Raw genomic sequence first — 144,179 nt, 5'->3', positions numbered from 1 at the left:
GTAAATACGTGTACTGTATTATATAATGATTTATTAAATATTAATACATTTTTTTTTTTCAGATTGTGAAAGAAAATTTTGGGAAAAAAAAAACATTTTTACAAGTAATTTCAATTAAATTTTAATTAAAAATTTAATTGTTGGGTGGGTCAGGTAAGTCAGAAATTAGATGGTCCCTTTCTTCCACTTCTCCTCAAACAGATTTTCAGTATTTAGTTATTAATCCCTCAAGGACTTTGTAATGTGGTAATTGTTTTTTAGGTTTTTTTTTGTTAAAAAAAAATAAAAAAAAAATACGCTTACCGTACGGTAAAAAAAAAAAACAATAGTTTTTAAGAAAAAATTTAAAAAAATTGAGAGGTAAGGTTGGCTCTTAAAAGAGCCGTTGTGTTCATGCAGGGACAGAGGAAAGGAAGAATGGGAACATTAGCTGGTAGGACAAATGTGCTGGTCTATTTTGTTGTTAATGAGGGGAAGACTGGTCTCCCTATGAACAATTAGACCATGGCAAAATGAACACCGCATTGTAACCCTCGCAAACCGAGGATTAGTTTCCACAGGATCAGAAAAAGGTGAATCTGCCCCCACAGATGAAGGGCTCTGCTGAGCTTCCGAAGAAGGACTCGGCTGAGCTGCTGTGGATGTGCTTGGTCGACTTACTGAAGGGTTTCCTCCAGTATGTCGAGCATGTGTCCTAGGGTGTACATCCTCAAGGTGTCGTAACATAGTGTGATTCCCGAAGGAATACTTCTTGTTAGGATTACCTCTTGAAAGTACACGCTGGCACAGCTTACAAGTCACCAAAGCAGCATTCACTTTTTTCTCACCCTCAGGAAAAGTAAAATACTCCCATATAAAAGAGCTCTTCTGTTTCCTCTTTCTCTGCCTGATGGTGGTGCTGCTAGCCTCACTCTCAGCAGAGGAGTGCTGGTCTGCCATCGTATCCCAAAGACAACTCAGCTCCTTCTCCTAAGGGATCACAAGCAGAAATGAGGGGAATGGGTGTGGTGTAGGAGAGTTCTAGAACTGAAACTACTTTGAACCAATCAAAAGTTTTGTTTCTTGATCACATGACCCACCGTGCGCGTATGTTACGCTTACGGTGCGCTTACGGAGCGCTTACGGAGCGCTTACGGTAAAAGTACGCATGCGCGTAAAAAAGACACGTGCTCGCGCGCATGCGCATAACAGGCACGCCCAAACACTTCCGCGTAACGTGCGCGTGTAGCGTACACACTTACGCGCCGCGTACGCAGTACGCACGGCTACGTAAATTGCGTAACCATACGCAAAAAGAATAGAAATATTACGAACATTACGCAAACCGTACGCTTACCGTAAGCTTACCGTACGCGTACTTAAAAAAAAAAAAAAAAAGTATGTTAATATCTTACCTGTTTGGTAAAAAAAAAAAATGAGAAAAAATAATATATTGCAGAATTTTTAAAAATTAAGCATAGTGTTTTAAGAGAATATAAAGTAAAAAAAAAAAAGTAAAAAAGCTTGCAAATAAAAAAAAAAACACGTTTAATATAAGAATTTGTATTAAAAAAAACATACAAAATCAATGAAAAAACCATGGGAATCACATATGTTGTAGGTAAGAATTAGCATTTAAAAAAACATACAAATTCACTGAAAAAACCATGGGTTTCACACACGTTATAGTTAGGAATTAGCATTTAAAAAACCTTGCAAATTCAGTGAAAAAACCATGGGTTTCACACACGTTATAGTTAGCTGGACATTTCACTCATAAAAAACCAATGAAATTCCCACGTTATAGTTAGTTAAGCTAACTATAACTCGCGCACCCGCAATCCACTGCTGATGACGTAACATATTACATCACTCATGACATGGTCAGTGACATCACTCATGACATCACTGATGACATCTCAAATGACATCACTGATGACATCATCCTTGTGACAGAGTGGCAGACCTCCTCTCACCCTAATATACCTTTGAAACACACATTCAAAAATAGAGACTAACATTTTCCAAAAAATGGACATACCAATACCAGTTACAACAACCTCTTCAGTAATTCTAAGATCCACATACACATCCACTCATTCACCAACTGTCCTATACAGTCACTCATACATGTACTCACTCATCATATGTACTCATACACCTATACATCCTGTTACACAATGCCACTCATCCATAGAGTTACTCACACACATAGTCACTCATGCAAATAAAGAATCAAACATACATTTACTTGCATATACAGTTATACACACACCACCACACTTACTTCTACGGAAACTTACACATACTTACTCTTTTAAATAATCACATATAAAAACACATACTTATTCATGCAGGAACTCTTTCAATCTCTCACTCTCACATATACTCACTTATATACACCAATAGTCACATATACTAGTTTAAAACATATGTAGTTACTCATAAAGACACTATTGAGACAGTCATTAACTCACTAACACACCCATACACACACTCATCCAATCATACAGTCATGCACACATGCTGTCTTCAACCAATACAACCAGAGAGTCAATCATTCATGCACCTATGCACTACGTAATACCCCCCACCGAACCATGCAGACACTCAGACTGATACTCAAAAAACAACCTAATATCCTATATAAACACCCATGTAGCTACTCACCAACCCATGCAGACACTTATACACAAAGTGAGAGACTGATACAGATAATTACATATTTAAACATTACTCACTAAGCCATGTATTCACTAAGATACACTTAATCAGTCAGTTACACAATCAATTTTTCAAAAACAAAACATCCTTTTAGACACTTATATACCCATTTATTCTTCCATCGACCTTTAGATATACATATATAAAAAATATTTAATTTTCAGAAAAACACACATTCACTGGATGATGTCATCAGTGATGTCATTTGAGATGTCATCAGTGATGTCATGAGTGATGTCACTGACCATGTCATGAGTGATGTAATATGTTACGTCATCAGCAGTGGATTGCGGGTGCGCAAGTTATAGTTAGCTTAACTAACTATAACGTGGGAATTTCATTGGTTTTTTATGAGTGAAATGTCCAGCTAACTATAACGTGTGTGAAACCTATGGTTTTTTCACTGAATATATATATATATATATATATATATATATATATATATATATATAACCTACTGGCGGTCGCCAGTAGGTATAGTTAGAACCTAGTTTCCATAGGAAAAGTATTTTTTGATTTGCTAATAACTTTGGCGTTGTTTGACTAATCTTTGCGAAATTCTCCCCCAAAAAAGTCTATCCAGGTCAGCTCCTATCCTGAAAGTTTGGCAGTGATTCGTCAAGCGGGGGCTGAGAAAAAAGGCGGGTCCCAAAACGCGTTTTCCCCATGTTAATTTCTGTAGGAACTTTTGAGACAAAAGGTAGTGCTTGGTTCAGAAAGCAACCTTTTTTTTTAATGGTGTAAATTTGTTCAGTAGTTGCTGAGAAATTCAAAAATAAATGTTTCCTTCCTAACCACGAGCTTTATTCTAATTGGCTATCAACACTCCAAACCAGGAAGTGATGGCAGCCATCTTGTGACTCGGTAGAACCGAGTCACAATAGAATAGTAAAACAAAGGTGAAAAAAAAAGGGGGCAGGGGAGAAACACCCTGACCCCTAGGCCTGCTCAAGGACCCCCAGGGCTGAAAAAAGCTGGGTGCACGAATCCGGACAAATTATATTTTTTTACAATGAAGCGCGGGCTCCCGCGCTTTGTATTTAAAAAGCCCCTGGGTGGGCCAGTTCCCGGGGGCATTTATAAATAATGTAGCGGGGGCCCGCAGCCCCGGGGACCACCACCTCCCTGGGTCCTATTAAATTAAATGCAGGGAGCATGCAGCCCCTGTAGCCCCAGGGGCCCCCACCTCCCCAGGGCTTCCTAAAGAAATGCGCAGGGAGTCCCAACCCCCCCACGCTGCTCCAGGGACCGCCACCTCCCCAGGGCTTCCTAAAGAAATGCGCAGGGGGTCCGAAACCCCCACGCTGCTCCAGGGACCGCCACTTTCCCGGAGCATTTATGAGAATTGGTGGGGGCACCTTGCGGCCCCCCCGAGTCCCGGGGACCACCATCTCCCCAGGGCTTAAAAAGTAATTATTATAGGGGGCTCAAGACCCCCCACACTGCCCTGGGGACCACCACCTCCCTGGAGCACTTAATATTGAGATATGGGGTCCGTCCCCGGTGCTTTGAAATGGAGGGAGGGGGGCAGCGCGGCCACCCTCCTCTAGCCCTTGATGGCCTTGGGGACAGCCACCCGCCAGGGCCGGCTCCTGCAGTGTCCCGGGCTGCCCACCCCCGGGACACTGCTGTTTGCTATGGCAGGGTGGGAGCTGCATTGCAGAGAGGTGTTCAGAGGCCACGCCCCTTTTTACACCTCTCTGCAACGCAGCTCTGTGGCACTTACTGGAGGTAGCTGATGGGCTAGTTGGCCCCCAGGGACCCTCAGGACTCAAGGGGATTTAATCCCCCAATTTACAATGCTCCAGGGGGCACGTTTGCACAGTGTTGCAAGGAGGGGGCGTGGCCTGATGTGACAAGTGTACAAACGCGCCCTGTGACGTCCAGTAAGCGCCACAGAGTTGCGTTGCAGAGAGGTGTAAAAAGGGGCGTGGCCTCGGACCACCTCTCTGCAACGCAGCTCTGTGCAACTTACTGGAGGTACCTGGTGGGCTAGTTGGCCCCCAGGGACCCTCAGGATTCAAGGGGAATTAATCCCCCAAATTAAAACCTTTTATGGGGCGTGTTTGCACAGTGGTGAAGGGAGGGGGCGAGGCCTGAAGTGACATGTGTGTACTTATGCCATCACTCTGCCAAAACCCAAGCACTTATAAATTCACCATGCACTCTCCTTGCAGCACTCTAATCATCCAGTCACTACCCATGCACTCACGCAATGACCCATGCACTAACTGATGCACTGCTACAATACCCTAGGCAGTACCCATGCAGTCCAGCCATTGCCCTGTCACTACCCATGCACTCCTCCAATCACCCAGCGAGCACCATGTACTTATCCAATCACTCCGCCAAATTCAAAGCACTTATATATTCAGCATGCACTGTCCTTGCAGTACTCTAATCATCCAATCAGTACCCATCTACTTATGCAATGACCCAGGCACTAACACATGCACTGCTACAATCCTCTGAGCACTACCCATGCAGTCCAGCCATTGCCCTGTCACTACCCATGCACTCCTCCAATCACCCAGCGAGCACCATGTACTTATCCAATCACTCTACCAAGCACTTATAAATTCACCATGCACTCTCCTTGCAGTACTCTAATCTTCCAGTCAGTACCCATGTTCTCATGGAATGACCCAGGCACTAACGCATGCACTACTACAATTCCCTTTGCACTACCCATGCAGACCTCTAACCACCTAAACAGTACTGATTCACTCCTCCAATTACCCAGGTTGTACCCATGCACTCCAGAAATCCCTCTGTCACTACCCATGCACTCCTCAAATCACCCATCCAGCATCATGTAGTTATCCAATCACTCTGTCAAACCCCAAGCAGTTATAAAATCACCATGCACTGTCCTTGCAGCACTCTAACCATTCAGTCACTACCCATGTACTCATGCAATGGCCCAGGCACAAACTCATGGTAAATACAGAGGAGGTCATGCTAATCACAGGGGTGCCCCAAAGCATAGTGTTCCCTAGTGTATGTAGGTGTTTTCACTGTATTCTAAGTGTCTTTTATCATAGCACTGGCTCCGGTCCTGGCTAGTCAGAGTCAGTTACAACCAGCACCCGTCAGTAAAAAGTTGGGGGCACAGGAGGACTTTCTGCTCCTCTATTGGTTCTTTCTGCACATCTCTTGCTTCTTCCTGCACTTTCTGGACTTCTGTTGACTCTTTCTGAATTTATCTTTATTCTTTCTGTGCTTTTCTTCCTCTTTCTTCACATGTCCTAAGGTTTCAGGCACATTATAGTTAGAAATTAGCATTTAAAAAACCATTGAAATTCATTGAAAAAACCATAGGTTTCAGGCACATTATAGTTTGAAATTAGCATTTAAAAAACCTTAGAAATTCACTGAAAAAACCATAGGTTTCAGGGATGTTATATTTAATTGGACATTTCACTCGTACAAAACCATAGAAATTCCCCCGCTATAGTTAGTTCAGCTAACTATAACTCATGCCCCAGCAATGCACTGCTGATGACGTCACATATTACATCATTCATGACCGATGACATCACTGATGACATCTCAAATGACATACCTAAAGACAACACTCCACTGAATGTGCATTAAACATTCAAATTCACACCGACGTCTATGATCATTCAAGTGTAGAAGTATGGATGAATGTGGGTCAGTGATTCCCTCTTACATGCATGTTGCTCATGTTGTGGGACTTGAGTCACAGGGTGCATTATTGATTGCGTTCCGAGTGGCGCCGACACTACAAAAGAGACTCACCAATTAGTTACTTTCTTGTCCAGCCCAGGACGGAACCACGCCCAGAGCCCAGGGGTCATTGTTCACAGCGTTACACTGGACTGGCATACGCCAGGCTATCCTACTCCAGTTGCGCTTACAGGGGGGTTGGACGACAATACTACATGTCCCAGGTCTTCTCTGTAGTGCTCTCCTGATCACAGGTCCAGTTGTCAGCATGCCACAGCCACTCCCTCAGGGCTGGTTTACACCCACACCACACCCATCCAGCACAGGTGTCACAGGACATGTGACCCTGCTAATAAAAAGGGCCGGGCGCACGTGCTCTATGCCATTTTCACTCTCTACATGGGTGTGTCCGTGTGGGTATTATTTATGCATGAGGGTCTAGTGACCTACTACATCACATTCCCCACTGCCGGAGGTGACATAATGGCATCCGCACTATGATATTCAATAATAAAGGACCCATGACTTGAGGTGCACAGAGTTGGTGGCAGCCGAGGCATTTTGGCCGACACGGTCCTCTCGCCACATGGCGATGACTTGAGGTACACAGAGTTGGTGGCAGCCGAGGCACTTTGGCCGACACGGGCCTCTGATGACATGGGGATGACAAGAGATGCACAGAGTTAGTGGCAGCCGAGTCATTTTGGCCGACACGGACCTCCTGCCACGTGGCGATGACTTGAGCTGCACAGAGTTAGTGCCAGCAGAGCTGAGCGGATGTGCAGCCTGCGATGATGCGTAGGCCTCGATACGCCATCCTGGCAATCCAGACCCGATTTGAATTATGAGCTCATCTGGACCACGTGTACACCAAAGGCAACAGGCTGTACAAAAATGACTCCTTGGCGCAGTGCAGCAGGATGTGCTGGGGGCCTATGTCGCGGAATTCAGGGACGGCTGAGGAGGTTGCTCCGGCACTTGGTGGGCCCTCTTGGAGACATGCCAGTGGTGGCAGGTGAGCATTGAGGTCTGGGTGCCCAGGGTCGGGCAGTCATCGCTTGGTGGCCGACCGGTCTGGAGACTAGGGCTGGTGTGCTTGCGGAAGATGTAGGAATCATGCACACTGCCTGGGAAGTTTGCGACGACATAGTGTACAGGCCTCGGTGGTCCAGTTTTGCCTTCACATTGTTAGAATGCGTGTGGTTTCCGTTGCGGTGATTATGTGCAGTGTCAGCAGGGGGCACAAGTAGTACATGTGTGCAATCAATTGCCCGCAACACGTTTGAGAAACCTGCTAGGGCGTGGTTACCTTACGTTGTCTCCTGCTGTTCCTGCTCAGTGTGGGTGAAGTGAAGCTGCAGATTTATCAAGCTGAAATGAACCGTGATGCTTACAGGTATGATAAATCCTGCATAATGAGACCGTAACAGAAGTTTGTGTGGTCATAACCTTCTTTTTCTCTCCTACAAAGGTTACGACCACACAAACTTCTGGTACGCTCTTTTTGTGCAGGATTGATCATACCTGTAAGCATTCCGGTTGGTCAAAGTGCAATACATTGTACCAGATTACGTTTGTGACCATACTAACGCTTGACCATTGTCACCATTTATTCAACAGGTTTCTGAATCCGGACTTTCGGCAAATTGAATTGTATTGGGATTTCCAGGAGGATCTGCAGTTATTTGGATCCACAAGTTCCCTGATGCTGTTCCCCGTTGGGAATGTCACTCGTTGTTTGAAGTTTTCGTGTTGTTAATTTATGTTTTTGTAATAAAGTACTGTTTTTCCACTGGTGCAGCACAGCCAGCAGCTTTGTCTGCGGAGGGATGTTGGTTGTCCGCTGTGTTGGTACAGTCAGCCTGTTGGCAATGTGACAGTCTGCACCAACTTGAGAATGGGGCAATAATTCTTTTGCCACTTTTGCTGCGCTAAAGTGCCGATAACTAGGCAATAACTCCCCACTGTTAGGTTATAGGGTGGCTCTAAAATGAGCCCTTGTGTTTATTAGCAATTTGTTGTAGCTACAAGCGAATCACAAGAAAAGATTTTTAAAAAAGGTGAAAAAACAAGAAAAGTGGGCAGGGTACAAACACCCTGACCCCCTAGGCCTGCTCAGGGGATCCCACAAGGACACCCAGGGCCCAAAAAATCTTTTTTTTAAAGCGGCTGGGTGCGCGAATTTGGACGACATTTTTTTTAAACTATGGGGCGTATTCTCAAGGACTTATCGCCGAGTTATCAGCACTTTGGCGCAGCAAAAGTGGTGAAAGAATTATCGTTCCATTCTCAACCTGGTGCAAACTGCCGACATCGCCAGTTTTCCAGCGATAGCTTCCGCAAAAAACATCGCCATGGATGAGAGCGACAACTAACACTAATGATATGCAAAGTAGGCGTTCCCGTGCAAAAAAACACAAAAATACCACTTCCCGATATTTTAAACGACCAGCCAAATCTGCAATGTGATCCAAAAACAGGCAATAAGAAGCGTTAGCAGTAGGAAATTAACACCTGCCTTTTACTGGTGTAAAGCAAGACGACTACCTACAGTATGAAAGGGAGCCAAGCCCAGAACCACATCTGAAGACCAACACATGTCATGGAGCTATAGGTCATGCAGCTCGGAGAACCAAGAGGGCCACAACACCCACCGCCAGCACCCCCAGGACCTCTCCGGACCACCCCCCCACCTCTCACTAACTACCACCGAGGCAGCGCAGAACAGGACAGTAAACGTTCGGAAAGCCGCATGGTACCTCGGCCACACACTAGTTGAATGTTGGGAGAGGTGAGAACCAAGTATGTGTGAGGGAAGCAAGTCACCGATGAATAAGAATGCACACAATCCCAAGTGTGGCAGTGATGTGCTGGAGAGACCTCACTATGCAGAGCACAGACCTCTCCATGTGGACATATACTGCTGGTGCTTGTAGTGTTGTGGACAGTGGATGCAACCATGTTACCTCAGGCAGTGGAGAAGATCTCCATCATGTAGCTGTGTCGTCCCCCCTGTAAGCGTAAGCAGAGTGGGCTGGTCCGACGTAGGCCACTCCAGCGTAGGAGTGTGAATAAATAGGCCGGGGCTCTGGGTGTGGTTCACTTCCGGGAAGGCCAACACGTCTGCCAGGGTGGCGGCCCTCACCCTGCCACGAGGCCACCGCCATGACCGCCGGCCTCCTCGACACAGGCCCCCTGCGAACCCAGCAGCACAGCACCGCGCAGTTATGTCTGTGCTAACTACTGCCTTCGATCTACACAGTGGACAGCAGGGCTCAAAATTCACAGTGAGACTTGATTGCAGATGACACGGTCCCACCCGGACCACATATCATCGCTGGCTGCACACATGCTGAGTGCTTCGGGTGCCACTAACTCAGTGCATCACAAGTCACCGCCACGTGACCTTATTGAGGCTGAATTCATTAGGCAAAAGAAATTGCTCCTACTGCGGCCCGCCCGGACCATTCATCATCGCTGGCTGCGCACACGCTGAGTGCTTCAGGTGCCACTAACTCAGTGCACCACAAGTCACTGCCACGTGACCTTATTGAGGCAGAATTAATTAGGCAAAAGACATTGCTCCCAGTGCGGCCCGCCTGGACCACGCATCATCACTGGCTGCGCACATGCTGAGTGCTTCAGGTGCCACTAACTCTGTGCAGCTCAAGTCAATGACACGTGGCTGTGGACCCTTACTGACCACTGCCTCCGGCCTACACTGCGGTCAGCAGGGCTCACAATTCAGATCGAGTCGCGATTACAGATGACGCAGTCCAGTAGGCAACAGACATTGCTCCCAGTGCGGCGTGCCCGGATCACGCATCGTCGCTGGCTGCGCACACGCTGACTGCTTCAGGTGGCACTAACTCTGTGCAGCTCAAGTCAACACCAGGTAGCTGTGGGCCCTTGCTGACCGCTGCCTCGAGCCTACACTGCGGACAGCAGGGCACACAATTCAACATTAGTGCCAATGCAAATTGTGTAAGAGAGTATAATCGGTTAAGAAGACTGTATGCTCCCAATCTGTGCAGCTCAAGTCAACGCCACGTGGCTGTGGGCACTTGCTGACCGCTGCCTCCGGCCAACACTGCAGACAGCAGGGCTCACAATTCAGATCGAGTAACGATTGCAGATAACACAGTCCAGTAGGCAACAGACATTGCTACCAGTGTGGCCCGCCCGGACCAGGCATCATCGCTGGCTGCACACACGCTGACTGCTTCAGGTGGCACTAACTCTGTGCAGCTCAAGTCAATGCCACATGGCTGTGGGCCCTTGCTGACCGCTGCCTCCGGCCTACACTGCGGACAGCAGGGCTCACAATTCAGATTGAGTCATGATTACAGATGACGCAGTCCAGTAGGTAACAGACATTGCTCCCAGTGCAGCCTGCCCGGACCATGCATCATCACTGGCTGCGCACACGCTGAGTGCCTCAGGTGCCACTATCTCACTGCACCACAAGTCACCGCCACGTGGCCTTATTGAGGCAGAATTCATTAGGCAAAAGACATTGCTACCAGTGCGGCCCAACTGGACCATGCATCATCCCTGGCTGCACACACACTCAGTGCTTCAGCTGCCACTAACTCAGTGCACTTCAAGTCACCGCCACGTGGCCTTATTGAGGCAGAATTCATTAGGCAAAAGACATAGCTACCAGTGCGGCCCACCCGGACCATGCATCATCGCTGGCTGCACACACGCTCAGTGCTTCAGGTGCCACTAACTCAAATCAACACCACATGGTTGTGGGCCCTTGCTGACCGCTACCTCCGGCCTACACTGCGGTCAGCAGGTCAAACACATATCCAATACAATCCTGACCTGCAAAAACACACCCTCATTGCTGGCTGCACACACGCTGAGCTCTTCAGGTGCTACTAACTCCATGCATTACAACTTATAGACCCTTTATGATTGACTTTCATGCTGTAGACACTGGACGCAACAGTGTCACCTCAGGCAGCAGGAATTTCCCGAAGGGACATTAACATTTTCTTCACATGAGCATGCTCATCTCTAGTGCCCCTACCTCAGTGCATCACAAGTCATGGACCCTTTACGATACAATCTTTTGTGTGTGATTTCAGATCTGGGGCCCCTACCTTAGTGCACGTAGCCAGTTCCACTATCTATCTAACTGTGTCCGTGTGTACATTATGTATGCATGATGGCCCCGGGCTCTACCACATTACATTTTGCTGTGGACAGCGGACGCAACCATGCTACCTCTGGCAGTGGGGAAGACCTCGGCTATGTAGCTTTGTCGTCCCCTCCCTGAAAGCGTAAGTGGATTGGGCAGAGCCGGCATACACCAGTACAGTGTAGGAGTGTGCAGAATTTGCCCAGGGCTCTGGCTGTGGTACCATTGTGGGCTCGACAAAGAAGTAACTAATGCGTGTGTCTGTGTTTTAGTGTCGGCACCATATGGCACACAATCAACAATGTTGCAATGTAGCATGCACCTGGAGTGCGGGCTCGCATGAACGGAGAAGTGAAGTAGCGCAAGACTGCTCCGGGTCTTGGCTCATACATGCCAAGTATTGTGTGTATCTGTATTGCGGCAGCATGAGTCACATGCCTAGCCCTACTCACAGCGCAACTTCACCAGGCATGAAGTCTACATCTATGTCTGCCCTATCCATACCATAGGCCTACACTCACATGGCCGCCCACCTTCAACGGCCAACATCAGTGTGACGTTGTCAGGCTTGTGGACATGCACAGAAAAGCATGACACTGATGTGCTGTAGGAGTGCAAGTGATACAACCATGCAGTGCACACAAATAAATAGGGAGGGAGGAGCAGCTGTGAGGCAACGCAACACACAGTGATGCTGCACATTTCCCACATGCAAGACATGTCAAACATGAATCCCATAGTTGCACACATCCTACCCCACCCCCAACAAGCCACATCACATTGCCTGAATGCAAGCAAATGACAAAGTAACATTAGGGTTGAAAGCTCCTTTGTCTGAAGTATCAGGTGGGAGCACATCTATTGGTTATACATAATAACCCTAAGCAACTGGCTTCTACCCCTATTCTGCTTAATGTCAGTTTCCTTAGTAACAGTTCATGGAACATTCAACTAAACTGACAGGTCACGAGTTCACCATATTTTCAGGTTCACCACACAATGTTGCAAATGCAAACAGCAGGTGTGGTTGACTTTGCAAAACACAAGTTTTTAAACAGCCAATGAATTCTCTAATTTCTTAAAAACAGCATCTTGTCCACCATTTTAGATACCTCTCATTCTACCAACTGACTACTTCAGCTACAGACATTTTTCACATTAGTCACTTAGTTACAGCCCAAAGCAATCCTGCTTAGCTTCATTGAAGCAAGAGCAGGGTTCCTTGAAGCAAAGTAGAGTTTGGTATGACAGGGCGGGAGCCATACTCCAACAATTCTAAAGCCCCAGGGAGGTGGTGAGCCGTAACGGACCCCCGATTTCAATTTTAAGTGCCCCGGGGAAGGTGGTGGTCCCTGAGGCGTGTGGCGAGGGGCTCTTCCCCCCACACACATAATTTTTATTTTAAAACAGAGCCCCAGGAAGGTGGTGGTCCCCGGGGCTGCAGGGGGGGACCGCGTGCCAAACCGCAGTATATTGTCAAATCCTTGGGGAGGTGGTGGTCCCCGAGTCAGCGTGTGGAGTTTGGGACCCCCCCACACATTTTTTTTGTTTCAGCCCAGGGAGGTGGTGGTCCCGCACGCCCCCCGCAAATTAATTGCTGAGTGCCCCTGGGACCTTGCCCACCCGGGGGCTTTAAAAAATGAAGGGTGTGAACCCGCGCTTGTTTTTCATTTTTACAGCAGGGGGCGCCACCCAGCGCCTCCTGCCAGTGTCCTTATGCAACCCCCTGAGCAGGACTAGGGGGTCACGGTGTTCCTACCCTGCCCCCTATTCTTATTTTTCATCCTTTTTTCCACAGTTATCTTCTGACTCGGTAACCGAGTCATAAAATGGCTGCCAACACTTCCTGGTTTGGAGTGTTGGTAGCCAGTCAGAGTGTAGCTCGCGCCCGGGAGGGTGCGCAAACCCTCCTCAGTGCTCAGATATCGAAACGTTCTTTTTCTAATTTCTCAGCAACTACTGAACTGATTTACACCATTTAACAAAAAGGGCTCTGAAGCAAGGGCTACCTTGTTGCCAAATTTGGTGTAATTCCGTTCAGCAGTTCGGGCTGTAGCTTTGTCTAAAGTTTCCTATGGAAATTAACATGGGAAAGACACACATTTCACTCGTAAAAAACCAATGAAATTCCACGTTATAGTTAGATCAGGTAACTATAACTTGCGCGACCGCAATCCACAATGTGTAATTTCAGATATCATCATTGATGTCATGAGTGATGTCACTGACCATGTCATGAGTGATGTAATATGTGACGTCATCAGCAGTTTATTGTGGGCGCGCAAGTTATAGTTACCTGATCTAACTATAACGTGGAATTTCATTGTTTTTTTACGAGTGAAATGTACAGCTAACTATAACATGTGTGAAACCTATGGTTTTTTAAGTGAATTTGCAAGGTTTTGTAAATGATAATTCCTAACTATAACGTGTGTGAAACATATGGTTTTTTCAGTGAATATATATATAGATATATTACCTACTGGCGGTCGCCAGTAGGTAGTTATAGTTAGGACCCCTTTTCCATAGGAAATCCGCAACATTCTATTTTGAATAACTTTGGCGCCGGTCGATAAATCCTCGCAAATTTCTCAAAATAGGTGGGGCGCTACGCTCCGCTCCTACCCTGAAAGTCTCGGGGGGATTCGTCAAGCGGGGGCTGAGATAAAAGGGGGGTCCCATAACGCGTTTTTCCCATGCATTTTTCCATAGGACCTTTAGACAGAGCTACCGCCCGAACGGCTGAACAGAATTACTAGAAATTTGGCAGAGAGGTAGTCCCTATGTCAAGGAAGTGCCTTTTGTAGGTTTGGTGTAAATCTGTTCAGTAGATTCTGAGAAAATAGCCTTTAAATCAATATATATATCTGAGCCCGCTTACGGTACGCTTACCGTACGCTTACCGTACGCGTACGGTGGCGTGCGCGAGCGCGATTCTGATTGGCTCTTAGATCTTAGTAAACATTCGAATCGGCCGAAACCAGGAAGCGGCGTCCGCCATTTTGTCTCTCGCACTGAGTGTTATTTATCAAACATGATGCCCAAAAACATGTTACGGGGCTGTTTTGACAACTCCCTCCCACATAGTCATGTTGAGGGAGTCCCCAAACATCCCCCAAGAGCAAAAACGGTTTTATTTTTTTTTCGGCAATTTTGCCGAGTACGCTTACCGTACGCTTACCGTAAGCGTACGGTAAAAAATAGAAATAAAAAAAACACTATCCACACATACCCCACCCTCTGTGCTTTTGGTGGCCGTAGGCCACCAAATGTACAGGGCTTATTACATCAGTAAAAAAACTATATTTTGGCAACATGAAATTATAAAATCGAAATAAAAAAAACACTATCCACATTGACCCCACCCCCTGTGCTTTTGGTGGCCGAAGGCCACCAAATGTACAGGGCTTATTAAAGTTGATAAAAACCGTGCACGGAACGCACTGCGTTAAGTGGGCGCGCACGCCTCGAATGGCGTAAAGTAACTTAGCATTTAAAAAACCGTACAAATTCACTGAAAAAACCATAGGTTTCACACACGTTATAGTTAGGAATTAGCATTTAAAAAACCTTGCAAATTCACTGAAAAAACCATAGGTTTCACACATGTTATAGTTAGCGGAAATTTTACTGATAAAAAACCAATGAAATTGCCCCGTTATAGTTAGTGCTGGCAACTATAACTCACGCGACCGCAATCTTCTGCTGATGACATATGTGTCTTTATAAAAAAAAATATTTGTAATATATGTATAGCTAAAAATGTATGGAAGAAGACATGGGCAAATAAGTGTCTAAATACAGTATTAGCATCAGCAGAGGATTGCGGTCGCGTGAGTTATAGTTGCCAGCACTAACTATAACGGGGCAATTTCATTGGTTTTTTATCAGTAAAATTTCCGCTAACTATAGCATGTGTGAAACCTATGGTTTTTTCAGTGAATATATATATATATATATATATATATATATATATATATATATATATATATATATATATATATATATATATCACAAAGAGATCCTTTTGCTTGAAAGAACCGGAGGGACACCATGGGGTACTTCAAACAGGGGATTTATTTCAAAGAGCATGGGCATGACGCGTTTCGGACATTGCCTTTCTCACATTTTGCCATTGGTGGCTCTCCTGATAGGTCAGTTAAAAGTCACACACAGACCTGCAATCCCAGTAGTAAACTGCAAGTCCCAGCAGGCTCTCTCACCGCATGCTAGGCAAGTGACTTCAGCCGGCAATGTCTGTAAAACAAAACCATCAGAATAACATTAAGAACGCTGTTCAGGGCTGTGGTAGTCAAAGCAGTTTAAAACAAATACTCCTCAAGAGTCCCCAAAACACCTCAAACCACACTGATCCGCTCCTTGGGTGGCCTGGAAAACGCGGATACAGTGATCCGGATTCCTTCGTCATGAACTGCAGTTAACAGCGGCACAGATACCGCGGGCGGGTGTGGTGGGTCAGATATATATATTTTATTTTTTTTGTGTCGGGAGCTCGCATCACTGCAGGGGGACTTTGAGACGGGTATGGAGCATCCAGTGATTCAAACACACAAAGAAAGAACATTTCAAAGCCCAACTAGTTGAAACGCTGGTGTCTATTGTTTATAAATTGCCAGCATTACTTTACCTGACGCCGTTCAGCATTCACCTTGTTCACAGGTGAGGAGGATCATAGTGCCAATTGTAACATGCCTTAAATCACAGAGGTCATGTGACCTGTTAAAATGCTTTCTAATACTATAACGCACTTGCAGTTTAAATGCAATATCTGGGAGAGTAATCCACATTTCATCATGCTCAATAGCGTTTTAAAATCAGTCTAATTTGTAAAATATTTCATCCAAGTGGATGTTCAAAATGCAAGGTCACATGTGTATTCCAAAATATGTTGCCAGCCTCGCTCATTTATGCTGACAAAAACAATCCATATCTTTGCTAAAAAACGTACTAAATCAGAGTCAGTAAGAGAAGGCAGTTCTCTCATATATATATATGTTTTACTGTCACAGTAATCAATGTAAAGTATTTTTAAAAAATCATGTCAAATAAATCATTTTATTAATGAAGTTACTCTATATATATATAACTGACTTGACAAGAGGATTTATTCAAATCAAAGTGATGCTTATTGCGCAAAGTCAGTACGCTCGTGAAATGCTGTGGCAGACTCGTTTCAGCAGTTATGCCTTTATCAATGCCGGTTTCACATACAGGGCGATCACATCTGAGGGTTCATTTAATGTTGAAAAGACTACTCTTATTGGAGCACCCTAGCCCCTCCTTTACCTTGATGTAGCAAAGTTCCATCTGAAAGCACTACCATGCGCTTCTCATCAAGCCGCTTCGCACCACTATGCAAAAATCTGCTCTGAACACCAATTAAGTAATAAGTATTTATGTGTTTTATCACATCTTGTGACCAACATGTTTTCTATGTCTATTATTGGGACACAGTACATATTTTAGAGAAAAATGGCGCTTACCAGATTGAGAAAGGCTGCTGTGTCAGCCGAAACGCGTCTCTTTTTTCTGCTGGGTCGGAAGATTCCCTTTATAATAAAAAAGCTCTAATCCAGCAGTCCTCATGTGCGTGCTCTCTTCCCTGTGAAGCAGGAGTTGTGTTTGGATATTTTCCAGCGTTGGCGTTTGACGCTGTTCACGCACCACCAGTCGTTTTGGGCTGTCATATTTAGCAGCAACATGGATGGATTAGCATGGCAAGTGCTTTTACTGACTGCCCCCAGAGTATTTGCCGGTACGAGTAATGGAGGATGCAGACATTGTGGGAGGCGTTGGTCTTGACACAAGGAAGTCTGCCGACTTTCAACGAGGGGTCTTTGTTTATCTGTGTTTTGACTTGCCTCACTCAGCAGGCCGACGTACCTCTGGTGACTGGGCACCGTGGAATGCGATGGCTGAAGTGGTGAGGACTGGTTTGAGTAGTATGCTATACTGTATTTCAAGCTATTGTAAGTATTATTGTAGAATGCTGTATCCATAATATTCTGTATGACATAGTGTTGTTCTGAAGACTGCTTCTTGAGAATGTTGTGATTGAAGAGAAAGCAGTTGGATTTACTACAGCTTGAATAAATATCCTTAGATTAACTCACAACTGGATTTGGTGATCTTTACAATGGTGACGAGTTAAAAGGAGCCTTGGATCACACCTCAACTCTACCATCATTTTTCATATGCTCACTATTTCTGAGGATCGCCTCCTACTTTCCAGCATATGTTGAAACCTAACTTTATCAGCTCTTCTGAACCCTCTGTTCCTGTGAGTACATTTGGTATCGTATTAATCTGCGCTTATTTGACTCTCTTTTAAATTAAAAAAAAGTGAACTCTACCTTTTTTTTAAATAAGAAGAAAGGGAAAAGCTTTTATCTGCTCAACTTTCTACAGCGCGTTTCATCAAACTTGACTTTCCTATATTTTATCACTTCAAATGTGATCAGCGAACTTTCTCTAAACACAGTACCTCTAAGTTTTACTCTTTCAAATGCGATCAGCGCTACTACTCAAATGTGACAAAAGGGAAAGAAGGGAGAATCTCTTTAAGCTCTACACGTTATCTTAATTGTGACTTTTCCATGTATCATCTCTTCAAATGAAATATTTCTGCCTGACTCGAGCTACGTTAAATAAGCGTTTGACATTTCTTATTTATTTTACCTTAAGCATTGAGTCAACTGCCCAATTAACCTTGTTTTCCTTCAACAGACCTGTCATTCTGTACGCGCTCCTCCATTCTGTGCGCGCTACCGCTATTAACACACGCGACGTATTCCTTTCCTCTGCAGTATACGTCACATGCTAAAAAAAAAGGAGAAACAAACGCTAGATCGCTAACCTCACTTCCTTTTGACATCATAGTGAAAGGAACTTAAGACAACAAACAACTAGACTATTAACTTCACTTCATTTGATGATGCTTTGGAACCTTTCTTTCAAGTTAGAAAATAATTTGTCTTTATAACAAAGCAGTGTTCTTTTGGTTCCTAGAATTGTCTCTCAGTGTTCTTTTTCTTTATCCTTTATTGTATAACAACATAACAAATAAAATTCTTTTACAACAGTGGTTTAACCTGAAACTTCACAAAAACATTCCAACAACCTGTGAAACATTCTATTTTGATGAACAATAGACATAACTCCGTGGGAAACATTTCCTTCTTATCAGTGATAGGCTCACTTTCTATGTTGCCTTCTTCACATTAATTCTAACATTATCTTGTTAAAATTCTTGTTTTTCAATTCTATTTTTAACTTTTTCTTTACAGGTGTTTTTATATACTCTGTACTTAACTTCTCTGAAATTATTAGAAGCTCACTTGTAACTTTATTTTACAGGATTATTTCTTTATCTTTATTCATATTCTCTCAAACATGCAAAATTTACCACCTCCTCCTTTTCTTGTCTTCTCCGGAGAGCCACCCATCCCATGGAAAAAATTGAAAATTACGTTTTCACATTATTCGCGTGTATGTGGTTTCTCTCACAGTGCAGAAAGAAAAATGTCTTTTCTTTTGCACTGTCTAGGTTCAGAAGGACAAGAAATATTTCAACATCTTCCTGAATTAACTTCTCAAGATGTTGACAATCTTAATGATTATGAGATCTGTCTTAAAAAATTAGATCTTCATTTCTTGCCAAAAGTTTCAACTGTTTTAGAAAGACATCATTTTGGCAGGCTAATACGAAGATCAGGTGAAAATGCAGAAGATTATATCACTGAATTTAGAAAACTGGCTTCTACTTGTAATTGTGGGATCAATTGCGAAGAGAGGTTAAGAGATCAATTTATGGTAGACTGCACCTTAGACAAAGTAAAGGAGCAATGTTGGACCAAAGATAATCCTTCTCTTACTGAGGTGATCTCTATAGCTAAATTGTGTGAACACACTAAAGCATGTGTAGAAGAATTAAAAAAGAAAGATGAAGAAATACAGAAAGAAAGTAATATTCATGTTGTAAACAAGTTTAAGAATATGCAAAGTAATGTTTTTCCTTCTCAACAGAACAAAGGAGAGAATAGTTACTGTCAACAAAACAAAGGAACTAATAAAACAATCAAATGGAGAGGACTCCAAAAACCATCTTTCTTTTAAACTGAGTCCAGCTGTGCCACTCCGTGTCCGCCTCAATAGGCAGCAGTGGCCCGCTGCAATCCTGCGGTGGTGCATTTCGCGACCGGGCCGGCCGCAGTAATGTTTCAAAAAAAGGTTGCCCCCAAGATAAATGCTCTCCCAGCTGGTTGATCCTCAAAGAAAGTAGTTTGTGGAAGTACATTCCCCTGCCAAAACATGCCTGCTGCGTGCTGCGTTTTGGGCAACGCCCTCATCAGAGGCATTCTGTGGTGCAAACGACAATTGCACAAATGAAAACTATCCCTTCTTTTATTTCCATTGTTCGGATGATCCAAACGGTAAATGACTTGATTTCTGGGTATCGTAGCGAAATAAAAATAAAACCCATATGGGCTGTCATCGCCCCATCTGCCAAAAAAACAATCAAATGGCGAGGACTCCAAAAAAACATCTTTCTTTTTAACTGAGTCCAGCTGCGCCACTCCGTATCCGCCTCAATAGGCAGCATTGGCCCGCTGCAATCCTACAGTGGTGCATTTGGTGACCAGGCCGGCCGCAATAATATTTAAAAAAAAGGTTGCCCCCAAGAAAAATGCTCTCCCAGCTGGTTGATCCTCAAAGAAAGTAGTTTGTGGAAATCCATCCCCCTGCCAAAACATGCCTATCAGCTGGGAGAGCATATATATATATATATATATATATATATATATATATATATATATATATATCATTGGCAAAGCATAATGGTATATATGCAGTGAAACAACAAGTAAAATAAAATAACAGTAAACTAAAAATAAAACTACTAGATGGTGGTCATACTCTAAATACCCTTGAAAGACCATGCAATTTACTGACCTAAACATCACTGGGAATTGGGGCTCCAATTCCCTTGCGCGCAATGAACATTGAAACTAACACAAAAAAATATTAACTAAAAATGAAACGCAGTAGGAGATAGACAAACGAACGTGACTTTGTTGAATACTTTGGGCACCTATAGCACTTAGGACATAAATTATAAGCACTCTTGCACTTTATTAACACATATTCATATACACCAAATAATATGGATTACAATATAAATTCAAAAACAGAATATACATCGGGATTTGATGTAGGAAATTTGAATAGATGCTGATTTTATAAAATTGTTATTTATTTATCCCCTTTTTTCCGCATATACAAGATATTAAATCGAAATCCTAACCCGTCATTTATGTAACAGCTCAATAAGGAACTACAATTGTATAGACCTAAAAAAAGGAAACTGCAAATGTAACTTTTCAATGTTCATGGCGTAATTTGCACAAGTGATTTTAATTATATTGTTACTGGGCACTTTAAAAAGACCGAATGTAACGTAGGGCTTTGTCAAGTGATCAAGGCCCCCGTGTGAGCTGAAACGCGTCGTGCCGATCTGCACTGAATAAAGGAGATAAGGCACTTACTTTGTGGTCCGGTTCCGACTTTGGGTTGGGAAACATACTAAACAACAAAGGTTTAGTTACGACTTACCTGAACAATGAAGTCCAAACAACGAAAAAACTTGAACAACGAAGTTCCTAACAACGAAGTCCTGAAACACAACTTTTCTTAACAACGATTCCCAGACTGCACGTGACTCTACAAATTTGGAAACGCCTCTCCTCTCCGACCCCCCGACCCCACTGCTGCTAAGGCCTGACATTAATCTCCGCTCCCCGGCCTGCTGTTAAGGAAAGTGACTCTTCTATGCCCCCTCCCCTTTACGAAACTTGGAAACGGCAGACTGAAAAGAACTGAAAAGGGCTGACACTGTTGTAGCATCTTTAGTTGAATTCAATGCCCATTCGTTCCTTGGCTTCTCCGCAGTCAGCGTTTGAACACAGGTGCGGTTTATTATTATCTTTTTTTATTGTAAGAAGTTTGTCTCGAAGCATCTGGCGTGAAGAAGGAGCAGAGATGTGATTCTGGAGCTAGCCCTAGGTGGGGGGTCCGCGTGAACTGCACCTCACGGAAAGTCCTTCTTTTCACATTTTAATTTTCTCTATCTTCCATAGTCTGTTTTGACTCTTGTCTATCTTACGAGAAACGTCGTTGTTCATTGTACACCTTTTCCAGGCAGTCCCCTTCATGGAAAGCATCTCTGGCATTCAACCACACAGCTCATTGGCAGACCCCAACAACAAGCTGCTCTTTCTCAAGGGAAGGACTCCAGATACCGCTCGAAGCACGAGGCGAAGTTTCAAGGAGATCAAAATAAAATTTAGCTTCAAGCTTAGCCCACGGTGTGTGTGGGTATTTATAGGGTGGGTGTAATTAGGTTTAAAGGGGTGGGCGGATCGGGGTATTAGATGTAAAAAAATAATTTTAAACACGCATTCCTTTACCACGAAAAAACGTGGTAAAGGAATGCGTAGGAAAAAAAGTCGTGATTTAGACGAGGTCGTGGTTGCAACCTCATTGTTAGGGAAGTCGTGGTTGTGGAACTCGTTGTTCCAACATACAACCCTTTTGGTTATCCACTGGTAAAACGGAAATGAGAGGATATATATATATATAAGGCCGCCAACAAAGGCGAGAATATTGTTATACAAGATCGAGAACAATATTTTTCAGAGGCATACAGACAATTGAGGAAACAAAAACACTTTCAAAGACTGGAGATAAATCCAATGGAACAATGGACTAAAGAATACCATGCACAATTGTTAATTTGGAAAGAAAGAGGACTAATTGACTTTGAAGAATACATGTATCTCAAGGTGGAAAATCCTGTAACAGTAACCATATATTTTCTGCCTAAGGTGTACAAGTCACTTATTAATCCTCCAGGCAGGCCCATAGTGAGTTCTATGGGCTCCTTACTCGAGAAGACCTCCCACTAAATAGATGTGTTTTTAATGGAATATGTAATATCTCTTCCTTCATATCTTAAAGATACAACGGCCTTCCTAAACAGAATACGAGACATCAATTGGAATAACCATCAGACTATGGTCACAATAGATGTGACCTCGTTATATACATCAATCCTCCACAAAGATGGTCTAACCGCAGTCAGAAGGTTCTTAAAGACAAGATCATTGATTTTCTTAGAACGCTCTGAAATGATAATTGTTAGACCTGGCACCTTGGCGTGAGTTTCCCTTCCACTTTTTGCTGATGTGCCTCATTGTGTTTTGTTGGTGTTAGCTGCTCAGGGCACTGTGCCACTGCTAATCAGTGCCACAGTGCAAGTGCTCCCTTTGAAAAGTGTATACATTGATTGGTGTCCATGATTGGTTCGTTTGGTTTACTGTCAGCCCCTAGTAAAGTGCACCAGGAGTGCCAGGGCTTGTAAATACAAATACCGCTGGTGGGCTTGCAGCACTGGTTGTGCCACCCACAGAAGCGTCCTAGTAAAATGTATCTAGGATCTGCCACTGCAGAGCCTGCGCGCAGTCTGGTACTGTCGCGCTGACTGCGCAAGTGCACCCTCTTGCCAGTCCCTAAACCTTCCCTTAACTACATATTAGTCACCCCTCTGGTAGGCCCACGGGTGGGGTGCATTGTAGGCATAAGGTAGGACATGCCCTGATGTGTGTGGCATGTCTTAATAGTGAATTACAGCCATTTTCGTTTTTCACTATTGAAGGCTACCTGCTCTCCAAAGGCCAGAATGGGCTGCTGGAATTACTACACGCTGTAATCTCAGTGGACTCATAGAGCATGGTAGAAAGTCATAATTAGTATGCCTGAACTCAAAATAATAAAATACTTCTTTTAGTTTAGTTTATTTTAATATCCTACGTTTGTAAATACTACTTTTAGAAAGTTAGTATTTACTGACCTGGCCATTTCAGTCCGCCTCTGCGCTGTGTGTGTGTGTTCTGCCTAGTAACAGGGAAGGAGCAGGGCTGGGGAATTCCAGGAGACAGGCTGGCTGCCAGGTGGTGGGTAGAGAGATTACACCAGGATGGGTGGGAGGAGTACACCTTGACTCTTGAATAGGCCTGTGCTCTGCCACCACAAAGCCGGCTCCGCCCCCTGTGGAGCGGCTGATGTCTCTGCCCTGCTGCTGAAAGGAAAGAGCAGAGTCACCACAACAAAGTGCTCCAAAACTGGACTGAGCCAGGCCCAGGCCCCCTGGCGACAAAGAACAAAAGATTTTTGCTTTAAAAGAAGGAGCCCTGCTCCCAAGAAATCAGATCCTGTTTGCGCCAAGACGAACCTCTGCCTGAAGGAGAAGGACCTTGAGAAGCTGAAGGAGGAACACTGTCTCTCTGCCTGAGAGACTGGCCTGCAGTGGGTGCCTGTCTGCTGGAAGGAGAGGAAAAGACTAAAGAAAAAGACTTTGATTCAACTTGCGCTTTCAAACAATCTCCAAGGGCTTGCTTGTGAACTTGCCCCCTGATCTGCGCCCCAGGAACAGTGGGCGCTACCTTTCCCCCAGAAGAGGAGAAGTGGCTGGACGCAATTCTGTGAAGCTGACTCCCAGAGAACCTGTGTGCCTCTCCCCCTTTCCCAGCACCGCGTCATCTGCCACCTGGGGCTACCACGAGCACCGCCAGGACCTGCCTAGCTGGTCCCAGCACCGCAAGTACCTGCCCCTCCGAGCCGTAGCTCGCACCGCAAAGAAAGGACCCTGAGCGTCTGTGCACCGAGCCTTGGCAACCCCGTGCCGCCGAGATCCCCGCAAGGACCTGCGACATCCTGGTGATCTACTGAGAAGCCGTCGGCGCTGCAACGCGCTAAGAATTGCCCCGGAGCTGCCTTCCCCTCGTCTGACTTTTATCGTGTGGCTGAGACCTTCTGCGAGTGTGCCACGAAGCACCACCGCCCTCTGACTGTGAGGGGCGACACTGCAACGTGGGACACCTCTCCGTGGAAACCCGAGGCTGCCGTGACCATCCCCCGTGAGGAATAAAGGTAGTGGTGACTTTGCGCGCTAAAGTACGGCCCGTACTTGCCTTCGTACGAGCCGTACCTGCTTTGGAAATATTGGGGACTTGTGCGCGTAAATCCGGCCCGTACTTGCCTTCGTATGGACCGTACTTGCATCTGAAGCATCTGGTGTTTTGAGCCGTACCCCCCTTTGAAATCATTAAGACTGGTGCGCTTAGTACGGCCCGTACTTGCCTTCGTACGGACCGTACTTACAACTGAAGAGTTTTGGAATACATTGTGCCGTAGTTCGACCCGTACTGCCCGTGTACGAGCCGTACCAGTACTGCCGTCCGTGTACGGCGCGTCCTTGCCATTGTACTGCCCGTACTGAGGGAAAAGCATTGCCGGCGGTCACGCGGGAAGCGTGAGACTCGGCAAGCAAAACCTGGATCGAGTTTGACGCGTACCTACGTAGGTACGGCCCGTCTGGTTCACTGCCGGCATACGCGTACTCACGGGAGAAGCGTGAGAAACGGCACAACGTATTTAAAAAGCGGTACGAAGCGTACCTGAGGCGCTACGAAGCGCACAACATCCCCAAGAAGCTTATTTTGATCAGAACTGTGCCATTTTAATAACTGTGGACTACATTTGAGCATTTAAAGAGTAACTGGATTAGTATTTACAAGAGAACTGTATTTTAGCAACCTGCCTGCAAGAAATCTTTTATATAAAGACATATATTTTTACAAGAATACAGCCTTGTGTCTTTGTGTGGTGGGGAGGTGATTATTGTGTGGGACAACTTGCAACGCTTAACCTAATGCCCTCTGGAATCTAGCCTGACTGCTCGCGCCACGTTACCTAGAGGGTGAGCAGGGGTTATTTTTAAAGAGGTGATCCTACGCCCTGACTTAGAGGAAAGGGTCCCTGCTTGTCGCAAGTGCATACCTGCGCCAACCAGAGACCCCGGATTCTAACATTGGTGGCAGCGGTGAGGATTTACGGATTTGCGTTCTTGGTGTCTGCGCAGTGATTACTAACCATTGCACAGTTGTTACAGTCTGTTGTAACAATTATGCTCAGACTCATCTGGAGGGATCATGTCGCTGAGATAAAACTGTATCCTAGCCTTAAGATTGTGAAAACTGAGAAATGATTAGTTAAACTGTCATGGATAAATGTATTTTTCTGAATGTTTCGCAAGCTCATTGCCAATGCTTGTTGATTGTACTTTAGGCAGTCTCGTGTAATCAAACTCCTTTGGTTACACATGTTTGTATTTTGGGGCATGAGGCTTTTGGTCGCGTTTTATTATTTCTGCTCGTGCTTCCTGAAATGCACGTTTCATTTTTGGCAGTTGCAAATCACGTTCCCTGCAGGAGGATTCATGTTAATACGAACACGTGCATCACTGGTTCCTCCGCGTGTCAACCCCACCCTCCAGCAACTCTATTTAAACCCCAAGCATACCAACAAACGCGCTTACGCACGTCTTCTCCCTAAACTTCCATGAAGGCAGAAATCCCTCATCCACGGTCCTGCATCGGCTCCCGAGTTCCAGTGAAGGTTCCGGTCCGGTCTTCAAAACCTTCCCTTGTTGCCACGGAAACGATTCAAGCTTCTTTCGAGAGGGATTCTTCTCAGTTGCAGCACGTTCTCCTCATCTAAGACACTAAAAACACGAAAAGAAAAAACAATTAGACATTATTTGATTCAGAATCTGTTGGGTGTCTTCGGACTGTCTGTTAGTGAGTATATACTACCAGAACTCAATCGTCATTCAACAAATCTTTAGCAAGGCAAGCAGAACCAGAAGATTAAGACTGCTGTTTGTTTATTATCATTGCAGATCCATTGCAGATCTATGTTACTCATTGAGTTCAGGTGTCGACAAAACCTGAGTAAAGCAAAGGTACTGATGTAATGTGTTGGTCTTGAGCATAATTGTCGCAAGCTTTAAATCATAAGTGCTAATACCCTTTTTGTTCTTTGTTTAACATTAGAGATGTGTTCGGAAGAAGGTAGACAGGAAAACGTAGAGGCAAGCTGAGATTGGAAGTGTCTTTTTGGTTTATTATTTTGTCCCTATTCCCCCTTCCCTTAAGAATTTAACTTGGGCAAACTGTGTTAACCATTCAGTTGTGTCCAGGGGAAGTTATTGGGGGAAGTCGAGAGGAATCTACACATCTCTCAAGTTGAACGTCCTGCCTTTCAGGTGAGTGAAGGTTAACAGAAGCGTAAGCCTTCACAACAATAAGGTTCTCCTTGAGAGATATGGATTCTGACACGGAAGGTATTGATGGTCAAGCGATGGCACATGCGCTTGCCGATGATGTTTTAAGAAATCAATCCATATCAGAGATGTTACAAAAAATGCAATTGGAAATTGATACATTAAAACACGAGAATACAGTATTAAGACAGGAAGTCCTTCGTTACAAACCGAGAGAATCCTTGTGGGGAAATCCTGTTTTGTCCCAACATTTGGATTCATCAGTGTTTGGTAGTAAGCCTAAAGCCACTAAACTAGTCATGAGTCCCGATTCTAATTCCTCACCGGTGCAAGTAATGGTGGCTGTTCCTAATGTAGTTCCTTTGGCAGCCCCGGAACGCTTTTTGGCAATTCTGGTAAGTTTACTGTATTCCTTAGTCAATGCCAATTACATTTTACATGAAAACCGCAGTTGTTTCCCACTGATGCGACTAAGGTAGCCTTTGTGCTTTCGTATTTGGGAGGCACAGCAGCAAATTGGTCCATACCTTATATTGATCGAGATGACCCCATTTTACATAATTGGCCTCTGTTTAAAAATACCATGACTAAATTGTTTGCAAAACATACATATGTACAAGCCAGTGACAATGAGTTACTAAATTTAAAACAAGGTAAACAAGATTTATTAACCTATGTAACCCTGTTTAATAGACTTTTGACAGAAACCCAGTGGCCAGAGGAAAAACACGTCTTTGTTTTACAGAGGTCTGCTTGATGAGTTAAAAGATGCCTTGGCGCATATTGTGGATCTTCCAGAAGAATATTCAGACTTTGTAGAGTTGGTGGTAAAATTAGACCATCGGTTAGGAGAAAGAAAGGGTGATAAAACCCGCTTTGAGCCAAGGTTTTCTGTGTCAAAAAGTGATAGAAAGGAAAATGATTCTAAAGTATCTGAGTCTGAACCTATGCAGGTTGGAACGATTAAAGGGCCCTTATCCATAGAAGAAAAGGATAGAAGGAGAAAATTAAACCTCTGTTTATATTGTGCAAAATCTGGACATTTTGCGAAAGAATGTCCTATAAAGCCAAAAGGGGCAAAGAAGGTTAATTCTGTAATCACAAACTCTACAGAGCAGGAAAACTAAGAAACTCGTCAAGGAGGGGGGTCTCTTGCACGAGTAAAGAATCTTTGTGGACCTCCAATATTTCCACTAACGTGGTACCAAGAATACCTCGACACTTCATAATACAGGTAGTTTTGATCATTAGTACCCATGTGCGATATTCTGTTCCAGTCTTATTAGATTGCGGAGCCACTGGAAATTTCATGGATATCAAGATGGCAGAAGAGTTACAGATACCGACTGAGTGGAAAACTCAACCTGAGTCAGTTTGTGCAGTAGATGGGTCAGCTTTATCTTCTGGAATGATTACCAAGAGAACGACTCCATTGATTATGGTATGTCAGAATGGACATACGGAAAAGATAGGCTTTGATTTAATTGATACACCCACGTTTGGGCTAATTCTAGGAGCAACATGGTTAACTCAGCATAACCCTAGAATTAATTGGGCTTTACGAACGGTAACCTTAGATTCCACTTATTGTCGAGAGTCTTGTTATCAAGAAGCACTCACTGAATCTATGACAATTTTACATTGTGCAACTACGCAAACACAGGCTGTTAGTCTACCAGTTGAATATCAAGAGTTTAAAGATGTATTCGACCCAGTAAAAGCTGGCTCCTTGCCGCCACACAGGTCGTATGATTGTCGTATTGATCTAATACCCGGAGCTACGTTGCCTAACACAAGAGTGTATGCTCTCACAGAAGAAGAAACTAAGTATTTAAGGACTTATCTTGATGAGTTATTGGCGTCAGGGTTTATAAGGCACTCTACCTCTCAAGTATCCTCGCCGTTATTTTTCATTCCTAAACCTGATGGAACTCTCCGCGCTTGTATCAACTATCGCGGATTAGACAAGGCTACAATAAAGAATAAATACTCTTTGCCTTTGATACCTGTTCTTTTAGATCAGTTACGTCATTCCACAATATACACAAAACTAGATTTGAGAGGTGCATATCACCTTGTTAGAGTAAAAGAAAATGATGAGTGGAAAACAGCTTTCAAAACTAAATTTGGCTTATTTGAATATACAGTGTTGCCTTTTGGTTTATGTAATGCACCTGCAGCATTTACATTTTTTATCAATGAGGTGTTGCATGAATTTCTTGATGTCTGCGTAATTGTGTATATTGATGATATACTTATTTATTCAAAGACAAGAGAAGAACATGTGCAGCAAGTTAGAGCAGTATTACAGAAATTGTTGACAAACCATCTTTTGCTAAGCTTGAAAAATTTATTTTCAATACAGTCACAGTGGATTTTCTTGGGTATTGTTTGTCTCCAGCAGGTATAATGATGGATGTAAAAAAAGTGAATGCCATTAGGGATTGGAAAGAGCCCACAACTGTTAAGGAAGTACAAAAGGTTTGGGGTTTTGCCAATTTTTATAGGCGTTTTATTCCTTGTTTTGCTGAAACTGTCGTGCCTCTGACCAAATTGTAACATAAAGGACAAAAGTTTGTATGGTCAGAATGCACAGCTCAGGCATTCAAAAACACACAAAGAAAAATTCACCTCTGCACCATTATTAAAACACCCAGACCCAGATCTTCCATTTTTTGTAGAAGCTGATGCTTCACAGGTGGCGGTGGGAGATGTGCTTTCTCAAAGAGACATCCAGGATGGCCAGCTACATCCTGTAGCGTATTATTCTAAAAAATTGCTGCCAGCTGAGCAAAATTATACTGTGGCTGAGCGGGAGCTTTTGGCAATCAAATTGGCATTTACTGAATGGAGACATCATTTGATAGGCACAAACTTCCCTGTCACTATATTTAGTGATCACAAAAATTTACAGTTTTTTAGTTCAGTAAGAGCATTTACACCCAGACAGATGCGTTGGTTAAATTTTTTTAGTGCCTTTGATTTTGTTATAACTTATCGACCAGGAGTACAGCAAATTCAGTCAGATGTCCTATCTAGATATGGGTACACAGCTGATTCGAAAAAAGAAGGAACTGGCCCCCCCATAATTCCTCCACAAAAAATTGTGGCTCCAATTGTGCAACAAGATTTTTTAAAGCTAGTCAGGGAGGAACATTTAAACATAACAACTCAGGAGTGGTTAAAAAATCCTCACAATACTATACAAGATGGTTTATTGTACCATAATTCTTTGTTATATGTGCCAACTAAGTGTCTACAAGAAAAGATTTTGACATGGCATCATGATTCACTTTTAGCAGGGCATCCAGGATCGCAGAAAACCTTGGAAAATTGTAAAAAACATTTTTAGTCGTATTCCATGATCGCAGACGTTAAAGAGTATGTCGATTCCTGTCCAATATGTGCAAGAAATAAATCTGTACACAAAGCACCTATGGGGTTATTGCAACCATTGCCAACTCCTCCGAGTCCTTGGCATACAATTAGTTTGGACTTCATAGTTAATTTACCTAAGGCAAACACTTATACCACTATTTTGGTGGTAGTAGATTATCTGTCAAAGATGGCACATTTTAATCCCTTGGTAAAACTCCCTACCGCTGCACAGTTGACGGATGTTTTCATTAAAGAAATAGTGGGGTTACATGGTTTGCCAACCAAGATCCTTTCGGACAGGGGGAGTCAATTTACCTCGAAATTTTGGACAAACTTAGGAAAAAGACTAAAAATGGATATAGCTCTTTCAACGGCCTTCCACCCAGAAACTGATGGCCAAACGGAAAGAGTAAATCAAACATTATTGCAAACCCTACGTTGTTTGATGGCAGAGTTTACCACTGATTGGGATAAGGTGTTACCTGTTGCGGAATTTATTTATAATAATAATGTGCATTCTTTAATAAAGTGTACTCCATTTTATTTTTTACAAGGGTACCATCCACAAGCATTACCTATTTCTGTGATCCCCACTTTAACTCCAGGGGTCACAGAGAGCCTTTCTGCACTACTAAATATATAAGAGAAAGCCATGAAACATTTAAACAAATACAAAGAGTCCATGAAGAAACAAGCGGATAAGCATAGAGTAGCTCCTCCACAATACCAGGTAGGAGATAACGTTTGGCTTTCAACAAAAAATGTAAAGTTATCAGGACCTAGAAAATTGATGCCAAGGTACATAGGACCATTTGTGATTAAAAAGATAATTAATCCAGTAGCCGTTAAATTGGACTTACCTCAAGAATATCCTGTACACCCTGCTTTTCATGTATCCCTATTGAAACCCTATAATCCACAAACCAGACCAGAACCTCCACCCCCTCCCATTCATGTTGACGGACATCTGGAATATGAAGTACAAAAGATTTTGGATGCAAAGAGAATGCAAGGTAAATTGTACTATTTAATAGCGTGGAAAGGTTTTGATGCTACTGAAAATTCATGGGAACCGGCGTCATTTGTTCATGCTCCACGACTATTGAGACAATTTCATTTACGTTTCCCCCTCAAGCCTCGTCCGGTGGGGTGGCCTTTGAGGGGAGCGACTGTTACAGTCTGTTGTAACAATTATGCTCAGACTCATCTGGAGGGATCATGTCGCTGAGATAAAACTGTATCCTAGCCTTAAGATTGTGAAAACTGAGTAATGATTAGTTAAACTGTCATGGTAAAAATTTATTTTTCTGAATGTTTCGCAAGCTCATTGCCAATGCTTGTTGATTGTACTTTAGGCAGTCTCGTGTAATCAAACTCCTTTGGTTACACATGTTTGTATTTTGGGGCATGAGGCTTTTGGTCACGTTTTATTATTTCTGCTCGTGCTTCCTGAAATGCACGTTTCATTTTTGGCAGTTGCAAATCACGTTCCCTGGGGGGGTGGGTTCACTGGGGGGGTGCAGGGGGGGGGGTAATCAAACAAAAAATTCGCAGTTGGAAAAATTGGAAGAGGGTTTTCTGCGTAGGCAGAGTATGATTTCTTTAAGAGGTAATCGGTTTAAGGTACAGGTGATCTTGGATGTACAGACGGACCCTTGGGATGGCATGTATTAAAATATGTTCAGTCAACATAGGAGGGTTGAACGATTGGAGGAAGCGCAATAAAATGGCACAATATGTGAAATATAATAATTTCGACGTCTTATGCCTTCAAGAAACCCATCTCCCCTGGGCTAGAAGGAGCCTTATGTCCCTAAATGGTTTCGAGTTGTTATCATCTACAACCCAATCATCGACTATTAGGGGGGTCGCTGTGTTAGCCAGAATTTCCATGGGTGGAGCCAGGCGAACTAAAGCTGACAGTAGTGGGAGATGGCTTCTGGTCGAGATGAGAAAGGGTTTTACTTTATGTGTGGTATATGGTTCAAATAGCGATGATCCAGAGATTTTTGATTTTCTAGAAATGGAGCTGGTAAACTGGATCACCCCTATAATATTCTGTGGGGATTTGAATATCTCCTTTGATTGGTGCAGGGAGTCAGCCTATTTGGGACGGAAACCGAGAGTTTTTAGGGCTATTAAGGCTCTTATAAACTCACATGGATTGGTAGATGTTTGGGGAGCCAAGGAACCTGCTAAATCTGGTTTTACATATTTTTCAAACCCTTTTCAAAAATATTCAAAACTTGATTATTTTCTGGTATCATCTTCCGCAATCAATAGGGTGGCAATTACGAAACTTCCAAAGCTGTTGTCAGACCATAATCCCCTAGTACTAACGTATCAAATTGCAGTGCAAGGAAAGGCCCGGTCAAGGTGGACCTTTGAAAGGAGTCTATTGTCGGATAATCGATTTATCGAACACATAAGGAAATGGGTGGTGGATTTTTTTAATGCCAATCGATATAGCACATCACGAAACGGGGTATGGGAGACTTTTAAGGCTGCTTTCAGGGGCGAATCAATAAGCTACGCAACAAAGCTGAGAAGGGAAGATAGAAGTAGGATCGAAATACTTGGTAGGAATCTGTCTGTTGCGGAGGAACAACACACTTTTGATATTGTACAAGGAGGGGATAGCAATGAGTGCTACAAGATATTGTTGGCAGCTAGGGCGGAATTACAGAAGCTGGTGATGCAGAGGTCTATGTCTGAATATCAAACAACCAGGGCTAAACGGTATGAGACGAGCGAACAGGCAGGCAGAATTCTTGCTCTACAAATTAAGCAAGGGAAATCTAAAAATATTATCTCCAAGATTGAAGAAAGTGGCGTAGAGTACTCTGATGCCAAAGATATTTTACAGGTCTTTAAGAATTTTTATCAAAAACTCTACACTGACGAGAAGCTAAATAACGCTCAAAATCCAAAAGTTAGTGACAAAGGTCCTCATATCTTGGACTCACTAAGGGAGGAGCTGGAGAGGGATATTAATCGGGATGAGATTTTGGCTGCCCTGCATGACTCAGCCTTGGGTAAGGCAGCGGGCCCCGACGGAATTCCTCTTGAGGTCTATAAATGCCTGGAAGCTGAGATCACCCCGCTTCTAATCGATCTTTTCAATGGTGTAATCTGTACAGGAAAGGTCCCGCAGTCATGGAAGGAGACCAATATAGTTGTTTTTCACAAAAAAGGGAAGCCTCCTGAGAAACCTGGGTCTTATCGTCCCATTTCATTGATCAATGCCGACACGAAGCTCTACTCTAAAATCTGGGCTAGGAGGTTGGGCAGGATCATTGGCGATCTTGTCTCCCCATGGCAGCACGGGTTTGTGCCTGGGCGAGGTACTACAGATCATATTAGGAGGGCAATAGCCTTATTCGATGCCCAGGCCGTCATGGGGGGTGAGATGGCCATGATCCTGCTCGACGCTGAAAAGGCCTTTGATCGCGTAGCTTGGGCGTACCTTTGGCAGATCTTAAGGGGAAGAGGCTTTGGTGAGAAATGTATCCAAGCGATCAGGGCAATGTATGTTGACCCAGTTGCACGGATTGTCGTTATGGGGGAGTGCTCGGAGAAAATCTTTATTAATAGAGGCACGCGTCAAGGCTGCCCCTGTTCCCCAATTCTTTTTGCCCTCTATATCGACCCACTTATTCGGCAGATATTAGAGAGCCCTTTGATAAGTCCTGTGGTCTGTAATGGTTATGAAAACAAGATTATGGCATATGCAGATGATTTGGCGGTGATAACTACTAATCCCCAACAGGCCCTGGTGGCCGTGGCCCAACTGGCAAGAATATTTGGGTGTCAATCTGGGTATTTGCTAAATGAATCTAAAACCCAAATTATATGTACAAGAAACATTGTTAAATCAGACTCCAGATTTATGGACTCTGCAAATTATTTGGGTGTTAGGATCAATGCATCAGTCGATAAAATTATAGAGGAGAATTTTATTCCATTAGGTAAATCTATTGAGGCTGATCTAAAAAGAATTGATGTCCTACACCTGTCACTGATTGGTAGAGTTAATGTTCTTAAAATGACTATGTTTCCTAAGATACTTTATTTGTTTCGTGCTATCCCCCTCTTAGTCGAGGAGAAAGTCATTAAAAACCTGGAATCAATTTTTATAAGGTTTATTTGGCAGTATGGAAAAATCAGGCGCTCTTCGAGCTTACTGTCTCTTCCGAGGGAGAGGGGGGGGCTCGCATTACCCAGGTTAGGGCTTTATCACTGGTCATGTTTGTTAACCCAAATGTCCATTCTTTTTCAGTCAAGGCCATCTCATAACTCTGTAAACATTGACATCCAGAAACCACCCTCAATTTATGAGTTGTTAGTGGGCAGGAAAGCATTAGGTCTCTTGATGTGTGAAGTCGATCGGAGATATTATAAAAGGGCCCGCTTCAAGATTCTGGAAGGAGCATGGGGGCTCTGGAGGGCTATCTCCAGGTTATGTAAAATTCCTAAGATCCATTCGTATCTCCATCTCTGTAACTCTAGCTTATTTTTGAAGCTGGGTCTAGAAAGGAACCTCCAGGCCTGGAAAGTGCAGGGAATTAAGACAGTAGGGGATATACTGGGTGTAGATGGGATTGAGGGGTTTGATGTCCTCCAACGTAGAGCCGCTATCCCTTCATGTCACTGGCTCTCTTATGTTCAACTAGTTAGCTCGTTTAAGACTTTAAGGCCCAAGATCCCATTTTTGTCAAAATTTCCTTTGATTGATTTGTTGTTGAAAGGGGGTCAGAGTATTAAAACTATTTATTTGTCTTTATTGGGTGAAATACAAGAAAACGGAAAATACTCTTGCAGCTAAATTAGGGAACCCTGATATTGATTTGGATATGGCATTATATATGAATAAAAAAATATTTCGTTCTACGAATCTGAGGGCACAGCACTACAAGACAGTATTTGATCTGTATCATACTCCCGCTAAGCTTTTCGCTTGGGGGGTCAGGGAAGATGATTCTTGCCCCAGATGTAATATGGGACCTGCTGATTTATTGCATATGTTTTATAATTGTGGTTCTTTAACTGCTGTTCAGGGAGAAATTGTCAAATTCTGGGAGGAAGTATTAGGTTTAAGAATCGATTTATCTCCCTCTCTGATGCTGTTAGGTTTAGACAATAGATTAAATCTTGGAAAGGCCGAGGAAGCTCTGGTCTTCGTTTGTGTAGCTGTTCTTCGGATTTTAATTTCCTCGGGTTGGAAGGACACAAATGCTCCCTCATTTCAATTATGGTTATCAAGATTATTGGGCATTTATAATATTGAGCTTTTATTGTATGCTCAGAAAGGGAAGAAAAGTAGGGATTTTGGGGAGTCTATCTGGTCCCCCATATCCGAATGGATTGCTGTGAGACCAGGGGAGGGAGAAGATCTGGCATTGTGAATGAATATTTACTTCTCCTTTTGTTTTATTTTATTTTCTGTTGGCCAAACTTATGTCCAGGTTAAGAATGTTTGTTGCTTTCTGTCCTTCTGTTCCTTCTGATTGTATCCAACTGCATAATAAAAAATATTTAATAAAAAAAAAGAGAATGCAAGGTAAATTGTACTATTTAATAGCATGGAAAGGTTTTGATGCTACTGAAAATTCATGGGAACCGGCGTCATTTGTTCATGCTCCACGACTATTGAGACAATTTCATTTACGTTTCCCCCTCAAGCCTCGTCCGGTGGGGTGGCCTTTGAGGGGAGCGACTGTTACAGTCTGTTGTAACAATTATGCTCAGACTCATCTGGAGGGATCATGTCGCTGAGATAAAACTGTATCCTAGCCTTAAGATTGTGAAAACTGAGTAATGATTAGTTAAACTGTCATGGTAAAAATGTATTTTTCTGAATGTTTCGCAAGCTCATTGCCAATGCTTGTTGATTGTACTTTAGGCAGTCTCGTGTAATCAAACTCCTTTGGTTACACATGTTTGTATTTTGGGGCATGAGGCTTTTGGTCACGTTTTATTATTTCTGCTCATGCTTCCTGAAATGCACGTTTCATTTTTGGCAGTTGCAAATCACGTTCCCTGCAGGAGGATTCATGTTAATACGAACACGTGCATCACTGGTTCCTCCGCGTGTCAACCCCACCCTCCAGCAACTCTATTTAAACCCCAAGCATACCAACAAACATGCTTACGCTCGTTTTCTCCCTAAACTTACCTGAAGGCAGAAATCCCTCATCCACGGTCCTGCATCGGCTCCCGAGTTCCAGCGAAGGTTCCGGTCCGGTCTTCAAAACCTTCCCTCGTTGCCACGGAAACGATTCAAGCTTCTTTTTGGAGTTTCCGGAGTTACAGGAACAGGCTTCCTATGTCGGAGAAAAAGAAAGTAAACAGAAAGAATTCAGGAAACAGTGAGTAACCGGCTGGCTACATTAAAAAACGAACTGTAAGTTTCTTGTACATTTTTCCCAGCATGTAATTATGAGTCAGCTCATTTAAAAAGTATACTTGGCCAAGTGTATAGGACTAATAGGGATTCAACAAGCAAGAACAATACAATTTTAAAAAGACTTTGCTTATCTGATTTTGAGAGGGATTCTTCTCAGTTGCAGCATGTTCTCCTCATCTAAGACACTAAAAACACGAAAAGAAAAAACAATTAGACATTATTTGATTCAGAATCTGTTGGGTGTCTTCGGACTGTCTGTTAGTGAGTATATACTACCAGAACTCAATCGTCATTCAACAAATCTTTAGCAAGGCAAGCAGAACCAGAAGATTAAGACTGCTGTTTGTTTATTATCATTGCAGATCCATTGCAGATCTATGTTACTCATTGAGTTCAGGTGTCGACAAAACCTGAGTAAAGCAAAGGTACTGATGTAATGTGTTGGTCTTGAGCCTAATTGTCGCAAGCTTTAAATCATAAGTGCTAATACCCTTTTTGTTCTTTGTTTAACATTAGAGCTATGTTCGGAAGAAGGCAGACAGGAAAACGTAGAGGCAAGCTGAGATTGGAAGTGTCTTTTTCGTTTATTATTTTGTCCCTATTCCCCCTTCCCTTAAGAATTTAACTTGGGCAAACTGTGTTCACCATTCAGTTGTGTCCAGGGGAAGTTCTTGGGGGAAGTCGAGAGCAATCTACACATCTCTCAAGTTGAACGTCCTGCCCTTCAGGTGAGTGAAGGTTAACAACAGTAGACAGTCCAGTAGCTTGAACCACAGAACTTTTTAAAACTTTAATTTCGCTTGCCAAAGTAAAGAAGATCCCTTGCGTTTGAAGCCATGCCGGGCTCAAACAGCACAGCATCTGAAGCCTCTAGAATGGGACTGGAATGGGATGCGTCCAACCTGGAAAACTACACCAAAGACCAACTCATACACTTCTGCAAGAAGTTCAAGGTTCCACGCAGAGGATGCACGAACAAAGCAGATTTCAAAATGGCACTGAGAGCCTGGATGGAATCAAGGGGTACAGCTGAGGATGTTGTACCTGAGGAGGTTGACCTAGTGGAGCCAGCGGAGAGCATCCACAGTGCTGGCCGAGATCTGTCACCAAGGGAGCTGGCAGACAGACAGGCCACCAGGGATCATGAAATGAAATTGGCAGAGCTGAAGCTAAAAGGACAATTGGAGTTAGAGAGCAAGAAAATGGATCTTGAAGAAAGAAAGATCCAAATGGAGCACGACGCCAGAATGAGGGAACTGGCGATAAAAGAGAAAAATTTGGACAACACTCCCTCTGGTGGCAGCGCAACGCCGGTGCAGGTAGAGTCAAGGGTGTACATACCAAAAGATGTAGTTAAAGAGTTCTTCAGGAATGATGACATAGGGCAATGGTTCCGGGCCTATGAGGTAGCCATGTCCTCCCACCGGGTCCCTGAGAGAGATTGGGGAGCGGGGTTGTGGGGACAGTTCCTCAGTGAGGGGCGGGACACACTTTTAGATTTGCCCTTTGACATGCAGAATTCTTAACCCCACATGAAAGAAGCTTTAATGACCAGATATGGGCTAACTCCTGAATTGTATAGACAGAGGTTCAGGGGGTGCACCAAGAATGCGGGGAGTACGTATGTGGAGTATGTCACCTTTTTGTGCAGAGCACTGGATGGCTGGGTGAAGGGTAGCAAAGTTGATGATTACCAAGGTCTCTTTGATTTAATTGCATGGGAGCACTTGTCGCTTAATTGTTTTCCTGAGCTACGCCAACACCTGATAGATTGCAAGCTGACTAACTCTAGGAAGCTTGCAGAGGAGGCGGACCGCTGGGTCAGCACCAGGGTCCACAAGGGTCACGTGGGAGACTCTGCCAAGGGTGGGCAGGGTCCCCAGCAGAAGAGTGGGGGGGACAGGGGAAAACAGAAGGGGTTTCCAAAAGGCCCCCAAAGTAATACCCAAGGGAACCAGCAGAAAGGTTCTCAGCCTCCCACACCCCTGAAGCAGACAGGGGCCCGACAGGTAAACCTGTTCCCAAGGGGCCCCCTCAGTGTTACAAATGTGGTGAGCTGGGTCACTTTGCCAGTGATCCCAAGTGTCGCCAGTATGTGAAACCTGCACCCACTGGTGCTCCACCCAGGCAAGTGGCTACAGTAGCCTTTGGGGAGGAGGTAGAAGTCCAAGGTGGGTGGGACCCCGTCCAGATGACTTTAGTCTCACTAGGAGACAGTGAGATGGTCCCCCAAACCAACTTGCCCTCTAACACTAAGAAATATGGGCAAGTGGTGACCGTCAATGGGAAGAAGGTAGAGGCTCTTAGAGACACAGGAGCCAGCGTGCCTGCAGTGCGGCAGCACCTGGTATCTCTAGCGCAGGTCGTACCCCATGCCTATTGTCGGGTTGTCAATGCTGACAACACAGAGAGTCATTGTCCAATGGCTCAAGTTCCCTTTGAGTGGGGGGGGTCTCTGGTACTCTGCAAGTCGCTGTGAAAACAGCCATGCCTGTAGACTGTCTCCTAGGGAATGACTTGGAGAGCTCTCCTTGGGAAAAGGTAGAGAAGACAGCCCATCTGCGGATGGTGGGTTTACCTGATTGGGCGTGCGTGACCACCCGGTCGATGGCAGCCAGTAGGGGTGTTGAAGGCACCCTGGAGCCTGAGGGAGAGGCCCAGGAACCGGCCTTAGAGAGAGGGCAAGGGAGGCACGGGAAACCGGCTCCTGAAGTTCCCACGGCCCAGGAGGAAGCAGACCTTGAGGGGGATGCCCTGGAGCCTACCGGGGAACAGATAGCCGAACTGGGGGACCTGCCTGAGCTGACCCATTGGCAGCAAGAAGGAGGCCCCTCCAGGGAGGAATTCTGCAGGGAGCAGGAAGAGTGCCCCTCTCTAGTGGGTATGTGGAAGCAGGCTGCAGCCCAGGCCAATGGTGATCAGTCCGGTACTCACTTGATCTACTGGGAGAACGACCTCCTGTCCTCAGAGCCTAAGGTTGCTGAAGCTGGGTCAGCCCGTGCGCTGGTGGTACCCCAGAAGTTCAGAGCCTTCCTACTGGGGCTGGCTCACGACGTTCCGTTAGCAGGGCATTTGGGGCAGGACAAGACCTTTGAAAGGCTTGTCACCCACTTTTATTGGCCTCAAATGCGCAGGAGTTCTGACACTCACTGCAGGACATGCCAGACTTGTCAGGTAAGTGGCAAGAGTGGAAGGAAGCTGAAAGCTCCACTCCAACCTTTCCCTGTGGTCAGTACCCCATTCCAGCGAGTGGGGATTGACATCATGGGGCCACTGGACCCCAAGACAGCCATGGGCAACAGGTTTATCCTGGCCTTGGTGGACCATGCCACCCGGTACCCTGAAGCCATCCCTCTGAGGACAGTGACGGCCCCCGTGGTGGGACGGGCACTGATGGGAATTTTCTCACGAGTAGGATTCCCTCTAGAGGTGGTGCCCGACAGGGGGACCAATTTCATATCGAAGTATATGAAATCCCTTTGGCAAGAGTGTGGTGTGACATACAAGTTCACCACCCCTTACCATCCCCAAGGAAATGGGTTGGTTGAGAGATTCAACCGAACCCTAAAGGGCATGATTATGGGTCTTGAGGAACCCATGAGGCGTAAGTGGGACGTCCTCTTACCATGCCTTCTCTTTGCATACCGTGAGGTGCCACAAAAGTCTCTGGGGTTCAGTCCCTTTGAGCTTTTGTATGGCCACCCAGTACGAGGACTTCTTAGTCTGGTTAGGAAAGCCGGGAGCAATCTCCCAGGAAACCTCCCCAGAATGTATTTAGTTACATGCTGGCCTTCAGGAACCAGACTAGGCGTTTCAGGCAACTTGCTGAGGCAAATCTGGAAGCCAGCCAGGAGGAAATGAAGCGGTGGTACGACCAGAACGCCACTCTGGTTGAGCTTCAACCTTGTCAAAAGGTATGGGGCCTGGCCCCTGTGGAGCCTTGTGCACTCCAGGACAAGTGGACAGGACCCCTTAAGATTGTGGAGCGCAAGAGTTCTGTCACCTACTTGGTGGACTTGCAGTCTCCTAGGAACCCCTTGAGGGTCCTCCATGTCAATCGACTGAAGCCCCACTTGGAGAGGTCCGAAGTGGGCATGCTCTTGGCCACCGATGATGGGACGGAGGAGGAGTCTGAGCCTCTTCCTGACCTCTTGGTAGCCTCAGAGCAAGACGGGTCAGTGGATGGAGTTAACCTCTCACCCACCCTGACCCCTGAGCAACAGAATGACTGCCGCCAGCTGCTGGGGCAGTTTCCTGACCTGTTCTCCCTGGTTCCTGGTATCACAGATTGGTGCGTCCATGATGTGGATACAGGAGACAGCTTACCTGTGAAGCACAAAGCTTACAGGGTAACTGACAGGGTCAGAGCCTGCATCAAAGAGGAGGTCTCAAAGATGCTTGCTCTAGGGGTGGTTGAGTCCTCCATCAGTCCTTGGGCCAGCCCAGTGCTCTTGGTCCCAAAGGCAGCAGCGCCGGGTGCCACACCCGAACTCCGGTTCTGTGTGGACTACCGAGGACTCAATTCAGTCACGAAGACTGACGCGCACCCCATCCCCAGAGCTGATGAGCTCATCGATCGGTTAGGGGCTGCACGGTACCTCAGCACATTTGATCTAACGTCTGGGTACTGGCAGATCGCCTTAACTGATGGGGCCAAAGAGAGGTCCGCATTCTCCACACCAGATGGGCATTTCCAGTTCCGGGTTATGCCATTTGGGATGAAGAATGCCCCTGCCACCTTCCAGAGGTTGGTCAACCAGGTGTTGGCTGGACTGAGCGAGTTCAGCACAGCATACCTGGATGACATCGCAGTGTTCAGTGGCACATGGAAAGAACACCTGCAACATCTCTGGGAAGTGTTGATGGCACTGCGCAAGGCAGGCCTCACGATCAAGGCAAGCAAGTGTCAGATCGGGCAGGGTTCAGTGGTGTACTTGGGACACCAAGTGGGGAGCGGCCAGGTGGCGCCCCTCCAACCCAAGATTGAAACCATCCTGGCTTGGGAGCCCCCAAAGACCCAGACAGAGGTGAGGGCCTTTTTAAGACTCACAGGGTACTACAGGAGGTTTGTCAAGGGGTATGGCAGCATTGTTGCCCCTTGACAGAGCTGAATTCGAAGAAGCAGCCCAGAAAAGTGATATGGACTGACGCCTGTCAGAAAGCCTTTGACACCCTGAAAATTGCCATGTGCACGGCGCCTGTGCTCTTGGCTCCTGACTTCTCCAAAGAATTCCTAGTGCAGACAGACGCATCAGAGCATGGTGTAGGGGCTGTTCTCTCACAGATGACTGAGGAGAGCTGGGACCAACCTGTAGCCTTTATTAGTAGAAGGTTACTTCCACGTGAACAAAGGTGGAGTGCGATAGAGCGAGAAGCATTTGCTGTGGTCTGGGCGCTGAAGAAGTTAAGACCCTACTTGTTTGGGTCTCACTTCCGGGTTCAGACCGACCACAGGCCCCTCAGATGGTTGATGCAAATGAGGGGTGAGAACCCAAAACTGTTGAGGTGGTCCATCTCCCTACAGGGTATGGACTTTATGGTGGAGCATCACCCTTGGCTCAGATCACGCCAATGCTGACGGTCTGTCCAGGTTTTTCTGCCTTAGTGAAGAGGAACTCCCTGGGGTAGGGTAGTTCCCCCCGCATTTCAGCTGGAGGGGACACGTGTTAGACCTGGCACCTTGGCGTGAGTTTCCCTTCCACTTTTTGCTGATGTGCCTCATTGTGTTTTGTTGGTGTTAGCTGCTCAGGGCACTGTGCCACTGCTAATCAGTGCCACAGTGCAAGTGCTCCCTTTGAAAAGTGTATACATTGAGTGGTGTCTATGATTGGTTCATTTGGTTTACTGTCAGCCCCTAGTAAAGTGCACCAGGAGTGCCAGGGCTTGTAAATACAAATACCGCTGGTGGGCTTGCAGCACTGCTTGTGCCACCAACAGAAGCGGCCTAGTAAAATGTATCTAGGATCTGCCACTGCAGAGCCTGCGCGCAGTCTGGTACTGTCGCGCTGACTGCGCAAGTGCACCCACTTGCCAGTCCCTAAACCTTCCCTTAACTACATATCAGTCACCCCTCTGGTAGGCCCAATGGTAGTAAGTTTAGGATTTTGTCTTAAGTTAGTTCTGTGAATCGGGCCCTTACTATTTACTGACCTGGCCATTTCAGTCCGCCTCTGCGCTGTGTGTGTGTGTTCTGCCTAGTAACAGGGAAGGAGCAGGGCTGGGGAATTCCAGGAGACAGGCTGGCTGCCAGGTGGTGGGTAGAGAGATTACACCAGGATGGGTGGGAGGAGTACACCTTGACTCTTGAATAGACCTGTGCTCTGCCACCACAAAGCCGGCTCCGCCCCCTGTGGAGCGGCTGATGTCTCTGCCCTGCTGCTGAAAGGAAAGAGCACAGTCACCACAACAAAGTGCTCCAAAACTGGACTGAGCCAGGCCAGGCCCCCTGGCGACAAAGAACAAAAGATTTGTGCTTTAAAAGAAGGTGCCCTGCTCCCAAGAAATCAGATCTAGTTTGCACCAAGACGAACCTCTGCCTGAAGGAGAAGGACCTGGAGAAGCTGAAGGAGGAATACTGTCTCTCTGCCTGAGAGACTGGCCTGCAGTGGGTGCCTGTCTGCTGGAAGGAGAGGAAAAGACTAAAGAAAAAGACTTTGATTCAACTTGCGCTTTCAAACAATCTCCAAGGGCTTGCTTGTGAACTTGCCCCCTGATCTGCGCCCCAGGAACAGTGTTCGCTACCTTTCCCCCAGAAGAGGAGAAGTGGCTGGACGCAATTCTGTGAAGCTGACTCCCAGAGAACCTGTGTGCCTCTCCCCCTTTCCCAGCACCGCGACATCTGCCACCTGGGGCTACCACGAGCACAGCCAGGACCTGCCTAGCTGGTCCCAGCACCGCAAGTACCTGCCCCTCCGAGCCGTAGCTCGCACCGCAAAGAAAGGACCCTGAGCGTCTGTGCACCGAGCCTTGGCGACCCCGCACCGCCGAGATCCCCGCAAGGACCTGCGACATCCTGGTGATCTACTGAGAAGCCGTCGGCGCTGCAACGCGCTAAGAATTGCCCCGGAGCTGCCTTCCCCTCCTCTGACTTTTATCGTGTGGCTGAGACCTTCTGCGAGTGTGCCACGAAGCACCACCGCCCTCTGACTGTGAGGGACGACACCGCGACGTGGGACACTTCTCCGTGGAAACCCGAGGCTGCAGTGACCATCCCCATGAGGAATAAAGGTATTGGTGACTTTGCGCGCTAAAGTACGGCCCGTAGTTGCCTTCGTACGAGCCGTATGGCGCGTCCTTGCCATTGTACTTCCCGTACTGAGTGAAAAGCCTTGCCGGCGCTCACGCAGGAAGCGTGAGACTCGGCAAGCGAAACCTGGATCGAGTTCGACGCGTACCTACGTAGGTACGGCCCGTCTGATTCACTGCCGGCATACGCGTACTCACGCGAGAAGCGTGAGAAACAGCACGACGTACTTAAAAAGCGGTACAAAGCGTACCTGAGGCGCTACGAAGCACACAACATCCCCAAGAAGCTTATTTTGATCAGAACTGTGCCATTTTAATAACTGTGGACTACATTTGAGCATTTAAAGAGTAACTGGATTATTACTTACGAGAGAACTGTATTTTAGCAACCTGCCTGCAAGAAATCTTTTATATAAAGACATATATTTTTACAAGAATACAGCCTTGTGTCTTTGTGTGGTGGGGAGGTGATTATTGTGTGGGACAACTTGCAACGCTTAACCTAATGCCCTCTGGAATCTAGCCTGACTGCTCGCGCCACGTTACCTAGAGGGTGAGCAGGGGTTATTTTTAAAGAGGTGATCCTACGCCCTGACGTAGAGGAAAGGGTCCCTGCTTGTCGCAAGTGCATACCTGCGCCAACCAGAGACCCCGGATTCTAACAATAATGGAAATGTTGAGTCACTGCCTAACGCACAATGTTTTTCTCTTCAATGGAGAGATATTTCTCCAAAGACAAGGCACAGCAATGGGGACATCATTCGCTCCAACCTAGGCAAATCTATTTATGGTGACATGGGAGGAAGGTATTTACAGAGCAGGTACAAGTCGAATATCAAGACCTGGATGAGATATATCGATGATTTATTTGTGATATGGGAGGGAGACTCGTCAAATCTTAAAGAGTTCATCCTCAGCTTGGACCAAAATGATTAAAATCTATCTTTTACATCCACTTGCAATAAAACACAAGTGACATATTTCAATGTAGAAGTATTTGCATAAAAACAACAGCTCTGTACAAGAATACATAGGAAACCGACCCCCACCAACAGCGGGACTCACGTCTGAGCATACCCATCCCAATCGGGGTGACAATTGCAAAAACAACAGTTGATGGACAGAATGCAGAACAATGTCATACATTCACCCCAGTACAGAAATCTGGGCCTAAACCCATCGTTTTTTTGCTCACCATGCCATTCCAGTTTGAACCCAGCCATATGCAAATCAGTCTTGACCCTGTGCCTCATGGGGACAGTTCAGCCCGAACTGCCAAGCCAGGTCCTCCATCAGTGATGTCATGAGTGATGTCACTGACCATGTCATGAATGATGTAATATGTGACGTCATCATCAGTGCATTGTATTCGCGCGACTTATAGTTAGCTGAGCTAACTATAACACCCCTGAAACCTATGTTTTTTTTCTGTGAATTTCTAAGGTTTTTTAAATGCTAATTCCTAACTATAATGTGCCTGAAACCTATGGTTTTTTCAGTGAATTTCAAAAGTTTTTTAAATGCTACTTTCTAACTTTAACGTAACTTAAACCTATGGTTTTTTCAGTCAATTTCAAAGGTTTTGTAAATGACAATTTTTAAATGTATTAATTGTTATATTTATTTTTTTATACTGCTTTACTCCATTTTTTTAAACTATTTATTTTTAGATATTTTATTTTTTAAATGACATTATAATTACATTATACATTACATTACACATTATACTTTCTCATAATGAATTACTTTAAATACTTTCAAATAGGCAATAGACTTTTTGAATGCAATAGTTACAGTTTGTTGCAATAGGCAGCACAATTTCAAACACAATGCAACATTGAGCTCAATGGGAATTTCTAGTTAAATGCAATTAGTTTTGGTTACAGAAGTGATTTTTAAGGAATATTATTGTATTTTAAAAGTTGACAGAAACTTTTTCACATAGAATCACCAATGTTATCCTATGGGAGGAAATTCACTTAGCAGGTAAGTAGTGTAAACAGTTGAAGGAATACGTTTAAGTCATACAGGCGATTTTTAAGGAATATTTGTAGTTTGTGAAAATCGACACAGAAACTTTTCTGGTGAAAACCAGACAATGAATTCCTATGGAAGGAAGTACAAGTTACGGGTATGTATGGTTAGAATTACTTTTCAGGGTCAGTGCTGGGCTAAAAGATGCAGCACTGGGTTATCTGGCTGGTTGGCTGATTTTAGAGGAATATTTGTAAGTTTCAAAAATGGACACTTAGAAACTTTTTCAGCAAAAAGCAGGCAATTATATCCTATGGAAGGAAATTCAAGTTACTGGTAAGTACGGTTAGAATTACTTTTAAGGATCAGTACTGGGCTCAAAGATGTAGCACTGAAGTCTCTCCTGATAACAGGTGAGTAAATCGGAATTCGTAGTTCGGCTGATTTTAGAGGAATATCTTAAAGTTCCAAAACTCCACACTTAGAAGAATCTCCATGTGAAACAAATCAATGTTAGCCTATAGAAGGAAATTCCAGTTACTGGTAAGTACAGTTAGAATTACTTTTCAGGATCAGTACTGGGCTCAAAGATGCAGCACTGAGGTCTCTCCTGATAACAGGTGAGTAAATTGGAATTCGTAGTTCTGCTGATTTTGCTTCGGTCCAGTATATATAGAGCCACTTTCCTACACCATCCTCTCCCTTCACCACTGTGCAAACACGCCCTGTGGCGCGTTTTAAGTTGGGGAAATTATTCCCCTTCAATCCTGAGGCTCCCTAGAGTCTAACTAGCCCTGTAGGTACATCCAATAAGCGCCACAGAGCTGCGAAGCAGAGAGATGTAAAAAGGGGCACAGCCTGCACCACCCCTCTGCAACGCAGCGCAGTAGCACTTCCTGGAAGCACCTAGTGGGCTACTTGGCCCCCATGGTCCCTCAGGATTGAAGGGGAATTTTTTCCCCAACTTAAAACACGCCACATCACCTCAGGCCCCGTCCCCTCTCTTCACCACTGTGTAAACGCACCCTGTGGCCGTTCTAAGTTGAGAGAAGTCCCCTTGAATCCTCAGGGACCCTCAGTATTGAAAGAGAATTAATTCCCCAACTTAAAACTTAAAACGCGCCACAGGGCGTGTTTGCACAGTGGTGAAGGAAGGGGGTGTGGCCTGAGGTGACATGTCTGCAAACATGCCCTGTGGCGTTTTTTAAGTTAGAGAATTAATTCCTCCTCAATCCTGTGGGTCCCTGGGGGCCAACTAGCCCACCAGGGACCTCCATTATGCTCCAGGGGGCTGCGTTGCAGAGAGGTGTTCAGAGGCCATGCCCCTTTTTACAACACTCTGCAATGCAGCTGCGTGGTGCTTACTGGAGGTACCTGGTGGGCTAGTTGGCCCCCAGGGACCCTCAGGATTGACAAGGAATTAATTCCCCAACTTAAACCGCACCACAGGATGTGTTTGCACACATGTGAACTCAGGCCCCGCCCCCTCCCTTCACCACTGTGCAAACGCGCCCCGTGGCGCATTTTGAGTTGAGGAATTAACTCCCCTTGAATACTGAGGGTCCCTGGGGTGCAACTAGTCCACCAGCTACCTCCAGTAAGTGCCGTAGAGCTGCATTGCAGAGTGGTGTAAAAAGGGGCATGTCCTCAGACCACCTCTCTGTAACCCAGCCCCGCGGCGCATACTGGAGGTTTCTGGTGGGCTAGTTGGCCCCCAGGGACCACCAGTATTCAAGGGGAATTCGTTCCCCCTCTGAAAAAGCGCCAGGGGGCGCGTTTGCAGAGTTCTACAAGAAGGAGGCGTGGCCTCCGGCATGATGCCGGTCTTTTTCTTTTTTTTTGTTTAAGAAGGGGGGCTGTGTGGCCCCCCTTTTTTCCTAATATTCCGCCAGGGCCTGCCCTCTAATTAATTTTTTTAAATTACAAAATCGGGAAAGGGGCCATGTGGCCCCCCTCCCGAGGCCATAAACGGCCCCGGGGAACCAATCCCCTGGGGCATGGCCCTTTTTTAAAAATATTTTTTTTAAATAGGAGGGGAGCTGCCTTGCCTTGACCCCATCCCCGGGGGCGGCCTTTTTTTTTTTTCATTACATTTTGGGGAGGGAGGCACGTGACCCCCCTCCCGGGCCACTCGTAGCCCCGGGGACCCCATCCCACGGGCCTGGCCCTCTCCGTTGGGGACCATGGGGGGTCCCCAATCCCCCCACGGTCCCGCCGGCTCCCCACCTCCTGCAGGTGCCAGCATTGCTGGGGAGCTGCTAAGATGCAGCTCCCCCTGTGGAAAAGCAATTTGCTATGCCATTTGGAAGAGAGAGCAGGTGGTCCCCGGGGGGTGTAGGGGGGCTTAAGCCCCCAACAGAGGGTATTTATTTATTTTAAAAAAGCCCCATGGTGGTGGTCCCTGGGGCTGCGGAGGAGCTGTGCGCCACCCCACCCGCAATGTTAATAAAGTCGAGCCCAGGGGCTGGCGGTCCCCGGGCTCGGGGGCCTTAGAGGCCCCCACATTAAACTATTAAGCCCCTGGGGGTGGCTGTCGCCGGGGCTGCGGGGGGGCCCTGTGCCCCTCACAATTATTCATACTTTCCCCAAAATCAAGGTATTGATGCATGTAGACACTTCCTTAAGGGAAGATCTTTGTCTTTTCTGTTAACACAGAAATGATATTAGAAATGATCTCAATGTGTCTTAAAAACAATTTTTTTCTGTTCAACAAACAGATATACAGACAGACCCAGGGGACGGCGATGGGAAGCTGCTTCGCCCCCAGCTTTGCAGGTTTATATCTCGGCTGGTGGGAGGAGCAGATTGTCAGAAACATCAGACAATATCATGACCACGTCGTCCTCTGGGTTAGATACATTGACGATATCTTTTGCATATGGAAGGGCACAGAAACTCAGGCACAGAATTTTGTTTCTGATTTGAACAATAACACATTGAATTTACAATTCACCAGTGAAACTAACAAAAACTTTATTGAGTTTCTGGATTTACGATTGGAAATTCATGATAAACAGATATGTAGTAAATTATTCAGAAAAACAACAGCTGGTAACAGTTTGTTACACGCCACGAGTTGCCATCCTAAGAATTTGATAAATAGCATTCCATTTGGTGAATTGTTACGCGCCAAAAGAAATTGCAGCACAGAAGAGAATTATGCACTGGAAGAAAAAGTAATGAATCAAAGATTTGTAGAACGTGGCTAGAGTAAAGCTAGCATTAATTCAGCTATTGAAAGAGTAGCTAAAATAAAAAGAGAAGACATGTTCATAAGAAAAGAGAGGGTGGAAACTAATGAACAGCTACGATTCATCACGACCTATTACAACCAAGCTTGGGATGTAAGAAAAAGTCTGAACAAATATTGGGAAATTTTAAAAACTGACATCGATCTTAAAGAAAAGATAGGTATACATCCCTCCATCACGTTTAGGAAAGCCAAATCCCTAAGAGATGTTCTGATGATCAGTACAATAAAAGAAACCAAGAAAGGAAATGTGATACAAGGTTTCTTTACTTGTAATAAGTGCAAAGCATGTAAATTCAGTCAAAGCTGTAAGACTGTGAAATTAAATACTGAAAAACCAGCGTACAAAATTTCGAAGCATTTGACATGTGATACTGAATATGCAATTTATGCACCTAAATGTCCATGTAACCAATTTTATATTGGAAGTACCATCAACAAAGTAAAGAAAAGGAATCTAGAACATTTTAGGGCTGTAAAGAATAATGACAAGCAATATCCGGTAGCCCGCCATTTCTATCAGAAACACAACCAAAATGTCAATCTTCTGAAATTCATGGTGTTAGATTGTGTTCCCCTTAGGGAAAGGGGGGGTAATCGGACATTGGAATTGAGGAAGATGGAATCGAAAATGATTATCAAATATGACACCATGTGCCCCATAGGTTTGAATCAGGATGAGGAAATGTCGATACATTTAAGATGAATTTTGTCCAAATACTGCAATTGTCGTAACATGTTTTTAAGGGTTTTTAAAGTTTTATTAATTTTGACACACAGCAGTCTTCCAAGTTAACAGTAATTTTTGGTTTGTTGCAGGATTGAAGAAGATAAAAACAAGCAGTTGTAGCACTCTGAATAGATGTAAAGAAGACACCACACTAATATGATTATCACTCACTGGAGTTATAACAATTTATGTTTATATTTTATACAAATACCCACTTGGGTTGTACTGTCAATCATATATAATTTTTCTTCATAGAAATGAAGTTAAAACATATATTTATGTTTGGTGCCAATACTGATAAGTGAATTACATTCTCTGCTTTGTTTACATACTGAATAGATAAAATTGAATTATACCTTTATTGCAACAATGTAGCAATGAAAATGTTTTCTATGTTTACTACACGTTGACATAATACGAAGGCTGCACCTTTAAATGTATCACTTGCACTTTGAATCCCCGCCCGTGATCAAGGAGTGATTGAAACTCCGAAACGCGTAGGGATATCCGTTGAATAAAGCACGTCTTGAAATTGAGGCCACGGCACCAGTGAGTTTTCTTTACAACTGTTAACTGGATTGCGTTGGAATTTGTTGGGAGTGGTATCCTGGCCGTGTTGCCCGCCGTCGAAGTGGCTTTGGTGTGCCGAACGATACGTTGGAATATATATATATATATATATATATACATTACCTACTGGCAGTCGCCAGTAGATAGTTATAGTTAGGACCTATTTTCCATAGGAAATCCGCAACATTCTATTTGGAATAACGTTGGCCTCTATTGATGAATCTTCGCGAAAGTTTCCAAACTTTTGGCCAGCTCCGGTCCGCTCCTATCCTGAAAATGTCACGGCGATTCATCAAGCGGGGCCCGAGAAAAAAGGGGGGTCCCAAAACGCGTTTTCCCATGCATTTTCCCATAGGACCTGTTGACGCAGCTGCAGCCCGAAGTGCTGAACGGAATTACACCAAATTTGGCAAAGAGGTAGTCCTCAGTTCAGACTCATGCCTTTTGCTTAATTGGTGTAAATCCGTTCAGTAGTTACAGAGAAAATCAAAAGTAAAATCACATATATATCTCGGCAGAGCCTAACCACACATCTCATCATGAGATCTGATTGGCTGTCAGCACTTCATCCAAGAAGTGTTGGCAGCCATCGTGGGACCAATATACATGATAGCACCTCATTAAAAAGCATTGCAGTTAATAGAAGGTTTTAAGACTTTAGTTACATAATAAATCATTTGTTGATGGTACCATACTCATTTTAGGAATTGTGATGTGTTCTAAAGTGATTTTACCATGTGAAAAAGCCTTCTGCTGTGATATCATGAATCATGTTTGAGAGAAAACTATTTTCTCATGCTTTTCCCACAGAGGTTTGGAAGGTGAACTGAGAGCATGTTTTCTGTAAATTCACATTATCTTTCTCAGTCATGTGAGAATGAAGTCCGACATTCTCAGTAAAACATGTACATCCAACAAGGGCAGAGACTGCCAGTTGATTCCTTTGTGTTCTACTGCAGCTTCCCAGAGTGCTCTAAAGAACAACTAGAGCGCTAACAGTCCTACTTATGACAAACGTATGGCACACCTGCAGCCATCTTGGTTGGAATAAAGTGGTAACTCTTAAAACATTTAATTTAAAAAGGAACAAAATGAGTGGGTTCATTTTGCCATAGAAAATATGATTAGTGCTGCAGAAAGAAAAATTAGGGCACATTTTGAGTGACTTCTCAAATCCTCTTCTATTTCATTAAAACATTCTGACATGCAGACTGAAACATGCACTTTCAATACCAGCAGCAGACTTCCCTGGTGAGCACTAGCTTTGCTACAGTGATCTAATAAGCAACTACAGTGCTAACATTCAGAATTTATGGCAAAAGTGTGACACATCTGAATCCCTTCTTGATGGAATCAAAGTAAAAAACTGAAAGTATTTCCTACTGAGGAGACTGTAGTAAATGAGGAAATTAGGAAACATCATAACAAATAAGTCTCCCAAAATGGCCACCAGAGACAAAAGAGCCCAAATGTAGCCCAAATATCACCCAGATGTAGCCCAAGTATAGCCCAATGACAGAATGTCCCAGAGTGTTCTAACAGTCTTACTTATGACAAAAGTATGGCAAACCTGAAGCCATCTTGATTGGAATAAAGTGGTAACACTTAAAACATTTAATTTACAAAGGAACAAAATGAGGGGGTTCATTTTGCCATAGAAATTATGATTAGTGCTGCAGAAAAAAAAATTAGGGCACATTTTGACTTCTCAAATCCTCTTCTATTTCATAAAAAAATTCTGACATGCAGACTGAAACATGCACTTTGAATACCAGCAGCAGACTTCCCTGGTGAGCAGTAGCTTTACTACAGTGATCTAATGAGCAACTAGAGTGCTAACATTTAGAATTTATGGCAAATGTGTGACACATCTGAATGCCTTCTTGATGGAGCCAAGGTAAAAAACTGAAAGTATATCCTACTGAGGAGACTGCAGTGAATGAGGAAATTAGGAAACTTCATAACAAATAAATCTCTCAAGATGGCCACCAGAGGCAAAAGAGCCCAAATGTAGCCCAAATATCACCCAGATGTAGCCCACATGTAGCCCAATGACAGAAGTGTGCAAAACACTTATTTTTTATGTATTTGCAGTTTTATATAGTGCAGACTTGTCAGGTATGGGAGTGCTTTACATGAGCATTGGTTACATCACACAAGATCAAATTCATTTTGGTTGTAGACATGGGGAGATCAAGTGATTTGACCAGAATCACAGAATGTTGAGCTGAAGCAGAAACTCCAACCTGGTTCCTCAGTTGCAAAGTCTGCAGCTCTGGAAGTAACACCACATCCTCTCCCCTAGGTGCAACATTTAATCAAGTGGTCAACTGGATAAAAAAACATAAAGATTACAAATAATTTAAAAGTTCTTTGTCGCTATTTGAAAACTCAGAAAATATGTCCTCATTTTAGTTTTTTAGAGCACTAACCATAATTTTGATGCAAATAAGACCCTCTCATATATGAAATTTCTAAAGGAAATACTCTAGGTATTACAGTTTACATCAAGATGACGTCAGGCGTTCCACACTTTTGTAATAAATATAGAATGTTATCAATCTAGTTGTTCATTGGGATACTGTTGAGAGGCAGAGGCCAGGGGCACGGACTCTGAAAATTGAAGGCAGGTAGGAGAGTGCAGAGGCAACAATTTGACAACACTGGGCAGGCAGGAAGGGCAGTGGCAGCACAACAGACTATAGAGGGCAGTGGAAAGGAGGGCACGGGCAACAAACCAACAATACAGGACTGTCAAGAGAGGCTGTGGCAATATAATAGACCATTGTGGGCAGAAGGAAGAGGCAGTGGTAGTTCAACCATACATGCCAACAGACCCGTTTCAGCCAGGAAACGTCCAATGTTTTTAAGCTCAAATGGGCTTTATTTGATCTGTCTCCTGTCTACAATCTCTTCTTTTTCAATGTAACTCAAAGGGGAAAATCAATACCCCAGATTTTTTCAAAATCTCCCTCTTACCAAGTTCAAAATGTTCGCAAGTATGGTACATTGGATCATGGTAGGCAGGAGGAATTAGGGTAGGGACATGGACTCGGATAACAGAGGACAGGAGGGACATGGAGAGGTGCACTGACCCTACAGAGCAGGCATCAGGGTTTGCAGCAGCACAATACACAACACAGTGCATGCAGGACGGCAGTGCAGCACAACTATCCATAGAAAGCAAGAGGGAGGGGACAGGCCCATGCACATAGACAACAGAGAACAGAGGGGCAAGAGGCAATGGTAGCTAGTTGACCATAATGGACAGACAGGAGAGAAAGCTGCAGCATAACAGACCATAAAGGGCAGGAGGGACGGATCAGGGGCATTACAATGGACAGACAAGCCAGGAGGGAGGGAATAGGGGTCTGCACATGGAAACAGAGGGCTGAGGGCAAGGGGGCAGGGCAGGAGCAGCAAGATGACCATGGAGGTCAGGCAGGATGGGCACTAGAAGCAAGACCAACCATGGAGTGCAACAATGAGACTATGATGGCATACACACAGACCATGGAGGGAAGGTGGGAGGGGGTCAGGGGCAGCTAGCTGACCACACAGGGAAGGTGGGAGGGGCCATGGCAGCACAGAAGACCATGCATGGCAAGCGGGAGGGTTAGTGGCAGCACAATGGCTATGATGGGCAAGAAGGAGGGTGCAGGGGCATGCACAAAGGACGATGGAGGATAGAAGGGAGGGTCAGGACCTGGGCACAGACAAGAGAGTTCAGGGGAAGGGGCCTCACAACAGACCGCACGGGGCAGGCAGGAGGAGCAGTTGCAGCACAACAGACCAGGGAGGGCAGAAGGGTGTGGCAGTAAAATGGACCATGGAGGACAGGAGGAAGGGGATAGGGGCATGGCATGTGGACAGGCAGGGTGGAGGTGGCAGGGACAGGTTACAGTCATCTGACAATGCTAGGCAGGTGGGAGGGGAGTGGCAGCTCAACAGAACACTCAGAGTAGATAGGAGTGGCAGGTCCATGGAACATGGTGGGCAAAAAGGATGGAGCAGGGGCATGCACAAAGACATCGGAGGGCAGGGGGAAGGAGAATAGGGGCAGCAAGCTAAGCACAGAGTTTAAGCAGGAGGTCAATGATGGGGCATAGAATTGGGCAATGGAGGGCAGGAGGAGTGGACTGGTACATCATACTAAATTGAGGGCAGTGGCAGCACATCAGACCATGCATGGCAGGAGGGAGGAGGCTAGTCCATGGATTCACACAACAGAGGATAGGGAGGAGGGGGATGGGGCAGCAAGCTAACTGTTCAGAGAAGGCGGGTATTAGGAACTTTATTGTTTTTAAAACGTGTGTCTGTGCGAACTACTTAAAATATGAACAAGTATGCAGCATAATCTCGCTTTTATTCAGGAAGAAGAGGACGTTTGTGACTGTGACTCCGGGCTCACTTGGCAGAAACACCCCCTGACCCTCCTCCCCCTATTGCAAAATGTAATGCCCGTGAAAAGGGTAGGTGAACACAGTGTTATATAGAACATAGTCCTGAGAGCACGATTGAAAATGAAAACTAGATATAGTGTATGGTATAAACTATGCACCAAAAAGTGTGATATAAGATGAACCGGGCGTGAAATATAATATGCAATACATTGTGCGCAATGACAGATTCATTGGAGAGCGCGAGATAGCACAGGCGCTAGCGCGTGCTATGCGATATGCGCCTTGGAGTGTAATATGCACAGGGCAGTGTTGTGTAACCTAACTGGTCTCTAAAGTTGTAATATAAAATATGTGCTGGGGAGTGTAACGTTGCATATGCACTGTGACAAAGATATGGATCCCAGATTGTAATATGTATGGCATAGCACTGTGCGTTATAACATAGGCATCGAGGAAGGCACGTTAGATGGGGCAATATAACCCGTGCGAAGACAAGTGTGGCATGACATATTCACGGGGTGGTATTACAGTGCACATGGGCTAGAGAGTGTCATAGCATATGCACTAGCTAGTGGAATACAACACAGAGGTGTGTGGCACTCAGCAGGCAATGGTGGGTGCAACACAGCATTGGGCTCTGCCAGGAGCGCGCTGTGACTCTCAAGTTATGTTCGTCCCCTTTCCAGAGAGTAAAATAAAAAGTATTACACATCCGGCTGTGGATGTGTGTTTTATTAACCGTGAGGGGGGTTTCTTGCATAGTTTTGGTCGAATTTTTGTCGAATACCCTTTAAATGGCTTGGTGTGCATGTGTATTAAATGTGCCCGTCAATAGCTACCCATGTTTGTATAAATAAACGACAAGGGTGTCTACCGGGATTAGGCACGGTAAGGCATCAGACATGTCAGAGCTTCACTAGTGGTGTAAATACATTCCACTTGGATTCATTGTATGCATAGTTGCCTTTTAATGAATATCACGCAAATCGTCATGGTGATAGGTACGTACGGTTTGTCCAGCATGTCCTAGGTGTGTCTATAAATATATATTTTTTTAAAATAATAAAAAACAGTGGCCGGCCCTGGGGATTGGGGTCAAAAAAATATAATTAGTAGACAGGCCCTGGGGGATGGGGTCATCAGGGCCAATAAATTAGAATAAGAAGGGGAACCACACAGCCCCCCTTCTTAAAAAATTAAATAAATAAAAGACTGGCATTGTGCCAGAGGCCACGCCCCCTCCTTGCAGCACTCTGCAAACGCACCCCCTGGCGAGTTGTAAGTTGGGGAATTAATTCCCCTTCAATAATGAGGGTCCCTGAGGGCCAACTAGCCCAACAGGCATCTCCAGTATGCGCCAGGAAGCTGCGCTGCAGACAGGTGTTCTGAGGCCAAGCCCCTTTTTACACCTCTCTGCAAAGCAGCTCTGTGGCGCTTACTGGAGGTACCTAGTGGTCTAGTTTGACCCTAGGGACCCTTAGGATTCAAGGGGACTTAATCCCTCAACTTAGAACAGTGGTGAAGGGAGGGGACGGGGCCTGAGGTGACGTGTGCAAACACGCACTATGGCACGTTTTAAATTGGGGATATAATTTCCCTTCAATACTGAGGGCCCCTGGGGGCTAACTAGCCCACCAAGTGCTTCCAGTAAGCGTCACTGAGCTGCATTGCAGAGAGGTGGTCCAGGCCGTGCCACTTTTTACACCTCTAAGCAACGCAGCTCTGTGGCACTTACTGGAGGTACCTAGTGGGCTAGTTGGACCCTAGGGACCCTCAGGATTCAAATGAACTTAATCTCCCAACTAAAAACGGACACAGGGCGTGTTTACACAGTGGTGAAGGGAGGGGACGGGGCCTGAGTTAACGTGTGCAAAAACGCCCTGTGGCCTGTTTTAAGAGGTAGTTTTAATCCCCCTGCCCTATTATATACTAGGGGCTTACAGAGGAGGTCATGCTAATCACAGGGGGACCCCAACGCATAATGTTCCCTAGTGTATGTAGGTGTTTTCACTGTATTCTAAGTGTCTTTTAACATAGCACTGGCTCTAGGAATGGTTAGTCAGACTCAGTTACCACCAGTATCCGTCTGAAAAAGTTGAGGGTACAGGATGATTTTGCAACAAGGCTTCTTTCTGCTCTTCTTTTTGTTCTTTCTGCACGTTATCCTTCTTCCAGCACTTTTCTTCGTCTTTGAGGACTTCTGTTGCCTCTTTCTGCACTTCTTTTTTTTTCTTTCTGTGCATTTTTTCTTCTTTCTTCACATGTCCTATCTCTGTAGGCATAGTTAGAAATTAGCATTTAAAAAACCTTTGAAATTCACAGAAAAAAACATAGGTTTCAGGCACGTTATAGTTAGGAATTAGCATTTAAAAAACCTCAGAAATTCACTGAAAAAACCATAGGTTTCAGGGGTGTTATAGTTATCTGGATTTTTCACTTGTACAAAACCATTGAAATTCCCCAGTTATAGTTAGTTCAGCTAACTATAACTCGCGCGCCCGCAATGCACTGCTGATGACGTCACATATTACATCACTCATGACATGGTCAGTGACATCACTCATGACATCACTGATGACATCTCAAATGACATCACTGATGACATCACTGATGGCATCATCCTTGTGATAGAGTGGCAGACCTCCTCTCATCCTAATATAACCTTTGATACACACATTCAAAAATAGAGACTAAAATTTTCAAAGCAATGGACATACCAATACCAGTTACAACAACCTCTTCAGTAATTCTAAGATCCACATACACATCCACTCATTCACCAACAGTCCTATACAGTCACTCATACATGTACTCACTCATCATATGTACTCATACACCTATACATCCTGTTACACAATGCCACTCATCCATAGAGTTACTCACACACATAGTCACTCATGCTAATACAGAATCAAACATACATTTACTTGCATATACAGTTATACACACACCACCACACTTACTTCTACGGAAACTTACACATACTTAGTCTTTTAAACAATCACTTATAGAAACACATACTTATTCATACAGGAACTCTTTCAATCTCTCACTCTCACATATCCTCACTTATATACACCAATAGTCACATATACTAGTTTAAAACATATGTAGTTACTCATAAAGACACTATTGAGACAGTCATTCACTCACTAACACACCCATACACACACTCATCCACCCATACAGTCCTGCACACATGCTGTCTTCAACACATACAAACAGTGAGTCACTCATTCATGCACCTATGCACTATGTAATACCCCCCACCGAACCATGCAGACACTCAGACTGATACTCAAAAAACCAACTAATAACCTATATAGACACCCATGTAGCTACTCACCAACCCATGCAGCCACTTATACACAAAGTGAGAGACTGATACAGATATTTACATATTTAAACATTACTCACTAAGCCATGTATTCACTATGATACACTTAATCAGTCAGTTACACAATCAATTTTTCAAAAACAAATCATCCATTTAGACACTTATATACCCATTTATTCTTCCATCGACCTTGAGATATACATATATAAAACATATTTAATTTTCAGAAAAACACACATTCACTGGATGATGTCATCAGTGATGTCATTCGAGATGTCATCAGTGATGTCATGAGTGATGTCACTGACCATGTCATGAGTGATGTAATATGTGACGTCATCAGCAGTGCATTGCGGGCGCGCGAGTTATAATTAGCTGAACTAACTATAACGGGGGAATTTCAATGGTTTTGTACAAGTGAAAAGTCCAGCTAACTATAACACCCCTGAAACCTATGGTTTTTTCAGTGAATATATATATATATATATCTTGGATGAGCCCCAATACGCCACAGTTAAAGTTATGGCTGCGAGATATAGGTGAATGGTTGACTGCAGGAGCAATATGTATAAAGTGGTTCAGATGTAACCAAAAATTAGAGAGTAATTTGTGATCATGGGCGACTATGTTGACAGACATTAAGGATATGCTGCATCAGATGAGAACACCTAACATGGATGCGCCCCATTAATACCAACACATATATAATAAGAAAAACTAGACACTAGGAAGATACAGTAGATACAGTTACTGGATAGGCAAGTCGAGCTATAAGAAGGATGATGACGCTGGAAATGAGATTTGGATCTTCGAATGGGGGGGTAGAGAGTTCAGAGGGTAAAGGGTTCTGGATGTTAATTAATGTTATAAAATATGGTTTGATATTGGAATCCCAGAGCTGTACAGATAAAATATATAAAGAGAATGGGGAATGGGTATGTTATGCTGCAGTGATTCCTACTAAATGAATGTAACAGAGAATGTTTGTTATATTACCCAAAATGCCAATAAAGATAGAAAAAAATATATGTTTATATAAACACAAATATATATATATGCATGTGTATATGCCTTTGTGTGTTTATACAATTAAATATTTCTTTATGGTATTAAACATAGGTGGAATTTATTTAATTTACATTATATTAAATGTATATATCAAACTATTTAACATTTTTCTCTTTAACCTCTATTTAAATAAAACATCAATATCTTTAAATACTTTTTGATGATATTAGTGTCAAGGATATAATTTTTATGATACATTTATACTTACCATTATAAGTATAGGGACAAGCTATTTTGATAAATAATATTTTTGACACAATATTTGTGTCAAACAACATTGTTTCACCTCAATATTGTGTCAGTGATCTACTCAATCTATTCTCCTGGTCTTAGCATTTTACCCATTTAAGTAATTGGCGTTGATGTTGATATATAGACCCCTCCATGACTCTTACCAGTCACAGATGTAAGAGCTATCAGGTTGTGACATTACTTGGAGCAATCATTGCTACACTCACTTGGCTAAACTTAAATTATTTAAAAGAATTCAAGTTGCAATAAATATCCAAGCCCCTATACGGCCGTGCGTGTGTAAGAAATCATCATTAAAAAGTTGTCCCCTGAATGTCATCATGGCATATGTTAACGTGTTACACAAAACCACAAATGGTAAGGGAATTGTACACTTTTTGAAAGTGTTATGCTGAATATTGTCCCAGATGAATAAGCGATTGACAAAAAACTATTGTGTAGGCCTGGGCGGAGAACTCTGCTCCATTCGTGGAGTTGTGGAGTTTTCTGCAAGCCGCTCTCCGTGGAGCTTGCGGATCGCAGAAACCTCTGCTTCACGCAGTGCAGCAGAGTTTTTTTTCTGCTCGCACTCACCAACAGTAAGTTTATGAGCACGAGCTGCCGCTGAGACAGAATTTCTCCTCGAGCGGCAGGAATATCAGCACGAACGACAGTTCAAGCTGCACTCCACCACTTGCAGAACTCTGCAGAGTTTATCACTTTGCTGAGTTTCACGTAGCAGAACTCAGCGGACTCCACCCGGGCCTACTAAATAGTTTATTGAAGTAAACATTTGATTGGGACTGGCTTATCTCTTCTCACTCCAGCCATATCCACTTTTAAAGAGCTCCTGTGCCCAACCTAAAGGGGCAGCCAGGGAAATGAGGAAACCTTACCCTGAGGTCACTGTTGGGATGTAAAAGTCCTCTGCATGGTAAAGACGTGTATCCCTGCCCTCAGCGCCCAACTGAACCTAATGCAGATTTTTTGGTCATTCGCGAACACAGGTCACGCCTGTGCACCATTACATAGGCCTGTCTCACGGATTGTGATCTTGTTGGACGGGGAGGGACGCCCAGAGTGTTACCCTCAAAGTGTTGAAAGGCTACTGCCATGTGAAGAGCACCATGCAGGAAGCACTAGGCCCACACAGCCCTGCCGTAGTGACTCTGTATGCCAGAACGGGCCAGTGATAAACTTAAATGGTCCAGAGCTTCAGACTGTTATTTATCGTGTTTATGGAGATCGCACCGAAACGTCTACACCCAATAGTGAGCAAAGTGGCAAATTAGTATGCCAGAAGGGGCTGCTGGTATTGCGGTGGGCAACAGTGTGGGTCGTGGCCTGGACAAGAGAATTACTGTTGTCATCTGAGGGTCTATCTGCCATTAGCACCTTCCTGTTTCCCCTATGATCAGTGTGCAGCGGAGAAACTTGCATCCTCACCAGAGCTCATGTCAGGAACTGGAAGAGCAACTTGCCTTTTGCGTCCCCCTAGCTGGGGCAACTCTGATCGCTGGAAACTGACCGGCAGGGCTGCTCGACACGAAGAGACTATGTTGAGAGATGCTGGTGCATCCATCACGAGCGGTTCGACTTCACTGTACAGGATCTGGTTTTGAGAGTACAGAGGAGAGAGTACTCACTGCACCTCTGAACACTGTCACAATGCCGGAGCAGGTAAGATTGAAACTGGGCCTTTGGGACCCTAGGGATGTACTGCTGAAAGTACTGTGGCACACTAGATACTTTTTACTGAAATCCGGAAAAGTCTAAAGGCAACTTTTGAGTATGGCCTAATAGTTTGATGCAGTCACCAGTGAATGGGGAATAACCCTGAACATGTTACACGAAGGGGGGTGGGACACGGAGTTTCCTGACAACTACTAGAGCCCCATCTTCAAGGGAAATTGTGTTGCTGCTTGTTGTATTACTTTGCATGAATTATATTAGACCTGCCATAGGGTGGTTGTTAGGAATGGAATTTCTAGCTGGCTAAGGAAGGCTCAGCTTTTGTCCTGCTGGGGGCTCTAAGTAAAGGCAGCAGAAAGAGAGTTAGGGAGAAGCAGGCTTGGCAGGGGGCTGTTCGGTATCCTCAACGGAATGCCGCTCTCATTCTACATAATTTGCCCATAATTTATCCTGCACTGAGGGGTGAATATTGCTCCAACGACCAGCCCGTGTATGCTAGCACCTATGTTTGAAAAGAAAGTGCGGTCCAGTTGGCAAGTGGAAGAAGAGCTGCGTGGTATATTAGTGTGGTATATTAGTGTGGACATTATGGGTGATTAAAGCGCGGAGCCCATGTTGATAATATAAAAGTGGTCGCCGTGCTGTGAGAGGAGGAATAATATTGAGCAGTCAGCAGGCCACCATTGTTAAAGCTATGGCACGGCGTGCCCGCTGCTTTTAAAACCAGCTGAAGCAGCACCTGCCGTGCCCACTGTAAGAGAAACTCATTAAAGAAAATAGTGCTTACAGACTAAATAACATGTACCGTGTAACAAGAAAAGTAAAAGGGCCAGTCCTCATGGGAGGTTACAAATTAAGACAAGGCGGTACTAAGGAGGGACTAACAAGCATATTTATGAATCGGATGGCAGAATTTATGAAGTACAATGACACAAGCAAATGAAAAATATGGGCGGAGAGTGGGCGAGGATTTAAGTGCATACTCCAATACTGCATAACTCGCTGCAGCGCATGTGCTGCCCAGGCTCGACCTAAACATTTATTAATTATATTATAAACAAAACAAGACCAAAATGACAAACATCCAATGTATAGAAGTTGAGGTATTTCGTTTTAAAAGCATTAATGCAATAAAGCGTTTAGAAGAATATAGTACTAAAAAGGTTACTTTAAGTCACACTGGATCAGTACAAAGTCAAAGTTCAGGCTGATCTCATGGAGGCACAGGCTGGCTACAGGACCCACGCAGGCCCAGGTGAATAAAGTACGTTTCCTGGTTGCAAACAACGAGATGCGTTGTTCTTCTCCACTCCATGAAGGCGGTGCATTAGTTCTGAAAACAAGTGCCCGAGTCAAGATGCATCGAGTGATGCACTGGTTTCTGCCATGCAGTTGAAGGTATGAGACAATCTCACCAAGCTACAGGTGGATGATACGCTGCCCGATGTGTCGATCTTGAGAGACAAAGTGCTGGTTGCGATGAGATGTGCCGATTTCCTCCCGCAATCGGGTTTATGCACAGGTTTTGCTACCAGCAGACAGGAGATGCATTGAAATCCATGTTGATAACATCTGGGCCACTTCCAGTGAAGCTGGGACAGAAGCAAGGGTAGAGACTTTGATTTCTCTGAGTTTCAAGAGACAGAAAGCTAGCCAACAAGCCATCTGAGATCATTTGGAGGGAAGGCAGAGTTCAGAGCACAGCAGACAGCAGGGCAACACAAGACAAAATAATACCTTCCAACTTTCCTTCCTTAAAGCAGCACAGTAGTCCTTTTGACTGAGCTTCAGTTCAAGATCTAGAAGTGTTTGATTTTAGTAGGTCAGAGATCCAGTAGTTATACCCAAAAGTGCTTTTGATGTGGGGGTCACTTCAGGTCAGCTCTCTGAAGTGCACAAAGATCCCTTACAGCCCAGTCCTGTCTGCCAAGCTATCTATGGGGGGGTACACCAGTTCTTTGTGTGAGAACAGGACACTACCTATTTAAGTGAAGTGTTAACCCCTCCCTTCTACCGTGCCCAAGCAAGACCATCAGAATGATGATGTATGTAGATGGGTACTCAGACAAACCTAACCTTCCTGTGTTGTGACTGTCTAGAGAGAATGCACAAAGCTGTCACCCACCCCTGACGTGTATTGGAGACAGACTGTCAGGCACACAGAGCAGTAAATGCAGAGAAATGTTCACTTTTTAAAAGTGGCGTTTCTAAAATAGTATTATTAAATCCAACATCACCAGTAAGTAGTATCTATTAAAACAATTCCAAAAATATGAAATATGAAAAAGTTACTCTTCTCCGATCAGGAATTACAGCTTAAAGTGTATTAAGGAATTCCCAATGTTATCGTATGAGAAGAGCAGGCCTCACAGTAGTGAAAAATAAAATAGGTTGTTTGTCATTGCCAGGACTCTTAAATTCCTTTTACACTACAGCATGGCCTATATCTCACATAAAATAACATTGGAGTTACCTCATTACATTTAGTAAGCTGTAACTACCCAATGGGAATAGGTCACCAGTTCATGTTTGGTATCTTTGAAATTGTAAAAAACAATCCTCTCCTACGGTAAACTCGTTTTTTAATTAGCATTTGAAAAAACGCCACTTCGAGATAGTTACATACAAAGGCCCCTACCCAGCCAGATTGGGACACTAATAATTATGAAGACAAGCAGGATCTAGGTGTAATTTTTTAATCCTCTTCTTTTTAGAATCAAGGACAAGAAAATTGATTCATCTTGTCCCTTGAATTTAATCACATATCTTTTATTAACATTTCAACATTTATGGTAGATTTTCAACCTGTCATGAAAAGGGACCACTTAAACATATTCCAAATACATGATTTACCCCACAGCTCTAGACAAGGCTGCTCGGAACTGAACCATGACACACAAAAAACAAATAGGCGTACGTAAATGTGCTTTAAAGGAACATATTAATGCATTCAAGAATGAAAGTTAATACATTTTGACACTGAAGAGAGGTGACCATCACTGTCATTCTGTTTAATGTGAACCTCTATTTGCTAATGTCTCTTGGGAGTTCCAAGATGATTGGTTATAGAGGGATCCATGAAAGTTCATTGAGATTGCCCACTGGCCAGATGACTCAATTTAAAGGCATCCCCATAGGGTATCGTTGATGTGTTTCAAACCTCTTGTGGTATTTAGCGTTCTCCTCAGAACCCTGACTGTCTGGGATCAGTGGGATAGAAATATATACAATATATTAGGTGATGAACTTCTTACTCCTTTTAATTAAGATCTCCTTGAGCCCCACAGCATCACTCAACTTGCGTGATGTTGTAAAATTAATTTGATTGTCCTTCAGGCGCACAGCTTCAAGGTTCATTTCACTGCTACTCAGTATCTGTAGAAACAGAAGTATTTTAGCTAAGAAGCTTACTGGACACATGTTTTACTTTAACAAAATGATTTCTGTATTCACCCGACATGATTCACACTTGTTGACAATGGGTTTTCTAAAAAACATCGAACTTGAACAAGAAGATTTAAATGTTGCCTGAAATGCTAGGCACAGTCATTTATCTCAAGTGAATTTTAAATGTCAGGTGCTCCAGAACTTACATGCATCCTGAAGCATAATTAACAGGCATACAAGTTTTCACTCTGCTCTTTTTAAATTGAGTTCTAAATTCAAATAATTCTATCCTAGCAGGAAGCACTGGAAATGAAACATTGTGGGTGTGTGTGCCTTGAATGCCTCTGACTGATCAACTGGGGCCACACCTGGTGTGTTAACTCTAACATGCAACAACAATGTTGCAAATCACAAGTGGAAACATTTAACCTCTGAATATGTGCTGTTGCCTTTCAATTACAAACACATCCTTTATTAATAAAAAGAAAAACCTTCATGAGAATAGAAAGATTTACACATTTAAAAAGGGGAGCTTACTTATTTGCAGTTCATTCTTAAAGTGCGTGGCAGCAATTTTGGCTCTTGCCAGAGTACAGGCTGAACTAGTTGCTTGTCAAATGAAGTGTTTATTCAAGGCACTGTAATGAGGCATACTATCAACCACCCATTACATGCATGTATTTGTAGTAACTAAGTCGGTGAATTGGACAGTTAAAAAATTGTAAAGGATTGCAGCATCTATGATTTGATAAATAGAAATAGACTCTATTTAAAGTCGGTTTAGCTCAGACATTTCGTTGAGGCTCCAAAGCACTGCATTAGATTTCAAAATTATGTATGCTTCTTTTTGCATTATCCAAATCGCCAGGAAGAAGAACTGCGGAGCTGCTCTAAAGGACTGATCCCCTGCTGTGCTGAACTGCTGCTGGCTGCCATCCTTCCTTGGTGAGAAGGACTAAACCTGCATCTGTTGATCCCATGTCCACCAGAGTGACTCCACGAGTTAGTTGGCTGTCCTCCTGACTTGAGTCTCAGGGACAGAAGGTTCCAATAACCTTGACCCCAGCGCCTGGACTCTGCAATCTGTGAGTCTACTCTTCCAGGTGGTGTCACCCCAGTGCTGGACTCTTGGAAGTGGGTCTAAGGTACCCTGCCAGCCTCAGGGGAGCTAATGCATCCCCTCCGCTGCACGGTGCAGCCCCAAGCAGCACTGATACATCTCTGCTGCTTTGTATATCTTCTCCATCGCAAAGACCAGCACAGGTGCCCATAGCCTCATCAGAACCGCTTCTGCATGATGCATCCTAGCTATAGGCCCTCAAATATCTTGCTGACTGCAGCCTCGATGACACCACTAGGTTCCACATCGTATCCTCACTGCTCCTTGGAACAGGTGCATTACCCTGACTCCGCAACACATCCTCAATGGCAGACTTCACTTCTCAAGTCCCCTTTGTTGGGATCATCGACATCAACGCAGGATCGTGTAGCTCATCCATGCCGCATCTCAAATACGATGCAGCTGTGTGACGCATCTTCTACATGGACACTCGCAACACTTTTCAAACCAGGTTTTAATGTACTTTGATCAGCAAGCCTAACGGGATACCTGTAGACAGCTTCAATCACAGTCAGCCTGAACTTGTGACCTTGTCTAGGTCTGGCATGGCCAGATAGCCACAATTGGCACTGTGTGCTTTTTGGCACTCATTTCAATGAAATCTTTAAACTTGCATATCTCTGGTTCTACTGATTTGATGTTTGTCATTTAGTCTTGTTTTATTTATTAAAGATTACTTTTTTTCTAAACAGGTGTGGGATAGTTTGCGGTGTGTTTTCACTATGTTACTGTTTGAAGTGTTGCACAAATACTTTAAACATTGCCTTCGACCTAAGCCTTGCTACTCTGTACCAAGCTACTGAAGGGTTGAGCACAGGTTTCTTTTGGGTTTCCTTGTGACTTCACCCTGACAAGGACTGTGGTTCCTGCTTGAGCAGGGCTTCACCGTACTCAGTCAGTAACCCAATTTCTTACAAATGGGAAATAAAATACTTTAAGGGAGGCCCCTATGAAAATAATTAAGTACCTGGGCATTGCCCAGGTGGGCATCCTGTCAGAAGCACAAAATAATCAGAAATAAGCAGAAAATAAAGTACAGTCCCCCATATGTTTTTGTGTTTCAAAAGACACCCCAGGCTTCATACATGGGATTCTCCTGTTGTGCTATGTTGCATTTAGCCATCATGGCAGCTGCACCCCAACACGTCTGATCTGCTCTCGAGACATCAGACATCAGAACCCTCCCTCACCACAAGCCGCAGCAGCAATGGGGAAAGTTGCACCTCCCAGCCCAATACATCTGAAAGTTCCCTGGTCACGGCTGCCCAGAATTTGTGGATCACCAGGCATAACCATACAGTGTGGTAGAATTCAGCAGGGGTGAGGGACAGTGTGGACAGGTGGGAGGAGGAAGAAGGCCTGCCCGGTGTAACTAGGTGAGTGTGGCATAGGTACAGTAGAGATAATAAGTTTAGATCAGGCAGAGCCAGGAGGAGAACCTTTTGATGCAAGGCACCATCATGGCGTCCCTCCAGTCTCCATCTTCAAGAGGGGCCAACCAGTTCTCCCAGCATGCTATAAAGTGATCCAGCATACCAGGGGCATTGATGATAAGGGTGGGGTGAATCGGCAATATGCTCCGCAGCGCACCCATGAGGAGTTTGGCCTCCAGGAGAACAAATCCAGGATGAGAGGCATCACGGGATATGTGCACATGTAATCATGGTGTATTTGTAGGTATTTGTAAAACTGAGAAAAGGTGAATGCATAGAAGTCTTTTTTTTATTTTTATTATTTTTATTAGATTGAACATAAGAAATACAGCAGTGCAGAGAGCATCAATTATACAGTTGTCCATAAAAAGTGCAAACGAGTTTTCATAGTAAAACCAACATTTCCCCCATCCCGTCTTCCCAAAGTCAGGAAGTACAGCGTTATATATACATACACAGTTGACATCTCAGCTACAGTTTTGCGGACCAGAGGGTTCATTTTAGGGTTGTATACCTGCTTCATGTATGTATTATCATGTCGCCTATAGGTCAGGGTTTTGCAGCAAGAACAGGGACAGCGGTGCCCAAAAATCTTTTGGTCTTGAGGCTATAGGTAGGTCTTTAGTATAGATACTCATTTGCTCCTTACAATACACCAAGGTGTGAACCCAGAATGTATAGAAGTCTTCAAGCTCCTGAAATGAGTGTAAGAGAATTCTGGACCATATGTCACCTAGTAGTGATATGCCGAAGAAGTCCCATCTCCCGAAACCTGTCAGTGTGGTAGCTTCCGTCAACCATGTGCCATGCCACAACTTTGTTACCCCATTTAATGTGTTGAAGCTCGTGCCTCCAGGCCAAAATTACTGCCCTAGTTACCTCAGGGATAGCAGTGGAGAATGTGGATTCATCTAGTATATCCATAATCTTAGGAAATCCCAGGTACATCCATTCCAGCCAGTAGGCTGGGCCGGACTACCCCAACCATAAAGGACATCATTGATCACCAAAAGGTGGAATGCAAGGCAGTGTAGGTAATGGTTGGTCAACCTTAGACCTCCATCGCATGGAACGCATTAGCAGTAAGGGAACAATAGGTGAGTCCTAGAATTATGCCAGAGGAATGATGACAGTCTATCCATATCACAAAACCATTGATGAGGTAGAAGCATAAGGAGGTTATGAAAAACATAAAGAAATATTGTCAAAACCATCATTTTGTATAAAGTGATCCTACCCAGCACGTTAAATGGTAGGGATTGTCATTTGTGTAGGTCCTTTTTAGCTTTTCACACCACGGGACCGAGGTTAAGAGATTCGGTGAGTTTCAGGGTAGAGCGCCTCACATCTTCCCAGATATTGGAAGCTGAGGCAGCACATGGAAATGTTCTCCTGCCAGTCTATTCAGTCTTGAGTAGGAGCCAAAGGCACTACAACAGATGTAGCCAGGTAAACATGCAGGCCTGAATCATCCGCAAACACTGAAGGAATCATGGGCCAATCACCACAGGGTGTGCCAGGAAAAGGAGGACATTGTCTGCGTAAAGTACGTTTCGGTCCTCGTGTATCCATCCCACAGCTGTACTTGTTTCTGAGCATCACCTTGGATGAGGCATGCAAGAGGGACAATTGCTAGAGCAAAACAGAGGGGAGACATAGGACATCCTTGTCGGGTCCCCCACCAAATAGTGAAGGCATTGGAGAACATACTGTTGATCTAAACTCGCGATTTGGGGCTAGAGTAAAGTGCATGGACACAACCTTGGAAACAGTGCCATAACCATCTCTTACCAACACATGTTCCTGGTAAGTCTAGTCCACTGTATCAAAGGCTTTCTCAAAGTCAATTAGGAGCAATGCTAGGTGGAAAGGAAGCCGATGACGGTGAGCTAGAACAACATGCAGAAGTTGAAGGCAGTACCACATGCTACTCGCCGGTATAAAGTTGCAATGGTCAGGGTGCACAAGAGCGAAGAGGACCTGTTTGAGTCTGGTAGCCAGAATTGCAGCATAAATCTTGACCTCTTCATTAATGAGTGAGCTAGGATGGTAGTCAGTACAGGACAGCGATGGAGGCTGTGTCTTTGAAAGAACCGCAATAGTGGCTGTGTCTATCTTAGGTAGGAAGACACCGAAACTTAGCAACCTCTTCTTAGAGAGTGAGGAGTCAGGGTATCAGGGTATCCCTAAACTTGGCGTAGTGTTCTGTGGGAAACCCATCAGGGCCAGGAGTCTTCTCGGAAGTCACAGCCAAAATGCCTGCTCATTTTTCTTCAACTGATAAGGGTTGGTTCAGTATTTGAATCTCCAAATGAGACAGCCAAGGGAGGGGAACGTTCTGCACAAAGTGAGGGTCTGACTCAGTTTCCGCACTGAGAGTTGCCATGTACAGCTGACTATAATAGTCAGCGGAGATTTGTGCAATATCATGATGAGCATACTAAGTGTGGCCATGCTTGTCCCTAATTTCTTTCAATTATTCGATTCATTAGTGGGCAGGAGAAAAGTCAATATAGCAGCTTGTCCTTTATGTCTACCTATCCATACACCCTGGCCATGAAGGATCTCCACATTTGTTTGCTGCCTCAAGTGACAGGAGATGGCTCTCCTCAAGCACTAGTTCTGATTGCCAGGTTATATCACTTTAAGGATCAGCGGCAAAACGCGACTCGAAGGACACAGGTTACCAGCTAAGTAATGTGTTGGGATTAAGCCCATTCCAGCACTCTAATCCGGCTGCACTCTAATCCGGCTTTTGGCATGACCTCTGGTGGCGGCTTTGCTGGCAGCCCATAATGTGCCAACTGAGCGGATATGCTCTCTCTAATCTGGAAAAAAACTTGGTACATCACCTTCTAAAGCCTAAGTGTAAGGTTAATCTTGGCGGTACAAGGCGGTGTCACATAGGACGAGTCCCATCTGGGGGGAACCGAAGCAGAGAAGAAGAGGAGCATGGTTTGATATACTGCATGAAAGGATCTGGATCTGAGACACTTCACAGCAGTCCTGAGCAGTCATGAATAGAAGATATATGCAAGAATGTGTATGGTGGGCTGTGAAGGTGTGAGTGTACTGACATTGGCAAGAGTTCCACACCCTCCACATGTCACAAAGTCTGAGAGCTGAAGTCCATTCTGAGAGACGACAGGCTCCGGTTCGATGGGAAGCAGAGGGATCGCCTGTAGTGTCTATTTCAGGGTTTGGGACTTCATTAAAAGTCACTCCCCACTGCTGTCAGTAACTCACAAAGGGCCAGGTTTTGTAAAGATTCAAGCAGTGAGTAGGCACAGAGAAGGTTAACAGTACATACCGTACTGGTAAGGGCAAAGAAACAGTCCTGGGGGTCCATTGTTTCTTGGGTAACTCATGGGGAAGGAGCACCGAAGGAGGATTGCAAACCCTCGAGAGCCTTGTGCATATTTTGAGTGGAAGACCCTGTCATAGCCCTGGCGTACAACGAACGCACAATGGTTACCAAGCAGGTGTGTTTCTTGTAGCATCAGGGTGGCGGAAAGAATCGATTTGGGTATCCCAGGGACACAGTGCACTTCCAGCAGTCCAGCAGACTGTTAATGTTCCAGGACAGCTCCAGTTTAGGCCCCATGTCTGGATATGGACCCAAAATGCATTGAGAAAACACTTAGGGAAAACAAAAACAATGGCAATAATAAACATGTCAAAGAAGAAAATATTTGAATGGTTCCTGGACACTCAAAGAATAGAACTGATAAAGGAATATAAATACCTAGGAGTTCTTTCTGGCGCCATCCTCAGAAAGTAGCACTACGAAGGAAAGATAGCATCAAAACTTTCACCATGAAGTCCCTAAACAAATCACTCTGCGGGCCTTCACTGACACCTCTCCTTGAAGTCATTCAAACCAAACTCATCCCTACAATAATATATGGGAGTGAAGCAATGCAAGGAAGAGATGCAATAACTGTGGAAAGGATAACAACCAGGACATATAGAGCGATTTTCCACACTCCAAAATACACCTCTCCTGCGCAAATAAGGTTAGAGTATGGGCTCCAAAAACAAACTCTGGCTAGAAGGGGGGCCTATATAAAATGTTGACACAAAATCAGAGGAGCAGAGGAAAACACTCTAAACTGGCATCTCTGGGTTGAACTGAAACAAAAGGGAACGATGCCAGCAGCAATATACCTCAGAGACTCCCTAATAACCCTGGGCGTAGTTTCCGTAGTCGTGCTATGTGTAGCTACGTGAAGTGCACTTTGCACTACGCACGCTATGCGTAGCTACGTTATCTGCGTAGTGCGGTAGGGAAATGCTGTTCGCAATGATTGCACCGTGCCGGATGCTTGTCTGCATTGTGCAATCATTGCGAACGGCATCATGCACAATGCAAGCGGTCGTTTTCTGCTGCTCGAGTAGATTTGAACTCGAGCGGCAGCTTTCTCAACACGGACTGGTAGTTCCTCATCACAAGCGGTCGTGAGCATACGAGACCACTCTCAATGAGAAACCTGACCTCCCCACGTTGAGAATCTCACCGGGAGGTTTATTTCCTACGATCACGATCAGCAACTGGATGTTGCGGATCGCGAACAATGAAAAAGTCTCGCCGGGATGTTGATTTTGTTCGCTCGCAGTCACCAACTTGACGTTTAGGACCACGAGAGAGCAAAAACTGCCTGCTTCGCTACGCGTTTTTGCACTGTGCTACGTGCGATTTGCGTAGCTCGTAGTTGCACAAACTATGCATACTACGCAAGCGTACCGTAGTTTTCCGCCCAGGCCTACCCCCTAAAACAGCTAGGTCTGGAAATTGCATGGGAATCGATGGCAACACACACCAGTTTTAAGAAAGTGGTCTCTAAATCGATCAAGTCGCTCTCAACTGTAGAAGACAAGGCCGCACTTTCAAAAAGGGCCCATGTCTGGCTTGTACTCAATGACTATGTTGCAGCTAAACCACAACCATACCTAATTGCAAGGTTCAACATCACGCTGAAAGAAAGATTCTTAAAGTATCAGCGAGGCTCAATACTGATCCTGCCGCACCTTAAAACTTGGAAGAGGATGCCAGATGATAACTCCTGTCACCTATGTAATCAAGGACTAGAAGACCTTGTCCATATAATATGCAGTTGCCCAAGCATGGGCAAAGAAAGACTTATTACTTTGACCCCTATTCAAACAGGCAGGGATCCATAGATGTAGACACGCCTGCCTCAAATCGGATTCCACACAACTGATCTGCCGCTTCACAAACTGTCTTAATATAGTAGAGAAGTGCCTGCACATACCAACAAATACAGCTGGCAACAAGAAGTAAATGAATCAAGAGACATTCCCCGGAAGATCCTCTTTTTCATACACATTTTAATTTAAGAAAAATAAGGACTTTTTAATTAATTGTAATCTGTTCTATTAAGTATTTTATATGCCTTGTATATGCAATGGTTTTAATTATTCAAGCATAATAAATTATCTTGACAATGAGGAAGGTTGGTTATGGCCATTGCCAGGAGTGTGCAACATGTGACAGTGTACCATAGATTAATTGCATACATTTCCCCATTATTGCTCATTTGAGTGTGGTGTCAAACATTACATCACATATAGACAAACAAATTTCTCCCACAACATGGCTTCTTACCAACTCATCCCCCAACATCCCCCCTCCCCCATACTTCCACCCCATATGCATGTGTAGCCCACAAACTAGTAACAAAAGCACAATACAACTTGCTCTTTTTGCACCGTGCCCCTTATGGGAGCAAGTACAAGGTATTTTCGTTTCAGCAGCTGGTTCTGCTAGCGCTGACTCTGGAGGTCTGGTTTCAGAAGGTGGGGTGCCATTCCTCTGAAGGAGTGGCTTTTCTTCAGTAAGCCACTTCCAGGTTGCTTCTGGGTTGTCAAAGAAGTCAGTTTCATTTGCAGACAACCCAAAGCTGGGACTGCTATAGAAGCCTGTCTGAGAGGTTATGGGAATGGACTTTTGTTTGATTGCCACAAATGACCAGCATTGCTCCTGCACCTCTCTGGTATGGTCTGGAAAGATCAGTACTGTTGTAATCTTCCTTCCTTTCCTTTGCACCCTCCACTGCAATGTTATTCTCCTTTCTCTCCCTAGTGGTAGCTTCCCTCTTTTCCCCCGCCCCCTCCTCCCTCTTGGAACGTTCCTCCAGAGTTCACCTTAGAATGTTGACATGCTGTCAGTTACGGAGAGTGGATGACAGAATAAAGACCTTGTACTCACGCTTGCCTCAGAGTATCTATTTACAACACTGGCGATGTGGATTGGTATTGGGTGTGCACCCGTGCATGGTGACACGCATATCTTCACACTTTTTGGCTTTGGCGTGCGCCTGTACACGGTGACACGCACACTCTCCTTCTAATTCCAAACTGTGTATGCACCCGGTTCCGGTGACATATACACCTTTCATAGGGGCACTGTTCCCTTACTCTTCATTTTCTTTATGTCCTGTCTCTCAGCAGAGTGTGTTCACTCCACGGTGATGCGCACACCTTAACTGACCGATTACTCAGGATTTCATTTTGTACCTCATCATATCAGTCTACATTTTCGCATGGGTTTTTGAAAACTGTACATTTTTGTCATGCTTCGTTAAAGAGGTTGTCCGAAGGGGGATTGGGGTCTTGGTCCTTTTAATGTGTCTGCCATATATTTGTGTTAGCGATCCATTGCACTTAAGTTCCAGTTAAAGCATAATATTGTAAACTCTATAACCAACTTGCGAGTCGCCCTTTGGCTCCTTGCTCCTCCTTCCCTTTACACTGTCATTGGTAGTTTCCTTTCCTCCAGTGGACATTCCGGTTCTGCCTGCCTGGAATACTACCCCCTCCAAACATGGCTGGACAAGCTATGAGCCAACCTCCTCCGTTCCTCAACGAAATTGGGGAGCCGGAAATTCACTGGAAGGAATGGGTAAACTTATTCGCCTCTTACCTCATTGCTATAGGCGGTGAAAGGTACTCACCAGTTCGCAAACAACACATACTGTTGCATAATCTGGGCGTACAAGGTAGGAAGATTTATGACACCTTACCTGAACCAGATCTAGAAGAGGATGAGGATGACACGGATGAGTTTAAAGTCACACTGTTAAAGTTGGAGACACATTTTGGTGATAGAGTAAATGTAGTTTTGGAGCGACATAAGTTCTTTTCCCGCATTCAAAATAAACAGGAATCGGTTATCAATTATATAGCAGCACTTAGAGGTCTGACACAATTATGTGACTTTGGTGAACTCACCGATTCACTCATCAGGGACCAACTTGTCAGGTGCACAAACAACAGTCGAATCCAAGAAAAGCTTCTGGCAAAAAACCCCACCTTAAAAGAAGCGGTTAGTATAGCAGTTTCTGTGGAACACACCGCTAAGTGTATTAAAGAGATGAAGACTCCCAATGAACTGGTTGCTAAAGTTCACAATAGCAGTGATCTACAGGCTAGTTCTTTAGATAATGAGGTATTCAAAGTTAGACCCAGAGATGTCAATGATAACCAATCGGTCAGTGAAAAGGGAAGGTTGAAATGCCATAGATGTGGCAGCAGCAATCACCTTGCTAATGATGTACGTTGTTCTGCCCGAAATGTGACATGTGTAAAATGTAACAAGAAGGGGCATTTGGCTAGAGTGTGCAACAACAGTGAAAACTATAGTGTGAAATTATTACACAAGGAAGGGGATTTGGCCCCCAAGTATGTCTTTCAGGTAAAAGCTAGGGACAGTCAACTTTCCTCAACTTCTCAAGAGCAATGCAGCGATCGCAGGCCTATTGAACATCCTAAATGCACTGTCTTTGTGAATAATAAACCCATAGATGTGTTGGTCGATTCATGTGCCCCGATTACCTTATTCAATATTGAGGTCATAAATGACATTTTTAATACCTCCTGTCTCAGTATGCGGGAACCTGACATTTCAGCAGTAGGGTATGCCGATGAGAACATTCCTTTAGTAGGGATGATGAGTGTGTGTATTAAATTCAAAGGAAGATCCACATGGGGCAAAGTATACATGGTAAGCAATGGGTCTAATCTATTGGGGTGGCATCATCAAAGAGAGCTGGCGATTGTACTCGACCCGAACAGTAAAGATCAAGTTCTCATAGCGGAGGAGGTGGATGAAACCAGCAGGGATGTATACAATCATTCGGAGTTGTCCACTGGAATAGGCCAAAGAGTAAATAGCATTGTCTGCGACGTACCTTCCCCAGGAGTGTACATCAGTTCAAAACAAAGCGCTAAAACCTCTGCAGAAGGGGGAGTGCCAGAGTTGGTTCATGCAGTATCAGAGTTGGATGTTGTTAAAAGTTTGCCAGCAGAGAATAAGTGTAATCTTTCTGACAATGTCACAACAGTTCCAAAGGCTCCATGGACTAAGTTGGCATTGGAGATAATCTGTCCCGCCGGACAATCAAGAGCCCCTAAGAGTTTTTTGATTGTTCTCATGGATTACACATCTCACTGGATCAAATACAAGTGTGTCTCACATGTCTCGACAAAAGTTCTAATTGACTTCTTAAGAGACTCGTTCGCTTGCGAAGGTGTGCCAGCTTGCATAGTCACCAACAATGATATCAAATTCTTATCTATGGAAATGAAGACATTTCTTTGTGAGTTGGGCATCGAACATGAGGAATCCACCGTATATGGCCAAGGTGACAATGACTCCATTCGGATGACATTGCTTTGGATCAAAGATCTCACTCATCTAGCTTGTTCCAACAATATGGATGTACATAAGATGTTACGAGAAAGAATTTGGGCATATCATACATCTTGTGAATTGAGAACGGGAGTTACTCCTTTTGTTTCCATCAGGGGAAGAGATCCGTGTGCCATAGCCATACCCCCCTGATTTGTCTTTCTTGCCATCTGTTCTTTTTTGTAACCAGGGCGTTTTCCCTTTTCACGTATTGCTGGGTGCTCCTCATCTCCTTGCCCTAGGGGTTTCCAGGTTACTTACTTTAAGTTTGGTTACTTCACAGGTTCCTTGTACCCCCCCTTTCCCTTTTCTTTCTTTCCTTTTTCTCCTTCCCTCCGTAGGGAGATGTGTTGTAATCTTCCTTCGTTTCCTTTGCACCCTCCACTGCAATGTTATTCTCCTTTCTCTCCCTAGTGGTAGCTTCCCTCTTTTCCTCCCGCCCCCTTCTCCCTCTTGGAACGTTCCTCCAGAGTTCACCTTAGAATGTTGACATGCTGTCAGTTACGGAGAGTGGATGACAGAATAAAGACGTTGTACTCACGCTTGCCTCAGAGTATCTATTTACAACAAGTACCTTTGCGAAACGGCCCCTGAGGTCTGAGACGCAAGATACCATCTCTTTAAAATTGAGGATGTGGGCAATATGGGCCTATGCACTGCTCCCAGAGGCAGCCTAGGTGCCAAGTTCCTGTGTGCCCTATTGATTGCATACCATGGAGACAATTGGACTCCCTGGTATGCATTCCAAAACTTGTGATGGCTCCATGCCCTTAGGTATGCCCACAAACCGCAGGTTGTTTCACCAGGAGCTATTTTTGGCGTCTTCGACTCAGTGATGGAGCTCTGCCTTGTGTGAGAGAAGTCAGGAAACTTAGGACTGCAGGGTAGAGATGTCATCCTCTACTGTGGACAATCAGGTTTCAGCCTCAGTTATCCTAGTTGTGGCATTGTGAAGATCCTGACACAGAAGAGCCATGTCTACGCATGCCTTCCTAAACTTCGTTTCCATGGATGCTTGAGAGATGTGAATCGCTTGAAAGATTGTGACCAGGTCACCATTAAGTACCTCCAGCTTGGCCGTGTCCTGTTGTGAATTGATCCATTCGAGATTGGGAGGTTGTAGGCCTGTAAAGTTTGTCCAAGGTGACTTTTAAAAAGTGCTTTTCACAAATATTTATCATAAATCGGACTTTACCAATAGATTGCGTTTGTAATAAATATTATAATAATATAGTCCAATATTAAGATTTTATCTGGTTCCTAGGTGAAGATAACATTATTTACTTTTAATAATAACTTCCCATTCTTTCCTCTGGAACAGCTAGCACAGCTACAGTGAAAATAGCTTTTTGGGAATTGTCACTGTAAGGACATGTTTAAAATTAAACATTTACATGTCCTACTTTTAAAGTTCACACAACTTGCCTTATGTGCATTTGAGGCCTACTTAGTGGTGACGTATTATTATTTAGAGGGAGGCTTTAGGCCTTTCAAATGGTTTATGTTGATAGGTCGAATTTGCAGTTCAAACTTATGTAGTTAGGTTACTGGTGACAGGCCTCCAGTCGAATTTCTATTTTCACTTTAGTGATAGCACAATATGTGCTGCAGTCCACTTGGGACGTTTAACTTACAGGTCCTAGGTACACTTTGTGCAAAATACTAGGGACATATAGATAAGTGAAATATGCAAATTAGGAATACACCATTTTCAACATCTTTTAGGGGTCAGTGTACATGTTCTAGAACCTAGTTGGTAGAGTCCCAGTGCACAGAGTAAAAACAAACAGTAGCATCAGTCAAAAATAATTGGGGGTGAGCATGTAAAAAGAGGCATTTTGCTACAAGCGCTGTCTAAGCAAAACTACAAATGAATATTCCTGAAAACAATTGGCAAGGCATGCTTTGTTCCAGTACCTGGGTTCAAGTCAAGCAGGGGAGGTTCCTAACTTAGGGCGGAGGAGCATCGCCCCGCCTGCTGCGAGCATAGCAGCTGCAGCAAACATGGTTTAAATAAAATCCATTCAACTTTAACTGTGTCTCTTGCAACTTGGGGGCTGGGCCATTCCTGCTACTGATTGGCAGCAGAAACGACTTGCTTTAAGCCTAATGTATGCATGTCGGATTGGCCGGCTGACTTGCAACGGTAAGCCCAACATGCACACTTCAGACACCACCTATATAAGCTGTGTAACAGCCGGGCAGACTGCAGGCACAGGCTCCTATCCAAAAAGGAGCGCTGCGTTAGCCTGCTCATACCAATCATGCTGCTGCTCTTAAGCTCATAGCAGCACCACAATTGGTTTGCAGTAGCGGTCCGTGGAGGGAGTTCCGTGGGGCGGAGAGGCGGGGCGGGGGAGGGGCAGGGCGGGGAAATGTAAACACCGGAATATGGATGAACGGAGGTAAGTACACATTTAAATAAATAAAACAAATTCCTTTGCGCGCGCTGCATCGCAAAATGCGATGCAGCGCGTGCAACGAAATTTGTTTTATTTATTTAAATGTCTACTTACCTCCGTTCATCCATATTCCGGTGTTTACATTTCCCCGCCCCGCCTCACTGCCCTCACCGAACTCCCTCCACGGACCGCTACTGTTGGTTTGTTTGTTGGCTTTTCCATGTCCCAGGTTTCTCTGAACAGTGAAGTGCCTGAAGAAATTAACACCGTCACGCGTCACGAGGGTCTTCCCTAATGTTTGTAAGTACTTTTGTTTTATTTAAAAAAAAAAAAAAGTTAATTTTTCCTAGTTCCGACTGTTTGTAAGGGTTCCATTACAGCAGACAGCCCGGCTTTAATTATGTAACGCGTACCCTTCTCATTGCAGGTAGTAAAATGCATGTTGGCCCCTCTATAAATGTTGTACATGGTGATAGACATTAATATGGAATTTTGAATGTTGGTGAAAACCAGTAGCGGATCCTGGAGGGAGTGCCGCGGGGTGGTGCGGCGGGGCATAGTAGGGGCAGTGTGGGTGGTAGAAAACCCTGGGTCACGGCCAACTGGAGTAATCTAAATAAATTAATAAATAAAATGAATTTCATTGCGTGCGCTGAAACGCATTTGGCGTTTCAGCGCACGCAATGAAATTTGTTTTATTTATTTACATTACTCCGGTTGGCCGTGAGCCGGAGTTTACTACCCCCCACCCCGTCCCACTGCCCTGCGGCACTCCCTCCAGGAGCCGCTACTGAGCCTGGACCAACATTCCCTGGAGGAGGAAGGCGAGGTTAGGAGCATCCTTTTCTCCTCGGACCTACAAAGGCAGCGTGGAGTGAAGTGAAACTAATCCCCTTTCATGAATGGGTTAAGACGTCCGAGCTTTTGGCGCCCTCATGTTCTTTGCCATAATGTAACCAAAAATTTATCAAATCTGGTATATTAAGAACAGGGGTTGTCCATTGTGCGAACTTGTGAACATTCTTTTAGTGTGCCAATTACTTTTTCGATTTGCAGCACTTATATACCAATGTGCTTTTTCAGTCTGAGAATAGATTTTCCATTTTTCCAAAATGAATCCTTTTCTCCCACCTGACCATGCCTGCAGACAGTCTGTTCAACAGAGTCACTGCTCTCACTGGAAATGTAAAGGAAATATAAATATGCTCTTACTATGTCAGCACATGTATACAGTAAGGTTGTGATAAACCAACTAAAAAACATGGCGATTCTGTGGCCAGAAATTCTCATTTGAAAACTTTGGCTTGCCTTGCAATCTCTTTTCTCTTGTACCGTACATACTTTGAACTGAGTCGCCTTCATGCATTTTTAATGGGCCATCATTGAGAGCTCTGGAGCAAAGGCTGAGGCAATGTGAATTTCTCACAGGTTCCGTCGGTGAGTCTAAAAGGTGTTCAGAATACTTGGCAATCGAATCCTTGGCCTCTCTGCTGAACAAACAGAGCAATGGTCACTTATTCCAGTTGCAATTGTGATTCTGTGTAACTCTGTGTGAAGGAGGTACACAGTTGCCAAAATATTGATAAGAGAAAAGTACATGAAATTACAGTGCTTACATGTGAACTGGTGCGTTGTGTGTTTGGAGGTTGTGAAGTGAAGGAGATCAGAGGAAGTGCATTCAGGAGTCAGTGAAAGGAGGCTGCTGAAGATAAATGATGTAGATGGACAAGATGTGGAGAGAAAAGGGTGTATGTGTTTAACGTAGAATGAGCATAACAGGCATGATTGAGACACTCTGAGGACTACTTCCCCTTACACAGACCTCAGTAATGTTTAATTCACAGTCTCAGAAATGGAACATTTTATTTATTTTAATAGTCTTGCTTTATCAAATTTGCTTGAAAATGCACCCCCCTGTACCCCCCTTATGACAGGTGGGCTCGCTCACTATGCTCGCTCACCACGGGGCACTCATCCTCAACTTTTACGCCTCACGATTTTCAAATGTCACCAGCCACCTCTGAAGTCAAGTCAAGGAAATAATTATTTAGACCAACAGTGTTTAAACAAAACAACAATTACAGATATAATCACATTTTAATATGCATTCTCATACTTACATAGACAATTTAACACACTTGAAATTCATCTACTGAAATTCAAATAAAACTGAACATCTTAAAAATGCCCAATATTTCTGACAACCTCATTAGTTCATTATATCTCCTTGTTACAAATTATCTAAAAACAAAACTAATCTTGCTTACCTATACAGGGCCTTTATAACTGCAGTCACCTTCCGTTAGCAACTGCTATATCCAAATAACGCATATTAATAAGAAGTTCTACAGCTTGCGCTTTATTCCTAATCCCATATTTTATTAAAATTAGACATAAATTCAATTTCCGCAAGGGCAGCACTTTACAGCCATCCACTAAAATGTGCAAAATATCGCATTTTGTGCTCAACTCACATGCACAATGCCCTCCGTGTTGGATCATTCCCATGTTTGTCTTGTCATTTGTATAACAGGGGTTAATTCCAGTCCTTATTCTAAGCAATTCACATCTAAACCATTGATTTGGTAATATATTCATATACGGGAAACCATGTTTCATTCTGCCAAGTATTTAACATAAATTTGACTGATTTTTCTCCCCCAAATACTACCATTCATATTCATGGAGACAAATCCTTACTTATTGCCCTCAGCTCACACTTTGAGATCTCAACTTGCAAATTCTGTAAACATAACCTCACCTTCCTATTCCAACATACAGACGCATTTGGACTATTTCAATGTACTTTGCTGAATCTCATTTTTTACACCATTTGGGAGAATTTCTGTTCCTCTCCTGAGCCCAAATGCTGTCAGAATCCTATTAGTGCACCCTGTTTCCATTCTTACAGCCTGAATCATGGAAAATCCTAGTATGTATGTATGTTCTTATATAGCGCTCGACTTACCCTTGGGCATCTCGGCACTTGCATTGGGAACCCGTCCTGGCTTTTTCCCTGTGAGATAACCCGTACTGGGCATCCCCAAGGTGAAAGCCAGGCATCCCGCCGCGGGGGGGCCGTAGTGGAGATTAAGCAAGCTATTGCCCAGAGTTGCAGAGTGTGAACCCATGATTCGAGTAGGCACCGAAGTGAGAATTATCGAGTCCGTGGACACTTGGGCTCAGACCCTGCCGCGTCGGGAATTGAACCCTGGTCCCGGGTCTGACCTCTCCTTCAGGGTATGCCTTCTCTAACCAGTGAGCCACACTTAGGGACATTAAGGTCATTAGAAATTTCCCCTCATCAGCATCCCACCCGCTTTTACCACTAATACACAACAATTCAACTCTGTCTTGTAGTTGCGGGGGTATGATGGACACTAAAGTTTTTAAGACAGGTCTATGTGACAGCTCACCATAGTCCTGGTTGATTTTGTTCAGGCTACTCACCGATTAAATGGCCCTTGCCTTCAGTGCCTCCCTATGGGCATGCCATTTCAAGAACCTCTCACACCAAACCCCTAAACACTTATATTCGTGAACTATTTCCAGCTTGGTGGGGCCCAAATACCAACTAAACTTCCTAATTTTTTACCGAAGCCAAGCACCTTGGTTTTATTCATGTTTACAGTTCACTTTTTTGGGCTACAATATTCCCTAAACGCACCCAGTTTCCTCTGCAGCCCTATCACTGTCTGATCTAAAATTATAAGATTGTCTGCATACAAAAGACATGATATATGTTTGCCATTCATTCTGGTGCTAGCACCCCTAGCCACTGCCGAGGCGGGCGGCAGATCAGCTACAAATTTGGACAAAGAGTATGGGGGCCAAGAAGCACCCCTGGATTAATCCATTATTAATTACTATTTTCTATGTCAACATCCCCTCCATATCCATGATGAAATAGGCCCAGTTATACCTATGTCGCTCCTGGATTAAGACCAACAGTCCCTTTGGAATGCCACATTTTATCAACGTTTCTCATAGACAATTCCAGTCCGCCAGATCAAATGCAGCACAGAAATCTACGAAACAGCAGAATGAACTGCCTGTCTTCTTGACTGATTTCCGTGCAATGGACCAGATGCTCGAGTCAAGGTTAAATTTGTTATAATGCATTGTTTAAAAGAGAGTTATTACTAATGGTAAATATATGTCTACCACTGGCAATAAGGCCACTAAAACAATATAGGGCTCAATACAGGTCTTAGAAAATTATTCCCATGATCAACCCTGGTAGCTTGGCTAGGAGCAGGCAGATGTAACTTCAAAGACAGGTATGTAAAGTATTTAAAAACACCAATTCAGTAACACAACACAACAAACTATAAAAATCCAACACTCATTTATAAAAATAGGACACATTTTTATCTTTACAATAACAACAAAATGAAAAAATCCCAGTGTAGGGAACCGGGGATATTAATTTGTAAAGACTTAGAACTATATAGCACATAGAACCCTATAGCGCCTATATGCAGAGTAGCAACAAAAGTCATTGTGCTGGGTTGCTTTGGGGGAAGACAGCATAGCAGAGCCATATCTACTAATACATGGAACACCAACACGGCACCTATAGCACTTCAAGATTTCCAAAAGCAGTGTACACAGACAGGATTGTGCTAATTCAAATCCTTCCTGGTCTGCAGCACTTCTTGTTTCTAGGCCATTGACATAGGCCTATGTATATCACTTAATCTTGAGATCAGCATCCTCTGCTATTTCTGTAGTGAAAACTATTCCCATTCAGCCCTGTGCACCTCCTGCATGCAGCATTATTGCTGGAAACAAAACAAACCACCATATATGCACTTTAATCCTGCTCTGCAGCATCCCTGCCATTCCACTCAATGCTCTCCCAATGCATCTAACTCCTGACTGCCAACCCCTTCTCTGATACTACTAGTGAGGCCAGTCCAACGCTCTGTCAGTGTACCTCAATCCAACCTTGCAGACTTTCAGTGGCACTTCCGGAAATAATATTTGGATGGGCACTCAAATGACCTTGCATAAAACTCCCGTGGCAACTGGAACTGATGACGGGGAGAGAGAGAGAGAGAGAGAGAGAGAGGGAGAGAAACGCATTCACCCCAGATTCGCAGCTACAGGTGTGTTTCTCTATATTATGCGTTATCATAGTTGTGTGCAGTGATGTGTTACTGAGTTTAACAGTGGGCAAGGGAAGAGTGACTATTAACCAGATTGTGATAGAACCTTTTCTCTTCTGCTTATGGCCTCTGCCTCTTGTAAATTACCATTGAATGGCCAAGGCGATCGGTCGTTATGGAAGCAACTCAGTAATGCTGCTCTATCTCAAGCCTGGAAAGGCCCATATATTGATTCTTTGTGTGTCCTGTGAAATCACCATGAGGGGTACGGTTGGGTGAGAGAACGGAGGTTATTGTTTATGTTTGTGTTGCAGAGTGGCCATCACTAAATACTGAACAATACTCTCTTTCACAAGTGCAAAAGTAACCAATCCCACTGGAAACCTGCATATCCCTTTTCGAGTCCTTGTCTCGGAGCAGCTAGAATAGCTGAGGCAGAGTCATTCCCAGGCCAGACACAGCCCACACTCTACTGTCTCATATAGGGCACCAGAATGTTAGCAGGAACTGGCAATTAATTCACTTGTCAGACTTTACATGACATGTCAATGTATGCCCCAGCCCTTCCTGCCTCACTTAGACACTATTGTGTTAGAGAATTGGAAGAGTGTACTAACGCACTTGCAGAAGTCTATACTTTTTTATACACTGATCTCTTTGTAGGAGTGCATGTCTATCGGGTAGTCGAAAGACGGTGTTGATTGGAGCAACCCACAAAAACATCACCTTCCATTGCAAGAAAGGTGGACAAACCAAGTATATGAATAACGCCCCTCCCAATCACCCCCCCCCCCTCCCCACACACACACACACACAACACTACTGCTGCTCCTTTCCTCTTTTTAGCTGGTCCCTGCGTTCTTTGCTTTCTGCTATTTTTCTAAATTGTGTCTGTGCATTACAGACAACTAAGGAAATATGACAGGGGTTTGAGTTAAAGTGACCATTCTTTTTTTATTTCTCTACGTATTTGTTTGGGAAAACTTCTCTATTAAACTTATGCTTACATTTAAACGAGTCCTTCTATAGAAAATGTTCCTGTTGGTACATTTATTTTTTTAGCCTATTATGGTACATTTATCATTAGAATGTTTAGGAAAGCTGTGCATTTCCTCTTCATGAGTAGCAACATTGAATTCTGTGCAAAACTAATCCCTTTTAGGTAACTAGGTTGACTCAAAGTGTTTGCAACTTAGTTAAAGTATATTTTATAGCATATTTGGAATACAATCTGGTTTTCACTTTAATCAGAAGAACGCTTGAAACTCTTCTGCTTCAAGTAAAAAATCAGCAAAATTGTTCCTCAGAAGTTTTTTCAAGAGAACACGTCTTTCAGCATTGTCTTGCAATATGCCGCGTGCATCTGCTGCTCTACTTTTGCAAAGTCAATCAAAATGCTTTACAACACCTCAATGTTATTCACGCCATACATTTCTATTCGATGGAATTGATACTATTCTAAAAATATTATTTTATTTGTGAAAAATAACATATTTTTGATTCAAAGCTGGCCTTTTTCGTAATCTAGAAGTGGTGCCAAATTAATGAACCAAGACCGTCATTGAGTGTAAGGAGGAAAAATTCAGTGCTTGATTTGACCCAGCTGTTGCCTGTGGGGGCCACCAGCACGTATTTTTCTGCACTAGGAGCCTCATTTATGACATTAGGAGTTTAGAAGTAGTAAAGTTAGGACTCCTAACTTTAGGACTCCTAAATGCCTTCTGTGAATACCAAAAGTCTTAAAGTTAGGATTTTTCTCAGTTTAGGAGCTGTAAAGTTAGGAGTCCTAACTTTACTACTCCTAACCTGAGAAAAATCCTAATTTTAACACTTTCGGTATTCACAGAAGGCATTTAGGAGTCCTAAAGTTAGGACTCCTAACTTCTGTGAATACCAAAATGAGTAAGTTAGGTCTGTGAATAGGGCCCGTTGATCGTAAATGGTATTTGGGAATGAATTGCTGTGAAATCCGTGTTCAAAGAGTTGTTTTTTAAGAAGGAGAAAGCCACTTATCCCTTTAACCGTTTTAGTGCAGTCTGGTTTCTAACAATTGAATAATCACTTTACAAATAATTAAAAGACAGAATTGGAATAATGTTTTAATACAACCATGCCAGGCTCCAAATAAGGGGTAGAATTAATATGTGAAAACCAATGCCCTACTATTGCTAAAGATGTATTATATATAAGGCATAGTTTATTTGGGTGGAATGAATGTCCCTGGAAATTAAAAACCTTATTGTTAATATGTGTAAGTGCTACTTAATTTTACCAGTGAAAAATGTGATTTTGTCACAAACCTTGCGGGATGGTTTAACTCTAGAGTAAGATGAGGTGAAATTCGCATAATTTCCGAAATGCCAGAAATGAAGCAACATTATGCCAGTGTAAACAAAATGTCATCCAGGCTTATGATATAGCTAAAACCCATTGAGAGTTATAGTGGATATGCAACATGAAAAAGCTACTTCCACCTGATTAATGTTGTGGAAATTCTTTGCTTTTAGTTGGAATTCCTCTCTCTGCACATTATTCTTTAAAAGAAGCAGTCAGCTCTGAATCATATTACATTCCCGATGTGTTCCACGTTTAAACTGAATGAATCCCTTATTAACAAAGGGGGCTGCACATAGCATGCTCTCTGTGCATGAAGCAACAAAAGTGATCCGTTTGGAAGGACTACCACCCTTCTAGGGCCATGTTAAATTTGTGGCGCATGGCAGCACAGAAAGCCACCTTACTGCGCTGCCGTGCGTTACGGAGAAAGGGCAGGTATGCACTGTATTTATCCAATATGGCGCTTTCCTGTCCTTTCACCCTGTGCTACCACTGTTTTGGAAGTCTAGCGCCAACGTAGACACCCTTGAACCATGATTCAAGGGTGCCTGTGTTGTATAAACCAGAATGGTATGCTGTTCCTCCTATTTAGTACAGGTAGATGTGTGTATTGAGCAATACATATGATCACTTATGGCAGGAGAAAGTAGTCCTCCTTTCGGAAAGAGTTCCTCACACACCCAATCAGCAAGGTGTCTTGCTTCATCATTGGGTCTGCTCCTCGTTAGGTCAGCGCTGCAATACCCAATCGGTACCCATGATGGGGCCTTTTAGTGGAGATCTCTTTCCCTTGCCGTTGGGTGCAGTGCGTGTGAGGGCCCTAGTGAGTGTAGATGTGAAAAATGTGAGACTAACACACGAAATAGTGGTCCACTCAAAACAACTTTAATGAAAGTGGACACTATCCTGATTAAAATAATGATAAGCGTGCCCCTGTTCTTAAGGTTACAGGGTATGAAATCAGGGGCAGCTTTATTGAGATACCTTAATCAATAAGGATTCCCCCTTCTTTTTAGTCTCTTAATGAAGAATTAAAATATTTAAGTCAAACAGCGATCATATATGCAGAAAATTACTGAACATTCATCTGGATAGACCATAAATAAACAATTCACTTCAAATTCCCTGCAGACCTTAGAGCAAACCTTTCGGGATTTCCATTTATTTCTGATTGCTAAGGGAAAGGCAGTGAATACTCATGAGGTCCTATCTGTCTAACGATTAGAACCTTTTTCCCTCATCCTGGGTTCAGTCAACCTATCTACACCATGTGCATACTTTACTTCCCATATACCCATCTTACACACTCTCCCCAAACCCTTCCCTGTTAGCAATAATGGGGTCCTTGGTCACACCACAGACCATACTTTTTAGCCCCTAGGAAATGTCTGTGAGAATCCCTGGCTTAGAGGGTGTGTATTAGGCCTTTTATACAATAGCAAGAAGTTTTGCGTACATACCAAAATGGTCCACTTTGCCTTAAGTCCTAATTTTTCATTGATAAACCATGAGCGCTCACTCCCATAGAGCTAGACCCATAGCTGACATAGTGTTAACTGAGATTAAATGCACTAACCCAATCTCAGTAAAACATTAGTTGTAGTAGCTCCTCAAAGGACTGTTTTGCAGGAGTGCCATTTTTATATTCAACCATGCTAGCAGAGTTCACATGACATAGCCAGTTCCTTCACCCACTCCATGAAACAGGTTTCTCATGGAAATAGGAATACACTTTGGTTCTTGTCATGGACAAGAGTTAGTTTTATGGTTAAGTAGCTTACCGTTTTTCCTGAGCATGAATGTTTTTCAATCATGCAGGAACAGTAAAAAAAGGCATTTATATAATCGTTTAGTTCACAATCTTGCGAAAAATAAGGTGTTATTGATAATTATGTATTGAGACAATTCCATTAGCCCAGTTGCAAACATGTAACATTAGTCTACAGCAGACACATGCTTACTTAGATCTTGTCTAGTACAAATGTAATCTTGAAACCTCCAACCTTCAAAATTTGTTAAAAAAAAAAGATTTATGTTTGTGTGTCCAACATCTCTGTTCTCCCAGTACCAGATGCCACACCAGGGAGAATTTGGGAAGGCCTTCAGTGGGACACAGAACCGTTGTCAAAAGAATCAGGACCTTAAGCATGGTGACCATTGGGGCATAAGCATGACACGTGTATTGTGTTGTATCTTTATTTATATAACACAACATGTATGTGTAAATCACATGGTCACACCTTGGTGCTGCATTGCAAGTCTTTTTTGCTACTTAACTTAATAGTACTCATTTAATTGACTTAAGAAAGAGCAGCGGCTGAATGTACCCCGAAAATCCGAGGTGGGGACCATTATGGTTTCATTAAACACTAAGGGGCCGATTCACATAACTAATCTAAGATAAAATCCTAAACTTACTACTTTTGGTATTCACAGAAGGTATTTAGTAGTAGTAAAGTTTGGACTCCTAACTGTACTACTACTAAACTGGGATAAAACTCTAAACATACTACTTTTGGTATTCACGGAAGGCATTTAGTAGTAGTAAAGTTAGGACTCTAGCACAAAGAGAGAGCAGATATGTTCCGTACCTTTGAAAATATGGAGCATTTCGGCCCTTTCACGCAATGCAGCTACGGAAGTCACGCTGCTGCAGTGCGTGAAAGTATGGTAAATCTCCTCCACAGTGCTTAGAAACACAATGTGGTATAAAACACCATTTATTATTTGAATTGTCATTGGTTTTATAGCTTTCAAGTATTTCCTATTACGGATCTTACTTGTTGGTATTTTATACAGGGTCTTTTTTATTATTGGGCTACCGGGGCTGAAACCAAATGTACCAACAATTCATGTAACAGAGATTAATACCCAGTCATTCTAACAGCGAATAATTTACTTAATTAGCAATCCTGAAAAAATGTGCATGGGTAAGGCCTCGTCGGCCAATGTTTGATTTTCTCACATGCAGAATTGGACTTGACCATTAGGAAACTCGGTACTCGCCCATTTGACAGGTGCAGCTAAAAGAGTGCAAAGGTTTGGGGCAAGGTCATTCACACATTATTAGACTGACAAGTGAATGACTTTGGCCAAGCACTATGGCCTTTAAGAGGGACTGACCTGCTGGGAAATCAAACAGTTTCTGCAAAAGGTGGTACATCCTTAATAATAGAATAGCTTGCATAAAAACACTATTTCTTGCGATCACTCCAGAAATACTAGACACTGAAAGTGATGTCACAGAAGAGACATTCAGAGAAGAGCAGTCTTCTACAAAAGCCAGACATACCACAATCCCCAAAGTCAGCCATGAGACTGTTGCACGGGTGATCAGCAGAACCACAACATTAATGTTTCTGTCACAATGTCATCTTTAGCCCGTACTGTACAAGCTTGCAGGGATGAGTGAGGTATGACTTGATGAGCTGGAAGGCAAGTACAAAATGATATAAAACAATACATAAATAATTATAAAATGAAATGCAAGACGTTTTCCATCACTAAAAGAGGGGAGGCACCCATTAAATGTGGGGTCCTCGGCCAGACCATACTTTGCCCATGTCTTAAAACGTCTCTGCTAGGGCGTATCACTAGAGTGTGTCTCTTTTCTAGGGCATGTCTAAAAGATCTTTTTTTTTTTTTTTTTTTTTTTTACTTAACAAAAAGATCCATCTCATAGGGGGAGAAAAGAAGGAACTTCAAAACCTGGGTTATATAGGTGTAAAAGTCCCACAATGGTTGGACATACACAAAGGTGTTTAAATACCCCTCACACACCAAGAATGACCAGTGGTGTCATGCTTCATCATAGGGGTCTTCCCGCCCCGCTGCGGGACGGGGCGTGCTACGACCTACGGATACGTGGGAGCACTGATAGTAAAGTGCTATGTGTAGTGCAGTGGGAGGGTCTGGGATAAGTGTGAATGTGAGTTAAAAAGGACCTGGCCCCTAGGACAAAAGAACTTTAATAAGTCGGAGGGGGCTGGTACTAGTAAAAAGGTGGTGCGGAGACTCCCTACTCAATGTGTGGTATTCTCCTAGTATGTTGTCGACATGTTTCGATGCTAGGCATCTTCTTCAGGACAAGGTTAAGATCCCTCCTATGTGCGCATATTCGTACTCATGATAAGTTTATCATTTATAAGAGAAAACATGCGTGAGTATACAGTACCTAATGGTATTCGTATTAAGTTCTGTAAGAAAAAAAGGCAAATTACTCGTTCAGATTCCCAGGAATTGTGAACATTGTACCTGCAAACAAAAGAGGTGTGCCACAAAGGTGACAAAAAACGTGATAGTTTAGCCATAACTCTAAATGGTTGCAGAAGAAGGTGCAGTGACCTGTAAGAAAGGTAAAGACATACACGACACTACAAACAAAAAACAGAAAACACACACTCTAAAAATAATGGACGTAACTGTTATTCGAATATGAGACCAAAGATGTAAAAAACATACTTAAGTGTATGTGAGGTGTTGCCTCATGGACCTTAGGGTTGATGGAAAACCAATATGGATCCTCAATGCTGAAAACGATAATAAGAAAGGGGAGAGATGCCCGTTATCTACTGACTACTCCTAGAGAAAACGCCGTTATCCGTGACCTCTAGCGGCTAAGCCGTACTCACGAATCCTTTAGCAGCCAATCGCTACAAGTGCCTCCATCCCGATGTCCGGTCGTACTGTGGGGAAATCCCTACTGAGCCCCGTTTAAATACAGCCAGCTTGCACCAATCTGCGGGGAAACTAGTTGCACCTGGTGAATATCAGACGACTTCCGGTTGAAAGGGTGCCGGTAGACTAGACCCGATCGATTAAAGGATCTATGTCCACCGGAAGTGGGGACCCAATACGGGTATTTTGACGGGGTGCGATCACATGCGCCCCCTGTAAATGTGAAAAATAAAGATTAAATGAGGGTAAAGGTCTCCCAAGTATACCGCCACACAGCCTGTTAGACGGATCAGCTGGACTAAGTGAGAGCGAGGAGCGTCTCTCGTGTGCCGAGAGGTATGATAGCTGAATAGGCTCCCGAGTGTCGAGAGGTGTGACAGCTAAATTACAACGGGGAGAGAAGCCAAATACTGGGAGGTGATGGGACTAATCCGAGGGTGGGGGTCAAAGGGTATCAAGAAAAAGGAGAAGGAGGTCCTCTGACGGCAGAAAGGATGCTTGGGTGGTTTGTTGTAAACACAGGTACAAGCATCCCTAAAGTGCCAAGAAAGAAGTGTCATAATTGATATCGTTGGTCATAATTGACAGTGAAAGCGGTAAGGTAAATCACTATGCCAGCTGTGACCATGGTATGTCATCGTTCAGGCCAACCATGTGAGTGCCCAGGCGGAACACCCAACGTTGTTCTTTCTCGAAGAGTCCTTGCTCATTCTGTAGTTGCTCTATGACCGTCCATTTGAGATCATCGACCCCATGATTCTCAGTCAGGAAATGCGTCGCCATCTTGGTCGTGCTTTTTTTACATCGGATGTTGCTCTTATGTTCGCCCATTCGCACCTTTACTGGTCTGGTGGTCATACCCACATATTCCAATTGACAGGGGCAAGTAATAAGATACACAACGTTTTTGCTGTTGCAATTGGTGAATTTTCTCTGTTCCCAGATTGTGCCGTTGGCAAAAGTGATGTTGGTACTCTTCTTAGTGAGTGTGCAAGTGCTGCACATCCCACAAGGATGGTGCCCTTTGACAGGTGGTTGAATGCCTCTTGTGATCTGTTGGGCAGGTGGTTTACGTGGTCTGGTGTGAACCAACATGTCCTTTAAATTTCTACCCCTTTTGTGAGAGAACATGGGTTTCGGTAGATTGAGGCCTCCACAATTAAGAATTTTCCAATTCTTATTTATGATCTTGGAAACCTGGTTTGAATGTGTATTATAGGTAGTGACACAGATAGGCCTGGTTTCCTCTTCCTGTGACGGTCGATCCTCTAAAAGAGAATCCCTATTGTTGTTCCTTGCTCTCTTGAAACCCTTTTTGACAATTGCCTCCGGGTAGTGTCGATCTAACAGTTTCTTCTGCAGGTCTTTCGCCTGGGCCTTGAAGTCTGTCAATTCTGAGCAGTTTCTACGTAGACGTAGGAACTGGCCATAGGGGAGATTATCACGAAGGTGCCTGGGGTGGAAACTGTCATATAGCAACAGGCAGTTCTTGGCCGTTGGTTTGAAGTGTGTGCTGGATTTCAATCTGCCTTCATCTGCATAGATGTTAAGATCCAGGAAAACTAGGTTGCTACTGGATGATATATGCGTGATGATCTCAAATGGACGGTCATAGAGCAACTACAGAATGAGCAAGGACTCTTCGAGAAAGAACAACGTTGGGTGTTCCGCCTGGGCACTCACATGGTTGGCCTGAACGATGACATACCATGGTCACAGCTGGCATAGTGATTTACCTTACCGCTTTCACTGTCAATTATGACCAACGATATCAATTATGACACTTCTTTCTTGGCACTTTAGGGATGCTTGTACCTGTGTTTACAACAAACCACCCAAGCATCCTTTCTGCCGTCAGAGGACCTCCTTCTCCTTTTTCTTGATACCCTTTGACCCCCACCCTCGGATTAGTCCCATCACCTCCCAGCATTTGGCTTCTCTCCCCGTTGTAATTTAGCTGTCACACCTCTCGACACTCGGGAGCCTATTCAGCTATCATACCTCTCGGCACACGAGAGACGCTCCTCGCTCTCACTTAGTCCAGCTGATCCGTCTAACAGGCTGTGTGGCGGTATACTTGGGAGACCTTTACCCTCATTTAATCTTTATTTTTCACATTTACAGGGGGCGCATGTGATCGCACCCCGTCAAAATACCCGTATTGGGTCCCCACTTCCGGTGGACATAGATCCTTTAATCGATCGGGTCTAGTCTACCGGCACCCTTTCAACCGGAAGTCGTCTGATATTCACCAGGTGCAACTAGTTTCCCCGCAGATTGGTGCAAGCTGGCTGTATTTAAACGGGGCTCAGTAGGGATTTCCCCACAGTACGACCGGACATCGGGATGGAGGCACTTGTAGCGATTGGCTGCTAAAGGATTCGTGAGTACGGCTTAGCCGCTAGAGGTCACGGATAACGGCGTTTTCTCTAGGAGTAGTCAGTAGATAACGGGCATCTCTCCCCTTTCTTATTATCGTTTTCAGCATTGAGGATCCATATTGGTTTTCCATCAACCCTAAGGTCCATGAGGCAACACCTCACATACACTTAAGTATGTTTTTTACATCTTTGGTCTCATATTCGAATAACAGTTACGTCCATTATTTTTAGAGTGTGTGTTTTCTGTTTTTTGTTTGTAGTGTCGTGTATGTCTTTACCTTTCTTACAGGTCACTGCACCTTCTTCTGCAACCATTTAGAGTTATGGCTAAACTATCACGTTTTTTGTCACCTTTGTGGCACACCTCTTTTGTTTGCAGGTACAATGTTCACAATTCCTGGGAATCTGAACGAGTAATTTGCCTTTTTTTCTTACAGAACTTAATACGAATACCATTAGGTACTGTATACTCACGCATGTTTTCTCTTATAAATGATAAACTTATCATGAGTACGAATATGCGCACATAGGAGGGATCTTAACCTTGTCCTGAAGAAGATGCCTAGCATCGAAACATGTCGACAACATACTAGGAGAATACCACACATTGAGTAGGGAGTCTCCGCACCACCTTTTTACTAGTACCAGCCCCCTCCGACTTATTAAAGTTCTTTTGTCCTAGGGGCCAGGTCCTTTTTAACTCACATTCACACTTATCCCAGACCCTCCCACTGCACTACACATAGCACTTTACTATCAGTGCTCCCACGTATCCGTAGGTCGTAGCACGCCCCGTCCCGCAGCGGGGCGGGAAGACCCCTATGATGAAGCATGACACCACTGGTCATTCTTGGTGTGTGAGGGGTATTTAAACACCTTTGTGTATGTCCAACCATTGTGGGACTTTTACACCTATATAACCCAGGTTTTGAAGTTCCTTCTTTTCTCCCCCTATGAGATGGATCTTTTTGTTAAGTAAATAATTTGAAGTGGAGGACGTATCCATCTCTGAAGCCCGTGAAGGGCCATCCCTCTACACTCCCCAATTTTGTTACTAGTAACTATTTCGACAGCGTACAGCTGTGGGAGTTTTTTCCTGCCCCTTGTGGGATATAAAGCCAGTGTGCTTCCTTTAATTAAGTAATTATTGTTCTAATCATCACTCTCATACAGATTACATTGCAAAACACACACTCTCTACCCTTAGTTTTATTTTCACTCACAATCCCAGCAACTCACAACAATGGCTGAGTCTGCGGGCCTTACTTTTGATGATGAGGAGGTCGACAGGATCCTAGCAGCCCTCAACCCTTTTGAGGGCTTGAGCAATACAGATCCCGGACTGAATAGTTCCGACTGGGATGAATTGGTAAACCTACGGAGAACACAGATCAAGACAGCGTTACACGGTCTCCTGATGACGGAATACCTCAGGGCCAATACAGCTCCTAGAGGATTGATAGTTCGTAATGAACCATTTATCTTCCAGCACGACAAAACCTTTAAAAAAGATTGGTCCCTTATATCATGGCACTGCACAAGGGACTGGCTAGTCCTGATTATCAAGACAGCCACACGCCTCACTCAGGAATTGAAGATTGATATACAGAAGATAGAGGTTCAACTGAAGAGCTATCAATCAACCTCTGTTTTAAAAAAACGACTTGAAGAACTAAACCAAGAAATGAGTGAGTATGAAATCTCATTGAAGCAGAGCAAGTATAAGAAGCTGAAGAAAGACACTGCAGCCTTCAGCCATGAACGCGTGTACCCATACATCAGGGATAATTACATACAACGCAAAACAGGCAGCGACCAGGATACGGACAGTGATCTCTCCGACACGGCGTCCAACGATTCCTATTCCAGTAAAAACAGTGGTCCAAGAAGTCAGACGGGAAGAGGCTATCAACAGAGACCTTACAGACCAAGAGGCAGAGGTTGGGGTGGCTATCAGGGCCCACCACTATATGCCCAATATCCCTTTGGACCTCCACCTATGGCAGTACCTTTTCAACATTGGAATCCCCCCCCACAAGACTACAACTATTATGGTCCACCTCCTTTTTTAGGGATGCGTCCAGGACCACAAAGAGGAAAAAACCGGAGAGGCAACCAGGTCCATTGGAGCAGCGACCAAGAGGACCCAACGAGGGTATCAACACGGAGCATGACATCGGCATTGAACCAGCCATCAACCAGCCGCAAGGACAACTAGTGGTCAACCTTTCAACCATTTCCCTGACACATCAACAAATGACAGCTTTGGAGAAAGGACTGGGGTTTGTCCCCACCAACAAAGTTGATAAATTCAAGCTTTGTTTGGAAATAAAGGAGTTCATGCGTAAACTCAAACTCAAAGTATTTTTCTCTGACAAAATGACAGTCCCCACCCAGGTATCTGACACGGGTTTAAGACCAAAATCCACATTTACCCCGGCGGACTCCACTCTACCTATCGAACTATTAACTTTTGAGAAAGCAGTAATGGAGGATATTAACAATGTACTCAAGAAGGAGCTCAAGGCATTCCAGAATGTGACTAGAGCAGAAAAGGAAGCACTACAACAACTAGCCAGCAACACTAACATCACCATTAAGCCGGCCGACAAAGGTGGAGCAACGGTCATACAAACAACTACTGACTATGACAATGAATGTAAGAGACTATTGAGTGACCAGAGGAACTATGAGGTACTCAATGATGACCCTACAGAGAGCCTTCGGGTTCACATAATGGGGATGGTGGAAGAAGCCACTGCACATGACTGGATCACTCGAAAGGAGGCGGACTTCCTAGTACAGAAGGCACCGAGAACACCTTACTTCTATACAATCCCTAAAATCCACAAAAACCTGGAACATCCCCCTGGACGCCCCATTGTATCTGGGATTGGCTCAATATTGGAGCCTTTGTCGAAATTTGCGGACGCATTTCTTCGACCACTAGTCCAAGGTACAGATACCTACCTAAAAGATACAAAAGCAGTATTACAACTTCTTGAAAATCTGGCTTTCGATCCTACACAACATCTACTAATAGGATTGGATGTGGAAAGCCTATATACTAGTCTACCGCACAACGACACCTTGGATATCATTGAGGAGGTTCTTTTTTCCACCCCTTGGAACTATCACACCCCTCGCAATCTGGTGATGGAATGTATTACCCTGGCCCTCAAGAGGAATTATTTTCTGTACCATGATGTGCACTACCTCCAAAAACACGGTACCAGCATGGGTAGTACCTTTGCGCCGAGCCTAGCGGGATTATATGTCCACCATCTGGAGTCCCAAAAGATACTGAACCCTCACAACCCGTTTCAACAGAACATCATCTTGTGGAAGCGTTATATTGACGACGTGCTAGTGATTTGGAAAGGAGACTCCGACTCAGTAGTCACCTTCATGAATTGGTTGAATGTACAAAATACCTTCTTAAAATTCACGCATATATCATCCAGTAGCAACCTAGTTTTCCTGGATCTTAACATCTATGCAGATGAAGGCAGATTGAAATCCAGCACACACTTCAAACCAACGGCCAAGAACTGCCTGTTGCTATATGACAGTTTCCACCCCAGGCACCTTCGTGATAATCTCCCCTATGGCCAGTTCCTACGTCTACGTAGAAACTGCTCAGAATTGACAGACTTCAAGGCCCAGGCGAAAGACCTGCAGAAGAAACTGTTAGATCGACACTACCCGGAGGCAATTGTCAAAAAGGGTTTCAAGAGAGCAAGGAACAACAATAGGGATTCTCTTTTAGAGGATCGACCGTCACAGGAAGAGGAAACCAGGCCTATCTGTGTCACTACCTATAATACACATTCAAACCAGGTTTCCAAGATCATAAATAAGAATTGGAAAATTCTTAATTGTGGAGGCCTCAATCTACCGAAACCCATGTTCTCTCACAAAAGGGGTAGAAATTTAAAGGACATGTTGGTTCACACCAGACCACGTAAACCACCTGCCCAACAGATCACAAGAGGCATTCAACCACCTGTCAAAGGGCACCATCCTTGTGGGATGTGCAGCACTTGCACACTCACTAAGAAGAGTACCAACATCACTTTTGCCAACGGCACAATCTGGGAACAGAGAAAATTCACCAATTGCAACAGCAAAAACGTTGTGTATCTTATTACTTGCCCCTGTCAATTGGAATATGTGGGTATGACCACCAGACCAGTAAAGGTGCGAATGGGCGAACATAAGAGCAACATCCGATGTAAAAAAAGCACGACCAAGATGGCGACGCATTTCCTGACTGAGAATCATGGGGTCGATGATCTCAAATGGACGGTCATAGAGCAACTACAGAATGAGCAAGGACTCTTCGAGAAAGAACAACGTTGGGTGTTCCGCCTGGGCACTCACATGGTTGGCCTGAACGATGACATACCATGGTCACAGCTGGCATAGTGATTTACCTTACCGCTTTCACTGTCAATTATGACCAACGATATCAATTATGACACTTCTTTCTTGGCACTTTAGGGATGCTTGTACCTGTGTTTACAACAAACCACCCAAGCATCCTTTCTGCCGTCAGAGGACCTCCTTCTCCTTTTTCTTGATACCCTTTGACCCCCACCCTCGGATTAGTCCCATCACCTCCCAGCATTTGGCTTCTCTCCCCGTTGTAATTTAGCTGTCACACCTCTCGACACTCGGGAGCCTATTCAGCTATCATACCTCTCGGCACACGAGAGACGCTCCTCGCTCTCACTTAGTCCAGCTGATCCGTCTAACAGGCTGTGTGGCGGTATACTTGGGAGACCTTTACCCTCATTTAATCTTTATTTTTCACATTTACAGGGGGCGCATGTGATCGCACCCCGTCAAAATACCCGTATTGGGTCCCCACTTCCGGTGGACATAGATCCTTTAATCGATCGGGTCTAGTCTACCGGCACCCTTTCAACCGGAAGTCGTCTGATATTCACCAGGTGCAACTAGTTTCCCCGCAGATTGGTGCAAGCTGGCTGTATTTAAACGGGGCTCAGTAGGGATTTCCCCACAGTACGACCGGACATCGGGATGGAGGCACTTGTAGCGATTGGCTGCTAAAGGATTCGTGAGTACGGCTTAGCCGCTAGAGGTCACGGATAACGGCGTTTTCTCTAGGAGTAGTCAGTAGATAACGGGCATCTCTCCCCTTTCTTATTATCGTTTTCAGCATTGAGGATCCATATTGGTTTTCCATCAACCCTAAGGTCCATGAGGCAACACCTCACATACACTTAAGTATGTTTTTTACATCTTTGGTCTCATATTCGAATAACAGTTACGTCCATTATTTTTAGAGTGTGTGTTTTCTGTTTTTTGTTTGTAGTGTCGTGTATGTCTTTACCTTTCTTACAGGTCACTGCACCTTCTTCTGCAACCATTTAGAGTTATGGCTAAACTATCACGTTTTTTGTCACCTTTGTGGCACACCTCTTTTGTTTGCAGGTACAATGTTCACAATTCCTGGGAATCTGAACGAGTAATTTGCCTTTTTTTCTTACAGAACTTAATACGAATACCATTAGGTACTGTATACTCACGCATGTTTTCTCTTATAAATGATAAACTTATCATGAGTACGAATATGCGCACATAGGAGGGATCTTAACCTTGTCCTGAAGAAGATGCCTAGCATCGAAACATGTCGACAACATACTAGGAGAATACCACACATTGAGTAGGGAGTCTCCGCACCACCTTTTTACTAGTACCAGCCCCCTCCGACTTATTAAAGTTCTTTTGTCCTAGGGGCCAGGTCCTTTTTAACTCACATTCACACTTATCCCAGACCCTCCCACTGCACTACACATAGCACTTTACTATCAGTGCTCCCACGTATCCGTAGGTCGTAGCACGCCCCGTCCCGCAGCGGGGCGGGAAGACCCCTATGATGAAGCATGACACCACTGGTCATTCTTGGTGTGTGAGGGGTATTTAAACACCTTTGTGTATGTCCAACCATTGTGGGACTTTTACACCTATATAACCCAGGTTTTGAAGTTCCTTCTTTTCTCCCCCTATGAGATGGATCTTTTTGTTAAGTAAATAATTTGAAGTGGAGGACGTATCCATCTCTGAAGCCCGTGAAGGGCCATCCCTCTACACTCCCCAATTTTGTTACTAATGTCTAAAAGATCTTCAGTAATCCCAGCAAGACCACCAGTGGACTTAGACCCATTTTTACAAACATTTTGTACCAGGTTAGGGTTACTGTTTTTTAAAGAGAACCCAACGCAAAGTGTTGTGGTGGAATTTACAATGCATTGCAAATTGCTGTAACCCAAAGTATCTTCACAATGCTGCACAATGCTGCACAATCTGCTGCATTGTATTGCTTTGCATCAAGAGGGTATTACCAGAGTAGCACATGGGCATTCCCATGCAACCACATGGGTTTTGACACAATTCCTAATCTACAAAGCATTGTAGACAGAGATTTGCACCCAAATCCTTGCTCAAGACAGGCGTAATGAGGAGAAATGTTTTCATTTCCCCCATGGTTTTCTTCATTGCATATGTGCTGCATTGTAAAGCAAACACTTACATAGTAGAAAATGCCTTTAACCATAGTTTGTTTACTGGAAGGGACCCCTTCTAACACAAAGCCTATGCTCCCAATAACACAGACACCCTTGCACTATGGTGCAGGGGTGTCTGCATTGGCATGTGGCAGACAAAAGTGCACCTGTGGCGGGAGAAAACAGAACAGTGCCATATATTGTGCTATTCTGCTCTCTTGTATCCACGGAACGCAGTGCTGTAACTTTATTTGATGCCCTGTGACTTCTATGTATATCTGAGCACTGGTGTGCTGATGCGTTAGTGTGAATTGGGCCCCAGTCCCTTGAAAAAGAGTCAAAATTAAAAGAAGTTCAGTTCCAACCCTGCAGTTACCAACTCATGTCAGAATTAGTAAGCAAGCCAAATTCCGGTGTCTATGAACTAACAGAAGGCAACACATGTTTTGACTAATGTCTTTGGATTTGTTAAGATTTGAGAGGCTAGAGGTGCCTAATGATCGGACTGAAAGTTTTAAGGGGAAACCCGAAAAACTGTATGTGAACCTGGACACATCAAACATCTATCAATGAAAATGGTTCCATAGTGGGATAAATTACTACAAAGTCCGTCCACCCCAATAGAAGAATCAGTCGCTATCGGTAAACGTTTCTTTGGCATACGTTATTTATAATAACTGTTTATTTGCTCTAGTGACAGTAGACAATGTGATTCATATCAACTAAATTCACTTATTCAAAAGGAATGTTAATCATCAATTCATGATACATTCAATAATTGTAAGCACAGAAAATAAAAACATTTCTTTTCACTTTTGTATAACATTCTTGTGAAGGGAACAGATGTCTGTGCTGCATTACATGTCAAAGGTTACACCCCTCAAATCAACCAACCAGGAGATGTAAGAAAAGACTGTTATTGCTTTAAAGTCTCATCTCTTTGTGTAGTTGTTGGGAAAGTGGGTTGTTAGTAGGGGCAAATGTGCATCTGCTACTGGCAATAAGGCCACTAAAACGGTCTAGAGCTCCGAATAGGTCTCAGAAAATGATTCCCATGCTCAACCCTTGGTAGCTCAGCTGCAAAAAGGCAGGTATAACCTCAGTGACAGGTATGTAAAGCATTTAAAACACCAATTCAGTAAATAATTAGAACATACCACAGAATAAAACTCCAACACCAATTTTCAAAAATAGGAAATATTTTTATCTTTAAAATGACACTAAGGGGTGCGTGGCCAAGCGAGCCACTATGGCGGACGTGTGTTAGGTGAGCTCCGTCCAGCCCGCCTGTTATCCTTCAGTTATCCTGGTTCCCCCGACATCCCAGCAATCTTGAGGGAGCTGCCGCGGCGCTGCCTTCCCCAGCGGACACCCGATGGCATTCTGTGGCACCCACGCATGATTTTGGTGGCGAAATCACGCCGCGTGAGGGACAGGGTCTGGTGGCGCAGGAGGAGCCGGGGTGTTGCGTGCTGATTTCCGGAGGGCATCGGGAGCTGCGTGTTGCACCGAGCCCACCTGCAGGAGGAAGACGTCAGATCGGCAGATTGGGTGACTGCGGGAACCGGGACCGGCGCTGCAGGGAAGATTGCCAGCGCTTCAAGAGCCTTGGCAGTGCGTCGCCCGGGGACCAGTCGGCATCCAGAGAGAGCGGCATCAGTGAAGAGAACTGCGGTGTGGCCTGGCTCCTAGGCTCTGTAAGTGCTTCTCGACGGCTGGCAGCAGGGGGGAGTTGGCAGCACGGTCACTGGAGTAGCTGCGGAGGCTCTCCCCCCATTTCCCCCCTCCATCGGCTTGGTGTACAGCAGTGTCCAACGAGGTGGCCAACTGTGAGGTCAGCATTGGACGCCCGGCGTCACGGGCACCCGCAACAGTGGCCTGCAGAGTCTTGACCCCCGCCTGCTTGCATGAAGTTGGGCCCCGGTGGCCCAGGACATAATGTGGGCTGGGGTCGGCAGCCCCATTTTGGACCTGAGACGCGGCCTTAGTGGGGCTGCGGAAGACGACGCGGCGGCCGGTCCTTGGAGGTGAGGAGAGAGGGGGTGCGATGAGTGTAGTAGTCGGGGAGGCAGTCATTTGACGGAGGCGCAGAACATTCTTGCCGCAGCGACCCCCGTCATACACGAGGCAGCACTCAAAGGTCGGCGGAGTACCTTGGCAGCAGGGATCGGTGGCACGGTCGGGCCGCGTGGAGTGTGGCTGAGAGCTATATCCTTCTGTCCTGGGAACCCCTGCTTCGAAGGCCGACCGGGCTGGACAGCAAGCGTTTGCGACACTTAGTGAGGCCACCCGGCTGACGGCGCGCTTGGACCTTATTCACAGACACTATACCCATTGTGCGGGGTCCCGGAAGGAGTCAGACCCCTCATCGGGCCTCGTGTCACCGCACTTGCACCTAGCCCAGCCTCATTCAGACTTGCGGGAGGACCCCAGGGGCAGCCATGACGAGAGACAAGGATAGTGGGTTTACTAGACATGGCCCCATTGATAAATTCACTGGTCCGGGAGCAGCGGCTGGTGCTGCTGGGGGTCTGCCGGAGGCCATCCCGGACAACGCAGCCCTCATGGCAGCCATCACCCAATCCAGGGACATGCTTGATGCTAAAATTGGGGCGGTTGGGTTGGATGTCACGCTGCTGCGACAAGATCTACGCAACGCTGTGTCTCGCATCACAGACGCTGAGACCCGGATCTCTGAAGTGGAGGACGACGTCACCATACTGAAGCAAAAATTGGCGAGCATGGAAACGATCCAGAAGGGATTGGCACTCCTTGTGGAGGATGCAGAAGGGTGGGCCCAATGTAACAACCTGAGATTCGTGGGTTTTCCGGAGGGCTGTGAGGCAGGCAACATGGAACGCTTCCTCACGCAGTGGTTGGAAAGTTGGCTCCCGTCGGACGCTATGTCACGATGCTTCGTCGTGGAGCGGGCTCACCAGGCACGGATGCAGAAACCGCCACCGGGGGCTCGCCCTCGGCCAGTAATAGCAAAGCTCCTGAACTATCTGGACCGTGATGCCATATTGAAACAGGCCCGAGTCAAGGAACCTCTGCTGTATGAAAATGCGTGCATCTTAATTTTTCCCGATTATGCACGACTAGTACAGCAACAGCGCCAATCGTTCATGGCCGCGAAGGCCCGACTGAGAGACCTTAAACTCCTGTATGCCCTTTTGTTCCCTGCTCATCTACAGGTGGTGTACCGATCCCACACATACTTCTTTGACACCCTGGAGGAGGTCTTTAAATGGACTGATGAAAAGGTGCGAGTGAGGGCGCACACGCCGCCCGTCAGGGAGTTGGACTCCTCCTCCAGAGAGGTGGCCCAGAAGGTCCCAAGGGACAGCGACAGAGGGGCAATAGGCGGTCACGATCCCGGAGGCGCTCCTTGTCTAGCGGAGCCTCTGCTGGGGGGGCCCTACTCATGGACACCGAACTTTGGAACCTTGACTCTTGGGACTGGCTTAGTGCTGGGGTAGTCTCTTCGGCTCATCATGTATTCAGATATATAATTGTCGGGGGAATCTCAGTGTGGGCTGGTTTTCTGCCAGTCTTTTGCTGGCCGAGACCCCACCCGAGGTGGTTCACAAAACTTTCTGAAGGCTCGACTACATTTTATTCCCCAGACGAGGGCTGGTAGAGTGGTGCTGACTGAGATCCTACCCCGTGACCTCTCCGATCACTCCCCAGTGTCCCTTGAGCTGTATATGGGCCGGGGGCGACAATCCTTTTGGTGGTGCCTCTCACTGTGGCACCTGCAGAATGATGATTACAATACACATATGAGGGAGGCCATCGCTCAATACTTCACCTCAAACGAGGGTTCGTGTCTAGCGTTGAGACTTTGTGGGAGGCCTTGAAGCATACTCTACGAGGCGTGGATATATCCTGGTGTACGGCCGCTCGCAGTAAGCGCAGGGAGGAGTTGACGTGGGCAGAGGCCACCATTGATGCACTTGAACGCCGGGCTCAGGAGGAAGGGGAGGGCAGTCTGTGAGGCAATTACTTCAGGCCCAACAGTCTTGTGCCGCCCTCCTAATGGATGAAGCCCGCCAGATTTGGCGTAGCAGGATATACCATTGGGGGGACAAGTCCGGCAAGATGCTCCATCGGCTTTGCCAGGGCGCCTCCATGCCCAGGCCCTCCCAGGCCTTCTGGACGAGAAGAGGGTACCGATCACTGACCCGCTCCTTATAGCTGAGATCTTTGCTGCCTATTATGCAGACCTTTATGCCCCCCAGGAATGCCTGCCAGTGGCTATTGTTGATAAACTCTTATCTGATCTGCCGCCTAAAGCGGTGTCAGATGAAGTGCGTGACCAGCTGGAGATTCCCTTAACTGATGAGGATTGGTGGCGTGGGTGCGCATGGATGCACAAGTCCAGGGCTTTGAGTGGGCTCCAGAGTTATCCGACAGAATCGTATTATATGCGGATGATGTTCTGTTTTTCCTTACGGCTTTGGACATGTCGGGCCGCGACTCCTACGGATCATGCAGATCTTTGGGGAGATGTCAGGACTGTTTATGAACCTTCGCAAATCTGGGTTCTGGGAGACCGATCATATTTGGGTGCGTGGGCGAACGCAATCCAGTTGGCTTCTGATGGGCTGAAATATCGGGGTGTGTTCCTGTCGGATGTGCCGGCTGTTTCCTGGGAATGAAACCTGGCACCGGAATGGGAGCGGGTCCGCACGGATCTCAAGACCTGGTCTCGTATGCCTTTGATGCTGTATGGCAGATGAGCAATTTTTAAGATGGTGGCGCTTCCTAGGATGCTCTACCAGCTACAGAATCACCCGTATCCGATCCCGCCTCGATGGTTCTGACAGGTGAACTCTGTGCTGCGGCAGTTTCTGTGGGAGGGGGGTAAAGTGAGCATGGCCCTTCGAACATGCTTTCTATCCTCTTACTGCGGAGGACTCGCGTCCTCGGATATCCTGTCTTATTACCAGGCCTCGCATCTCTTTGTCCTTAATGAGTGGTGGTTTGGCGATAGGAGGGATCCGGCGTATGCATTGGAACGACTGCTTATGGGGTCCAATACATTGCACACCATCTGGTATTCGGCGCCCTTGCGTGGCAGGATGCTGTCAGCCACACGGGTGGTTTTCCTGATATGGCGCCAGGCGTTGCGCCACATGGGTTGGTGGAACACCTTGACTGGGGAGACCCCCCTTTGGAACAATGGGTGCTTACCAGAACTGGCGGCCCTACAGTGCTTCCGAGGATGGGATGATATCGGCATCTCGACCCTGGGGGATATTATGAGAGGCACAACACTTAAGTCATTCCAGGACCTACAGAGGGAATTTTATATGTCCCAGTCACAATTTTATAGGTATCTCCAGTTTTGCCATGCCTTGTCCCCTAGCCTGGAGGGCCTGGCATCCCTCCCCGAGTTCAGTCCGCTGGAAGCAAGAGTTTTTATGGGAGACTTGGAGACCAAGAAGATCTCCCGGATCTATCAAGCCCTAGTTATACACTGTTCCACAACACTTCGGAAGCTGCGGGGGGACTGGGAGACAGATGTAGGTGCATTGGAAGAGGAGGACTGGAGGGAGACCCTGGCAGCTCCTAGAGAAGCGGCCATAGCGATGCGCCTGCGCATCATACAATTTAAATATCTGCATAGGGTCTACTTTACCCGGGTTCGATTGTACCGAGCGGGCTTGATCGCCTCCCCGGATTGCCTTAGATGGGGCCGGGAGGAAGGTACATTTATACATACTACCTGGCATTGCCTTTCCCTGGATCGGTTTTGGAGGGGGGTGTTTACCTGTCTGTCGGAGGTCCTGGGATGGGAGCTTCCGCAAACGCCCCTGCTGACACTGCTACATGTCATGGAGGGCATTGGGGGTAATATTTACAAGCGACACCTCATGCGACTTGGCTTCACACTGGCAAAGCGGGACATCGCCAGGGCATGGAAGGCACCGCGAGCCCCATCGATGACCACATGGAAAAACAGCCTAGATTTCTGTATTGGGCTGGAACAGCTTATTTTTGTGGCCAGGGGTTGCCCACGCAAACATTATAAAATATGGAAAAGATGGGCGGATTACCGGGGGATGTGGCTGGAGCTGCCAGTAGCTGTAGAGGTTCATCCACTGGGATAATTCTTGAGGTTTGCCGGGATCGGGGGGCGCCGGGTGGGGGGGATCCTGGGGGGGTGTGTTATTGTGCTAAGACTTTATTGTAGGGTATTAAGGCTGTGGCAGGGACCGTTTAGATATTGTGCGACACGCCGGGAGATGGAGGGGGGTTTTGGGGGGGTTGGTTGTCTTATGTTCTACATTTTTATCACTTTTTTGGATGACATGTATAAAAGTTGATTGCTTCAGTAACATTGTGCAATATGATTTCGCAGATGACTCTGATATACAGGGCTCTGCGATGTGTATGCAATTGACAAATAAAATATGTTTTAAAAAAAATAAAAATTAACTAAAACGAAAAATCCAATGTAGGGAACCGGAGAAATGATTTTTAAAAGATTTAGCACTATATAGCACATAGGAACCAATAGCGCCTATTGGGACATCTGGTCTCGCTAGACTGGGACAAAGTCAATGTTTCAGCCCAACCGCAATGGAGCCTTGAGCGCCTGCCCATCGCAGTTGGCCTCGGTCAAAGATTTTGCCTTCTGACTCAGAAAGTTTTCTGGAACTTTTCTACCCGGGGTCCCTTGAAGCTCTTAGTCAGTCTGGATTTAGTGAGGGTTCACCAGATTGCCTTGTGCTGAGCTCCCAGTCAAACTATGGAAGTCAGACCTCCGAAGATTTCCAGCGGGTAGAACCAGAGATCCAGGTTTTCTCACTGTTGACGGTGGGCGGCTTGACTCACTTGGTTGGTTCCGGTCACCTTTTCTATGTTTAGACTTAGCAACTTTTAAGGACCTGTTTCTCCCAAAGTCCCTTGATGCTCTTCACCAGGCTGGATTTAGTGAGGATTCTCTGGCTTGGTTTTCGACCAGTTCCTGGTCAACCTCTGGAAGTCGGACTTCTGGAGCTTTTCAGTGGGACGAACCTGGACGGCAGGCCGGCCCGCTGTTGGGGGTAGTCGGCTTGGCTGGCCAGGTCATGTTGGTCCACTTATGGAGCTTTTTCCAAAGTCTTTCAAACTTCTGAAACTGCTTCCTGAAGTTCCTTTGAAGGTCCCAAAGTGTTTAAAGCTTCCTCCAAGGGTCTGGAAGCTCCAAAATGGTCCTTGAAAGTTTGAGACTTCAATTCCCACAACACTGTTGGACAAAACCCTTACAAATCCACTGGTAGTACTCCAGGCTGGGGATTCTTGGTGGTGATGGTCCAGGTGAGCTCTGTTATCCTATAGCTTGAAAGGAGTTCACTCTTTCGTCCTTTTGAAGTGAGTTAGGTCCAAAGGACTGTAGTTTCAGATTGTGCAACAGGCACAGTCAGTGAGAGTGCAGGGCCTGGTTGGTGCAAATCAAACTTCTCAGCATGGACCCTTCTTCTTCCTCTTGTTTCATGCAGCAGATCTGAGAGGCACTGCCCCTCTCAGATACTTATTCAGTGTGGTATAGGGTCACACAGGTGGGCACTCCTTTCCGATGAGGTGCAGGGCAACACCCCAGAGTCTGACCCTTTCCTCCAAAGTGTGACACAATGGTCTCTCAGAAAGCACTATTTCTCCAAAATTCAATATGGCTGAAGTCTCAGCAGAGAGGCAAGAGCTGGCTGAACCAACCTCCAGGGTGGCTCATTTCCATATTCAACCTCCCCCAGCCATCTGCACATTCCTTCTTTAAGCCTGCTGTCTGGCTGGGTTCAAAGGGTAGGGGTGTAAATGAAACTGGCTTCTTCTGCCTGTCCCCTCCTCCTTTTACAGATCATGGTTCACAACCCCTTCCCCTCGCAAAAAGTAGTGATAGAGATCGTTAGATATCACTTGATCATCAAGCTGCACAGACTTGATGAGAATTGTACCTTGCCATAATGTAAAATTCTGTCAAGGTCTGCCGGTAGTTTGCTAAAATGTAGTCATTGAAGGTTCTTTGGGAATATTTGTTTACAGTAAAGTCAAAAAATTAGACAATGGTCAGAAATTAACATACCTGCACTAACTTGTAGGCTGGACAAATGGTTATAATTGTGGGCCTGTTTCCAAGCAGTCGCATTTGCTTGCAAGTGAGAACAGCACAGATATTTCCTAGGAAATATATAATTTTGACCATACAAAGAAATTACAACTAGAATTAGGGAAGTGTTGGCTCCTCTGCTAAGGCAGAGGAGTATCGCCCCACTGCTTTTAGCAGTGAAAATAAATGAAAAATAAAATTATAACTTGTTATTATCATTTTATTTGTCCTTGCCAGTCTTAGCTGTTAAGCGCCTTATCTGCATACAAATGCGTTAAACCAGCATGGAACTCTTTGTCTTTTGATCTATTTGGTTAGTCTGTAACAACGTCTGATGCGGTATAATATTTAAGCATTAACTACTGCCCCAGCAAGGACTCCTCAAACTGGACAGGTGCATTTAGCAGTGCCTGCAATTACTACAGTTACCATTAATGTCATTATGGGTAAAATCCTGTGATGAAATAGCATTTGGATGTCACAAGAAAAAATAAGCTTGATCAACGTTTTCCCATGTGGGACCCCAGGATACATTTAGAATTCTCACTATCTGTCTTCCGCTTGGTATGGATCACCGTGTTGAGGGCTGTAATACATGGGGCACTGTATTTGCTGCTATTTACACCATTCCTTATGGTACACGCTCAATTGCAGTTTTACGTAAAATCCTTAAACAGATTCAGGCTGAACATGGAGCAGCTCCTGCCCTGGATTTAGGGATGAAACTCATTGTCACCTATGGTATTATGTCCTCAATTATTTTAAGTAATATCAAAGGGAATGAAGCTTCTTTGGCGATATGCCAATGTCTTTTTTTAGTTCCCTCTGTAGATAAGAAACGTGATCTACCTAAAATAATTTCTGAGACCTAAACATCTATAGGTCATGATAGTTTGGGAACCACAACTTAAAGGCAAATGTGATATTGATACTGCCAAGCAGACACCTGCATTTTCTAAAAAGTGCCCAGATAAAAATAAAGACAGAGTTAAAACTAAAACACGGACTGGAGCTCCGCAATCGGAGACTTCAGTAAAGCATTTGAATCTATTTAACAATTATACAATTAAACAGCCGGATACGATTTGGTATTCTGATACATGTCCTTCTCGTTCCTTGCAGGACTCCACAGACAAACAGTCAAAGAAAGGGAGACGAGGCGACCAGCGACAGGAAGAGACTGTGAAACCAAAAATAGACTCACAGCTCTTCTCCAAAGTAATTGTTAGACATGTCATTCTTAGGGTGGTCTTTCCCCAGATTTTTTTAGCTTTTATCTCCTGTTTTGCTGATTCTTTTTTTTTGGCCTTAGGACTCTGAGCTGGACTCTGCCTTTCTCGCAAAGTGATCTCCAAGGGCTTGTTGGCCTCCCTCCTGTTGCTTGAGACTCCGGGATATCAAAGTCTCTGGCATTCCTATGCAGCTGAACCCTCACCTCTTCACCCCAGGGGTACTTATCACCTCATCAAAGCAGCCTGGCTAATCCACTTAACTCGGACCTATCATGGCCGATCATTGGAAGGCTGAATTTTGACTTCCAGACAAGAAAGTCTTATAACTTCTTGTCTGTACATCTTACGATAAATTCAACAACAGGATGTTTCTGTATTTATCAATACCATTCTACTGAGTGCTTAAATGATATTTTTTCTGTGTTCCTGGTGGGAGTTATTAATTAAAAACTGAATACCATGTTAGCTTATGTGGCTGGGGATCTGCAATGGAGAAAATGAACTGGCCAATTTCTGCAACAAAAGGGCTTACAAAACATATTTTATAAGGACCATGCCTATATCTGCAGGATCCCCCCACCCCTGGATCGCCTAGGGGAGACTTTAGGGGTTCTGAATATGTCAATATATTGCAGATCCTCACTCCAAGGCATATAAAACCTATTTTATAAGGGTCCTTCTTATATCCTCATCACTGGGATACCTAGGGGAGACCCTGGGGGTACCTCATATGCCAAAATATTGTAGTTTATTAATTTTTAAGTGCTTCAACCAACCACCAAAGTCGAGTTTGGGCACAGTTTACATTTTAAAAGCAGTCCTGCAACACAGGGCTGCTTTTAAACTAACATCGGGCCTCAGTAGTGCACACATGCAAGTGCAGAGAGGGCTCCTGGCCTCTAAACTGCCAAGCCCGATTATATACTTGCGACTTAAAGGTAGTTTTAATTCCCCTGGCCTATTACGTACTAGTACCTTATTTGGGAGGTCATGCCAATCGTACAGGTACCATCACCCAAAGTGTACCCTAGTGTATGTAGGTGTTTTCACTGTATTCTAAGTGTGTTTTCAGCATAGCATTTGCCCTGGACGTGGTTAGAGAGAGGCCAGGGACTATTAGAGTCAGTTACCACCATTACCAGTCAGCAAAAAATCTGGGGGTACCCAGGGCACAAGGGTGACCTGCAACAGTAGTGGATACTCTTACACTTACAGGTGCCCGGGTGGAAGCTATTTCAACCAACATGTTGATGTGTTATAGCCTAAATTGCCTCTGGCCTTTTCAGGACAACCCCTTGAGTTGGGAGTTTTGTGGTCGGAAGTGACACCACGTTATGGAGCTCGACATGGTCTCTACTGCTATAACAGGGTCACAATGCTAACAGACGTGTACTCTGCAAGTTAACAAGTAAGATATCTTCATGATTTACTGTTGTGACTAGATGGAGTATCAATGGCCTCACATAGAGTAATTGTGACTTGTACAAATGTAATTTGGTTCTGGTCATATAAGTCAGGATCTATATTATAGGCACAATGCCTGTAATTCAGTGCATAATATTCTGAGGGACCTTGTTTTCCTTTATCTCTATACAGAACCTGTTTCATGGATAATGATCAACCTGGGCACCACAACAAATAGGGAGCAGCCATTGACACCCATTACCCCATCTAGTGGGGCAGGCACATGACCCATTGCAAAGTTAAGAGTGGTGCTGCCCATGTACCATGATGATGCTCTAAGTGCATGGCAGGAATCCGAAACCGTACTTTGCTAGGACACCACAAAAGAAGTGTGTGCAATTTCCCCTCGCAGCTCCACTGCGTTAACTCCTGTAATTTCCTGCTGCAACTGTTTTGAGGTACACCCTCAGCCTAAGTGGGTTTTTTTCTACCGTTCTACTGGAACGGGTAATAATGTATTTTCTTTTATTAGCCCCTTTCAAAGCCCCTCTTGGAATTGCAATTTTCAAGACAGCTCTGGGTTACTTTAAGGGGTGTTTAAAATGTTCACCCCTACAGAAGATGTGCTGTCTGCAGTTGGCAATGATCCTTTGGTGATGTCCAGTCACCTTGATTCTCTTTCTCATTCTTCACAAAATTTGGAAGATGACCCTCACCAAATGGAATATTTTCACTTAGTGTGATTCCAGTGTTTACAGCAGTATTCATTTACTATTAAAATCTAGTATTTATTTAGTATGCATGAAGACAATGTAGTAAGGCCACAAGCCGAAATATGCAAATGAGGGAATACTAGTTCTACTCAACTACCCTTCAAATCCATGATGAAAACTTCAATTGATTGCTAAAAGAAGACTAGTAGTATTCCAGAAAAATAGTATTTGAAGCTTAGTAGTATTCTGGTAGGGTTTATTTTCCGCTCTTGTGCTATTTCAAGAGCAAAATGAAGGCTAGTATCATTGATTGTGACCACTGTTTGAAGACTAGTGGTATTCTTTGTGAGCAATATCTGAATACTAACAGCAATGATTGTGAAGTCTCAACTAAGACTAGCAGAATTTAGAGTGAATGTTATTTAAACACTATTGTGCTATAATCAAGAGCAAAATGAAGGCTAATCTCATTTATTGTGACCGCTAATTGAAGATTAGTGGTATATTTGTGAGCAATATCTGAAGACTAATGGCAATGACTGTCAAGAGTTAGGTAAGACTAGCAGAATGCAAAGTAAATGCTAAATGAACATGTTATATATCTTGGGAGTCAATAATTGTAATATGCCTGTTACAAACTCATTAGTCATGCATTTAGTAAGCATTTTATAATTGTGGTATGTGAGAAGACTGGAGCAAGATATTGTAGGAGAAGCACAAAGCAAAGGAGCTGACCCAGGCATACACAGGATTGGACCAGGAGACCCCTTCTCCTGCAAGTAGAGAGGCAGTTGAATTGTCGAGAACCTGGCTGAATTCCCACTTGGTCCATGATAAGACAGGATCACCACTGTTTGTTTTCAGGTAACCCAAAATGAGCAATTGTGCAAAATTCAATTAATTGTCAGATAAAAAAGTGATTGTTCTAATTCCTCCTGTGTTGATTGTCCACCAGACGACATTAATGTTAGAACGTATAAAAACAATTCACTAAACACGTTTGTACAAGGTGTTTATGGCATTGACTTGTACATTTTTTTAAAGGAAATGCAGTTGGACACAATAGTGTGTGATATGACATTTCAATGATATTTGCCTATGTAAGAGCTATTGGCTTTGCCAATGTGTTTTAGCCATGTTTTGTACTAGCTAGTGGTGTGGAGTGTTGCAGTGTGGAATTGCGAAGAGTGGAATAGAGTGTTGTAGAATGGAGTGGCAGATAGTGTCATGTATTGGAGTGACAGGATGGAGTCGCGTAAAGTGGCATACAGTGGCGTGACATAGAATAGAGTTACTAATCTGTTGCTTCATAGTGGAAGTCCTTTTGTGAAGGTTGATGGGTCACCTTTATTTAGCCTATTGCTGTATTTGACTTTTAAAGTAGTACTAATGGAGTAAAACCTTTGCTAAGCCAGTGTCAACAACAATAAAAATGCCTAAATAATAAATGCAAAAATATGTCACAAAATGTGCTTCATTCATCTACAAAATTTGGCTTTTCTTACCACATAATTTAGTCAACTATGCCCCATGATTTGGCCCTCTTCAGCTGCATAATTCCAGTGGCCCCTACATATATTGACAATTTCTTGAGATAATGGAAATACAGTTGCCTGTTGATTCTCAAATATTTACCAGTAGCAGCAAATAAGAAGAAAAATGTTTAGTGGTGAGTAGTGTTATTAGGATGTGTTGTGAGTGGGTGATGGTATAGTGAGCAAGAAGCACAGTGCCTTTGAGTAGGGTCTGGCAAAACAGGGGGATATTGAGTGGTTTTGTTAATGACTGCAGATTAGTGTATATGTTAGTGAAGCATGTAATATATACAAAGGAGCTAATTCTCTGTGTGGGGAAGACTGACAAGGTATAGTGATTGAGGGGCACGTGATGCTGGAGGAAGGAGTGCCATGCAGGTTACATCAGGTTTATGAGATGAAACTATATTACAGGAACATCTCATGTAGAGTCCTAGGCTTCATTTAACACATCAAAGTATTTTGAGAGTTACAGTCTTGGATTCATTTTAGTGAACAAATTATACTAACAAAGTTAACAATTTGTAAAAGCAAAGCCAAGAAACAAATGTGTGTCAAGGTGACATGATGTTTTGTAATGACCTTGCGCAAGTGCTTGGGCTGAGTAGGGTTGGCAGTATTGGTGCGGCCACAAACTAGTTGGGTTTTCTAGATGAGGAATACAGAATATCTGGAAATGCTTGGTGTAAGGTTGCTGGGGTTGTGTTGGATGATATGCTTTTTGTACTATGGATGAGTATTACTGTAGGGCTATAGTGTACTGGGCCAGAGGTTAAACAGTGCTGGCACAATGGTTTTCTAGGTGACAGTGATAAAGCTGGATGTAAATAAAGGGTACAGTGACCGCGAGATGAAAGGTATCCAGGGGTGGGTATTGGCATGGCTGGTACAATGATCTGGCTGAGTGACATGGGTTATGAGTGATGAGGAGCAGGAAGAACTGGATAGGCTGAGGTTGGGGTGTCACCACTGAATCTCCTGGGGGCATGTATGCGGTGTAGCAAGAGTCTAGGTTCAACAGGTTTTAAAATGATATGGACCCTTGAACCATGCAGGGTGCTGGGGACAAGAGTGCAATTGGTGGGGCTTGGAGCAACTGATAGGTTGCTCCAAGCCAACTCCCAAAACTGGATGACAAGAAACCACCTCAAACTCAACTCGTTTAAAACGGAATTGATATTAATCCCCCCAACAAAGGGACCCCTCGACATCAAAGATTGGATGAAACATCTAACTGCCTTCAATTGCCTTCCACAAGTTATAAATAGAACAAGACCACTGGGAATTGCACTCAACAAGAATCTCAACATGCAAGAGCACATCAGCACAGCCATCAAAGGAGCCAACCTTCAAATTACCATTCTAAGAGTAAAACCCTTCCTCCTCTTGGACCTCAAAACAGCTGTACAAGCTATAGTAATCCCCAGGTTAGAATATGGAAGTACTACCTTATTTGGTCTGCCTAGATCCAAACTGGCTTCACTAATTGCGACCCTTAATTCTGCTGCAAGACTCATTACTGGATCCCAAAAAAATAACCACATCACTCTCGATATGAAGACACTAAACTGGCTCGCTTATGATGCAAGGATACAGCTGAAAATTGCTTGCTTGACACATAAAGCACTGCACTTTTACACACCAAAGTACATAGCTGACAAACTGGAACTGTCCAGTGGCTGCAGATCCTCTAGGAGTGCCAGTACCTTAATGTTAAAAAGAAAACACAGAAACACAGACATTTTGGGGGAAAAAAACCTACAACCAAAACTACTCCTGAATGGCCGCCCAGAATCTGTAACTCCCTTTCCCCTGATATCAGACTGAATCAGTTTGGTAGGTTTCCCTAGATGGCCGCCGAGCACGGGGGCAAAAACCCAGGTGACCCCCCTTGCAAAACCAGGTGGTTTTGAGATAGGCAATTTTGATGTCGCCTCACTAAGTTTTGGGCCCTTGCCTGTTGCGGGTACTTGGGCCTCCCACACAAGTGAGGCACCATTTTTATCGGGAGACCTGGGGGAACGCTGGGTGGTGGGAAATTTGTGTGAGCCCGGTGATGTCACAACTTTCCTACACAAAAATGTGTGAAAAAAAGTGATTTTTTCAGCTAAAATTGAGGTTTGCAGGGGATTCTGGGTAAGGACACGTTGGGGGATCCACACATGCCATACCTCCCTGGAAGCCCCCACGTGTCTAGTTTTCAGAAATGTGTGGGTTTGGTAGGTTTCCCTAAATGGCCACCAAGCACGGGGCCAAAAACCCAGGTGACCTCCCTTGCAAAACCAGGTGGTTTTGAGATAGGCAATTTTGATGTTGCCTCACTATGTTTTGGGCCCTTGCCTGTCACGGGTACTTGGGCCTCCCACACAAGTGAGGCACCATTTTTATTGGGAGACCTGGGGAAACGCTGGGTGGTGCGAAATTTGTGTGAGCCCGGTGATGCCACAACTTTCCACACAAAAATGTGTGAAAAAAGTGACTTTTTCAGCTAAAATTGAGGTTTGCAGGGGATTCTGGGTAAGGAAACGTTGGTGGATCCACGCAAGCATACCTCCCTGGAAGCCCCTGGGTGTCTAGTTTTCAGAAATGTGTGGGTTAGGTAGGTTTCCCTAGATGGCCACCGAGCCCCTGACCAAAAACTCATGGGGCCCCCTTGCAAAACCAGGTTGGTTTGGGATAGGTAATTTTGATGTCACATCAATAGGTTTTGGGCCCTTCCCTGCCACGGGTACTTGGCCCACCCATACAAGTGAGGTACCATTTCTATTGGGATACTTGGAGAAATGCAGGGGGGATGGAAATTGGTTGTTACTTTCTGCCGTGTGAAAATGTGGGCACAATAATGCAAGGAAAATGTCACAGTCACATTTTGAGGTTTGCAGGACATTGTGGGTAAGATAACTTGTTGGGATCCACAAGAGAGACATCACCATGCACTCCCATGGGTATTTAGTTTATGACAAAAACTACAGTTGTTAGTTTATTCTTAAATGAAATGTACAGCTTGGCAAAGAGACAAAACAGACAAAGATTACTGCACAGCCATCTATTCCCCAAGCACACATACATACTGGTTGGATTTGGCATGAGGGCGAGTGATGGTTCAGTATCTTAAAATTGTATTAACAAGAGATTTCACAAAAATAAAATGCACTGTCAATAATTGAATGAACAAAAAACTGAACCAGTGACTCGCAGCTCGTGAGCTGTAAAGCCACTTCAAGGCACCAACCGCTTTACAGGCCATTCATACAACTTTTATACATGATACACACAAGACCATTTAACCACCAGGCACAAAACCATCACATTACAACATTCACAAAAAAGGACAAGGTACACCCTGCTTGACAAAAACAGAAGAAACATATTTCTAAGCACAAGCACCTATTCCTCAAGCACACACACATACTGGTTGGATTCGGCACGAGGGCAAGTGATGGTTCAGTATATAAAATTGTATTAACAAGAGATTTCACAAAAATAAAATGCAATGTTAATTGAAAGGACGAGAAACTGAACCATTGACTCACAGGTCATAAGCTGTAAAGTCACGACAAGGCACCAACCTCTTTACAGGCCATTCATACACCTTTCATACGTGGGACACATACAAAACCATTCACAACGCCAGCCGCGGGCCCAGCACATTACAACACTCACACCAGCAGACAGCGCCATTCAAGGGCCCATCACTTTCAAAAGCCCACATTCCTGACACAGCAACCACACCAGCTCACGGATTGCGTTGAGTGGCGTTTGGCTAGCAGTGCGTGTAGTGACCAGCAGCTATTCACTACTCACACACCGTCAGCCATGCACCAGTCCACGCACACCACACCACCAGCCAAGCGCCAGTTCACGCACCCCGCCAGCCAAGCACCAGTACGAACATACCGCCAGCCAAGCGCCAGTACAAACACACCGCCAGCCAAGCGCCAATCCAATCACACCGCCAGCCAAGCGCCAGACCACACACCGCCAGACAAGCGCCACTCCACGCACACCACCATCACATTTAGGATATTTTTTTATATAAATAAGAAAACACAAACAAATTGCAAATAGATAGATATCTACTAACACAAAAACTGAAACTAAATACACTACACAAATGCCAACCTTGAAACTGAACAAAAATATTAAACAATAGAGACCAGGCAGTTCACTTTACCACTCATGGATGCTCCCAAAATTTGTTTGCATGTGGTACATTCTAAAACAAGCAGGCACGCAGCTCAGGGTTAGAAGGACACTTGGGGCAGTACATACGAGTCTCCTTCTGCATACCTCTTCGCCAACAGACTCTACATCTCCTACTGGGAAAGTCTTTTGAGGGAGTGGGAGGAATGTGATCAGGAAAGTGGCGATCTTTCAATCTAGCAACATCCTCCACCACTCCAACTCTAGGAACACTTGCCTGTTCCACTAAAACCAGGCTGCCTATTACAGACTCCTGAAACTTAGCAAAAGTCATCTTTAACTCAGGACAAGAATCATGGAACACAACAAAAACATTAAAGGTTGCCAAGTGGAAAAGATGGATAGCCAACTTCTTGTAGCAAATGTAAGCCTTACGAAGAGCAGCGTAAGGTTCCAACCTCTGATCTACTCTGTCAACACCACCCATGTGCCTATTATAGTCTAAAATGCACACAGGATTGCGCATTTCAGCAACCTGACCCCAAAAAGTCACAGGTGAAGTGCTTTCATCATGGATGGTAGACAGCATGTAGACATCTCTCCTGTCACAGCTAGAAGCTCCTCGCAACGCAACGCACTGCACTGTCCCCGCAAAAGCTTTTGACAAACAAGTTCTTTTGGGAAACCTTTACGGTTAGAGAGGATTGTGCCACAAGCAACAGTGTCCACTTTTGCCAATTCCCTGAACAACCGCACACCAGTGTAGAAGTTATCTACATATAAATGGTGGCCTTTTAAGAAAAATACTCTACCAAGTTCCCACACAATTTTCTCAGTCACTCCAAAAGTGGAAGGACAACTAGGGGGGTTAATCTTGGATTCCTTACCGGTGTACACCCTGAAATTAGAGACATATCCAGTCCTACTGTCACACAGCATATACAGCTTAATTCCATAGCGTGCCCTCTTACTAGGAATGTATTGCCTAAAAACCAAGAGGCCATTAAACAACACCAAAGACTCATCCACTGCTATTTCTTTCCCTGGAGCATAGATCTCAGAAAATTGATCAACAAAGTGATCAATGACAGGACGAATCTTAAAAAGATGGTCACACTCAGGGTGATCTCGTGGCATCGCTAAACCATTATCGACAAAAATGCATCATCCGAAGCAGAACCCTTCCGCAAGGAGTCGCTTCCATTTTTTTTAAAAAAAGCTCCCTGGCTCTAGTGGGCTTTTCTACCCCCCCTGGGCCCAGACACGCCAAAAAACCAAGGCAAACAGTCCCCAAAGGGGCAGAAAAGACTTTTAAAAAAATGTGCCCCTTAAGGAAGCGACCCTTGCCCAAGGGGTCGCTTCCTTTACCTAATACAACATCTTCCTGGTGTCTAGTGGGGTATTCTGCCCTCCCGGGGCTAGAAAGGCCTAATACACGAGCCGATCTGCCCCCAGGGGGGGGCAGAGTACACATTTGTTAAAAATTAGGGGCCTGGAAGATACCCTTCCCCAAGGGGCCGCTTCCGTTTTTATAAATAAAGATCCTTGGCTCTAGTGGGCTTTTCTGCCCCCCTGGGGCCAGAAACACCAAAAAACCGAGGCGATCTGGCCCCGGGGGTCAGAAAAGTCTTTAAAATATTTGCCCCCTTTAGGAAGCAACCCTTGCCCAAGGGGTCGCTTCCTTTTTTAACAAAAAAGCATCCCTGGTGCCTAGTGGGGGCATTCTTGCAGCACAATCGAGACGCTGTGTGCGATCGTGCCGCAGACATGCCCTGTATTGAGACATCAGGGGAGAGGAAATACTCTTTCCTCTCCCCTGGTGCCTCAATACTTTAAAAAATCCCCCCCGGCCTTACCGGAGACCAAAACCTACCTCCCCCTGCTTGGGACGCCTGGAAGCAAATGGCTTCCAGGCGTCCCAGCACTTCCTGATGACGTCGGCGCGCGCTGTGCGCGCCAAACTCATGGGGAAGCGTGGGGGGGTTGGTGGTGGCATAGGAAACTCTTCCGCTGCCATCCCCTCTGTGGGGGCAAGATCGATGCCCCGGGGGGGAGCACCAGTGCTCCCTGCAGGGGTTTTGCTCATGACAGAGCGGTTCCGTCATGAGCACAGCCCAACCGATGCTCAAGACGGAACTGCTCCGCCAAGAGCATTGAAGGGGTTAAAAGGCATTCATGCCATCGGAGTGAATTGGTTGTTGATGAAATGAACACGACATTAAAAGATGATAGGTTTTGTGCTGGCTTGAAATGCCTCGGTTTTAAATAGGCTCAACCATGCTCAAATTTCCTGTACCACAAAAAGAACTTTCAAACAGCTGAGTTTAAACTCTCTCACTGAGAAGAAGCTGTCTGTCACAACCAATGGAGATTAAACTTTTTCAGGACATTACAATGTAGAAAAAAGGTTTTTCTCCTTAGAAAGGCGACAAAATTGACGCCTGCTGGTCAGAACACAGCTGTGTCAATAATACATGGCTATACTTGGTCCCAAGCCACAAGGAAACTCCTGAGTCAACTAGATTTTAAGTTAGTGCAAAACACTGTATAAAGGCCTACATTACAGACTGTTGATTTTAAAAGTTCCAAAAGACAGTTTCATTATTTTGGATAACAGAGAAAAGATTAGAAGGGATTTCCTTTCTTAAAGCCTTTTTACATCAGCACATCCGTGGTTCTGATGTTAAATAGTAACTGTCCTTTAAAAAGTGGCGCAAGCTATTTTAGGTTTAAGTAAAGCCTCTGTGCTTAGGGTTATAAATGAATGCATTTAAAGGCAAAAGGAAAGGAATGAGGCTTGTTTTTCAAATGTGGAACCATAAAAAGGGTTGGTGAGCATTGTTAAAAAAAAAAAGGGAATTTTGAGTATATGAAAAAAAAAGTTCATGAGTCCACTAAATTTGTTTTTTAATCTCTATTATGCCTAATAATCATACTGTGAACTCCTAGCATCAAAGTTGAATTTAAGCAGCGCTTTACAGCAATGGGGGTAACTAAAATGGAAAATGTACCTTTACCTAGGCATACAAAACTCATTTTTATAAGGGTGTACCTTATACATTTCTTTTTTTTTTTAAGTTCAAAAGATTTTTATTGGAAAAGTAAAGGTGTCAATACATGAGAGAGAATACAAACATATCTTCAATTAGAGGAGAAAAGTAAAACATAATAATGAAAATATACAATTAATCAGAGGATGACCAAGGTTTGAGGCTAAATAACAAAAAACAGCGCTGGTGATGATGAGCAACAAAGTAACTTATATAAAAAGAATAATGGAAATGAAAAGCAATGACACTCAGGGGGGTTTAGAGACCTCTTGCTGAATAGGTGATACATGAGAGGAGCGTTTAGCACAGGTATCTAGGTACAAGGTTACAGGAAGCCATAAATCATGTCGTTTAGCAGCTAAACTGAGGGGGTGCACAAAAACAGTATCTAGCCTGTGATTATAACAAACATTGTACCACCATGCTTTGAAGGAAATATTCGTAAAGTTTTTCCAGTTGACGGTGATTTGCTGGAATGCAACAGCTAACAGTAAATCAACAATTTGCGTATTGAGGTCAGTGTCATCCCAACAAGGGGAAAGGCTCCCTAAAAAAATATTGACAAAAGAGAAGGGGGATGTAGTGTGGAAAATGGCATTGATTTGGGCCCAAACCAGTGTCCAGAAATTCTTCGTGAAAGTGCAAGAGAAAAGCATGTGAAAAAGAGTGGCCTTAGGAGCAGAACAGGACCAACAGAGATCCGGTGTAGAAGAAAATCTCTTATTCAACACCTGGGGAGAAAAGAGAAGTCTGTTGTAAATGAAGAAAAGAGTTTGTGTGAGGGAGGCAGCTCTAGATGTCTTGCGAAGTTTGGTCCATAATTTGTCCCAAAGGGAGGTGGGCCAAGAGATGGCAAAGTCAGATTCCCACTGTTCCTCAACTTTGGATTTTGATCTAGGTGTGAGACTCGCATGAAATGAGTGGTATAATGAGGAGGCTGTAGGGTGAGTACGCAAGAAGGAATGAAGCTGTGAGGTAGGATTGGGAGGGTGAGGATGCATGAGGGGGTTAGAAAGGAGATCATAGGTGGACATAACTGCATTTTTAAGCGCAAGATACTTGCAGGCAAAAGAACGAGGGAGATGGAAGTGTTGGCTGAGAACGGAGAATGATAAGAAATCAGATTTGGAGAAGAGTTGAGATACCCAGATTAAACCCCTCTGTCTCCAGGTTTTCCATCCGATTGATGGTTATACTGTTATTGTGCCAGATAGTGGAATTGAGAAACTCTGTCACAGAGGAAGGGGGGCCTGGAGAGGTGGAAAGAAGCAGCTTAGCTGTAAACTTATGGATAGGAATGGAGGAAAAGTGAGGCTTACGAGAGAATGAGAGATATTCAGCAAAAGTGAAAGGGGATAAGGAAAGTCGCTCAATGACAACCCATAAGGGGGACAGTTCAGCGGGGTCTTGGAGCCAATGGGAAGCTTGCCGCAAAAGGAATGCCTTGTGATAGGCGGGAAAATTCGGAAAATTAACTCCACCCTCAGACTTGGGGAGTTGCAATCTGAGCAGGGACATACGCGCTTTTTTGCCGGACCAAAGAAAAGAAGAGAGAATAATGTTGATTTTCTTAAAGAACTTAGCAGGGATAGGAATTGGGATGTTAGAAATGGTGTAAAGGACTAACGGGGAGAGCATCATTTTAATCGTGTCAAGACGGCCCACCAGGAAAGGTATAATGGGTGCCATCTGGAAGTGAGGTCGGACAATTTCTGGATGCATTTATTGAGGCATAACGAAACCGTGTCAGAGAGGGAGGAAGTAATGTGTAAACCTAGATATTTGATGTGTGAGGGGCTCCAAGTAAAATTGGACGCCATAAAGTCCGGTTTAAAAGTGAACTCAGTAAGGGGTAAAATCTCACACTTGTCATTGTTTAGCTTATAACCTGAAATCAGAGAGTAATCATGGACCTCAGCTAGGAATGCGGGAATAGAAGTTGCGGGGTTAGACATGAATAGTAGGATATCGTCTGCGTAGGCAGCAAGTTTAATATTAGTTTGGGAGATTTGGAAACCATGTAAGTTGGGGTTTTGACGAAGCTTTGAAAGAAAGGGTTCCAGGGCCAAATTGAAAAGAAAAGGGGAAAGAGGGCAACCCTGACGAACACCCCTACCTAGATTAAAAAAAGAGGAAACTAGGCCGTTGGCGCAAACCGCCGCTCTAGGGCTGGAATAAAGGAAGGAGATAAAAGAGATGAAATGTGGGCCAAATCCAAACCATTTGAGGGCGGAGAAAAGGAAAGTCCACTCCACCCTATCGAACGCTTTTTCTGCGTCTAGGGCAATGGCTGCTAGTGAATGTTGGAACTGTGGGGATTTGGAAAGGACATTAAATAAAAGTCTGGTGTTGTCTGTGATGAAGCGACCTTTAACGAAGCCAGATTGTTCAGGGCCTAGCAATTCGGGAAGATAAGGGTCTAATCTAATGGCGAGAGATTTGGCATATAGTTTGTAATCAATGTTGACCAAAGAAATTGGTCTATAATTCTTACAATGCTGGGTGTCTTTGCCTTCTTTGGGTATAACACAGATGTGGGCGTCTGAAAATGTACCTGAGGAAGAGCCATTTAATATGAAGGAATCAATAAGGGAATGGAGTCTGGGCAACAACAATTTGGAAAAATGCAGGTAAAATTCAACTGTGAACCCGTCAGGGCCAGGGGCCTTATCTTTCTTGAGTGACTGAAGTGCTGTAAGTAGTTCATCACTAGAGATTGGAGATTCAAGTGCGGATAAATCAACAGGGAAATTGGAAGGTGGTTGGATGGTGGCAAAGAAAGTAGCAAGAGAGTGAGCAGTGGGGTGCGTCTCAGATGAGTAAAGTTTGGAATAAAACTGGGAGAATTGCTCTAAAATATCCACATCTGTATGCTTTAAAACAGAATTGACATCGTAGACAGATTCAATATTCAGTTTGTTTTGCTTGACTTTTAAATAATTGGCTAAAACCTTCCCCGCCTTATTTTTACCCCCATAGAATTTTGAACTGGACTTCAACAAAAACAATGAAGCATCCTCAGTGGATTGTTTGTTAAATTGCATCTTAGCAGCAATGAGAGCAGTCAGACTTTCTTGCGAATGGGATGTATAGAAGGAATGCTCCAACTTTTTAATCGTACAAAGGAGGTCACTGGTGCGTTTACGGGCGTTCTTGCGTTTAGTAGCCACAAAGCTGATAATAAAACCTCTGGCTGCTGCTTTATAGGCGTCCCAGACAACGTGGTTGGGCATAGTGGGTGTGTCATTAATGGTGAAAAATTCTGTGGTGAATTCTACAAAGGAGGCGGAGAATTTGGGATCGAGGAGTAAAGTATTGTTAAAGCGCCATCTCTTTGGTCCAGAGGATTTGGGTAAAATGTCAATGTTTATCAAAACGGGGGCATGGTCAGAGAATAAGATGGGGCCTATGTCAGCATGGGTGAGGGATTGGGACATATGATGGGAGAGGAAAATATAGTCAATACGCGATTGGGAATGGTGAGTCGGGGAGTAGAAGGTGAATTCTTTAGAAGTAGGATTGCAGAGACGCCAAGCATCAATGAGTTTATGTTGGGAAATCGCTTGAGCAAAAAGCTTATGGGATTTATTAGGGATAAAAGGTGCTTTGGAATTTCTGTCTAAAAAAGGATCAAAGGGTAGGTTACAATCACCTGCTAAAATAAAATTATCATCAATATATTCAGTAATGCGTGAGGCCATTGCGCGCCAAAAGATCTGATCACCACCAGTAGGGGCGTAGATATTAAGGAGGGAGAGAGGGACGCCTTTTGAGGAGAGTTTGACGTACAACCATCTACCTTCAGGATCTGATTCAGAAGTCAAGGGCAGATGAGCAAGAGATTTGCGAACTAGTACAACCACACCGTTTCTCTTACCATCACCCGGAGACGAAAATACAGCACCCACCCAACCTCTCTTAAGTTTAGCAGCTTCAGCGTCAGACAGATGGGTCTCTTGTAAAAAGGCAATGTCTACATTTAATTTGGCTAAATGAGAGAGGATTTTTTGTCTCTTGATAGGAGAATGCAGACCAGGAAACAATTCGAACTGACATTAAGGATTAATCAAAAAGTGAACCAATTGGAGAGTAGGACAGCAAGGAAATGCCTCGCAACGAGCAAGGGCACAAGAGGAAAAGAGAATGAGGTAAGAAATGACGTGGTGAAACAAGGGTAGAAGAAAACATGAGAGAGGAACCGGTGAAGTCATGTAAATAGAAAAGAGCCAAGAAAATAAAAAGAATGATAAGAAGATACAGCAATTCTCAGGGATAATGGTAAGTAAGGGCCAGAGGAGAGTAAAATAGGTCAAGGGAGATGAATACAAGCAGGAGAGCCAATATACAATGGGGGGAAGAAAGAATGAAGAAAGAGAAGTGGAGGAGAACCATGGAAAAGGTAATGACACCAATAAATCTGAAAACAACAAGGGAAAAGGTAAAAGGAGAAAATATAGAACATAGAAAAACATGATAAATAAGGAATGAAGAGTACTTACGAGGGGTAGTATGGGAAGAATACAATCAGGAACTGGGAATAAGTGAAAACACACGTGGAGATGAGGGGAGGGAGGTAGGGCCAACTGGGAGAGGCAGGGCATTCGGGGTGAGGGAGACGTCCAACCAGGGATAACACAACGGAACGCAAAACAATGATCTGTGAAGGGAGAAAAAGAACATAGTTAGAAACTCGAATACAACGAAGATATAAAACAAAACATATGACCAACTGAGGAACCAGAACAACACTATCAGACGATAAAATTACAAATAAAATCTTAACGAGAAGTCACACAATCTGAAGAACCTGCAAAATGAAGCATTAAAGCAGAACAAATTAGGGAATCAAATTTCAACTACAAAAACAAGTCATGGTGGGTGGGAAGAGGGACCAGCTATCTCCATGTCAGGTTGACCGCAGGAGTTCAGGAAACTTCGAAGTCGCGCAGGATCCTCATATGTCGTAGTCCTGTTATTATGAGTGACCTTAAATAGACAAGGATGAAAAAGCCCATATCTGGCACCAATGGAGCGAAGGTCAGGTCTCATATCTAGGAAGGCCTTGCGACGATTTGCAGTGGTCCTGGCATAATCTTGCGCAAATAACAAAGTGGAGCCTGACCATGTGAGGCGAGGGGAGGCTTTGGCGGCTAAGAGGACTTTCAACAAGTCTGTGTACTCTAAAAAATACATTATTACACCTCTAGGCTTCGTTGACATGGAAGGAGAGGAGGATGCTCGACCAAGCCTGTGGGCACGTTGGATGTTCAGTGAGGCGTCTTCAGGTAGGTGAAGAAGCTTCGGGAGAAAGGACTTGAAAAAACTGATGGGATCATTTCCCTCACAACCCTCCACCAAGCCGTAAAGACGGAGATTGTTGCGTCTGTTGCGGTTTTCAAGGTCCTCCACCTGCTTCTGAAGAGAGGAAATCTGCGTGTGCATGTGGGAGACCTTGGACGCGGATTCCTGAAGAGAGGAGACGTCACGCTCCACCGACGACACTCTTTCGTCCATCGAAGCCCAATTGTCAGTGAGAATCTGCAACTTAGCATTTGTCTCCTCCATGTAAGGGCGCAGGGACCGTATCTCTTCGAGGATTAACTCCATAGAGATGGGCGAGGAGGACTTAGGAGGCGAAGGCGGGTCTTTCTTTAACCTCTTAGAGTTCACTTTTGCCGAAGGCTGTGAGGAGATGTCCGCAGTCGATGTCATCTCAGTTGAAGGTAGAGACTGAGAAGCTTCCAAATGGGCCAGTGCCGTGAATAATTTGGAGTTCTTAATATAACTACGTTTTTGAACTTGACTAGAGCAATGCGCCATCAGCACGCCAATAGAGCGTGAGGTCAGAAAGAAGAAAAAATATCTTATTGCCCAACTGAAAAAGGACCAGGGAGCAAATTAATAAAGGAAGGAAAATGCCAGGCCACAGAATTAGAGTCAAAAAATGTTGGAGACTGGAGTCATAAAGATGGCCGCCGTATATGAGGAAAGTTGAAAATTCCAGTCAGCTGAAAAAGGCAGCGGAAATAATCATAGTTGAGGAGAAAAAGGTCACCTTAGAGTGCTGATTATCCACATCTGTGGTTCAGGAGATGCTGGGGCCAGTAGTGTAAGCATGAGGCGTCCGGGGGATCCATGCGCGAAGAAACGCGCTGCTGAGGCGATCACGGGCGAGAATAAACAAGATGGCGGCCGCGGCCGATGACGAGCCGCGACCGAAAATGAAATGGGCTGTAAGACCCAAAATAAGTGTACCTCAGCGCCAAAAAAGGATTGAAAGTGATCCTGGCATGTTCTGACAGAGAAGACTGCCCTTCGCTGGTGGAAACTGAGGCGCGAACCGCCAGTAGACCCTGGTGTGAACGGAGCTCCTAGCCGAACGCCGCCATCTCCTTCGGGCGCCAAGCCACGCCCCCCTACCTTATACATTTCTAATCCCCCATTCCTGGGATATCTAGGGGACAATCTGGGGATGACTAATATGTCAAAATATTGTAGGTTATTCATTTTTAAGTGCCCCTAACACCAAAGTCAAAATTGGGCAAAATGTACTGTTTAAAAGCAGTTCTGCCACTCAGGGCAGTTTTCAAATTGATCTTTGGCTTCAGTAAATACATACATGCAAGTATAGAACAAGCAGCTGACCTCTATACTGCTATAAAAGCACACCACACACTGCACACAAATGAAAAAAAGTATAAAAAAACAGCAGAAGTTATTATCCTACCTCTAAATTACTGGCAAACAGGAAGGGAATACAACTGCTTTTCAGCTGTGAGTCTCCATTTCTTTGAATTGGAAAGACGCATGGAAAGCCTTGAACAAAAATAGGACAGCTGGTAAGGGTTAAAGGTCGAGTTCTGCATTTAGCAGCCTAGCAGGGCTAAAGGCAAGGTTTGCTTTGACACTTGACCTCTGAACATTTTTGAAAGATGAGATGATAGCGCTGGGAGAGAAAGAGAAGTTTTGCTTACTATTTTTGGCAAAAGGAAGGAAATATAGTGGTATATGTGGGCCCTGATTAGAGAATAGGTCTGCCATGTATATAGCACTAATGCTTTTAGTTTAAAGATTACTGTGCAAGGGCTGAGATAAGGAGGCAATGGGATTTAGTTTGAATTCATGCGCCCTCATGTTACACTAGTACAATTGCTAAAGGAATTGGTGGTTGGTTATTAATGTTTTCTAGCTAGCTCAATATGCTATTTATATCCTACAAGTTTGTTTGTGCCCAGCTGCAACCAATAGGGGTAGATAGAGTCGACAGAAGGTAAACCTGTTTCAGGTTTTCCTACTGTCGAAATGGGGGAAGGAGGTTAGTTTCTCTGCAAATTGAGGGTGGGCAAATTTATGTTTCCTCTCTCTTTTTCTCACTCTCTTTTGAGCCTGTCTAAGCTGTCTAGGAAACAGCCATGAGGCATTTAATTGACTATTCAGTAATACTGTTTTAAAAATTGTTAGCATTAATAAAAATGAATAAATAAATATGCTATGTTACTGCCCCTCCTGTCTGATGAAATTATGAAAGGGTGAGTAGTCTAGATTGCTGTTCTCCCTTTTGACCTTTAAGGGGAACTATATGTTATTCTCATGCTACATACAGTTTTGCAAGGGCATTGCAAGTCTTTTATTAGCTAGTCTGTGTAAATAAGCTGACAGCCCTTATTAGAACTGATGTTGCATAGTCTACATCGTGAAAAGTAGAATGCATACGGTTTAAAATGTCAGGGAAGACGCCTATGTGATCCTCAGCAAACATTTTTGAAGGAAAATATTGTTTTATAGGAGTTTGTTTATCACAACATGTTCTGCTGGAGAAATGTATGTACCCACTATGTTGAAGTTTTTTTTAGTTCTTTATGTAATAAGAATCCCTGTTCAATTAGAAGTTTTAGATTTTTCTGTTGCACCTATAACATGAGAGCATGGTCCTAAGCATACAATATAGGTGTCTTTATGAAAGAAAAATCATTTTAGAAGTGTCTGCAGTCCTGCACAAGTAATGCAAGGTTTATGAGCAAAAGTGTACAACATTTCCTTTTTTTTTTTCTTGAGGTTCTTCAGATTAATAATATAGGAATACACAAATGTAAGGATTTAGAGTATATCTGTATTGTTTTTCTCTTTTTCCTCAGAATTTAGTAAATGAACACAGACTTCCTTAGCTGCTTCAAATAGTGTAATAGGTCCAGGGTTTTTACTCTCAGATAGATGAAGTGGTTCTTGGGTGCCTTGCTAATACATGGGGCGCCCCAAGACTAGGAAGTATTCTGAGACTATCCTCTCTGTTGATAGATTATTTGTATGCCTTGTCTAAAGACCTTTTGTTCTGTCCACCAATAGATATTTGCTGCCTTACAACCATTGCCAGAGGGGCTCGGACATCAGATCCAGTCTGCACCAGTCCAGCTTGAAGCCAAGGTAAAAGCAAGCAGCACAGGAGTTGCTGACAACTAGAACCTCAGTGAAGGTAGAAGGCCGGAAGCACTTGGATGTGAAGTGTGTACCCCTGCCACTGTCTTGGGCGAAAGACGGAGTCACAAATCAGAAAGGGGAAGTCGTGGATCCAGTTTTTGATGCCCAGCTGAGAGTCACAGACTGACCAGAACAGCAAGGATGCTTTTGCTTGAGGTGATCCCCTTTGAAACAAGGGTTCCTTCAGGTACTTCAGCATTACGCCCCTGAATCCTGGCTGTAAAGTCTGCACCATTGTTTGTTGATCAAGAGTGCCTGGGCACACTGGATACAATCTGTGGCCCCAACGAAAGAGCAGTGTGCCAGAGGAGCAATACAGGAGTTAGGAAAGTACTTGAGTTCAGGGTACAGGTGCTGTGTCTCTGGTACCTGTTAGACTGAAGTGAAGAAAACTGGTGCACTGCCTGAGATACTGGACCGGATCGCTGAGGGCATTTGCCCCAGAAGGTGATTGCCCTATCTTGAAAGAAGAAACTTTTCCCTTGAAACTGGGCCGTGATTCCTGAGTTGCGAGTTGTGCAGCTCCACCGTGGGAACAACAAGAGCCTGCCTGTGAGGCTCAAGCGGACACAGGGAGAAGACTCCCCTCTGGTTTTTTGTACAGCGGCTTCAATTTCCCAAGGACTTCTTTTTGTTAGTAATGTATCCCTTTAGTCGTCCCATTTTTGAGGAGGAGCAGCCCTTTGCGGCTCCTCGTCCTAATTCTCATGGCCCTGTGTGGTCCTCCTGGTCCCCTGGAGCCAGGATTATTTTTGTAATAATATGTCTGACTGCTTTAATATTTGCATTAGGAATAATGTTTATTCTGCAAAAGAAAAGTTCATCTGAGCAGTTGACAAATGTTACTTTGCCCTTTCCTTGACTATAATGATTGATACTCTAGCCCTCATAAAAGGAACACTGGAAAAGTCTATTGAAAATGTTTTTTACATAGAATTGGACTAGATGGTTCTAGGATTTGCATTCTGCTTAGGGTCGAAAAATATTGATGGTTCTATAGTTAATAATAGTCATTACTCTCTCTTGCTATCTGTATGACCCAATGCTCTGTTCCCTTTGTGCTTCTGTCTATACCTTAATTATGCCCGCTTAACAATATTTAGAATGAGAAATGCCCACCTAGCAATGGATTAGGATATTGATGAATTTATGAGAATAAATGTGCAAAATATTTTCTATGTTCCTTCTAGATCATAGGAATGTCTTTAGCTCATGCTAAAAGGACCGTCTGTTAAAGATGGCAGGAATTGCTGTTAGCATGAGCTAAAAGCCATTTTGTTCCTGGCAGCCATTTTAGTTAGCCATGTGATTTGTCCCTCTTCCAGAGTCTTGCACATGCTCAGAAAGGCCTAGCTGGTAGAATGCACCTGCTCCTAGTATAGAACTGTCAGGCTATTCCTACTGATGTAAGCAGTTTAGTCTCCCCTCCCACTTTGTTGAGCAAGCAAATTTTGTATAGCCATATTAGTCAATAAGCATGCTTGTATGTGCCAGGACCTCCCCTTGGTTTTATGCTAACTATGTAACCTATGCATATATAAGGCCCCTGGTCCCTGTACTCCTTAGACTGAATCCTACAGTGGCCTGAGGGTACTGTATGACGCAGTCTCCCTCATGTGAGGTTATTAAATATGTTTACTTGATATTACAGCTTCCGTGCAAATCTCTTCTTTGTTGGTTTAAAGGACCAGGTGTATCAGTGAACACCTTAGAAGGTTTTACTTCTTCACATGGGGAAGGCCGGAGTTGTATGAAAGGTGAGGATCCCTAGACGGGTGTGAAAAAGAATATATCAGAGGGCTAGAAGGTAATGACTTGTGCTCAGGGAGTGTGGTGAGAAGGCGCGTACCCATGCTGGGAGGGACAGGAGTAAATCCTGCTAAGGACATGACAAGTGCATATTGGAGCTCTTGGCCAAGGTGCCCATCATGGGGAGGAACGAGAAGGATGAAGCTGCAGCCAGAGGCAGAAATCTGCGGTGAGCCCCAGGGAGGGACTGTCCCACGGGAACACCTTGTAGTGTCCTGAGGGGACAGCGCTGTCCCGTGCCTCGTACTACAATGACGAAGGTTGAACAAATAATTAAGTTGTGGGATTAAGTTGGAAACAAACATTCTCTACATGCTAGCAGCCCTTCATTCACACCAAAAGTACCTCTGCTTCAATAACCTGCTCCCCGAGGATCTTTTATATATATGGTTCAGTTCTGTTTGATTCCTCCATCAATGTTCCAAACTGCACTAGTCGCATAACAAATGTAATGGCACCAATCTCTATTTCTTCAATGAAATCTATAGCATTCGTTAAAAAATGTCTTCCATCTGCTTCTGTACATCCAAGTTTTTCACCTCACAACCCAGTGGAAATGTTTGGCAAACACTTGCCCTTCTGACGAAGGCTACATTCAATGAAATCCTTCGTTGGTGATAGCAGCTGGTGGGTTTAATGTTTTACTAAAATCTTGATTCATCATTCACCAGTGGTTTTGTCATTAAATTGATAACCCTGAAGTGTAGAAGTTGAAAGAATTCGTATGAAAACCAGCATCCAGTTTAGCAGCCGCCAAGTTGTTGTGTATACTGGTAGTAATTATTTTGATGAAGAAAGATTGCTATGTTATTGCAGAGTATCTTGAGGTCACAACGTTAATGTTCCTCCTGATTGAAAATAATCAGGTGTGGACCTGAATCTATTGTTTCCAGAACAAGGGGTTTTTACACCTTAATCGCTTATGTTGAGATATTAGGTGATTTCTGCACCAATTCCAGTCCATCCCCTCATACATTCACCCAACTACTCATCCACTTTCTTGCATGTTACCTACCCATCTGTCCTCCAACTCATCCATACTCAGTCATTTAAGTGATGAGTTCAGTCTCATGCAGCTACCTACTCACCCACCTCTCCACCCATCCGTCCATCCACATTCACTCACTCAAACACTGTCATGAACACGTCAGTCATCCACCCACTTTTCTGAGTTCTTACTAACCAGCTTTGTCATGCACACATTTATCAGTCCACTCTCTCCTTCACCTACTTATCATCATACTCTCCTTTCCACCTGCTCACTTCTTCATATCTCGGCCCATCCAGGTCACTTCACCCGCTCGCCCTCTGCCCGTTCAGCCACTCACTTATTCATCTATCCATTCATCCTCTCCTTTGTAACCCTTTTCTCTGTCCATCCAGTTGTCTTTCCACGCATTCATATTCCTTTGCTTGTTTCTTCTCTCATCCATTCTTTTACATCCACCCCGCTCATCAGTTACCCATTTACTGATCTACATGTGCACCTCACTCATCTAGATACAGAAATCTTTTCTTGCGAACCTTCAGGTGCGCGGCCTTCCAAACAGGATAAGATGGGGAGAGGGGCACGGGGGGGTGTTGAGACAATGACTGTGCAGACGTGGCCTCTAGAACGCTAGAATGTACCCCATATGTGGGCACTAGAATTGGAAAAGATTCCGAATTAAATCTTCCATCGCTAGACACAACATGTCATAAGAGCCTGAAGCGCTTGAGGCAGCACTCAAAATAGGGCCTGTTCAAGTAGTAGCAGTACTCCAGTCAAGGCTCTAGAGCTGGGTGCAGAAGTCGTGTTTAAATATTTTCAGGTCATCTGATAAGAAGGCGCCAAGACACAGACAAGGGTAGCTTGCGCTGCTGCTGCCATGTTCCTGGCCCACGCGTCCTGCTGGTGCCTGTGCAGTGTATTTCAGCAAAGCTAGCTCTGCTGCTGTCCTAATGCATGTGTGTGACTGTGTTAAGATTTCACTCCTGCATGTGCTGTACGTGTTTTATGTGTGGGAATATTTTACACTGATGTAGTCTACACTGTTCGGTTGGTATGAGTCAGTGAAACTTTTGCATAATCTTTTCACAATTCTAAAGCCAATTCGTTGGTATTCCCATGAATTTTGGATATGAACTCAGTGAACATTTTGCTTATCAACCGCAAAATCCTCCCTGACTGTCCAGCTCATCAGCAAAGCTTCTAAAGAGAGCATAAAAGACCACAGAACAGAAAACAGATACTTGTGACACCGGAGCATTCACCTCCATTTGCTCGGAATAGATTCCATTTACTTGACGCCGGGCTCTCTCCCGGAAGTGTTTGTGTTTCCAGGTTTCTGGATTGTTTGTGGCGTCATGAATAAACGTGTTGCTCGTGTTGTCAGTGCATGGTGCACAGAGGAGGTATTACTCACCTGAGACGTAACCGGTCTGGTGAGTTCTGCACTAATGCTCCAGGACATCATCTGTGACCTAGTAAACGTGGGCGGCCCTAGTTGACGTGCATGTGATGCTCTTAAGGCACCTTGGAAATGGCGGCTGTTGGCAATTGTTATCCCCTTATAGCCGCAATCTTAAAGTCCATGCTCGAAGCCTCACTTTCGGTTACCACTTTAAATGTGTACTTGTCTCAGAGACACCTTTGGACGCCTATTGAGACTGCATGTAAAGGGTTACTGTCTCCGTCTCCAGCTCTCCTGGGCTTATCATAGTAGGCACACAATGGCGGCCGCGCTGCACAGCAAAAGTGGGAGGGTGTCAGAGTGAGGAGGCGTGGGCTTTGAGGGCAAAATGATATTTAAAAAATTACCTCTCGCTAACCCGATGTCAATGGCCGCCGCTGTGCTTCACTCCCGTCTCAGCCTCTTAAGGCACAGGCTCCCCAGCCAATCTGGACAATCTCACTGAAGTTACTTCCCTGCCAATCCCGAACCTTAGCATTTCTGGTGATGGACACAGCATAGAAATGTTCTCAAGTTTCATGCTCTCCCTCCACCAAGTTTACCGCTCTTCATTTTCATTTGAAAACACTGCGCAGGTGCAGCAGAACAAAGTAAACTCTGCAGCCGAAGTCAGACAAAATGGAGCCCAAAAAGAGCCCAAAAAGAGCCCAACTCAACTCTGCTCAACAGAGCAAGCCCAACGCCCATCAACAGAAGACCAAAAGAAGAAAGACGAAAGCCTGAAAGAACTGGAGTTCCACATAATGATGAAAATAGGTTACAAAAGTGAACTAACACATCGAGGAGAAACATTTATTATCCGTTGTTAAGCAAACAGATTTATATGTAGTTCAATTAATAACGTATTGCAGCATGAAAGTAAAAATATGAATGTAAAATATTTAAATTAAATTGTCTGAAATACGCAGAAACAACTTTTAAAGCTCAAACCATTTACAGTAGTAATGTCAAATTCACTTAACCAATTATTAAGCTAACACAGTCTTATCCATGTCACTGTCATAGCTGCTAAGGTTTTACATTGCTATGTGTGACATTTTCATAATTTTAGTGTGATTATGAGTGAAATTCAACAATTATGAGTGACACTTTTGCACAAGCAAAATCAAGCAATGAAGACAGGGGAAATACCACAAATTACCCTTATTTGAGCAACGAGAAACTCTAAGAAGACCTTAAAACTTCTGAAAAGTACCAGAAATAAAAGGGCGGTAACGTCGCAGAAGGGTGATACAATGCAAGTAGATAAAAGAAACAGAAAAGGGACTGCACCAGGTGCACAGTGCAAGAATTAACTTGGCGGCCAATAAACATTTGCAAAGACAACCTGTTCCCTTATACTTACAACCTCTCTGCAGATGTGCACACCATCTTTAGAAGCCTTTATTTATTTTTTGTTTAGGCCAACTATTGTAGAAGCAGGTGAGACAGAGAACGCATTTTAATTTGTGTTGAAAGTAAAACATTTAAGTGGAGTTTTATATAGCGCACACCTGGCCAAAAGAAATCAGAGCGCGTTTTATTTGAGAACAAGATATTTTTACTCTTGAGAGCCGGATGTTGCAATTTTTTTTTAGGAACAGGGAGGGTAAGTGAACTAATCAGGGGATGTTGAACAGAGTTCGGGATTCAAAACACAAAGTTGTTTCAACACTTCACTTATTCTTTTACTAAAACTGTCACAATATTATTGTAGAACTGTGTATTCCTTTACTATAACAACCACATATATTAGGGTTTTTTAAGAGTACCTAAAATGATTAGAGAAAAAAAAACACAAACTTTATTACTAGTTCGATGGTACATCTTTTTCAGAATAGCACTACATTTAAGGCTCTAATAATTTAAAGCGATCCTAACAATAATGAAAATATATACACATACATGCATGTTTGTTTGTTTGTTAGTATTGTGATAGAATATTATTAACCTAGCCATACCATTCAGTTAAGCTTTCAAAGATTGGACAAAAATGCTTTGCACATACATCTTTTTAATATGTTTGTAGTAAGCACATAATAGCTCATATTCATACAAATCTTTGCATACAAAATCATTCAATTCAGCATACAACACTTGAATAGAAGAATGTTATCAGCAGTCTGGTAATATTCATTACAGTCCTGTAGTATTCATATTCACTGATTTTCTGCATTGTAAATGAAGACTATTTGATTAGCAAATAAGTATTTGAGAAGTATTCTGTCAGTGTTCCAGAAGTATCACTCACATTCCAGTAGTCTTCATACACTAGGCTTCAAAAAGAGAATACTACTGAATACTAAAATTGACACAAAATAGTCTTCAAATTCTATAAAAAGACAGGTTAACCACTAAATATGGTATTCAACTTCGGTAAGGGGAGCCACAAAAGGATGCGGACGCGCGTGCCTCTGCGTCTTTGGACTGGCACGCACCCCTGCCACATGCACGAAGTCTGTGGGTGCACCAGCCTTAGAGTTCCCTGTGCTGTTGATACTCTCAGAGCAGGGAAATATAACCGGCAGCCGTATATCTGCTGCAACCCATCGCAGTTCTGCTCGCTGTGAAATATATATAATTGGCACCAAACAGACATTCTACTCCTTTTGTGCACTGTTTGTACTCGCGTATTCAAACTGAACATTTCTTGTTTGCTTCGTCCTTATAGTTTACTCCATAGTTCCCTAAAACCAATCAGACAATCACATTATGCTGCTATTATGTATATTTCACAATTTTTGCAAGGTCTGGCCTGTATCTCGTGCATCTTATGACATTTCACTTGCGGCAAATGCTTTTGACAAAAACACAGTTAACGTACCAGTTGTCAAAAAGAGAAACCTGGATGCTGTTTACTGTAGTGGTGTATAGTATCAGCTATTAGAGCTTTGAAATTACAAAAGTGCAGTATAAAGCGCTACAGCGCTGAATATAATAGTATTTTTATTGTTATTATTATTATTGTTATCATTATTATTAATATTAATATGATTATTAGTAGAAGCAGTAGTAGCACAGGGAAGATTTGTTCCTGCTAAACCTTAGTTCTGGACATTTAAATACAGAGTACAATGAAAGACCCGTGTAATAAACAAGTACAATTTGGGGGAATTACTGAGTGGTGGCAAGATTTACAGACCTGTCAAAAGATCATTATTTATATGTACTATGGCCAAACAGCTGTTTAAACAAGAGGTTGTGGGCTGGGGCTCTGAGCGAGCTATTATCTCTTACTATCGTGTTGCTGTGAGTTAACAGTGCAAACAACATCGGTATGGAGAAGACACACTGTCTGGAAAAAATAATGTTAATGGAACAGAGGATTGAAAAAGACTCCGGGTCGTAATAAAACGTGTTTCATTAAAACTAACCTGCTTCCCCGGTAATTGTCCTAAGCTCTGTTAGACGCAGTCACCCCAGTCTGAGATTCCTCACAGCATCTGTGGGTGATTATCCTGGGGAAGAGCTTGCGACTTCTGGCGGCGGTGTGTAATTAAATCCGCCCTGTTAGTAATCACAATGCGGAGGGTGCAAGGTAATGCGCTGTTCTAATTGTTTTCTGACACTTTGTTCATGCGCACATTCATCAGGCAGCGTTACGCTTAAAGTAACCTTGGGTCTATACGGTTTGGCCTACATACTGAAAAGAAAAATATAGTTTTACGCACGGTGTTAGGAGTCTAGAACGACGAGAAAGATGCGCCTTTCCCAGGTATAATCTGTGTAGAAATGACAACATTTCCATCTGCGACATCACCCGAGACTTTAAATCTCTACATTCAAAGTTCCAAAATGACCGTGCAGATGTCTTTGCCTCATTACTTTGTTACTGGGGGATTGCCTCGTCTGGTGTACTTTGAAGCTGTGTGTACCTTTAACAAGCAATCTGGCATTAGCCTTCTGTTTACAGCACTGGAAAACACAGAATTGTGATATATCACTGGCATTGTTAATTACGCTGCTGTGCCAGGCATCGTTAAAGCCGGGAATGCTAAAAGGCATATCAGGAGGATTGTTTTTATTGTATGCAAAACAACTTTTGTCAACTTAGGCAAGCCTCTGTGTGATAACTAGGTTGAAGAACAGCAGAAGGTTTGGTGCACAGCATGAAGAAAGAAAATATTGTTCGAAAACTCATAATTCTTTACCAGCCTTATCCAGGGAATTGCGTTTTTATTAAAAAGAAGAGGAATAAAACTTTAGTCGGGAAAGTTTGTCCATTCATCCCTCTATGATGGCAACATACGATAACAATAAAACTAAAGGATACAATATTGCAGCACACATTTTGAAATATCTTAAGGGTTTGTGATGATACGAAATGAGATATTTTGTACTGGTAAACAAATATTTTTTGCTCAATGTCTTACTTAAGGAACACCCAAGTATATCTATAATGCAAGAAGTAGCCATATTCATTTTCGTTTGACATCACTTGATCATTAAGCTGCACAGACTTGATGAGAATTGCACCATGACATAATCTAATATTTTAGTAATTGAAGGTATTGTGGGAATATTTGTTTACAGTGAAGTCAAAACAATGACCCAACGGTAAGAAATTAACATAGCTGCACTAGCTTGTAGGCTGGACGGAATGGCAATAGTTATGAGCCTGTTTCCAAACAGTCGCATTTGCTTGCAGGCGAGAAAAGCACAGACTTTTCAGAGGGAACCTTCAATTTAGACCAAACGAAGAAATCACGACTAGAATTAAGGCAGTGATGGCTTCTCCTTTAAGGCGGAGGAGTGTCGCCCTACTGTTTTTAGGTGTGGAAATAAATGAAAAATGAAATGATAACAACTTGTTGTTATGGTTTTATTTGCTCCTGCCAGTTTTAGCTCCTATATGCCTTATCCACATACAAATGCATTAACGCAGAATGGAACTCTTTCTCTTTTGATCCATTTGGTTAGTCTGTATTGAAGACTGATACAGTATATTAGGCAAACGTTAACTACTGCCACAGCAAGGGCTCTTCAAACTGGGCAGGTGCAGTATCCGTGCCTGCAATGAGTCCAGTTTCCACTAATGTCATTATGGGTAAATTTCCCTACCAAATGTGATAAAATTGCGTTTTGGATTGCATTAAAAAAACAAATCAGCTTGAAGCGATGTTACCCCATATGGGACCCCATGATACATTTAGAATTCTCACTATGTGTTTTCCGCTTGGTATGGTTTCCCCTGTTGAGAATTGTAATACATGGAGTACTATATTTGCTTCTATTTACACCATTCCCTATAGTACTCCCTCAATTGCAGTTTTACCTAAAATCCTTAAACAGATTCAGGGTAAACATGGAGTGGCCCCTGCCCTGGATTTCGGGGATGAAACTCAACTTTGCCATTGTGTCCTCAAATATTTTAAGTGATATCAAAGGGGAAGAAGCTTCTTTGGCGATACGCCAATTTCTTGCTTTATTTCCCTCGGTAGATCAGGAGAGCAATCTACCTACAATATTTTCTGAGACTTAAACTTCTGGAGGTCATGATGGTTTGGGAACCATAACTTAAAGGCAAATGTGATACTGCTACTGCAAAGCAGACACCTGCGTCTTCTAAAAAGTGCTTGGTTAAAAATAAAGACAGAATCAAAACTAAAACACGGACTGGAACTCCGCAATTGGAGATATCAGAAAAGCATTACCATCTATGTAACTATGATACAATTATACAGCCTGATAGGTATCAATATTCTGATATGTGCCCTTCTCTTTCCTTGCAGGACTCCACAGACAAACGGTCAAAGAACAGGAGATTACGCGACCCGAGATAGGAAGAGCATGTGAAACCAAAAACGGACTCACAGCTCTTCTCCAAAGAAATTGTTAGACCTGTCATTCTTAGGGCGGTCTTTCCCCAGATTTTTTAGCTTTTACTTCCTGTTTTGCTGATTCTTCTTGTTGGCCTTAGGACTCTGAGCTGGCTGCCAAGTGATCTCCAATGGCTTGCTGACTTGCCTCCTGTTTCTTGAGACTCAGGGATATCAAAGTCTCTACCGTTGCCTCTGTGCCTGGCTCACTGGAAGTGGCCCAGATACTTGCAACATTGATTTCCATGCAGCTCCTGTATGCATGTGGCACATATACACGGTTGCGCGAGTAAAATTGGTGCAGCGCCTCAGAACCAGTGCTTTGCCTCCAGGGATAGACGCATACCCTTGACTACATTACAGATTCCAGCGCAAAGCTTTGTGCCTCTCAACTCTGGTTCCTGTCTTCTGAACTGATGCATCACTTTCACTGCATAGAGAAGATGTACGCATTCTGCTCCTGCGGGCCTCGACATTAACGCATCTCACTGTTTAGGACCAGGAAAGATACTTTGTTCACCGGGGCCTGCATGAGTCCTGTAGCTGACTGGTGCTATATTGCAGTAAGCCCAAACTTTGTCTTTGCTACGGTGCAGCGTGACCTAAAATAACCTTTTTAGCGCTACTTGCTCTTAAGTACTTTAATCCATTTATTCCTTTCAAATTGAATATACCAACTTCTATACATTGGATTTTACCTATTTTGGTCTTGTTGTGTCCAGAATATAATCTCCTTTTCTAAACCAATGTGGAGTCTTTTTGTGGTGTATTCTTTGTGGTACTGTGTGAGTGTGTTTCACAAATACTTTACACATTGCCCCTGTAGATAAGTCTGACTGCTCTGTGCCAAACTGCCACAGCATGAGCACAGGTTAACTTTAGAGGGCATCAAACTTACCCAATCCTGACTAGAGTGGTGGTTCTTGCCTGGCCTGGGTGCATACCTTAGTCAACCAGAAATCCCATTTCTAACAGTAATCATTAAAAAGGAATACAACTTCCACAACAAAAAGCACAATTAAAAAATAAGCTAGAGGCAGGGATTTCAGCTAAATATGCTAAATATACTCAGAACTCTTATTCAAAACAAGAGGTGGGTGAAAACTTGTTATCACTGTGCAGCAGAGGTCACAATAGTTCACCAGACTCTTCAAGAGTTTCTGGTGGTGAAACTAATTTATGACTATGTACAGGTTGAAACAGCTTATTTGAAGAGGCTATGCCCGCCTGATAGACTTAATGATTTGGACATAAAAATTGAGGGTGACATACCGTGTACTGTTAAAGTAATAATCTGGCAGAATTTACCTAATGAATATGACTTTCTCTTGGGTGCGGTTGGTTTACAGCCAGAGTTTGAAAAACTCCAGAAAGGGGTGGTGTAATAATACCTTCCTGATCTATTTTTTCTTCCTCAGGAAGTTAAAGCAGCATATGTTGCAGAATGGGCTCTTGCACAGGCCCCAGATTTATACAGCAATCAGGAGGGTTGGGATAAATACTCACCTTATCATACATATATAAGGTTACGTTCACAGGTGCACTCACAATACCCCATTAGACATGAAATTAAATGCCCTATTGGGATATTCTATCACAGTTAGAATGTAAAGGTGTGATTGAGCCTTGTGTCTCCCCTACGAATAATCCATTAATTCCTGTGCTTAAACCTGATAATTCCTATTGTATAGTCTTAGACTATCAACATTTAAACAGTCACACGTGGACTTTTGCTGTACAAAATTCCCACAGCACTGGCGTAATAATTATATAGTTAGTAAAAAATACAAAATGACAATGTTTTGTTAATGTAAAAATATAGCACCTGAGAGGTGCAATTCGACTGTGTTCTTAATGTTAGGAGCACAACAAAGATTTTGTAGGCTCCAACAAGGGTATAAGAACAGTCCAGGTCTGTTTGATGCCCGAATGATGTCAATTTTACAAGAAAATGACTCAGAAGCATTGTCCTATGTTGATGATATTTACATCACAGATGATGATTTAAATGCACATTTGGCTAAAGTGGATCAACTTTTTCTGGGATTTGCTATAAATTAAATTTTCCAAAATCTAAAATTACCTTTCTCCATGTATTATGTTTGGGATACAAATTATCAAGTGAAGGCCAAAGCATACCACCACATTTCTAAGAGAAGTGTGCTCTTTTAAAGCAACCAAATATCTTAAAAAGCTTCAATTGCTTTTAGCATTTCTAGATGTTATGTCCAAGGTGTTAAACCACTGTACAATTTAATTTGTCCTGATTGTTCTGATAAGCATTGGACTACTGAACATACTACTGTTATCAGAAATGTACAAACATGCAAACTTGTGTCTAACCACTGACTCACTCGTGTGGGTTTCAGTTGGAATACAAATATTTTATTAAATTAAGGAGAAACAGTGCTGATTGCTTATTGCTGGAAAACAAGACATTAGTTGTGAGGTCTGCACAAGTAATGGGTCTACATTTGTCCTTCACTGGGAACCAAACATACCATTTTAGCGCTTGGCTCTCAGAGGGTAGCATTGCAGAGCAGCCCAAGGCCTACTCAAGGGGAGTGGTGTGGGCTAGTAATCATCATTGACAGATATGCAGAAATTACACTCAATCAATGATTGTCCAGTCTGTTCTTTTCTCTATAAAAAGTAATAGGACACTTATTACGCACGCTCCTTAATACTATGTACAGTTAAAAAATATACATAACCTGATGGATTACTTCTTGATGACATTGCGTAAACATTTGCCCCCAGCGGGAGGAGGGTATAGCATCACCACTCACATGTCTAAACATCATTTTGCCCCCAAATGCACAGGTTGACCATAACTTGGAGTGAGGGCCCTTACCACTGGCACCAGCAAGCAGCTGCTCACTACATTATTTCCACAAGCCTTTCATAATGGAAACGCCTGCCATAGTGACATATAACCCTGACCAAGAGCACCTGATGCTGACAATAAAGGGTACACACTTAAATCACAGTGGCTGACAGTATGGTTGTTTAACGAACACAGTAGGAAGAATACATGCCTAAGCATGACTTGGGATTGTGGTGTACTCATCATAACTGATAACCTACATACTGCAATTCCATCACAGCCCATAAAGGGCACCTCAGGAATTATTGTAATGCTGGGTATTTATAATCCCTACACCACTAAAAGGTGCTTACAACATAGAGAAATCACATTACACCATGTTGCATTCAAGATACATTCGTTTGGGACTACAAACCTTCGCATTTAACTCCCTACACCCTTAGAAAGTGTCTGACAACATGAAATCTCTCCAGGGACTAACTTTGGCCTAACTTTGGTCACCTACCATGCCACCATAATCCTTGTCCTTGGTAGGAAAGATTTTCCCCGCTGTAGAACAAAAGTTCCAGCACCCTGGGAGCTTGACCAATTAACAAAGCCCTTGAGGGGTTATTCTTTTCTGATCCCTAGAGACTTATGGTGGGGACCTTCCCCTTCTTCTGGGGGGAGTCTGCTCTGCTCCTGCTGCTCCCTCCGGACTGTTGTTTCATGAGGGTGGCGACCCATTCCTCCTGGTTCTTCCCCACAAATGCGGCCAGGCCCTCCAGGGCATTATGGGGTGCTCCCTCAGGATCATGCATTTTTGAGCAGTGGCCTCCCAGCTGCTCCAGGGAAAGACACACTGAACTTCCTGACAGGCTTGCACCGCATTCTACCTTTTATTTGGGGCCAAGTCTCACCCGGAGACCCCATGTGCAGGTATGATGTTGGAGAGCAGCTCAGGGGACCCACCCCTGGCTGCTCTTGCCAGCACTCCTGGGTGGCCAGCACACTCACGTGCTGCTGCAAGAGCCAGCCTCTTGTTTTCTTTCTGGTCTGCCTGCTCCAGTGGCAGATGAGCCCCCCGGCTTTCTTCCCCATGCTGGTGCCCAGGGTTGGGATCCTGGAGCGGGCTGCCATCTTTGCCCGAAGCACTACAATGCTCCCTGACTTCTGCCACCTCGCTGGGGCCGGAGTTTGGGATCCTGGGCCTGACTGGAATCTTCACGGGGAGCGCGACGGTGCTCTCCAACTACTCCTCAACTCTTGGGGGCATAGGTTTGGGATCCTGGAGCCCCCAAGCCTCAATGTCAGGGAGTGCAATGGTGCTCCCTGACTCTTCTCTTACCCTGTGGAGGCCAGGGTATGGATCCTCTCTCAGGAAACTTCACTTTGACATCGCTGGGGCCTCTTCATGGGGAGCATGATGGTGCTCCCTGGCTTTGACTTTCTCTAGGTGGCAGCCCCCAGGACCTGATCCACCCCAAGGGCACATCGGAAACCGGCAGTGGAGCCCTGCGCGCTTCGTCGTTGGACTTTTCAAAGGTTGCCTACCTTCCGGGGGCATATCTCAGGCCCTGGGTGGCCAATCTCACTTCCCTTAATCTCTTTTTGCTCCTGATGGCAGCTCCAGACATCTGGAGCACTTTTCACCACCCTCCTGGCCTCCAAGAGGGCGAGCTCAGCAGGGAGCTGGCTTCACTGGCTTCCTGCGCCAGACTTTTACCTTGCTCGCCTTCTGGGCTTCTCTTCTCCTTGTGCAGAAGCCCAGCACCTCTTTCACCAGTCCTGGAGGCACTCAGAGGCAGAGTCCCTAGCCCTAGAGACAGTCAGGGGACTCTTCCTTCCAACTGGCCATGCAGTCAGCCCCCATCCCCAGTGCTCTTCAGCAAGAGCACACCCAGAGAGAGGCCTCTTCCTGTGCAAAACCTTTTATGAAGTGGCAGAGGGTTCTGGCAGCAGTGCATCTCTGCCCTATTCTGCAGTGCTATATCACCTCTCTGCCCGTGACCCCTCCTTCCTGCACAGGGCTCTGAGATAATTCAAGATGGCGTTATCCAGGGGTCACATATCACATGGCCCCTGAAAAGTCCCCCCCCCACTTGTTGACATCATGGCTCGGGCCAGGAGCAAGCCTGGTGCCTGGCACTGGGTGACAGCAGAGGAATATGGCATTTCTGGATGACCCATAAGCAGTACAGATATGCCTTTGAACATAACAGAATGGTTCTTTTCAAACAATTTACAGTGTATTTGTGTGCTTGTCTGGAATTTGTAGGCCCAAGGGAACTGAGACTACCCCATGTGGTCTCCTTCTCCATAGGAGTATAATGGAGTGTTCCTACAGTGAAACAGCAAAGCACACTGACTATGCCTTACATGTGTACTCTCACATTATAAGGCCTATTCCATGTCACCACCAAACTCTGCATAGTCCCTTCCACACCATTCTATCTGTACCAGCTTGTGGGATGCGCAAGAGAGGAATCTCCCACGTACAGCCCTTACACGGTTGCACACACCATTGCACACATGTCCATATGTTATCAGTTCGGTACCCCTTATCCTGGCCGTAGGGCAGCAGCCTTATCTCAGAAGGTGGACACCAGTGGATAACACATGCAGTCTATTTTATCAAGAGCTTATCATGGGTGAGTCGCGTGTGGCCAGCAACTGGCAATGGCGGACATGCTCTGAAAGAGCTCCCGGGACACGCTGCAAGACCCTTGAAAATATCTTAATGCGGGTTTGCACCTGCATGGAAAAACAGACACCCAAATCATAAGCTGCCATGGAGATGCTCGATAGCCAGACGAAGCCCAGAAAGCAGGAGAAGTGTATGTGTGTGGATCCGCAACCGCCATTTTGTGGAACTACCTGAGGCCCGGGTGGGACTGCACCGGAGGTTTGTTGTGCTGAGCACCTTGGGGAGGAAAGCAACTGAGGGGTGCAGCAGATGTAGAACCTGACCAAGGAGTCCGCTGAGATTGACAGCGTGAGTCGGACCGCCTGTGGCGCCGCTCGAAGGACGGGCGCAGACTACGGTGTCGTAGGGACGGAGACCCGGAAGAGCGGAAGCCTAGCAGAGCGGGAGTAAATGACACAGAGAAGCTGAGAGTGGGCAGCTGCTCATGCCATGGGAAATAGAACACGAGTGCGGGCACAATCACGGGCGGAGGATTGCTCAGAAATGGAATGGTGAATCTGTACACATAGGAGCCGGGGACCTGAGATGCAGAGGATCCGCATCAGAAACTAATACAGGCCTGGTGTGATTCTTAAAAAGAAGGAGCAAGAGTGGAGAAACCCCTACATGAAGACACATACATGCGGCCACAGGAAATGAATGCCTCAAGCCCTACATATGGTGGTCTCCACTTGGGCAGTGCTCAAGTGGTGGACTGGAGTATCACTTGCAATGGAGCTCCCCAACATTTGGTGACAGGACCAATCTGACACTGAGAGAAGCTGGCGAGCAGGTACTGGGCAGCTGTGGAGTATCAGGAATCTACTAAGCATTGGAATTGCACTCACCTTGAGAAGC

The 144,179-nt window shown here is 44.3% G+C and overlaps 1 long non-coding RNA gene across 1 annotated transcript; it reads right to left on the bottom strand.

Moving 5' to 3' along the window:
- Positions 1–63,553: 63,553 nt before the first annotated feature.
- Positions 63,554–132,567, bottom strand: LOC146862296 (uncharacterized). The gene is made up of 3 exons (XR_014978415.1): positions 132,379–132,567; positions 123,794–123,951; positions 63,554–64,406 (listed from the first exon to the last, which is right to left on the bottom strand). It is a non-coding gene; the product is annotated as an uncharacterized LOC146862296 (long non-coding RNA).
- Between the last annotated feature and the right edge of the window lie 11,612 nt (positions 132,568–144,179).

The sequence above is a fragment of the Triturus cristatus genome, chromosome 2_2 (assembly GCF_964204655.1).
Source record: "Triturus cristatus chromosome 2_2, aTriCri1.1, whole genome shotgun sequence".
NCBI classification, from domain to species: Eukaryota; Metazoa; Chordata; class Amphibia; order Caudata; family Salamandridae; genus Triturus; species Triturus cristatus.
The sequence above is the reverse complement of the archived record's forward strand: the minus strand, read 5'-3'. Positions and strand labels throughout refer to the sequence as shown.